The sequence below is a fragment of the Aedes aegypti genome, chromosome 3, assembly GCF_002204515.2.
Source record: "Aedes aegypti strain LVP_AGWG chromosome 3, AaegL5.0 Primary Assembly, whole genome shotgun sequence".
Taxonomy (NCBI): Eukaryota; Metazoa; Arthropoda; class Insecta; order Diptera; family Culicidae; genus Aedes; species Aedes aegypti.
In genome coordinates this window covers 132,308,859-132,453,037 of record NC_035109.1, presented here as the reverse complement: position 1 = coordinate 132,453,037, position 144,179 = coordinate 132,308,859, and the positions used below count along the sequence as shown (strand labels likewise).

General features: G+C 37.4%; 3 protein-coding genes across 4 annotated transcripts in view; 1 reads left to right on the top strand and 2 right to left on the bottom strand.

Moving 5' to 3' along the window:
- The window catches only part of LOC5571089 (protein DGCR14 homolog), a 1,840-nt gene extending 658 nt beyond the window's left edge, over positions 1–1,182 (bottom strand). The window contains exons 1-3 of the mRNA XM_001659479.2: positions 927–1,182; positions 695–848; positions 1–636 (exon numbers count right to left, since the gene is read on the bottom strand). The exon at positions 1–636 is cut by the window's left edge and continues 658 nt beyond it. Coding sequence (XP_001659529.1) covers positions 1–636; positions 695–848; positions 927–1,061 — 925 coding nt within the window. The 5' untranslated portion in view covers positions 1,062–1,182. The remainder of the gene's footprint in view (positions 637–694; positions 849–926) is intronic.
- A 48,030-nt stretch (positions 1,183–49,212) lies between these two features.
- LOC5571092 (T-box transcription factor TBX1-A) lies at positions 49,213–141,635 on the bottom strand. Of its 2 annotated transcripts, none has more exons than XM_021850999.1 (8): positions 140,582–141,635; positions 129,442–129,744; positions 83,637–84,225; positions 82,962–83,118; positions 82,593–82,778; positions 72,547–72,614; positions 55,454–55,518; positions 49,213–50,414 (listed from the first exon to the last, which is right to left on the bottom strand). In XM_021850999.1, exons 2-8 carry the CDS (start codon positions 129,671–129,673, stop codon positions 49,885–49,887), a joined length of 1,827 nt encoding a protein of 608 aa, XP_021706691.1. In that variant the 5' UTR covers positions 129,674–129,744; positions 140,582–141,635; the 3' UTR covers positions 49,213–49,884. The 2 variants fall into 2 exon arrangements, with proteins under 2 accessions (XP_021706691.1, XP_021706692.1); XM_021851000.1 differs by having other exon boundaries at positions 140,660–141,635.
- On the top strand, positions 59,679–62,115 carry LOC5571091 (hexamerin-1.1). Its single transcript, XM_001659481.2, has one exon. It carries the CDS (start codon positions 59,846–59,848, stop codon positions 61,970–61,972), a length of 2,127 nt encoding a protein of 708 aa, XP_001659531.1. The 5' UTR covers positions 59,679–59,845; the 3' UTR covers positions 61,973–62,115.
- Positions 141,636–144,179: the final 2,544 nt, after the last annotated feature.

The following is a 144,179-nucleotide window of genomic DNA, read 5'->3' as shown; positions in this document are numbered from 1 at the left end:
CAGTTACTCCTGGGCAGGGTGAAGGACTTTTGACGAAACTGAATCCACGAACAGCTGGCGTAAGAGATGCTTCGATCAGTTTACCGTCTACGCCAATCTTCTCCGGAAGGCACTTAGCTTGCGACTTGGCCGCTTCGACTATTGCTTGTTTGCTCTCGTTCTCGTTGAAAGGATTTACCTTCAACCGGGTATTGTTGTGTTCGATTTCTTGCTTCTTGTTTGCCAGTTCGATTTCCTCCTCTCGGCTAAGTGCCACGCCATCCGGGATGTACATTATGTAGTTCTTGTTCTTGTAAGTCCACATGTCCAGCTCCTTAGGCTTGTCCTTTTTATCGAATTGGCTTTCGATACTCGGAAGGGCCAGTTGCTTATCCAAGCTCAATCGACTGGAGCCTTCTGCATCATAGAGAATAGCGAATTTTTGCCGGAGCTTTTTATCAGCTGCTTCCATGATTTCCTGAAAACTGTCGTTATCTTCGCTGGTATAGTTGAACAGGAACGAATCCAAGGAGTGTTTGTCAGCGATAGATTTGTTGCTCCTGGTCGAAGAAGAGCTTGCGATTGATCGAACAGAGGGAGGTTCATCAGGTGCAAGGGAAGCACTAGGCAAAGGCGTCTCAAAGGTAGCAGGGCTGGCTGAAATTATAATATAAAATGACTCAAGAATCTAGTATGTTTTGGCCATTCTACTTACGTTCTCGTATTAGAGGTGATTTCGAGTTGTATTTGGAGAATATTTGGCGTAGTTTCACAATGTCATTGCTTGCCAGGGCATCCAAATATTCGTTCTGCGCTTTCAGTTTTTTGAGATCCGGAAAAAAATCTCGTTGGATAATTTTAGCCATTTCCTGTAAAAGGTATACAGCGTAAGTTTCTGCAGAAACATGAACAATTTTGAACATCTATTTAAAGTAAATGAAACATACCTCCAGATAAGTTTCCTCGTTCAAAATGATTTTCTTCTCCTTCTTAGTTTTTGGAACTACAGGTTTCTTAAACACTGATACCGACTTATCCAGTTCCTTCATGGCTTGCAAGGCTTTTTCTCCTGGTTTAGACATTGTGTTTAACGAAATGATAGCTAAAATTTTAAGAATTAAACCAGAACCGACTGCAAATCGTTTTGAGTTCACGTAAAATTACGCGTCGACTTGTAATATTTTGTTTCGAGTAATTTGACAGTTCGTTCCACTCTAGTACTGCAGCACACTCTAAAATTTGTTTACTCAGAGCATGAGCAAGAAAATTGCTCTACACTGTAAGACCAAAGTACTCTTTAAAGGGTAAAAAAGTACCCTCTTTGAAAGAAACTAGTTTAACTCACAAAAAGAATATATACAATGAGAATATATACCGAGGTGTGGAAAATACATTTAGTGTGCGTGACATCCGTGTACGGTGCAAAATGTTTCACAACTACAAGCGCGTGAGCTCCCATAAGAAGCCGTGTGAATTAGTGACGTAGTTATTTTTGTTTACGTTTTTTCTCTTCACTAATCCATAGCCATTGCTTCTTCTTCCACACCTTGATATATATTCTCATTGGCCTTTACTCATTAAAGAGTAAACGGCTTGTACGTCAGATCGACGAGTAAATTTTACCCACTATGCTGCCGTTATACGCATAATTGTCCCATGTTCCAAAATATACAATCGAGAAAAACGCGTTTAAAGATTTTAACACATTTAGGCCTCGTATTGACCAGGTGGGTTGTAAATTGAATTAAATCTTTACAGTAGTATAAAGAACAGCATGTTCATTAGAGTCAAGAGTTTGTGTTATGGGAAAAATGTAAATTTAGCTACGAAATTCATAGTGGGACTGATATGCCTAGAAATACGGGATTTTTGGTGAATTTCTACGCATAACAGTCCCACAGTTAGTAGTGATCAATAGGGTCCTAAAGCCCTGTCCCAATTTTAGTACCAAACGCTTAAGTTTAGGCCAAAAACACATGTTTACTCAACTTTCTAATGTTTTCCGTTGGTTTAAGCCCAAAAAACATTTTTTTAGATTTTGTCACATCCTTTGGCTTAAACTCAAATTTTGGGTGTATTTTGTTTTCCGTGTCCCTTACGAAATGTCAGATAGGAACAACCCCAGTGGTCGAACTAAAACCCCTGTGGTGTTTTTGTCGACTAAGCAAACGTCAAACATGATCAAAAGTGTCAAGGTTCATTTATGAACCAAATTTTTAAATTAAAGTTTAAACATGTTCTAGCCATTATTTGAGCGGGAAAAATTGCTAAAGTAGTTACAATAACATGCTTTTTCGTGTTATTAAATAAAAACAAGATTTAATTAAAAATTTTAGGACTCAATTGTGTGCTAAGCATACTGCTGTAGATGACCGTTCCTATGTATATATTGTACCGAATGTAGAGGACGTATATCCTCAAGACTATGTTAAGGCACCTAATGAAGGCTCAAATGACATGTGCCAAACGGAGCCACGTGTAGGGAAGTGAAGAAATACGATTTTATAGTTTGGGATGGAAAGCAAAGTTTTCTGTTTGTGTGATAGCAAGTGTGCCACCCCAGATTTTTATAAAAAAACTACAAACTATATTTTTTATTTCAGCTTAACAATATGTTCCCTTATAGTTCATAATACAATGGTCAAAATATGACAAAATTCGATCTATTTTTTACGTATTTACATCGACTTTTGTGAAAATCATCAAATTTCAGTGATTTTTTATGAGATTTCTGTGCAGCATGCAGTTGCGTTAATAGTTTGACTGTGTGTAGTCCACCGAATATAAAGGGTTCTGCTTTATCGACCGCGCGCTCCGATCGTAGTCAACAAGAATTCAAATATTACATAAGTAGGCTGCGACCAAAATCGCACCATTGAAACATCCTCTTTCCATTTTCAGACTCGACGGCGTGTACACGGGTAAGTAACATTACTGCTGGAAATTAATTACTAATTTTGGTCGACCCTTTTTTTCCTATAATGCAGAAATGCACAATTTCGTTATTTCTAAATAGCATGGTGAGAGGTAAATTAATAACGAATTTTTCAAACGTACTGTACGCCGTGAAGTTATACAAATGTTTAAGTAATTGTGGCATTTGAACGAAAAAACATTCAATTTTACATACGAAATATATTTTTGTTGAAATCTATACTTTTTGGGGCAAGTGTGCCACCTGTTTTGTAAACAAAAATGGTTGGAGTGAAATTCATAAAAATGTATTATTACTATTATTATAGCTAGGCCACATAAAAATGTAAACATCATCAACAAAATCATAATAATGAACCAAAATGAGGCACCAGTAGTGGTTTCTGAAGTGTATAAGGGGAATAGCGAATAGGGTAACGTATATAACTTGGACATGCATATAATTTGGACAGGCTGGTCGTTCTATGCTCATTTACAATGAGATGAAAAGCAATTAATGTACGGAAAATCATGTATTGCATTATTAATACACTATGCTACTTATTGATGATGACTATTTTTATAACAATTACAAATTGGCTTCAAAAATATCAAAATTGTAAATTGTATCAACAGAACATCTGTGAAACCTACGAATGCAAGAGGATGTACAATTCAAGAACATACATTAAACGCAATAATAGCGCTCAGAATTGGCACTCATAAAAAGTTTAAAGGATGCAATAGGATAAAATATGTCTAAAATTGAAGCTAAGTTAATCTTAAATCTTAACATAAGTATATAAGCCATAAATCAGGTGGTGTCCAAAATAGATTACGGTTTTTGTTCAGTTGATATAATTTGGCCATCTGATGGAACGCACTGGAATGTCGCATGCATGCATACTTGCAGGCGTATTTCGTGGATCTGATGATATTTGCATGCATTAAATGAAATTATTGATTATCACGAATATACACATCCAATAAGCGAAAAAATGCATAAGTCACATGCAAACTCTTAAAACATTATGATATGATCTTTCTTTTGAGAAGCTATTGTATTTTTTGGTTAAATCCAGAATGCGATCGCAGCTCTGTTTGGAGCTGCGAACTTATTTACACAGTGAGAGAAAATTGCTCAGAACAAAGTCTAAAAACTCTCTTGATTTCTAACACCACATGCAGCAACATAAATGAGACTTCACAAAGATTATCAATACTCCTTGCCAAATTAGAGTAATGCACATCATAATTGATCAAAATAAAACAGTTTTCAGTGAAATGTCGACGTCAGAAATATTAATTTCACAAGCTGCATAACATTTCATTGAAGTTCGTCAATAATGACTTAGTGTGTAAGAGGTCAATTTAGCCGCTTATTTACATCTGTGGAAGCCGCCCGAAGTCGTCACAGCCGCCGTCCCATTGTTTCGACTTTGACATTAGCTTCGCATCTAGAAAACTTCGCATCACATGAGCAGGTGCGATTACGGTTTAGTGCTGCGAAGTCAATATTGAATAGATATTGAGATAACGCCCCTGTCCAAATTATATTCACATGAGGGTGTCCAAAATGTATATTTGATGTCCGAAATGTATAACAGACAGGCCGCTGAAAAACGCTATTTTGGCAACTAATGCTACAGTTTGTAAGCTTTTTCTCCCCAGAAACTCAAATTATAATGAGACATTAAGCATATAAGTATCATAACGTAACAAAATATTAGTATCTAAGACAGTTAATCGATCGCCGTTTCCAGACATATCCTTAGCCTGTCCAAAATACATAATTTACCCTATTTTTGCGCTCACAGTGATTTTTTCTCCAAATATTCGATAATAACATGGTTTTAGGCGTTTTAAGAACTATTTTAATTATTGTCATCGATGTGTTACCGTTATTTAGTGCTGATCTAGTGTAATATTATACAAATCTCCCGTAATAAAAAAAGACACGGACACCATCTTCAGCCATTTAGCTGCACAGACTGTAACTTAACACTATACAACGGACAAGCATGCTCCAATGGCACAGCCGAGAAACATTCCTGACGAAAAGTTTCAATGGCTGCAGCGGGAATCGAACCCACACCCCACGACACGATACGCTTAACTGCCTAACGACACTAACCGCTCGGCCACGAGGCCCACCAAATGAAATGAAAGAGTAATTCATATATCGTATTGGAGACAAAAATATCGATTTTAGTTATTCGAATTGACTAGTAGAGAGTTCCGCATGTGATGAACCTTGTTATGAAGCAACCCCTCATGACGGTAAACTTAAAAATATTTTTAAAATTATCAATTAGGCTCTGCTTTGTTAGCAATGTTAACAGGAAAAAAAGAAAATTTCATTACAAATAGAATTACATGAATGTTCATTCGGTGGCCGTCTTGCCCCATAAGGGTGGCACACTTGCCCCATAGTGTTGGAAATCAGGTTATTTTGGATGATATTTGAGGAGCTCCAGAACTAACACTTTTTTAAATTATTTTCTTTTTGAATGGCACAGTACTTATGAAAAGATGTGAAACTAACATCATAAGGCTGAATTGGTGGGTTTTTTAAGCTTTAGACAAAGTTAGAGAACACTTTGCTTAAGGTGGCACACTTGCCCCAAATCCCGCTAATGAGAAAATGTATGAGTAAGTGAAAGAAAGAGTGGATGAGTAAGTTAGAGAGTTTATATGATATAATAAATTCTTATATCGATACTTCCAGCTGCAGGCTTGACAGAAACTCATCGGCGAATTCAAGGTTATTTAGCAGAGTAAATAATCATCTCAAAATTCAAGACACAAATATCCACCCGATTTTACATTTCTTTGGACTTGGTTTACAAAATCATCGCAAATTAAGTTTAAGAACCGCCAACATATTTGCCACTTGCTCCGTAGTTATCCAGAATAACCAGGTCATCCAAAACCTCTTGAACTATTCTTCTTTTGACGTGATTTGCAAATTCATAAAGTTTGGGAATTAAGTTTCAGGACCGACAATTTAGTGGCCATTTACCCCAGGAAACCAGGAATTCGGAACAATCCGACATGTGGTCAAGTCATTCAAATACATCTGAACCTTTAGTGACAATTGATATGACGCAAGCCAGGTTTCAGATTCGCCAATATGATGGTCACTTCCACCAGTGAACCGGTATTCGAAACAACCCAGCATGTGGCAAAGTCATCCAAATGATGGTCGAACCATTTTAATTTAGACTTGGTTTGCTAAATCATGAAGTTGATTTGTCGCAAGCCAAATTTAAAATCAAAATTAAAGTGATTACTGATTCTTCAAGTGGGATTACTTCAGTGCTCCCCGCGATGAATTCAAAATTACGGTAAATTTTTAATCGAAAACCGCGGTTCCAAAAACTAGAAGAATTTTGTGATTGACCCTTAAAATTCAACTAAAATTAATTGAAAAACGGATAGGAAATAATATTTGGATATTGAAATTTTCAATCAAAATTGACGTTGGGCTCGCATGAATGATGAATGCATCCCGATAATACAAACACATAAAACAGGTTGTGTTCCACATGGGATGTAAAGCCAACGTAAGAAGATATTCAAAACGATTTTCCCAAACTCCAGCTAAATAAAAACTGCCAACTGAATATTTTGTTCGAGAACAGCGCAGCGAATTGTATAGTGTGACAGTTATGCGTAAAAATACAGTAGTGGGACAGTTATGTGTGGAAATTCATCAATGGGACAAATTGACTTGGCTCACTTTTCATTGAGTTTCCGAATTTTTGGTAAGTGTTTTCTAAAACTATACGTAAAAATGAACTGTTTGATGAAAAAAAGTCAAAATGCACAAAAAGTAACATGGGACAATTATGCGTATAACGGCAGTATGCCAAACTAATAAATTGAGAAACAGAGTAAAATTAACTCTTTTTCAAATATGGAAATTTAATTTAATTTTGTTATTTATTTTCATAGAATAATCGACATTAGACTCTTGTATACATAAAAACATTTCTCGCATACTCTGAGATAACGCACTAAAAGCCATTGGTAGCCACGTGTGTAGCTCGTTGTTTCTGATCAAAAGAGAGAATAAGCATCCAAACCAACATCACGGGCAGGTAGATAATGATCCTTTCTTTCCCATAGCGTTGTTAAATAACATGGAAATCCATTCAAATGCTCAGAAACAACGAGCTACACACATGGTTACCAATGGCTTTTAGGGCGAGATCAGAAGTTATGCGAGATTTTATTAAATACTACATCAATAATGTTCCGATGCTGGCGAATCTTTAATTAAACGTTAATTTTCTCGAGGATTAGCTGGCCTGGAAAATGGGGCTTCTGTTATTGGTGGGACAATGCATCATGCAAGGTATTTAGTCGGCAGTTAAAGCATCCTGTAAAATTGATTGTTTATCAAATCAGAACATTACAGAAAAATTACTTAATAAACCTACCTTAGACTTATACTCATTTCTGATATTTTTTCTTACTATTAATAATAAACACATAAACATTGTTCTGATGGAGAATTTAGCTATATTATAAATTGCAAGGAATTTTTCACCCATTATAGAGTACATGACTGGAACAAATAAATGGGCATTAAATACCCATTATGTGAAAAAATTAATTACCCGTTATTTTGACGTTTCATACACCAGAAAATAATGGGTAGATTTCACACATTAAAGAGTAATGACAAGTTTACAGTGTACACGGAGCCACAAATCTCGCATACTCTGAGATAACGCCCTAAAAGCCATTGGTAACTGTCGGAGTACAATGATTTATCCCTTTCCATTTGTTAGCCTAGATTATCCGCACACCCCTCACTCATTGAACCAACAGACAATCATTATTACAACAAAGTCTGCCGCGCATTATAAACGTGTTTTTACCGCTGCTAATAAAAGTTAATTTCCTAATCGTAGTTTTTTCCTCGCGAGTTAAGTGATTCGATTCCAAATCCGATTTCCTTTGTCCGCTGGTGCTTGGCTGTGTCCGCCGCGTATTCGCTACTCTGCTCGTCGTCGAGTTCTTCCGGGAAGACCTGTCGTTCCGGAGTCGAATACTCCAACAGGTTATGGGCCCCAGGAAGTAGCCCCAGTGCGATCGCATAAGGAAGATTTGAGGTTAAGTGTTTCCCCTCCCGGAGGAGGAAGAAATCGCGAGAAGTTGCTGCGCCCGTGAACGTGGCGAGAGCGAAGTTTGATTAGTGTGTGTGATAGCGGGGAGAAAAGCAGAACGGAAAAAGTTGACGTTCACTGCGAAGAGTGAAGAAGCCGTTTCGTTTTCCGTTGTGTTCCGGGCAAACGACGCTCGAAGAAAAGTGAGAAAAGAAGTACCGAGTCATCACAGCTCACGCAGCTCGTAGTTGTTTTGTTTACGTTTGTTCGGTCACCGGTTAGTGCGCGAAGTGAACGATGGTTGACGCGAGATTTGCTGTGCCAAAGTTAAATGGGCAAAACTGGCAGACGTGGAAAATACGTCTAGAAATGTTGCTCAGCCGTGAAGATCTTTGGTATACAGTGAAAGATCCAGTCCCGACGGAAGAAGAAGACCGCGATGAAGAGTGGTGTAGTGATGACAGAAAAGCGAAATCAACGATTGTTTTGCTGCTGGAAGATAGCCAGCTTCCTCTCGTTAAAAACAAAAAGTACGCGCGTGACGTTTTCGAAGCTTTGGCGAACTATCACCAGAAAACAAGTCGTTCGGTTCGGGTGTCGCTATTGAAGCGATTGTGTGCGATAAATTTAGTGGAAAACGGCGATCTTGAACAGCATCTCAGTGAGATTGACGAGCTGTTTGATCGTCTGGATGCCGCCGGCACGAAGCTGGATGCCGACACGAAGATTTGTATGCTTTTACGCAGTCTTCCCCCGTCGTTCGATGGGATTGTTTCCGTGCTCGACAGCAGGGCAGACGACGAGATTTCGATGGACATCGTCAAGGCGCGCTTGATGGATGAGTTTCAGCGTCGTCGGGAGCGAGACGGCCCTCCGACGAAACCCGAAAAGGCGATGCGGTCCCAGATGAGTCGCACGAAAGATCGTCAAGGAAAGGAAACCCAAACGTGTACTGCGCTACCTCCGCGGAACGAAGGAGTACTATCTACATCTGAGAGCAGGTTCCGGTAGTGCATTGACTGGCTACAGTGACTCGGACTGGGCAGATGATGTAGAGACACGCCGATCAACGTCAGGGTTTGTCTTCAAATACGGAGATGGAGCGATCGTTTGGGCTAGCAGACGTCAGACGTGCGTGACACTCAGCTCCATGGAAGCCGAGTATGTTGCGCTCTGTGAAGCAAGCCAGGATGCCATCTGGCTGAGACATCTTCTGCGCGATCTTGATGAGGAACAGAAGAAGCCAACGATCCTGAGAGAGGACAATCAGAGTTGTATAACTTTTGTGAAGACAGGGCGGTCAAGTCGAAAGTCGAAGCACATCGACACGAAGGAGCGCTTCGTGGAGGAGCTCTGCAACAGTGGACAGTTAACCCTGGAGTACTGCCCGACCGATATTATGGCTGCTGATGTCCTCACAAAGCCGCTTGGACCGACTAAGCTCGAGCGATTCCGTGATATGCTCGGGGTTGCAATGTAAAGTGACTGAACATTGAGGAGGAGTGTCGGAGTACAATGATTTATCCCTTTCCATTTGTTAGCCTAGATTATCCGCACACCCCTCACTCATTGAACCAACAGACAATCATTATTACAACAAAGTCTGCCGCGCATTATAAACGTGTTTTTACCGCTGCTAATAAAAGTTAATTTCCTAATCGTAGTTTTTTCCTCGCGAGTTAAGTGATTCGATTCCAAATCCGATTTCCTTTGTCCGCTGGTGCTTGGCTGTGTCCGCCGCGTATTCGCTACTCTGCTCGTCGTCGAGTTCTTCCGGGAAGACCTGTCGTTCCGGAGTCGAATACTCCAACAGTAACCACGTGTGTAGCTCATTGTTTCTGAGCAAGTGAAAGAATAAACTTCTAAACCAACATCACTGGTAGGTAGATAATGATCCTTTCTTCACCATGGAGTTGTTCAACAACGTGTAAATCCATTCGAATGCTCAGAAACAATGAGCTACACACATGGTTACCAATGGCTTTTAGGGCGAGATCATAAGTTATGCGAGAAATCAACCCAACTTTGACTTCTTTTCACAGGATGCTTTAACTGCCGACTAAATACCTTGCATGATGCATTGTCCCACCAATAACAGAAGCCTCATTTTCCAGGCCAGCTAATCCTCGAGCAAATTAACGTTTAATTAAAGATTCGCCAGCATCGGAACATTATTGATAAAGTATTTAATAAAATGTTTTTATGTATACAAGAGTCTAATGTCGATTATTCTATGAAAATAAATATCAAAATTAAATTAAATTTCCATATTTGAAAAAGAGTAAATTTTACTCTTCAGAGTTTGGCATAGTGGGTAATATTTACTCGTCGATCTGACGTACAAGCCGTTTACTCTTTAATGAGTAAAGGCCCTTTACTCTTTTTGTGAGTTAAACTAGTTTCCTTCAAAGAGGGTACTTTTTTACCCTTTAAAGAGTACTTTGGTCTTACAGTGTAGAGGAGATTGATGAAGAGAAATCGCTCCCAATGAACTAATCTACGATGACGTCACGCTGCAACTTCCAGCGGGAAGAAAACCTTTTCTGCGGGCCGTGTTTACAAAAAATGAACGATTTCGTTGTACATTCATCCACTTCGTGTTCATTCGCTGAACATTCGTTGTCCGGATGTTGGTCCGGATGTCATTTAATGTAAACATTGCCCGCATTTAGAGCAGAAAAGAAGAAGAAAGTCGAGGATAAAAGAAGACCGTGGATAAGTCCATACGACAATTCGTCCGGTGGGGTGTGCTGCTGTCGTCATGATGATGGTTGACGAGAGCAATGTCAAACTCATTCATGGTTTCAAAACATTCGGAACAAAATATTTATTTTCACCGCTTACTTCACTTATGTATGAAATTGAATGAGATCCAATGGTAGAGAATTCATTTATCTACCCAATGGTATTTTTAGGGGCAGTGGAGAATGTCCCGAAGCGTGTTTTATTCAAGCGCAAAAATCGCTCAGGCGAAAGTTCCAATGAAACTAACCTCACATATCCTGGTTTTCCAACCTCAAACCAGTGCTCCTACCAGCCGGATCTCAATTTTTATGCAAGTAGTGCAATAATACAAAAAAAAACAAACGTATGTAGAACATAGAGAATGGATATTCCTACCTTTTCCGCCTAACAGTTTCACTGTGAACCGTCTTATATCAGGAAAATAAAACATTTTTCCCCACAGCGGCATGTGATGGATGCGTGAAAAATCAAATCTCTCATCATCTGACTAGTTGCGCTACCAAAGCATAGATGGCTAACAGTATGTTGCGTTTTGCGATTGGAAGCGTAATTGCATCGTTGCAAGATAGAGTGTGGTTAGCGTGTCAAATTCGTGAGCAACAAATCTAGTACAATTGACTAGTTGGGATTATAGCCGCCATCTAGTGGCAAACAGAAAAAAGTTCGCAACAGAAAATCCATCTACACTAAAAACTAAAATAGCTTTTTTTTAACTTATTTATACTTACTTTTAAAGTTTCCTCCGTGTTCAAAAACACGGTTTTGAAACATATTTTGTTGCAATGAGCATTCATCCAAATCAGTAGCCCAACCAGGATTTGGCTCTAGGGGGGGTTATGAATGATGAAACGGAAGTCAATGTTGAAAAATTTGAATATGTTTCTAGACTTGACTTGTTCAGGCTTGACAAAACTCATCAACATCATTAGAGTTTGGTGAAATACTTTCGAGCAGCGTGCTGCCTTTCCCTCTTGGCGAGGGAGTTAAAAAATGCGAAGCAGAGAAGCAACGAAAAATGAGCGATGAATATGCAGCACAAAATACAACATAGGGAAAGTGTACCAGTTATGGCCATAGTGGTTCCCTTTTTGGCTATACGGGAAATTTCGATAACTTTCAAATTTTAAATCTTTTTGAATGCATAAACATAAAGATATATTTTAAATCTTACTACTACAACACAAAAAATCTTTCAGAATGTGAAAACATTCAAGTAATCCTGTATGACGAAATAGGGAACCATTATGTCCATAACTGGTACACCTACCCTAGTAAGATTCCATAAAAAAAGGGTACTCTCACAACTTCCCGAGAACTGACTTGTTCGGGCGGCAGACTCACGAGTTCTTTTGAAGCGTGAGTAAAGGTGAGCATCGCAACAAGAAAGAAAGAGTACATGAAAAAGTCCTCGAATTTTTTGCATTCTCACTCGAATCGCTTGAGGATAGGGTGATGTGCTAGTATCCATCGTATTAAGCATTGATCAGTGAGAACTGCAATTTTCCCAGTATTGCAGTGAATGATGCTGATACAAACCGATGCCAAACAATTCCTAAAACGGCTTTAGCATTGTACAATAACATGTTGATAAATCTTGATCTGTTTTTGGAAATAATGCAAAGAAAATGCATCTTATCGTATTCTCAATCCGTCGTATCGTTTTCAACTCCGTCGCAATCAGTTTCCAGATTCGTTTCACAACTTACGGCTCACTGTGTGTATTGAGTGGTTAAAACACAACATATCAACGCTATAATAAAATGTTTTACTAGAATATATAGATCTACGGGCATCTCCCTCCATTCCTTCAGCATGATGGAATATACTAATTTCCTTTAAAATTAATTGTTCGTCGTCAAAATTCAGCCCAAACATATGAACACAATTGCTTTTGACCGTACAATTATGGCATTTGCTCACAGTACAGCGAAAACAACACAATCAAAGGAATCGTATTTTTACGTCGAGCGTCGCGCACACATTGATGCACACAAGCTTTTTTTTCTCAGTACGACGGATTGAACTTTGTTTACATTCTCAATTATACGCGGCGGTTGAGGAAATTTCGTAAAATTTGGCGATTTATTAAAGTTTTACGGCGTGTGATTGGAATGAAATCCTTCAGTGAAGAAGTACGAAGGATTTCCATAGTGAAAATAAGTGCCCGGCGAAGTAAGTCACCCACGGGGGCGGAAAAAAACTTGTGTTGGAAAGTGGTGTGACTGATGTCGATCGCTAAGCATTTCTCTCAAATCGTGTTCGTCCATGCGATTTCGGTGAAAAAGTGTAAAGTGGATAATTGAACTGAAGTTATTTATCGAAATACACTAGTTTCATTGCATTTTTGGTGTACAGGTGGACGAATCATGAAAGCTTTCACAAAATTACATTTGGAAAATGAATCTATGTTGCAGGTGAGTTGGAATATCTGCCGTAGTGGAACATTTTAAGTTTAATACGACGAACAGTAGCTGTTACGACGAAGTAGAACGAAACCCTATGTGTTGAAAATTTTGAGTTCAGTTTTTTCTCCTCAGAAAAACGGCAAAATCGTCTCCTCTTTGCATCGCAGAGGAGTTTTTATCAAGCCTGACTATCATTTACAAAGGACGAAACCACATTTGCAAATTTTGGATTCTCTAGTTCGCTCAATATATCTTTTTGTACAAACCTCCTTCGTTTATTTAGTTAACATCTACACAGATAACAATGAATCAACAATTTCACGCCACAATACTCGGTTAGTGGCCGCATCTCTCCATCCTCTGTTCTGCCCCACGCTCGCCAAATCGATACGCACTTGATCCGCCCACTTAGCTCGCTGCGCTCCACGCCTTCTTGTACCAACCGGATCCGAAGCGAATACCATCTTTGCAGGGTTGCTGTTCGGCATTCTTGCAACATGCCCTGCCCATCGTATCCTTCCAGCTTTGGCCATCTTCTGGATACTGGGTTCGCCGTAGAGTTGGGCGAGCTCGTGGTTCATCCTTCGCCGCCACACACCGTTCTCCTGCACACCGCCGAAGATCGCCCTAATCACCCGACGTTCGAAGACTCCAAGTGCTTGCAGGTCCTCCTCGAGCATCGTCCACGTTTCATGCCCGTAGAGGACTACCGGCCTTATGAGCGTTTTGTACGTGGTACATTTGGTGCGGGCGTGAATCTTTTTTGACCACGCTTCTTCTGGAGGCCATAGTAGGCCCAACTTCCACTGATGATGCGCCTCCGTATTTCACGGCTAACGTTATTGTCAGCCGTCAGCAAGGATCCAAGGTATACGAAATCGTCGACCACCTCGAACGTATCCCCGTCTATCGTAACACTGCTACCTAGGCATGTCCTGTCGCGCTCGGCCCCACCAGCTAGCATGTACTTTGTCTTGGCCGCATTCACCATCAGTCCAACTTTTGCTGCCTCGCGTTTCAGGCGGGTGTACAGGTCTGCCACCTTTTCAAATGTTCGGCCGACGATGTCCATATCATCCGTGAAGCAAACATTGTCGTACCCCGGCTGTTAAGCCTGGCTCTCCGCATAACACCTTCTAGTGCAATATTGAACAACAGGCACGAAAGTCCATTACCTTGTCGTAGTCCACGGTGGGATCCAAACGATCTGGAGTGTTCGCCTGAAACCTTCACACAATTTTGCACACCTTCACACTCAGGCTCAGATTGGGTACCACTTCTAGTACTGCATTTGGTCCCTCGGTAGTACAAAAGGTACCCAAGTTTGACAGATCGCAGTACACTTTTCACGGCATTCTAGATTACCGTATGAGCCATAAAATTTTGGGCAACTGCAAGGGACATGAAGGTCTTTAATTTGTCTTTGGTCGTATGCCGTCTTGAAATCGATGAAAAGATGATGCGTTGGGACCTGGTTGTAGGATCTAAGTAGTCCATGATGTATGTAGTTAGACAAGAGACTCTAATAAATAATCATAATTAGCGTAACTACCAATCAAACAAGTCTACAAAATGGTGACGAAGATTTAAACCTTTTCCAGTTGGGCATCACATTAGCATCACAGGCTAAATCAGTACTATCCGCCCAACGAAGAAGTATATATTTTTTATTATCAAGGAATCAAGCCTATGCAGTATTGAAAATTTACCCAAACCTCAATAATGGCGTAGGTCTAGCGAAAAGACGCTGTATCAAGTTTTCGAGAGGCCTATGGAAAGTTACAGTTCAGCAGTAGCAGTTCGAAATTAGAAATTTCGGAATTACAATCGAGTGTAATCAACATATAATAATCGAGGAGAACCAATGCAATTACATATACGTTGCTGTAAAAGTGATCGGATTGAAGGTAGTACCAGGTCCGTCGCACTCGGGCTCAGATTGGGTACCACTTCTAGTACTGCATTCGGTCCCTCGGTAGTGCAAAAGGAACCCAAGTTTGACAGATCGCAGTACACTTTTCACGGCATTCTAGATTACTTTATGAGCCAAAAAATTTTGGGCAACTGCTAGGGACATGGAGGTATTTAATTTGTCTTTGGTAGTACCTATACTATATTTGTATGGTGGGTACACAAACTCTTATGTTTCGTTATATGTTACTCAAAACGACATATCAGTTAAGTTGATTAATTTCATATACAGTATTGGACAAAACATTTGCAACTTTTTCGATTTTCCATACATAATGACCAACTTTGGTAAGCTATATCTCAGTTATTTATAGACCGATTTGAATGAAATTTTGTCAGAACATCAGACATAACTTGAATTTTAACATATATTTTTGAGTAATTTTTCCAATACACAAGTTCAAAAGCAGTAACGGTTTGACTAATAAAATCGATTTATTTACGATTTTTTATAAATGACATAACTAAACATATTGAATAGCTTCATGGTATCTTCAGAAAAGTTGTAGATTTTAACGAGGTAAACAAGTTTGCTGAAGACAGTTTTTGTGTAGGGCTATCAGATTTTGAGATAAATAGTTTTGAATTTTTCGTCGAAAATTACACTTTAGATAAACCGTTATAATTTATAAACCCGTGATTGGAAAAATCACTCAAAAATATATGTTAAAATTCAAGTTATATCTGATGTTCTGTGAAAATTTCATTCAAATCGGACGATAAATAACTGAGATCTAACTGACCAAAGTTGGTCATTTTGTATGGAAAATCGAAAAAGTTGCGAATGTTTTGTCCAATACTGTAGGTATTATAAATATTGGAGTTTTAATAGAGTTTGACTCAAATGCCATTGGCAGCTGATTGCACATAATTCAACAAATCAATGAATTTTTCATAGTGAAAATATTTGGAAAGTTAAAACTGCAACAACTGTTGTTTAAGTATTTATATTTATTTATTTTATAAAAAGGATAAAGGTCGAGACTAGTACACGACACTGAAGACGGCCTTACAGTTGAGGTCAAAATACGCGTATCTGTCAAAAGATACAAACTCTAGTGGAATTTAACAATGCGAGTTATTCTGAAATTTACCACACACATTTTTTATTATTGTTAGTTTATAAGGGAGACATTAGGCTGATAGCTGGTTCATCTTCAACTTAACAAGTTTTCATCGAAGCTGCCACAATGCGGCATAAGTATCAATTGTTATCTGAGACACACACCTGATAATACAAACTTGATTGAATGAAATCAACCTCATATTGTGGATACCTCCGTAAACAAGAAACAAATTATGTAACTATGTAGTAGAAAACTGATCTTTTGGAAATAAAATTGATAAAAAAAATCTTATTGCAAACTTTATTTGATTCAAAGAATTTTGAAAATTCCAAAGATATTATTGATTTTTAATTTGTTGCAATTGGGTTTCTTATGGTCTATAAACACTTTGGCAAAAGAAGATATTGTAAGAGTTAATTGAAGTGGGTTTAACATAATTATAGTCACATTTGTATGATAACATATATAGGTAAAAACAAATATTGTGACATCGGCACATCTGATAATTGAAAATCAAATGTATCGGAATTTTAATAGTAATGGAAATTGCAAGTTATGGTTGGTATGGAAAGCTACAGCAGAAATAATGAATTCTTCTGATTACATATCAGAAATATTAATATTGTTAATATGATTTGCCTGATAAATAAAAGAAGCCTTTTCAAAAGCCATCACCAAATTATTGTTTTTGTATGCCTATTTATTACCTGTAATTAGCATTCTAAACATGTGATTTTATTTTAAATTTGATGAAATAAACCGTTAGCGATGAATGTTTGTGGTCGCTTATCATTTAATTGAACTGTGATGAAGTTACACTTTTAATGAGAGACATGGTAGGATTTCATTGATTGAAATTTAGACTTATAAAAAAAAACAATGCAATGCAATGGAGGATACTAAAACATGGCTCAGGCTAGTTTAATAAAATGTTGTTAAAGAAAATGATTTAACAAGAAACCCGTCAAAACCTAATTTTGTTGATTACGTAGGAAAGGGAAAGGTTTGTTATAATTTTACCAGACAAACAAACAATTACTACCGTATGTGAGAAAACTATTGAAATACAAATTATTCGCGTGGCGTAGAGAACTTATGATTAAAAACATTCCATCCATGAAATTTGAGAAATGTAGGTTTTTCCAAAACTGGGAATTATACAAATATTGTAAATGTGAATCTATAATAATAACAGTACTTGAGATCTATTAAATTGTAACCTGAGATGTACCCCTAAAAACTAATATTTTGGCACCAATTGACGATTTTCGAGATCAGACATTGAAGACGTGAGCGAGCGTAATGAGCATGAACTTTGCACAATCAAAGCGACCATGTTTCCCGAGCGAACTGTGCCACTCAGTTTGACTCCGGTTAGTGATCATGATCGATCATTGTTGGGATAAACAATGAGCTCGGATTTTCACCTAGCAACACCAAAGTGAAACACTATCACGAGCCACGATTGCTACGAACTGGTTGAAAACAAAGCAAACCAAACTGAACCTAAATGTCATTGAATTTGCAAAAAAAAGGGTTTTGTGGGAACTTCAATCTTCAGCTTTCTGCTATGAAATTTCAGTATAACACACTTGTCATGGACCCGAATAGGATGGGCTGAATATTGACATTGACAATCACAATCTATTTCCATATAATTGATGGCATTGACTCATAGATCAAGCGTAATGCTTGTTGGTCGAGAGCGCCTTACTTGCTTACTTGCGGATTACAGAATTATGCTTTCCCAAATCTTAAATCACACATTTTCTATGGTAGTCAGGTGCAAGACTAGCGGGAATTAGAATCCGATAATGAATTTTCCGATTCCTAGTTGAAAACAGTCACTAGTTTTTCTATCAGGATGACTGAAGTGAGTCACCCGTACAGAGCGATACAAAACTACGAAACATGGTGGACTGCCATTTTCATTCTTAAAATCTCCCGCCAACCGACTTCGATAGCTGTCTCAAGCGAACTCCATTTGTCCGTCGCCTTTAGTCGTTCAGATCTGGTTCATTAGTTCTGAAAATTGGAATCAAACTCAAAACAGCTTAATATAAACACTGCGTATCCCTGTAGAAAAGGGGAGACAATTGCCTGCTAAAACTACAATTGCTTCAAATTCGTCGATGGGCTATTCACTTGGTTTCTAATTGCTGATCAGCTCTGATCACGTAGGGGCGTACTGATGAGCGTCAATCCTCAACGAGCTCGCCAACTCACCGCCTACCCTTTAGCTGAGCATCAACGATGCCTAAAATCGACTGAATTTTGCTCATGGGCTGAGCATTTTCAATGCCTGTTCGAGATGCAGTGGAAAATTTGCAATCTAGGGCGATCCCTGAGATTATGGCAGAATCTGAAACCGGGGAAGGAGTATGCCAAACCTGGGAGGGAGGCACCGATACTACACACGAAATATAGAACAACGTTTGTTTGAACTGCAAGATAATTCCAGCTTGCCAACAACAATCAAGGCAGGCTTGGAGAAAACCGCTAGTTTTTTTTTTGTTGTGTACTTTCGATCTTTCCTGACAAACATGCAAAAAGGGCCACAGTTTTCTATGCACTAAATGTTGATTTTCTTTGGAAAAAGTAAAACGATGCGTTTTTCAATGCTTCATATTCAATCAGTTGAAAGGTGCTTACGTGACATTACTTGCATTTTGCATTATGTGCATGAATTGGTTTTCATTCAATTTTTGTCACTTTTGATGAAATGCGAAATTGTGTTTCAATCAGTTACGCGCTTTTTCCATGTTAGTCCAATGTTTGAGATCTGGGCTCACAGTGACAGTTCGTGACAGCGGAATCCCGGCTCACTATGACGTACAGAAATTTTGTATTGGTTTCTCCCTCCCAGTGCCAAACCATCCGTAGGCGAACCTTGAACAGAGACAAATAGAGACCTCCATGTCCTTTGCAATTACCCAAAATTTTATGGCTCATAAGGTAATCTAGAATGCCGTGAAAAGTGTACTGCGATCTGTCAAACTTGGGTACATTTTGCATTACCGAGGGACCAAATGCAGTACTAGAAGTGGTACCCAATCTGAGCCCGAGTTTTCCTGCACACCACCAAAAATCGTCTTAGGCTTTCGAAGACTGCAAGTGCTTGCAGGTCCTCCTCGAGCATCGTCCACGTTTCATGCCCGTAGAGGACTATCGGCCTTATGAGCGTTTTGTACATTTGGTGCGGGTGTAAATCTTTTTTGACCGCAGCTTCTTGTGGAGGCCATAGTAGGCCCGACTTCCACCGATGATACGCCTCCGTATTTCACGGCTAACGTTATTGCCGCCAGCAAGGATTCAAGGTAGACGAACTCGTCGACCACCTCAAAAGAATCGTCTTTCGTGACACTGCTTCCTAGGCGAGCCCTGTCGCGCTCGGCCCCACCAGCTAGTATGCACTTTGTCTTGGTCGCATTCACCACCAGTCCAACTTTTGCTGCCTCGCGTTTCAGGCGGGTGTACCTACAGGTCTGCCACCTTTTCAAATGTTCGGCCGACAATGGCCATATCATCCGCGAAGCAAACAAATTGACTAGATTTCGTAAAAATCGTACCCCGGCTGTTAAGCCCGGATCTCCGCATAACACCTTCTAGCGCAATATTGAACAACAGACACGAAAGTCTATTACCTTGTCGTAGTCCCCGGCGGGATCCAAATGAACTGGAATGTTCCCCTGAAACCTTCACACAATTTGTTTAATGTTAGCTTCTAAATATTGCATAATGATTTAATATTCCGTCCTGTGGAAAAGTAATGTATTCTGCTCTTGGTTGTCCTACCTACTGTGGTCAAGCCTCTGATTGAAGGAAAATTTATATTTTCTTTTATCAAAGTACAAGTGCGACTAAAGTGTCATTCTTCGTTGGAAAATATTCTTCCTATATTAATATATACAAAACAGGAAGCGACCATCATCAGCACACTGTAAATAATTCCAAACGTTTAAGTTCTTACAATCTTGCACAGGCAGAAGGAAAACAATCATTCCGATGATGGGTGGTGGTGGAAATGTGGAAATATACGCGACAAGGGCGCACATAATTAATAGTTTATTTTGACACTTTTATTCGGGCCATTTGTCATGCTCCCGGTAATGTGTGTTGTCCCTTATTCGGATGCAGCGGATGACCCGAAACATTAAACCACCATTCGTTATAAAAGGTTCGAGTTCGGATGCTCCCAGCGAAGAGATGATCAAAAATGAGAGGAAAAAAGAAAGAAAGCGCATTGGTACAAATTTATGCGCTCAAAAATGGGAAATGAGCAATAAATTTTCCCGAACCGTAACCAAACCAGAGGCTGCCTGTTTTTCGTAGATGGATGGAAAGTTCGAATCCAGAAGGAATGAAAAGTGCATCTGCATCGAAAACCGGGTGGCAATGGGATTCAAATATACGATGAAGTGCGGTGTTAAAAATGATGTCGCCATAAGAACACGACCTTTTGGCAGCATGTTCTTTGCTCTAACCCTTCGTTGACGAGATGGTTTTACAGAGAAATGGTGAAATTCTGAAGATGAAAACGCACTCTTCTCAACAGTTACAGAGTATTTCTGCATTGCCGGTAGGCATAATCATCTCAAGCATTTTTTTTTGTGTGGCAGATGATATCCCGCTGTGTGACATGGGTGTAAGACGAGGACAAAAACTAATATGTACCAACATGTTCTACAAGGGATTTCCAAGACGAAAACTAATTGACATATCATGCCGAGGCGTGGGAGGTCGTTAACTAAAATTCATATTCACGCAGTTTGCAGTAAATGTTTCAATATTCCTTTATTAATATATTGCACTATCTATTCTTCTATTCAAATATAACGGTTCTCTATTATAGAAACAGTGTACATATTACTACATCTTCCCCTATTCTACATTTGTGGAATTAATAACTTCAGAACAGCAAACCGTCGGAGAAGAACGTCAAAGCGAATCGAATTTAATGTGTAACATTAGAAGGACCTCAAACTGCATAAAACTTTGTATCGTTGAACAGGTTTAGATTTTGCAAAGTCACTTATAGAACGGCAGACATGATAGCAGCCTTGATGTAAAATATATCACTCGATCGAACCTGTTTCGAAAGCAACTCTCTCGGGCAATTTTTTGCATTAAGCATAAAAAAACTACATCAGACGGCGCCCATAAAGTGAGCACGAACCCCGCGTCTATTTGAGCCACAGATTGATTAAACTAGAATTTAATACTTTTGTGGAGCAAAGGGGAATACAATGAGTGATTTACCAAAAAGTCGTCACTGGGCGGATGTTTGGGGCCCATGGAAGCAATTTTTTTGAATCTTAATACAAATAGAAATACTAACGGAAAAATATGCAAACAATTATTTATAGAAATTTCTTAAGCAACTTTTGGAGGGTTCAATGGCGTAATGCATTTTTTTTTTAATTTGTCTGAAACGATGTTCAACCGAATTGTTATATTAACAACAATGAAAATTGCAAGTAGGTTGTACTCTTGAAATAATGAAGTATGGCTTCGATTCAACTTCAACTTAAAACTATAAACCAATAATCAGTTTAAATATTGAAAATTATGGTAGAATTTGAAGTTTTCGCTATAAGATCGTGTGCGTCATTATTTTCCAACAAGTACGTTCAACCAAGCGATTGTAGAACGGTTCCTTGATTGACATTGATCTATAGCGGAACTAAATGTCAAAGCTACAGTTGTACCGTAAACTCGCATCAACGGGCAACCGACACACAGTGCTTCGAACGTATGGCACTTGGGGACAAAAGTCAAAACTGGATGTTTTATGTGGTTTTATCCTACGATGTTGAGGAGAAACTCGTTATACATAAAAAAAATATTCATTATTCGCATGAATGACACATATCATACCAATTATGGCATAAGTGGCTTATACGTCAAGTTTTACATCTAACGCCTTTGAACAGTTCTCGCTTTGGAATAAATTTTCAAAATAATAATGCATGAAAAGGTACTTGAGTCGTTTGCGATGTATGTGGTACGCGTAACCGTAAAAATGTCTCAATAGCCAACTTTTTAAAAAAATATTGAAGTACGGATTATTTCAACAAAAAAAGGAAACTCAATAAAAAAGTTATGTAAAACTTCTGTTTATTAACAATATAATCAATTTACCAGCTAATAATCACACGAGAATATATCAATCGAATCATTATCTTCTTTTTCTACAAAGTAAGGGTTTCTATTTGATGATTATTAGAAACAATTTTTCTCTTTATGGATGGGTGATGGGTTCGTGCAGAGGAGCATATAATGCATCAAGTCCTTGTTTCTGTTTATTCTTATTGACTTTATGGTATGTTCCAACCGATTTACCCTGGACAGCGTATGGGTTACTTCCAATGCATCTTCGGATAAATTACCGATAGGAAATTCTAAAGCTTCCATTATGTTCACACTGTGCATCAGAAATTTTTGCACAGTTAAATGCATAAAACACCTACCATACTCCTGCAGGTAGAGCTGTCATGTTTGACCTAGAAAATTTCGGAATTTGGGAAAATCGATTGTTCTCCCTGAAGATATCACTCGAAGAATTGCTCTAAAGTTTTCGATGAGATCCAAATGAGATTAAATTATATGTTGCAAACTTTTCCATCTCCTATCGTTAAGCGGAATTGCAGTTGATATATCCTTCATTATACTGGCTGCAGTACAATTCATGAGCTGTTGTAGATTGACCGTAGCAAATGTTTGTGATGTAGAAACTCTTGCATTAGTGCATAAAGGCTAGGAAGCAAGTTCGGAGGCGTCTGATTGCGCGAAAACTGAACTGGCTTTGCTAACCAGTCGGAGTTTTGCTTCACAAACATTTTGTATGATCTTCCGAGTAGTGTTGGATCCGTTGAATCTGTTGCATGCTCCTTGTGGGCGAGCGACGGAATCCGGATCCATTGTATACGGTTAGCGTTTCGCGGAAGAAAAAACGAAATGCGCCGGAGTAAAAAAAAAAAACGCGTCAGTAGAGTTTGATACGTTGACCTGTTGTATGCTCCTGTCGAGCGAGCAACGAAATCAGTAGCGTGTCCGGTTTGCGTAGTAACCGCACTATCAGTGTCGGTCATTCGTGTATATGCTCACGTATCCATTTCGAATTATAAATTTATCGTTCACCAAAACGAATCCTTTCCCATATCCAAACTCCTAGTGTTTTGTTGTGGAAGTGCAGAGGACTCCTCGGCTTCTGTAAAGCAAGTAACACGTCTGTTGGTTCCCTGTGTAAGTACAGCTGTTCTTGCAATAACGGAGTAGCAACTGCGGGCGGTCAATCATGCTCATGTTCATGCTAAAAATTTTGTATGATCTTCCACGTTAAGCCAATTTTTGGTTCATTTTGCAACAATAAAATTTGCAAAATATCTATAGCTCGTTTCCAAATATCTGGAAGAAAGAATCAGTGCCTTAACATCTGTACATAAAATTCAAAACATGATTTTTTCGATTAGGTGGATCGGCAGAATATCACTGCTCTTAACAAACTTTATTGATGATTGAGTCAGCATAACCTAAAAACATAAAATGACATACAATCGGCAAACATATGCAGCTGGAATCACTTCCAGAATTGAAAAATACTTCAATTTTTTTTAAAGTGGATTTCAGAGAGGTACTTTGAGGTACTTTTTTGTATAGGCCAGAAGAAGATTAAAATTTTTATTTTCTTTTGTATTAAAAAGCTTATAGCTTAGAAGCATCTTTTTCTACAACTGTTGAAATATATCACAGAAAATTAAATGAAACGACTTCTACTTACTTGTTTCAACATGGCCCATAACGATTTTTACTTTGAAAATAAAATTAGGATGAGAATGAAGTGAATTGAAGAAAGATTGGGTTGACACGAAAACAATAAACAATATATAATGATGAAACAACTTATCAACACGTGCTGTTTTGGTTTGTTTTGATAAGCGCACGAAATTTCTAGTATTTGTACTACACTCTCAAAACATATGTTAACATCATGGCCTACTTATTTCGGTCGAATTTGAAAGTTTATTTTTTGACTTTTGTCCAAGGGACGAAGCACTGTGCGACATGCTTATGGCAACCCGGACTAATTTTTGGCGTCTGGTTACAGCCATCTTCACGCCGATCCTCTCCGTCGCTCAACGCCATCAAACAGTGCGTTTTTCTTTGAGGAGACACCGACACCAAAGACAAACAGAAGCAATACTGAAGAAATTTTCAGCTACCACTCATTTAACGATCATTTCGCATGCATCAGTTTTTTTTTTCCGTATTTGTCGTTTCACTCTACCACCATCGGCAGGTCTGGTTGCACAAAACAGTATTTCATGCAACATTCATTCTCGCCAGATAATGCATGGTATGGGTGACTGATTTAATTAAACTTGTTCTAAGTGATACAAGTTACATCTGTTTGTCTGTACCGACACTTCTCACCGAACGATCATCTTCAAATAAACACACGTTGCCGCCTTTGAACCAATCAATTATAAACTTGACAGCACGTGCTTTTTCGGGTTGAGCCCATGCACAATAAACGAGCGGCATTTTTTTTACTAGAGGCAACTCCATTGTTGCTCAGTAAGAGATGTAATATGTCGTGCGATTCGTATTCTCACGATTTTTCACGGTTAACCGACACCTAGTGGCATATGAGGCATGCGGTTTGACTTGTGGTGTCACGGTTAAGGTAACGATCTCCCTCTAATTAGATACTGATTGCCGGCCTTATTATCGTCGTGCTAGAATGAGATGACGACAGTGGATATGATAGGTTTTTTACACGACCCACCAGGATGATGATTGGAAGCTATGTGCAGTTCATGTCGTGCGTTTGAATTGCGAATTTATTGTCTTATTTAATGCTACTGGATAGCTTTATTCCTCGTTATCTGAAGATGCTAATGCATCCAGGGTATTATTTATTTGGTTCGCGTCTCTCCATCCTCGACTGTGACTCACGCTCCCCAGGTCCTGCTGCACCTGGTCAATCAACCTCCACACCTTCTTGTTCCGACCGGATTCAAAGCGAACATCTTTACAGGGCTGTTGTCCGGCATTCTTGCAACATGCCCTGCTCAGCGTATCTTTTCAGCTTTGGCCACCTTCTGGATACTGGGTTCGTTCGCTTGTTATAGGTGATAGACAACGGAAGATAATATGGGATATCACTTTGTAGGCAGCGCACAGTGGCGAATGGCCGGACAGAGTTCTGTTTGATCTATCGACCTTGACGCTTGCTCCTACGGGGGCGAGCGACGGAGGCAGGATCAAACATGTCGCGCGTCGGTCTAGTAAGTGAAAAAGTGGCGTGATCGGTTAGTTCTTTTTGATCCTTTGACCTTGACGCTTGCTGCTGGGCAGTGCGTCAAGAAAGCCAAGTTTTTTTTTTCCTTTTCGGGTCGCGCGCCTTTTTTTCTGAGTACTTTTATATAGCCGAGCAAACGAGTGAGGCTGAGAGTGGATTGTGGCTGCACAGTGAAGGATAAAGGATCAATTGGTGAGCTCGTTTCATGCTACTATTTCTAATCTATATGTATGACTGCACATTTAATCGTTACAATTGTGGGACGTAAATATGAATTTTCAACAAACTATGAATTGTTCGTCACTGTGAGTGTCGACACAAACTCTGATTCATGAATTTTTTATGCTTCACATTTTTTTTTTCAGAACACCCCTTTTTATCTTTATTTTTGTAATTAAAAAAAAAAAACTTTGAATGGTTCGACACTACAAGTGTAGACTTGCGAAAAGTTCACTTTATTCAACAAACTTTGGATGGTTCGCCACTGTAAGTGTCGGCATAAGAATAAGAGTGTTCTATGATGTTCCAACCAATCAAGTTTTTTGTTTCTTTTCAAATAAGTAAAATATAATAACACATGCTTTCGTTCTGACAGCTGTAGGAATGTTACATTTAGGTATTTGTTCAACAAACTTTGAATGGTTCGTCACCTCAAGTGTCGGCATAATTTTCCACTACATAGAAATTGTTCATATCAAATGAAAATATTATATTTACAAAAAAGCATGTATATATCTCACAAATCATTATTTATCATGGTCTAATCGTTTATCAAAGTGAATCCTGTGACCCAACGATCCTTTCCATTAACAAACATCCCTCCCAGTGACCTTTGTGGAGATGCAGAGGCAAACACGGTCTCCAAATAGCAAAGGTTACACACTAACATTCCTTTCCCCAATCCCACCTGACTGTAAGGACGTGGCCGGCGCCGTTATTGACCCTGTATAAATAGAGGCACTGAATTATGCACATTGAAGAAGATTATGGCCAATCCCAGCCAAACTTCTAGTTGATTCTTTGTACATTTTCACTGACTTCGGTCAATCACGGAATAGCAATATGTGTAGTCAGTCTAAGCTAAGCTAAGCTAAGCTAAGCGCACAGTGGCGCATGGCCGGACAAGACCTTAAAAAAAATCATATTCTCAAAATCTTTTGTTAATATTTTTTATAGATTTCAATACCATTGAGGGATGACTTCTCAAAATTTGAGATTGATCTGTTTTGTTTTCGATTTTTGGCAGCATCGTAAGTGTGGGAAAATCAGCAAACTCGGTCTGCTTACAATTCATTAACTATGGTTCACCTAGCAAACTACAAACAGCTGTATCTCAACGAAATCATAACCAATTTAAGCTTATTAGGCTTGATTTAAAAGCGTTATCTTAAACCTTTATTTTGGATATAATTACATAATTTTTAACATGTTAAGCATTTTTTTCACAGTCTTTCTTTAAAATTTTGATTAATTTTCAAAATGTCGAACGTTTTATGTGAAGTGTTTCGTGAATACGAGTTACTCACTATGAAGCAGCATACCATCTTTACTTTCAGATGTTCAGTAGTTTTTCTTGCCCATAGAGGTTTAAATTAGATTTTAATTTTTTTTTCATTTTTCATTATAATATATCTACTTCGTCAATCAAATCTGCATCATGTGTCATAACTCCTTTGAAACTTTACTAAAATTAGTTGAGTTTGTGTCTGTTGTTCAGGTTTTTGTACAAATTTCTGCATTATAACTAACTTTTTTGTAAAAATAACCTTTTTATTCAAATGGGTAAAAAAAACTTAATATTGATAAATTTCACTAGAAAATCGAATTTTCAATTTGACAGTTATTTCCAACGAGATGGTATCAGGTTTCCAAAATAGTTAATAGATTATCGATTTGAGGTTATGTCCGACCTTTGTATGAAGGCCCGCCACAGGATAGTGATTACACGATAATTTTCACACTATAGTTTGTCGCCCTTTTTGTAGATGGTGCATTAAGTCAGTTAAAATTGTTTTAAAATCCAATCTCTTATATCTTTTTTATCATATATATATCATAAAAATAGTGTTCTGTGGAATTTTCGTCTTTTTCGGTTGTGATTTTAAGGAGGCCAAAAGATTATGTAGGATTATATGGAAATTACTGTGAAGAAATTTTGAAAAATATTCCAAACACGTTAGTACTGTAAACTCAGTCTTCAAACCTTAATGAAGGATGTTGCTGAAGAATCATACACGTTTTGAGTTAATTTTGTTTGGGTAACTTCGTTTCCCTATGAGTAATAGGCATGACATTTTGGCAGCGAACTACAAATATCCTCAATTTCGTTATCAAACAATTTAAAAATTTTCACGCTACCGGTTAAAAAGTTAAGAATCAGGTGAAATCGCTCAAAATAATAGTAGTTTTTCTTTTGTAAATTCTTGTTCACCGACAATTTTGTATAAAACTTTATTGTTTATATATTTACAGCTTGGGTGGAAATTGTTGAAACGATAACTAAAGAAAAAATTCAATAACTCATAATACAGCAGATATTTAAATTATTAAAACTCAATTTTTTAGCAATTTTACCTGGTGCATAATTTTTTAATCGGTATTGTGAAAAATTTAAATTTGTGTAATAATAATTGATTTGAATTTTGTAGTTCTCTGCAATTGAATTTCGGATTGAATTGCTTTCTTCAGAAAATTTCTTTATTAAGGTTTAAAGAATGAGTTTTAACTATGGGTTTATAAGTTTGAACTTACATTCCAGTACTAAAGTATTAGAAACATGTTTCAAAGCTCCTCCATAGTAAATTCTATATAAACCTACATCGTCTTTGGGCCACCTTTAAATCACCACCGAGAAAGCTGAATATTTCACAGAACACTATTTTTATAGTAAGGATGGTAAGAAAGATATAAGATTCAAACTTCATGATTTTTTTAATTTTTTCACTCCTAAGGTAGCTGTTTCGTTTCCTATGTCCTCTGTGCCATTCAGGTGTTCATCGTGGTGCTGCTTCCACCTTTCGATCATCTCGCGTAATGTGTATCCGTATCCCTGCACATTTCAGCTAGCGGCATGAAGCCTTTGCGGGATGCGTTGAGCTTTTGATAGAACTTCCGCGCTTCTTTAGAACGGTACAGCAACTCCATATCTTGATATTACACCTCTTCCAGGTGGCGCTTTTTGTCCCGAAATAGGAGTGTTTGCTGTTTCCACTTCAGTCTGTATCGTTCCACGTTTTGCCGCGTACCATGCTGCAGCATTGCAGCCCGCGCTGCATTCTTCTCCTCCAAAACTTCCTGTCACTCCTTATCGAACCAATCGTTTCTTGAACTCAGTATATATCAAGTTGTTTTGTCACATTGGTAATTATAACCGCATAACAGTCACATGGAGATTATAAATGATCCTCGTTATGTAATAGCAATGAAATTTCTATCAGAATTATTTTCTGACTATTCACCTAGTATGCGATATGAATTGTACAAAATATCAGCCTCAAATAAGCACTTTTGAGTTCCTGGTAGTTTTTAGAAATTTTAGTTTCTTTCCATACTGCCATAAAATGCACATTTGGTATATAATTTACTCGATGCCTACTTTTGTAGAATGTTACAAATATGCAGTTATGGGCAGTATACCAAAACTAAAAACCTAATTATTAGGTTCCAAAAGTCGATGAATCTCCTTTTGAATATTACTTCTGAAGAAGAACGTCTGTTGTTTTTTTTCCATGGCCAGACACAATACTTTTCTGAATCATCAAAATAGACGGATTTCACGCCAACTCGACAAAGGGATTGGCAGCACCCCTTCAGAATTCAATGAAACTTTTTTTTATAAACCCGTATAACTCGAAAACGGTAAGACCTACAAAAAAGTGTTGTATGGGGGACTGTCGTGAAATTTCCTGACGTTTTAGAGAAAAATATTGAAAAAATAAAAACACATTTTCTACACTGAAAAAAAAAATTCAAAACGTTAAAGTCGATTTAAAAAAACGGCCATTTCAGATTTTGATCATCCTTAAGCAAAAAGTTTCGTAATTAAAATTACTAAATGTCGTCCATACATTGCAAATTGGGCATATTTTAGGGAAAAAGTTTTTCTAACATCGAATTTTTTATGTCCCAAAGTTTTTTTTTTACTTATTTTTATAAACCCGTATAACTCGAAAACGGTAAGACCTACAAAAAAGTGTTGTATGGGGGGCTGTAGTGAAATTTTCTGACGTTTTAGAAAAAAATGTTGAAAAAAAAACACATTTTCTACACTGAAAAAAAAAAATATGATTCAAAACTTAAAAGTCGATTAAAAAAAAATGGCCATTTCAGATTTTGATCATCCTTAAGCAAAAAGTTTCGTAATTAAATTTACTAAAAGTCGTCCATACATAGCAAATTGGGCATATCTAAGGGAAAAAAGTTTTTCTAACAACGAATTTTTCAAGTCCAAAACTGATTTTTTTTTTTCAAAGATTTTGTTGTAAACCGTCAATCATGATCGTGTTTTCAAGTGATAAATGAGTTTGAATCAGAAATAAATTGCATTTTTTATTGAGAATAGTTAAAGAACGGAATTATGCAGTGATTATGTTTTTTAAATGAAGGCAATCTATGGATTTCGCCTCTGCCTATGAGAAAATCAACTCCGTCTAACAATCCGACGGATTTTTATGGTTTGAAAGATTGCAAACATTGAAAAGCTGATACAGTAGCAGTTCAGCTATTTATTTCAAAATTGATAAATTTTGTTAAACAAAGAATAAATTTCTCAAAAGTTATTTTTATGTCAGATGGAGCTGCAGCTCATTATAAAAATAAAAAAAAATGCCAGCTTATGTAATTTCAAGAAAATATATGGATTGGAAGCAGAATGGCACTTTTTTGCCACATCCCACGGAAAAGGCCCCTGTGACGCTATTGGTGGCACTCTCAAGCGAATGGCAAAAAGAGCAAGTCTTGCAAAAGACTATGGAAACACAATCGCAACTCCGCGAGAACTATTCGACTGGGCAGTGAAACTGATACATGTATCACCAAATTAAATTTCTGTTATATATCTGATGAACAGTATGTTAAAATGTCAGAGGAATTGATGGAATTGTTTGATAAGGTTAAAACTGTCCCTGGTACCCAAAAATATCATTGTTTTATGCCTATTAGTGATACACAAATTGCAGCCAAACGGTATACCAATTCAGAGGATGAACCAAAAATATTCAATTTATTCAGTAAAGCCCAAAAATAATGTAAATATTCATGTGCAGATACTACGTTTTAGGATATATAGCAATAATAAAAATAATGATGCATGATAAAAAAAACCACGACTTTTTTTTATAAGCATAATATTGACCCTTTCCAGACACCTGTTAAGAATGGCTTTGACCAAATAAGAAATAAAATATTATTGTGATATCTTTCCAACAATTAAAAACCCATCGGATTGTTAGACGGAGTTCATTTTCTCATAAGCGGTTTGGTGCGAGATCAATTGTATTTAATAAAAATAAACTCTGTATAATTCCGTTTTATTTCTTTTAACTACTCCCAATAAAACAAATATAATCTATTTTGTGATTAAAACTCATTTATCACTTCAAAATATGAGCATACTAGACTATTTAAAGCGAAATAAAAAAAAAATGGACTTAAAATTTCAATATTTTTTTCTAAAACTTCAGGAAATTTCACGACAGTCCCCCATACAACTTTTTTTTGTAGGTCTTACTGTTTTTGAGTTATACGAGTTTATAAAAAAAGTAAAATAAAAAACTTTGACCCTTTTCAAATGTTAGTCTAGATCGATTTTGAAAATACAAAATATGCAAAGTATTTTAGTTTCACATACTTTTGACATCCAGAAAGTTTCATTGAATTCTGAAGGGGTGCTGCCAAGCGCGTGTCGAGTTGGCGTGAAATCCGTCAATATACCTTTTTGTAACGAAATTATTCCAAGCTTCATGGAGCACTTGAAAACTGATTTCTTTGGAAATGTAATTACATACATCGGCATACAAGCTGGTTGATGAATATTGCATTTTCAAGAGTCAATATCTCAAAAAAGTAGACATGCTATGGAATTTTTGAAAACTACAATAGCTTCAGCGATCTTAAATCAAGTAAATTACGGAATTTTAGTACTTAAGATAACAATTTGTTCCGTTGTGTTGACATTACTGATCTAATGCCGAACTGGTTTAAAATTTTGATCGAACCAATAATGAAAGAAAATTAGCCATATTTTTTCAATGAAGATTTATAAAAAGTTACCGTAAATTCTGATTAAATTTATTTTATTACACGAATTAATATCTTACAAATAGAGCACAAATATCAACTCACCCTGTAGTTAATGAACGTTGCTAAGACAAATTGTCGAATTGTGTGTTGTGAAGTGTTTTAGTGTTAATGAATAAAACTTATTTAAAATTCAATTATGGTGTTCGGTGTGATATTGGTATACATCTATAAACTTCTTGTTTTAAACAAGGATTTGGGCATGGTGTCAACCTGAAAGTTTGTAAGCATGCTTGAAATATATCCCCAAAACAAATTTTATCATCGAATTTCATACCAATTTGCCTATTTTGTTGAAATAATTGAATTTTTGTTAGATATCAGGAAATTCCATTGAAAATGGCCTACATTTAGGCGTTTTCTGTGGTATTTTTGAAATATTACTGTTTATTATTATATTCGAAGGTACCGTAATCCGGGGTAACATTGATCAGTTTTTGGGATATTTCTTAAATTTTTCATTTGAAAATGCATAGGCCGCAAGCAGGCTTGATAATTCTCCTCAACATTATCAGAGTTCGGTAACATACTATAAAGCAGCGTGCTGCCTTTGCCTCTTTGCGAGGGAGCGAAAAAATGTTAAGCAGAGAGGCAACGAAAAATGAGCGAGGAAGATGCAGCACAAAAAAAAACCGAGTAAAATTCCATCAAAAAGGGTGCTCTCACAACTCCCCGAGGACTGTCTGTTCGGGCGGCAGACTCGAGAGTTAGTTTGAAGTGTGAGTAATGGTGAGCATCGCAACGAGAGAAAGAGAGTGCCTGAAAAAATCCTTGCATTTTTCTGCACTCTCACTCGAATCGCTTAAGGATCTGTGTTGAAAATTTTGAGTTTATTTTTTTCTCCTCAGAAAAACGGCAAAATCGCCTCCTCTTTGCATCGCAGAGGAGTGTCTATCAAGCCTGGCCGCAAGTTTTATATTTTTAAATCACTGGCATCCACCGCTCGTGACTATATACTGTATTTTTGTCTTCAAAAGATTTGAGTACCGTAATCCGGGGGCAAATTGATCAGTGGGGCGAATTTGATCAGATCGATACCAAAGCACATGTCCTCCAAAGGATGTTGAAAGCTTCGTTTGCACCACAGACATTCCATGTTTTCTAGTTTATGGATGTCTAATGATGGTGTTGCACTATTTCATTTTTATTAGGGTCAGTTTTGCATAGAAATATTCACACTTTTTGAAGGTGTGAGCAATACCGTTGGAAATGTCGGTGCTAAACAATCTACTGGTGCTGTGCGTACATATCAGCTTTGAGTATTTAAAATGTTGTGTAAGCTTATGTATGAACTCCTGAACCCATTTTTGATATCATACAGCATAGCAAGTGTAGTTTTTTGCTCATAAAAAAAAACGTTTATTCTAAAAATATCTGCTTATTTCAAGGAAAATTGCCTACATTTAGGCGTATTAGGCAGATTTTCGAAGATTAATTTTGCAATAAAATGATCAAATTCTCGAGTTGTAAGAATTTTGACCTCATTTTCAGATTCAGGAGATATTGATTCAGTAAATACGGACATTTTATTATTTTGTAATCTGCGTTGTTATAAGGTGATCAATTTCGCCCCAGTGTGTCATTTTTATTTTTTGAAATTAAAACTATTTTTATCATATGTTAAATATTATTTCATGAAAAGTCGATTACATAAACTGATAAAGATCAATGGAGTACTGATTTTGTTGAAAATTATTTGACAATATTCGAATTCCCAAGGGTAAAACAACAAAAAGTTGTAAAATAGTGATCAATTTTTAAGTAATTTTTTGATTTAGCTGATATGGGGTAACATTGATCACCCGTGTAAACAACGTTCGGTAATATTGAAAATGTCGTTGCTTACTTAAATCATGGCCCCTGAAGCCGAATATGAAGACCAAACTCTTACAAGTCGAGAGGGATTCGCGATAAGGGCCTATCTGACAAATCAATAACAATGAGAAAATAACCAATGAAATTTTCATGTGCAATTTTTAATCCCTATTGGAAAAAATATACTCCAACTTTAACTATTTCACTTCAATACACATTTCATAAACCTATTTCCAAAATCCCCATCAATACCACACACATCTCCTTCAATTTTCCTAGCTATTTCGTAATAAAAAAATATTATAAAGTTTCGCCTTAAACGCACTCAAGAATGCCAGTATCGCCCAATGTTATGAGCCTGTAATCGATATTATTTTCAGTGTCGCCTATTACTTTTGCGCCGTGTTTTTATTCTGGTTTCAATTAAGCCCGCCATGTACGCCTTGTTTATGTTTTGTTTGCAGTGTCGCCGTTTACTCTCGCCGTGTTTTGATTTCGATTTCAGATGCACCCATCACTTTGATAAACAAAAACACAGGCGTAATCAATACAGTGTGTGGTTTTGCATGAGGTGAAGTTTCGTCTTCTACAAATTTGCGTTTTTTGAATAGTTAAATTATCGAAAGGGGAAAAGTTCAAGTGCAGTGAATAGACAATCAAACTACAATTTCAGGTATCAGAAGGCCGGCTCCAAAGGCACGTTCCCCACCAGTTGGGAGATTTGTGCCATCGCCATATTTGAGCCTATTTCATCATCTACCCGATGTGAGAGGAAAGGGAAGGAAAAGATGGGAGGAAATAGGAGTGGGTCCCTTGAAGAGGGAAGATCGCATAAGCGAAATGAGAGCATGTAGCTCCATACCACAATGGGTTCGAACAGCGCCCTAAAAAGGGCACTGCAAAACGCATGAGCGTAAAGAGAGCCTATAGCTCATTACCACAGCGGGTTAAGAATAACAGGATGTCCTGAAGATTCAGGCTTCTGTATTCAGTTTCACTTAATAAGTGTTTACCAAGTAATTGGAATCGCATTTGCGCAAAAACTGGACAGTTACATATCAGGTGATACGAAGTTCCATAATCGGAGTCACAACTATCACACACAAATGAGTCAGCACGCTGAATATTTGCCATGTGATAGTTGAGTCGGCAGTGGCCTGTCAACGCTCTGACCAAGAGACTGCAATTCTGCTTTGACAGATTTGTTAAATACTTCGCCACCTTTGGAGATGGCTCAGTAATATACAATTTTGTTTGACGACACGACTCCAAACTATTCCAATATTGCTTGTGCTGAGTTGCCGCCCAAGAGTTTATCTGAAGCTTCACCCAGCACTTCGAAATTGGAATAGCCGGCTCAGGGCCAATGAAGTCATGCGATGCTCCATCGCGAGCTAGCTCATCAGCCAATTCATTTCCAGCGATGGAAGAATGGCCAGGTACCCATACAAGGTTTACAGAGTTGACTGAATTCAGTTCCTCAATTTGAGTTCGACATGCGATAACAAGCTTCGAGCTTGAGTTGGCCGAAGCGAGAGCTTTTATAGCAGCCTGACTATCTGAACAGAAGTATATGACTTTACCCATTACGCGCTGTTGAAGTGCTGATTGCACTCCACACATAAGAGCAAATATTTCCGCCTGAAAAACGGTGCAGTTTCTACCAAGTGAGTAAAACTGATTCAGCCTTAGCTCACGAGAATATACTCCTGCACCAGCTCTACCTTCAAGAAGGGAGCCATCAGTGTAACATACTATATTGTTTGATATACTTCTTTCCAAATAGCCAGACGTCCACTCTTCCCGTGAAGGGAATTGTGTGATAAATGTCCTGTAAGGAAAGTTACAAGCAATTGTGAGATCACTTGGAACAAGGACAATTTTGTCCCAATTCACCAAAAGTGGAAACAACGAAGTGTGTGTAGATCTACGATTCACTGAATTTTTCTCCAGTAGATCCAGTACCCATAAACGGTAAGAGCAAGAAAGTGCTTCTTGTTTAAGATATATGTGTAGTGGCGCAACGTCGAAAAGGGCCTCGAGCGCTGCTGTGGGAGTTGTAGAGAACGCACCAGACATCGCCATCAAGCACATCCTTTGGAGATGGCCCAATTTTGATTGGATTGTTCTCACTTCGCCCTTTTGCCACCACACAAGACATCCATATGCCAATATTGGTCGAACAACTGTTGTGTAAATCCATTTGATATATTTGGGTTTGAGGCCCCAAGTTTTACCAAAGGTTCGCCGGCATTGACCGAAGGCCATGCAAGCATTTTTGACTCTGAAATCAATGTGAGGTGTCCATGAAAGTTTGGAATCTAGAATGACTCCGACATACTTTACTTGATCAGTCACATTAATCTCAGTGCCAAAAAGACGTAAAGGTCGAATTCCATCGCGGTTTCGTCTTTCCGTAAAAAGAACAATAGATGTTTTATTCGGGTTAACCGAAAGGCCATATTGGCGACACCAACTCTCGACTACCTGAAGAGCACTTTGCATCAGGTCGAATAGGGTGCTTATGCACATACCAACTATCAGAGCTAGATAGTCGTCGGCAAATCCATAAGTTGGAAAACCGCAATTATTGAGTTGCCTCAATAGCGTATCTGCTACGAGATTCCACAAAAGTGGTGACAAGACTCCCCCTTGGGGGCATCCGCAAACACTCAATTTTCGAATCGCTGCTTGACGCAATGTCGAGAAGAGATGTCGGTTTTTGAGCATTTGATGAATCCAATTGGTAATCATTGTAGGTAGCCCATGGTTTCGTGCGGCTTCCAATATGGCATCGAAAGACACGTTATCAAAGGCACCCTCAATATCCAAGAAAACACCCAAGCACGATTGCATCTGAGCGAATGCTTTCTCGATATCGTATACAACTTTGTGTAAAAGAGTCACAGTGGACTTTCCAGATTGGTAAGCATGTTGATTCACATGAAGAGGCATGTTTGCCAAATAAACATCACGGATGTGATGATCGATAATCCGTTCCAGACATTTCAGAAGAAAAGAGGTCAGACTGATTGGTCTAAAACTCTTCGCTTCCTCATACGACGCACGTCCTCCTTTTGGGATAAACTTTACAGTAATATCACGCCAGGATTTGGGAATGTACCCGGTAGCAAAACTGCTTACAAGTAGCTTTTTCAAAACATGTTTGATAAACTCAAATCCCTTTTGGAGCAGAACAGGATAAATCCCATCCGCTCCTGGAGATTTGAAAGGAGCAAAACTATTAAGTGCCCATTGAATCGATTCAGTAGTTACGATACTGCGAGCCGAGGCCAGAGACTCGTAACTACATGAAAAGACATTTGGTTCATCCGTAGATGCTATGTCCACACATCCGGGGAAGTGTGTATTGAATAAACATTCTAAAACTTCTTCATCGGAAGAAGTAAAGTCACCATTAGGTAAGCGAATTTCGTTCACTTGGAAATCCTTAGATTTTGCAAGAATTTTGTTCAACCGACTGACTTCACTCAAACTGGAAACATTTGTACAAAGGTTTTTCCAGCCGGATCGTTCAGCAGAACGAAGAGCCTTCTTGTAAGCCTTGCGAGCTGACTTGAACGACTCTGATCCAGCTGAACGGCGTCTGTTCCAACTCCTTCTACATTGTTTCCTGAGTCTAGTCAGATCGGAATTCCACCATGGGGTCCCTCTTGTAGTCTTTACAGACCGCAGAGGACATGCTTCTTCAAAAGCTTCCATAATGTAGGATGTTGTAGTATCAACGGCATCATCCAGATCACTTGGATTTTCAATGGACGGAGAATATCCATGAAATTTGGTCGCAACCAATTCAATGTAGAGTTCCCAGTTTGTTGACCGGGGATTCCTAAAACGCAAAGTCTGCGCAGTTACATTTGAATGTTCAAAGAAGATGTAGCGATGATCAGATAATGATTCCTCATCTGATACATGCCAATTCGTCAACTCGTGACTGATTCTATTCGAGCAGAGCGTTATGTCTAACACTTCTTCTCTATTAGAAACCATGAAGGTTGGGCGATTGCCTATGTTAAGTAATCCAAGGTCTGTACTACTTAAGTATTCCATCAGACTGGAGCCTCTCAAATTGATATCCGAGCTGCCCCAGATGATGTGATGAGCATTGGCATCACTGCCCACAATCAGCGGAAGGCCTTTTGTTACGCAGTGTACGACAACTCGTTTGAAGTCATCCGTTGGGGATGGTTCATCATGTGGTAAATATACCGAACAATAGACGTATTTCTTGTTGAGGTCACCAACAGAAACATCGATTGTGACAGCACATACATCTCTGGTAGTTAACTCAGAAATGAGTGAATAGACAATCAAACTACAATTTCACCGCTATAGTTTCCTAAATTATGTACATTTTGCCAGTTTCACATCTTTCGCGAATCTTTCTAGAAGTCACTAACTTTTTGAGTTATTTCAAAAACAAAATCACTTTGAGCCGCGCAATACGCCTAAAGGTAGGCAATTTCCTAATTCTGCATTCTTCATAGTAAATCGTTAATGATGCTTAATTGAATAAACTTATGGAAGATTTGACAACGGAATCGTTTTCGGCGATGCTATTTTTAATAACAATCGCACTTCCCTATGAGCACCATCGCAGAACTCGTGTGAGACATGAATCTCCGGAAGTGTCATCCATAATACGCAATAACGAAACGCGATTTTCGCAAAAACCTCAATTTTCATTAGCTTATGAATGTAAGAAAGAAAGGCACCATTCATACTTTGAAAATATTTCATAAATAAATGATGATTCGGACTTTTTACGAGAAGGATCATACCGATCAATGTTACCCCGGATTACGGTACCTGTTCGCAAATATTCAGACACTCCGCCACATCCAATTTCCAAAGAGAAGAAACATTTCACAAAATTATGATATCAGCCGTCGTAATTGTATGACTCTCGGAAAAGACATGTTCTGCCACCTTAGATTTGAAGTCTTATGTAACAAAGTCTTCTGAGCTTTTCCTATTCCCGCTAAGTGTTCCTTCAATCTAACCTCGAGAGACCACTTTGTTACGCGTATCTGTTAAAAGATACAATCTCTAGTGGAATTAAATGATATAGTACTAATTTTTTCATCTACTTATAGGTATTCCACTTAACAGCTCGAAGATTTATTATCATATGTAGAGTTGTTTTCATAAATAACAGTGATCGTTTTACAAGTAATCAATGTCACCCCGATATTTTTTTATTTTATAGGCGAGTTTCAGCACTAAATTCTCATCTGTATGAAAATTTCGGTACATGAGCCAATGAACCTCATCGTCGTATTAGTTTTCCTTCAACCAGTTGTTTGGTTTTGAAAACATTATAGATAATAGACATGACAAACAGTGAAAAATTATCAATTTCACCCGAAATCACGGTTCAACTTCAAGTAAAAATTTAGTAGGCAAAATTCCAAAAAATGTTTTATCAAAATACCTACAAATCAAGATTGAAAATTTTGTTTGTAACAGTATTGTTAAATAACAACAAATCATATAAATAAAATTCCAATTGAAACTTTTAGAGATAGTATAGATAGTATAGGCATGGAAACCTTATTATTTAAGAATAATCCAAGATATGAGTTAAAATGCACAAATTTTGGACGATAACGTATCATAAAGAGAATCAAATGACGATATTATTGAGAACTTTTTTGCAGAGGCGATTCGTAACCTCAATGTTTAGATTTTCTTTGATAACAAGGCCCTACATGATAGATGCAAATTTTTTGCTAAAAGTCAAGAATTCGTGGAGCATGTAGAATTGAGAATCGCCACTGCTGGAAAATTCGAAAAAGTTTTTCACTGAATTATCTTGTAAGTGGCGATAAACTTAAATTTATTTATATTATGTAGTTTTTTGAATAAGGACAGTGAGTAATGGTGAGCATCGCAACGAGAGAAAGAGAGTGCCTGAAAAAATCCTTGCATTTTTCTGCACTCTCACTCGAATCGCTTAAGGATCTGTGTTGAAAATTTTGAGTTTATTTTTTTCTCCTCAGAAAAACGGCAAAATCGCCTCCTCTTTGCATCGCAGAGGAGTGTCTATCAAGCCTGGCCGCAAGTTTTATATTTTTAAATCACTGGCATCCACCGCTCGTGACTATATACTGTATTTTTGTCTTCAAAAGATTTGAGTACCGTAATCCGGGGGCAAATTGATCAGTGGGGCGAATTTGATCAGATCGATACCAAAGCACATGTCCTCCAAAGGATGTTGAAAGCTTCGTTTGCACCACAGACATTCCATGTTTTCTAGTTTATGGATGTCTAATGATGGTGTTGCACTATTTCATTTTTATTAGGGTCAGTTTTGCATAGAAATATTCACACTTTTTGAAGGTGTGAGCAATACCGTTGGAAATGTCGGTGCTAAACAATCTACTGGTGCTGTGCGTACATATCAGCTTTGAGTATTTAAAATGTTGTGTAAGCTTATGTATGAACTCCTGAACCCATTTTTGATATCATACAGCATAGCAAGTGTAGTTTTTTGCTCATAAAAAAAAACGTTTATTCTAAAAATATCTGCTTATTTCAAGGAAAATTGCCTACATTTAGGCGTATTAGGCAGATTTTCGAAGATTAATTTTGCAATAAAATGATCAAATTCTCGAGTTGTAAGAATTTTGACCTCATTTTCAGATTCAGGAGATATTGATTCAGTAAATACGGACATTTTATTATTTTGTAATCTGCGTTGTTATAAGGTGATCAATTTCGCCCCAGTGTGTCATTTTTATTTTTTGAAATTAAAACTATTTTTATCATATGTCAAATATTATTTCATGAAAAGTCGATTACATAAACTGATAAAGATCAATGGAGTACTGATTTTGTTGAAAATTATTTGACAATATTCGAATTCCCAAGGGTAAAACAACAAAAAGTTGTAAAATAGTGATCAATTTTTAAGTAATTTTTTGATTTAGCTGATATGGGGTAACATTGATCACCCGTGTAAACAACGTTCGGTAATATTGAAAATGTCGTTGCTTACTTAAATCATGGCCCCTGAAGCCGAATATGAAGACCAAACTCTTACAAGTCGAGAGGGATTCGCGATAAGGGCCTATCTGACAAATCAATAACAATGAGAAAATAACCAATGAAATTTTCATGTGCAATTTTTAATCCCTATTGGAAAAAATATACTCCAACTTTAACTATTTCACTTCAATACACATTTCATAAACCTATTTCCAAAATCCCCATCAATACCACACACATCTCCTTCAATTTTCCTAGCTATTTCGTAATAAAAAAATATTATAAAGTTTCGCCTTAAACGCACTCAAGAATGCCAGTATCGCCCAATGTTATGAGCCTGTAATCGATATTATTTTCAGTGTCGCCTATTACTTTTGCGCCGTGTTTTTATTCTGGTTTCAATTAAGCCCGCCATGTACGCCTTGTTTATGTTTTGTTTGCAGTGTCGCCGTTTACTCTCGCCGTGTTTTGATTTCGATTTCAGATGCACCCATCACTTTGATAAACAAAAACACAGGCGTAATCAATACAGTGTGTGGTTTTGCATGAGGTGAAGTTTCGTCTTCTACAAATTTGCGTTTTTTGAATAGTTAAATTATCGAAAGGGGAAAAGTTCAAGTGCAGTGAATAGACAATCAAACTACAATTTCACCGCTATAGTTTCCTAAATTATGTACATTTTGCCAGTTTCACATCTTTCGCGAATCTTTCTAGAAGTCACTAACTTTTTGAGTTATTTCAAAAACAAAATCACTTTGAGCCGCGCAATACGCCTAAAGGTAGGCAATTTCCTAATTCTGCATTCTTCATAGTAAATCGTTAATGATGCTTAATTGAATAAACTTATGGAAGATTTGACAACGGAATCGTTTTCGGCGATGCTATTTTTAATAACAATCGCACTTCCCTATGAGCACCATCGCAGAACTCGTGTGAGACATGAATCTCCGGAAGTGTCATCCATAATACGCAATAACGAAACGCGATTTTCGCAAAAACCTCAATTTTCATTAGCTTATGAATGTAAGAAAGAAAGGCACCATTCATACTTTGAAAATATTTCATAAATAAATGATGATTCGGACTTTTTACGAGAAGGATCATACCGATCAATGTTACCCCGGATTACGGTACCTGTTCGCAAATATTCAGACACTCCGCCACATCCAATTTCCAAAGAGAAGAAACATTTCACAAAATTATGATATCAGCCGTCGTAATTGTATGACTCTCGGAAAAGACATGTTCTGCCACCTTAGATTTGAAGTCTTATGTAACAAAGTCTTCTGAGCTTTTCCTATTCCCGCTAAGTGTTCCTTCAATCTAACCTCGAGAGACCACTTTGTTACGCGTATCTGTTAAAAGATACAATCTCTAGTGGAATTAAATGATATAGTACTAATTTTTTCATCTACTTATAGGTATTCCACTTAACAGCTCGAAGATTTATTATCATATGTAGAGTTGTTTTCATAAATAACAGTGATCGTTTTACAAGTAATCAATGTCACCCCGATATTTTTTTATTTTATAGGCGAGTTTCAGCACTAAATTCTCATCTGTATGAAAATTTCGGTACATGAGCCAATGAACCTCATCGTCGTATTAGTTTTCCTTCAACCAGTTGTTTGGTTTTGAAAACATTATAGATAATAGACATGACAAACAGTGAAAAATTATCAATTTCACCCGAAATCACGGTTCAACTTCAAGTAAAAATTTAGTAGGCAAAATTCCAAAAAATGTTTTATCAAAATACCTACAAATCAAGATTGAAAATTTTGTTTGTAACAGTATTGTTAAATAACAACAAATCATATAAATAAAATTCCAATTGAAACTTTTAGAGATAGTATAGATAGTATAGGCATGGAAACCTTATTATTTAAGAATAATCCAAGATATGAGTTAAAATGCACAAATTTTGGACGATAACGTATCATAAAGAGAATCAAATGACGATATTATTGAGAACTTTTTTGCAGAGGCGATTCGTAACCTCAATGTTTAGATTTTCTTTGATAACAAGGCCCTACATGATAGATGCAAATTTTTTGCTAAAAGTCAAGAATTCGTGGAGCATGTAGAATTGAGAATCGCCACTGCTGGAAAATTCGAAAAAGTTTTTCACTGAATTATCTTGTAAGTGGCGATAAACTTAAATTTATTTATATTATGTAGTTTTTTGAATAAGGACAGGCTGGTTAATGAGGGACACATTACTTCAATAATATATTTCACAGTTAAGTACATATTGAACGTTTTTCTTAAAATATTATTTAAGGAAGCTCGTAATTTTAAAAACCCATTCAATTTGAATTTTAATTCAACAATTGCTTCCAAACAATCGATATTTGGAGCAATTGTTGTATCAAAGTCAAAATTAAATCAGTATTTTCCTACGAAAAGTTGGCTCAAACTTGTATTGTGCTGGAAAAGCAGACAAATTCTTACATCTCAATTTCAGAGTTAACTGAAAAAATGTCGCTATAATGTAAAAATTTCAACTTTAAAATTTAAATCAAATTGTCGTTTTTTCACCTGCTGTAAAGCACACCTGCTCGATTCAAATGACAGATTATGATTCAACCAATTCAAGGCAAATTAATCTTAACAAAAAATGAATGTAACTGAAATTTTGGAAGTAATGTTTTGGTCTTAATTTTCCTTGCAACCCGCAATATAGCAATATATGATTTGAGACCCATCAGATTATTCAAAATAATAAGTTAGCTACCATTAAAAAAAACTGTTGTTAAATATATGTTTAAGGTGAAGATAAATCGCCAAACCTCAAGTTTTCAAGAGCACGAATCTGGAGAACCGGAAATCCATTTGAGCTGAAAACTTAATCGATTGGTAAGTTGCTGGTTATGACCAATCGATTAAGTTTTCAGCTCAAATGGATGTTCAATTCTTCAGATTTGTGCCCTTGAAAATTTGAGGTTTGGCTTCGATACATCATCGTCTTAAGATAGAATTTAAAGTAATTTTTTCGAATGCAATAAAATTTTGATCATTTAATTCATTGTTGCTGGACTCATATGTACTAAATCTCAATCTCCAGCGATAGCAACATTATTTAGAATCTGACTCACACTGCACTATGGTCCGAATCGGCAATTTAGCAAGAAAAAATGTGTTGCATCTTCTATGAAAAATGTTGAATAGGCTCTTATTTAAATTTAAATTTGGACTCAAACTTTTTGTTTGATGAAATTTGTGGCTCACGCCTACCGCTGCTGTAGGCAAAGAGCCTTGAAAATCGCAAAACACCCGTTGCTAAGGGCAACCCAAAATTACTGTAGAAAAATGTTCCCGCTGCATTTCCCGCATGACACTCACGATTTAGAAAATTCATTCAACCAACATAGGCTACTTGATGAGATTCACGTTTTTGAACTATTGTACAGCCACGTGATTTTCGCGAAATTGAAGCCTACTACTATTACCATTCCCAGCACTGCCCATAACTCATGAAGTTGGTTCGATATTTTTTTTTCTTTCAGCGGCATCCGAAAGGCCTTATAATAGGCAACACTGTGAGAACAAAATATGGAAAAATGATGATACGATTCAGGTCACCTCATATTTATTACTATGAAACATTAAGTTCGTAAATCACTAGTCCTCAGGGTGTCGTATTTCTCATGTAATACCTAAATGAGCTAGTGTGCCATGCGATATTTCATATTACATCTCACAGATTATGTGAAGCACGAGATGCAGATACGTACAAAATATATCTTAGTGAGCGAGTCTCATGAGACATCTCGTGACAATGTGCTATAATACAGGTGAGGAGATGATTCTGTATAATACACAACTGTTTGTATGTATTAGTGCACTGATTGTGTTTTAACACAGCAACCATTTGCATTATGACTATGTGTGACGTCATACAGTTCGTTATCGAAAGTTTCTAAGGCTGCGTTGCTAGTCCCCCTCTCGTTACCAAGGTTGTTTAGTGTGTTGTTACTCAAACAATAACACGAAAAAATATCAGCACGGGAAGATGGCACTCGAGGTATTTCATGTAATTTACTTTTAACTTTTGTTTTATTTTAGGATGGATTTTTACAATGCATAAGATGAAATTCTATAAGTGAAACCGTAAAGTACTGAGCCGCGGATTACTTGCAGATAATGGGTGTACATGAATTTCACTAACACTTTGCATTAGATGATGCATTCGTGAATGTAGTGCTGTAGTGCTTAATCAATTTGAAAGGGAAAATGAAAAAAAAGTATTTTAAATCGCGAATTGATTGCCAACAAACTTATTCCTGGAATATACTTGTACGACTTTTAAGTCTAGGTGCTGCTTTTTTTTTCGATCTAATCTTAGCTTGTTCCACGATATGGAACGTTTTGTACTCACTCTTAGCATTCCATTGGAACGGTATGACGTCACCCATCTTCCCCTCAATGTTCATTTTGATTTTTCACTGCACTAATACAATCACACACAGACCTTCTCCTCACCTCTTCTATATCACATTGATCTCGTGAGGCTCGTCACATGCGCTTACTAGGAGTACTTTCATGCAGTTATGTTTGCCTGGTACAATAACCCTACGGCAGCACACGGCTTCGGTCTATGACTATGCTTCTTCGGTGGTAAGCACAAGTGCTAGAATCCCAACTGCGTTGAATGAAAATGTCAGCCTTTTAAATTGGTTGTGGGCAGTTTAATCTATGGTTTAATCATTTTCCCTTGCTTCTGAATCTATCGCCTGCGAGTCTCAAATGCGCTGTCACATTGAGATTTTCTCATGAGACGGCGCATGAGCCAGTGCAGATGTGATCGTTTGAGCTAGTACATTGCTACATGAGATCTAAAAAAATGTGTCTGGCCATAGCACGTGCTTAAGCGCGCGGATATTTTTGTGCGCTCATGGCAAGCTGATCTCAAGCTCTTGATATGAAGCGCGTTTACATGATGTCTGCTAGTCCATTCCATATACTTGTAAGCTTTGTATGGTATTACGATTTTATTATTATTTTATCAGTACTCAGTGGTATAATTCACATATAATTCAAAATGTAAAATAGTGCCAATGCAACTTAAGAAACTTTAAATGTTTCGCCATTGTGACTGCTATTATTGTGACCGAATACATACAAGTGTCCTGGGTGTACCCTGGAAATAGTGGAATAATCTAACAACATTGAAGAAACCAAGTTTATCAAAAACTGTGCAGTAGGGTGCGGCTTATTTTTCAAATGTTCTCAAAACCAAAAATTCGTGTGATCTACTGAATTCAAATCACTTTAAAAGAGAAACCTCAAAATCTGAGCCAAAAATATTAACATTTAGAGGTGGCGCATGCGTGTTGAAGGTGAATTTTCAAGTTATAAAAAATGACCTGCAGTGAGGTAAACATAACTTTGTTGTTTTTCAACCGATTTCAAAACTTTTAGCACCATTTTCTTTCAAATTAAATTTATAAAAATTATGTTGAACATCGAATTTGTCTAAAATCAAAACTTGTCTTAGTTAAAAATACTTTTATCCAAATTTTTCCTCATTTTGCTAAAAAAATCTTTTTTGTTTGACAATAACTTAATTAAAACTCAATCGATTCCGAATCTTTTTACATACTTTTGAAGCAAATTTATTTGTTTTCAAACTGTACATACAACATTTTTTCTAAAAAATAGTTTTGACTTAGGTATTCAACAAAAACTATCCAAAAACATGATTTCTCAATGAAAAAATCAAATTTCTTTGGATTATCTAAGTTTTGTTTGCCGGAAATAGCATTTTTTGTATAAAACTTAAATATATAAAGCATCTTGCCCAAATAACGAGTTGAATAGTGCATATATTTTTTAACATATGCAAACATAATTTTGTTTCAAAATTATTTGAAAATTGTTGCAAAGTCCTTCCCAAAGGTTTAACAAATGAGAAAAATTAGTTTGAGCTTAAGAGACAATATTTAACTGCCAAAATTTAACCAAAACTGGTATTTTTCGTTAAAAAATAATGTTTTTGTGCAGTTTTTGCTGAATGACTTGGTCAAGACATTTTTTTTAGTGAAATGTGGTATATGAAAGGTTTAAAAACAATCAAATAAGCTTCAAAAGCATGTAAAAAGATTTGGAATCGGTTGAGTAATCATGAAGTTATGGTCAAACAAAGTTGACATTTTTAGTGAAATGAGGAAACATTTGAAATAAATTACTTTTAACTAAAACTTGTTTTGATTTTAGACAAATTTGATGTTCAACAAAGTTTTCACAAATTTAATTTTGAAGGTATTGATGCTAAAAGTTTTGAAATCGGTTGAAAAATAACAAAGTTATGTGTACTTCACTGAAGGTCATTTTTTATAACCTGAAAATTCAACTTCAAGACGCTTGCGCCACCTCAAAATGTTAATATTTTTGGCTCAGATTTTGAGGTTTCTCTTTTAATGTGATTTGAATTCAGTAGAGCACACGAATTTTTGGTTTTGAGAACATTTGAAAAATAAGCCGCACCCTACTGTGCAGGTTTGGAAAATTATTGATAGCATAAGAGTACAATTATATTGCTACTACTTGAATAATTTTGTATTAACTAATAGTAAAATGTATTATAAGTTCTACATTTTTTGTTTCACATTTGTCCATAAAGTTCCTTATGAAAAAGCTTTAGATCTAGCTAAAACCTATAGCTTTGCTGAAGCCAGCACGCCGTCACTTTAAAATCTTGTGAGTAACAGGTGAATTTCGAATTTCTCAAGAGTATTTTTGAAGTATTTGTTTCTTCAATTTACAAAAAAAACATTCTCTGGCTTATGAGTAGTGTGGTACAAACAAGGCAACAGTGCGACGCTAAAAATAAAATCACTCACTGTTGTTCGTAGGCACGCTTAGGAGAGTCGAATTGGACATCTGAGAGAGCCGAAGGAGGTGTAGGGTTGTGAAGGAGAAAATGGGGTCGTGACGGACTTTGGTTTCAGGTTGGCCGATTGCGCTGCAGAATCGTTACCAGTTCTGTGGCGTAGTTGGTTCACGAGCCCAGTTTAGCGTATTGGTAGTCGTGGGATCGAAGCCCACCAGAACGATTCTATTTTTTTTCACAATGTTACATCTCAATTTGTCCAAATTGACTTTTGTGTCTACGACCTTCAGGTATTTTCAAAACATCGTCGGCTGGTTTAAGCCGTAATAGACATGACAACCCTAGTTGAGTATATTCTCACAGTATTTGCAGCAAAAGTTGTTTATTGTATGGCCTTTTAAAGGCCTCCTAAAGAAAAATTTTATCCAACCAACTCCATGAGTTATGGACATTTAAAAATTTCATAGTTTTTCACTCAAATTAGCTTATAACTTCATTATTACAAGAATTACAAACTTGCGATGTTCATCAAGAATGTGTATCATTACTTCTTCTGCAACTCTTCTGAAGACCACACTCACGTAGAACTGAAAATAAAAAAGTTAGACTGAACTGATTTCTCGGATCCACCCTAAGTTAAAAAAATATATAAGGATAGTGAATCAATTGTCACTCAACACGTAGCAACAAAGACATTGTCATCTCCTATTCTTGTTGCAACAATTTTATTCCGCAACATCATTTTATCACCAATTGAACAGAATATGACAATGATCGCCCATCACGTGCGCAGCGATTTTCTGGGCTTCGCATTGCAATTTTCGAGAACTTTCTCCGCGTTGGTAAACAATATCGAACAGCATCTATAAAATAAATTTGGTTCTGTGTTAAAAATAACTGATTAATCGCGAGTTGAAAAGGTTGCAACAATGCTGCGCCCTGTGATTGTCATGACAATTTTGCTTTTGATTGTATCCCTATCCGCAAAAGTAAAGACAAACTGTTGTGAGGGAGCTTTGATGTTTGGTTTTCGTCTGTTTCGTTGACAATTTGATTCATTGTATGGGGATGAATACTATTTTATTAATAGTATGGCCCATATCAATTCGTTTTGAATCGTTAGGAATCGCCATGGTCCAAGATCTTTAAGGGGCAGGATCCGTCATTGATTTCGGAATTTTCAAAAGCAGTTTTTTCATTCAAAATCAAGAACATTTTCAGGAAACTATGTTCACTGTATTCTATTCTACAACCGAAACACAGTGAACACATTTGAACAGAAAAACTGCTTTTGAATTTTCGATGATGACGATGATTACGATGACGGAGCGTTGAACTTTAAACAAATTGTAACACTTCAGTGTTACAGTCGGAATCACAGCACCAATGGGTTTTGCTCTGCGTAGCGCCTCTACTCTGTTGGTCATCACTCAACTGGAGACACATAGAAAAGTTTTGTACATATTTTAAAAATTATATAAATTGACTTATTACCACAAGTAATCACAAGTGACCACAAGTAACGAAAATGATGAAATGACGAGATGAATAAAATCGCAAGCGAGCGACAGAATTAACAGAACCGAAAGAAGCCAATAAATTTTTATAATATTAAAGTCCTGCGGTTAATAAACATTATAAATTTACTTCTAAAAAACAACTGTGAAAATGAGTGGAGCAGGTAGCCCATTGTATTTTTTTTAGCTAGTAGAAGGTCATATTTCGGATTCAATAAATCATATTCTTTTTCTTCTTTATTTTTGTAAATGAGATGTATTGCTAAGAAATAAATTACAGAGATTTCGTACATCCTATGGCAATGGCACTTCTATCTTTGGTTTAGTTAATCCACTGAAACAGTTATCCATTTAAAACCACTAGAACACTATCGTAACAACTACAGTTTTTGGTCGGAAAATTTTACAGTAGAGTGGCCCAGGTTTGTTTGAGATATAAACGAAATCATAGTATACCACGGGAACACCCATCAGTTTCTTATTGATTTACAAGAATTATCTATGAAAGTTCCATTCAGTTTGTTTGTTATTCGAACTTACGCATTTGACTTAACGATTGTAGGGCTTATTCAGGCCTAAACACCTTATCCACCATTTCGTTGACCATTTTCTAAAACCCTTCGTTTGTCATGGAAAGGGGTATGTGTCAAAGATGACCCTTGTTTGAGTGAGATTACCGAATATGCTGAAGGACATAGTGAAAGCCGTGCGATTTATCATGTAATTTAAATTGTATATGCTATCAAACTTCAAGTTTATTGAGCCAGTTTTTGGGTCTACGAATTGAGCTGGAACTTTCAGAGGCAGTTCTTCAAACCAAATACAAGGAGCGTGTCGATAATTTTTTCGCATTTGGACCAGTCTAATTAAGAGTCATAAATAATAAATAGTCAAGCTGTTCATAAACTCTATCTTTGAACGTAATCTATACAACCGTTGTTTTGCCTCATCAGTTGATGGTGTCCGCCGGTCGGAGTACCGTAGAACCCCTGATAGTGTCCCGTATAGCTGGGTGCAGCCGTAGGATGACTCGAATGATGCGGTGGTGTTGGTGGTGCCATTTTGTATTTGTCGTATTTATCGAAAGAACTCACGTACGATCCATGATGTGTCGAAAGTGGACTATGACCGTGATGATGGTGATGGTGGTGATGATAGATGGGTCCAAAGCCGCTGGTTTCCGTAGCGTACGGTTGACCCAACATGGCCGGATTATTGTGGGGACTGATGGAATACGGTGACAGACCTGCAGCTACCGAGGCGGAGCCAACCAAAGAAGTTTGGAAGGCACTGGAAACGCCAAGACCACTGGAGCCGCCAGCGCCATTTGCTGATGGAGCCCCTCCAGAGCTCCCGGCTGATCCGGGGGAGAGCGACGGACCTGTCATCGCCGAAGCCGTCGGTGTCATTGATGTCGAGTTTGCCGTTTCGCCATCTTCTGTGAAAGAGATCAAACGATTGCAATTATTATTACTCCGTTAGAATGTACAATCCCGTGCAAAAGTTTGGGGTCGCCCACTAAAATACTTTAACGTGTTTTGTCTATATTTCTGGCATTACACGTCAAATCAAAACTTCCTATGGCTTCGTGAGTATTTTGATTTTTTTTTTAATTCAAATTTAGAAAAGAATTAGTATTTAAATGAAATTGAAAAAAAAAAAAATATTGTCAGAATTCTTACGATTAACCCATCGCTTTTCGAATGAATCATAGAGAGTTTCAATCACAGAGATATGGAAAAAAACGCTTTTATATATTTTTAGTGGGTGATCCTAAACTTTTGCACAGAGCTGTAAGTGACGATCTCAAGCAAAAAAAAAAAACAGTTCAGTCGTGTGCGAGTGCATTAACATATGGTACCTAGGCAAAGGAATGATCGCAGTTCGTGAGGGAGACGGTACGTTTTTGTTTCGGAAAGGATCGCAGTTGTGAGAAAAGCTGCTGAAAGGGAGCAAAGTCTCAAGAAGTACTAAATCTGTCGTTGGTGGTAGGGTGTGAATGAAGGTTTTATGTTTTCATCATTGAGGCGTAAAAAAGAAAGATAAATGCAACGTGGAAAAACACTTAATACTCTCAAGTACTTGGAAGGGATTTAGGTCTGTCATAAAAAAATGCAAGAATGTTGTTTTTATTATCGATGACTTTCATGAAAATTTTACGCAAGGAAACAGTTATGCGAGATTTGTAGTGTGAAACGAGAAATCATGCCGCCAGGTATTTTTCAAAAAAAAAAAAAAATACCACAAGGGATTTCTCAGGAAATTTCAGTAGAGATTCGTCCAGGATTTTTTCTGGCGTTTCCTGCGTCATTGCTCCTATGACAATAATTCTTCATTTATAATTCAAGAGATTTTCGGAATTTCATACAAAGTAGGCACAAAACGTATGAATGGGTCGAAAATTAGGGCGCTTCCCCTAGTCTTTAAGGAATTACTGCATCGATCGCTGCAAGATTTTTTTACCCGTTTCGATAAGGCTTCGGACATTCCTTCAACAACTGCTGTCGGAACTCTGTCAGGAGTTCCTTCAGAGATTCCTCGAAGATTATTCGAGGGATTCTTATAGGGAAATCTCCACAGGGATTTCTTTACAGATTTCGCAAGGAGTTTCTGCAGGAGTGCCATCGTGTATTCCTGCAGTAATATGTTTACTGGGATTCATACAGCAGTTTCTCCAAGGATTCCTCTGGGGGCTTTGCCAGGATTTTTGCCAGGGATTCCTCCAAAAATTTGTTTAGAGATTCTAGAAGCTCCTCCTCCAAGGATTCCTACATGAAAATCTTCACAGGCATTCTTGCAGAAGTGTTTCCAAGGCTTTCTTCAGGAGCTGATCTAGGGATACGAATGAATGAATATGAGTAACTGATACTGAAGAAGGCTAAAAATGGTACTCGAAATACGTGCATCTGCTAAAAGATAGGTAATGAGGGCGAAATTAAAAGGTACAATACTCAGATCTACTTTTTTGATTCTCTCTATTGAGATTCTACTCAGAGGGGTTGAATATGTAAAATAGACTGCTAACACTAAGTAACACTAGGATAAGCTCTTCAAGGATTTCTATTTATATTTCTCTAGAAATTCCTTCTTGATTTCCTTCAAGTATACACGCAAGGGAATCCTCAGAAAGACCTCTCGAGAATCCTTCAGGAATTATTTCGGAGATTTCTTCAGGAATTCCTCCAGGGTTCGCTCTAGCAATTCTACCGGTGATTGCTCAAGGAATAAATGCAGGGTTTGTACAAGAATTCTATGATTATCACAATACTTCACGAATCCCTAAATAGTTTACTTCATCGCTACATCAATTACTACAAGGATTTTCCCAGATAATCCTCGAGGGATTACACCAGAAACTTATTTGAAGATTCGTTTTAGCCCTCTGAAAACTCTTCCGTGGATTCCTCGAAGAATTTCTTTAGAAATTCCTTCCCAGATTCCCGCATTACCCAAATTGACTCTAAGAATTTCTCAAGGGATTACATTTGGTAAATCTCTACATGAGCACCTCTAGGAAAATCTCTTTATGGATTCTTCCGGAAATTTCTTCTGGGATTTCTTCCTAAATTTCTCTATGAGTTCTTCCAAGGAATGTTGCAGCAACTGTACCAGAAATATATCTATAGGGATTTCTCTAGGTATTTCTCCTGCAAAACCTCCACAGTGATTCTTTCAGGGATTCCAAGGATCAATTCAGAAATTTCTTCAAGTATATCCCCAAGGATTCCTCCAGATATGCCATCAGAGATCCCTCCAGTGATTCCTTCAAAAATTTATTCAGGAAATCCTTCAGATATTCTGTAGATACTCCTCCAGGGATTCCTCCAAGAAGACTGAAAGACATTTTTCCAGCACTTTCCTAATAAATTATATCCAAGAATTTTTTCACGAAAATCTCTACAAAACATGCCTCAAATATTCTTCAGGAATTTCTTCAATGATTTCCTCGGCTATCCCTCTAGAGAATCCTACAAGGAATTCTCCAGGTATTAAACCAAATTCCTTCATGAAATTTAACAGAGATCTCTCCATACATTTTTCATGAGTTTGCTCCAGGGTTTCATCCAAGAATTCTCCAAAACAAATCTTGAGAAAAGGAGTTCTTGGAGTAATATCTGGAAAAAATATAGCGGAATTACTGAAAAAAATCTTAGTGTCATTACATGCCGGAATCTCTGGATGAAATTCTCAATGAAAAGGCTCATAACAAATTTCTGGAGAGATTCTAGAAATTAACCAGGAAAAATCCTTGGAGTAACTCATGTAGCAATTTTCTTGGATGTTTTCTTAGAAAAAGTCACGAAGAAAACTCTTAAGAAATTTCTTACGAAATTCGTAAGTAATTTTATGTAGAAACCCTGGAAGCAAGCATGGGAAACATTCACTCGAATATTGCATTTCTCTCGCTCTCATCCACAAGCGTTCAAGAGCGAGATTGCCGTTTCTCCGACCAAGCTGAGTGTTTCAATTTCCAATGCGCTTTCTTCTTGTTCGTCGAGCGACAAGTTAGACAAAAACGGCAACAGAATGATTCACTACCGACTCCTTGTGCCGAAGGCATCCGATTGCTGTAGCGAATGATTCTTTACAATCCGATTCCGCACGAGTTGCATTTCTATTTGAGAGCTGAAGAGCGTTCACTGACTGGTAATACACAATGCGAAATGTTTCAGTGAACGTAAAATCTGTACATTTCGCAGGAAGCTTTCAGTGATCGAATGGCGAACGCGTTTTTTCGTGTCTCCAATTCAAGAGAGGATAGGTGCTCTCTCCGCTCCGTTTATCTTTTCATTTTCGGTTTATCTCAATCGTTTACGATTCGTCAGGATTGCGCTCACCCTAGTAGCGTTCGGCAGTCATTGAACATTCGGTGGCAGCAGATACTTTGCAGATATTTTATCGGTAGCGTTCGGGTGAGTGAGTGAATTTTCCCATGCTTGCCTGGAAGTAATTCTGCTGGAATCCCTGGATGAATTTCTAGTAGAATCTCTGAATTTATCTCCGGAATAATTCCTGGAGGAATCTTTGCATGTATCTTTAGGGAAATTTCAAAAAAAAAAACTAGTGAAATATCTGGAGTAATCCTTGAGACATTCTGAATTAATCTCTGAAGGGATTTTCTGAAGGGATCATTGGTGGAGTTTCTGGACAAATTTCTGAAGGAATTCCTAAAGAAATAACAGGAAAAATCGCTTGATGAATTCTTGGGAGATTCTTTGGAGGAATCTCTGGGGGAATCCTTGGAGAATGTTCACCTAGTAAATATTTTACTGGATGAATCTAGAAGGAATTACTGCAGGAGCTCTTCAAGAAATTCCTCATGAATTCTGTAGAAGCATCCCTGTTGAAATTTTCCGGCAGAAATGTCGAAAATAACCCTTGGAGGTATCCTTGGTGGGAGCCCTGGAGCAAATTCTGGCAGCATTTATGGAGGAAATGTTGTAAGTATTTCTGAAGGTCTATCGAAACCGGTCTGAAAAATCTGGTAGCAATCAAAAGTTCATCCTGGAGAAATCCCTGGCGGAATATCTGGCGAAATTCTTAGTGAAATCACTGTAGAGGTTGTCTTGGAGGAATTTCTGGTAAAATTCCTGGAAAAAGCTTCGATGGAATTCTTGTAAAAATATATAGAAGAGCCTCTTTCAAAATTCCTGGAGATATTTCTGGAGATTTTTTTTTTCATATTAAAAAAAGACAACGTCACGATAATGCTTCACGATTTCTCTTTGAAGGAAGCACCACACTAAACAACGGGCTAGCATGCAACGCCCAGTGGCACAATCAAAATACGTTCTTGACGAAAAGATTTCCGGACTGAGCAGGAATCGAACCCACACTTCTTGACTCGATGTGGCTAAATGCTTGGTACGAAGCCCACAAAAAAAACGAAAATAGTTAAGAGTATTCGTAAATAATGATTTAAAAAATCCTTTAATGGTGTTCACAGCTATTTCTCAAAAAAAATTTCCAGATATTTTTTCAAAGTATTCCACCAATATATTTGAAGATTTTTTCCTGATTTTTAATGATTTTCAAATTTCCTTTCACGAGCTATTTCTTTATTGATTATGTTTTATCTGAGGAGATTTTCCAAGAATTACTCCATGAAATTCTCCAAGAGTTCCTGCAAGAATTTTTCAAATAAATTCTGCAGATATTGTTCAGAAATAAGCATATGAATTTTTTCAGTTTATTTCCTGACTTTTTCGAAGAATATCTTCTTGAGTTCCTTCTTTGAGAACCTCCACAGAAATTCCTATTTTAAGGTCATCAGCAATCTCCCCTAGATATTTTTATATTTTGGATTTTTGCACTTTAACGGTTTTGGGCCACCTAATGCAGATTTGTTTGAGTGCGCCAAGAATTATAATTCATTCAATGGGTTGTTTAGAAATAAGATACATAGTTACATAGACATTCCATGAATTCTCAAATATGAAAAGAACACATTACCTTAATACAAAAATTTCTACTTACTTTTAAAGTTTCCTCCGCGTTCACTCTTCATCCGGTCATTCATCGAAGAAATCCTTTCTTGAGAACTGGAAAGACAGAATTTAAAAAAAAACTTTACTTCCTATGTCTATATATAATAAATGTATCAGTATCGCACCGGTATTCAACTATTTGAAAACTCGTCTCGTCGTGACTAAGACAGGTTTAGCATGTTGCTCTGCGAATGCGAATAGAAATCAAATCTGCCAGGATCAAGGCTTTCGAATAGCATTAAAGCTATTTTAGGAATGCCCTTGAGGAATGATTTGAAAACAAGCTCTAACTTTAGACTAACTGACAGGCAATGAGACAGGCTGCCTGATGGACGCGGTACTGGTAGAGTGTCCATAAAAGTGGCTGCATGAATTTAAGGATTCCGCTTCATTCCAACTATAGGCCACTTCATTGCCAAATGGAGCCGGTAATTTTGTGTTATCTTTATTATTTTCCTCAAATCATATTTGGCGAACCTGACGCTGTCGGGTTCATCGATCAAGTGTCTGTCACCGGTTTGTTAGATATCTAATTGGCCTGTAGAGGTTAAAGACATAAAGCAGTTCTTTTGGTTTGGAAGAATTTTTTTTTGCCAAAACATGGATTTAATGGCGGTCACAGATCGACATTGTTAGTTAATTGAACTCAAGGGTGAGTAAAAAATATTCAGGAATGGCTCCAGACGAGTTGGATCATGTTTTAGTAGGGTGATACGCTACAGTTAACTCTCCCTTACTCGATGTTCCATAACTCAATAACGAGTTAGAGAACCATAGTAAAAGTTGGTTTTCATTGTGGCCTCGATGGTGCCTTGGAAGATAATACCTCTCTATGATTTTGAAATTTCTTGATACTTCATATGAAAGAATACAATGAAATTCAAACATGTGCTGGAATAAGGGCATAAGTCGCATGATTTATTTTTCTTCATCGATCCTATCTTCTGCGAAAAAAGACGACGAGGTGCAATTTTTTTAGCTCCAGGATGCTAGGTAGTTATACAACCTTGCATTCTGAGAAGAGAAATGGTAAACAAATTTACATCTTATTACTCTAGTTTTCATAAAAAAGCGATTTTCAAATCGACTCTTTACTTGGCAGTCGAACTAGAACAGAAGATTGAATATGGAGTTTTTGTAGGGCTACTCAAAAAATGTGACAGTGCTCATATAAACTATCAGAGAAAAAGCGACAAACGACTATTACCGTTACCACTTGCATTAACTCTCATTTCTCGGAAAAATTGATTAGAATCCCATACTGTCCCGATTCTCCTACGCTGATACAGAAGTTATTTATTATTTAAAAAAAAATATGAAATTTTTTTTTTCATTTAGTTTACGGCAATTTGTTATTTATGCGTACATTTGCAGTTTTGATTTCAGGAGCCAAAGGGGAAAGCTGAACATCTTGATGAAATGGTCATTAAGTATAATAGGTCATTACAGTTAAAATAAGTTTTCGAGATCCAACAAATTTTTGGATGCACTTTATAACTGTTTATATCTTTCGCTTCGCTTCATAACTGTGTCTATCTAAAGTATCATATTTTTACGAATAACTCATAAAATCGTGGAGCATACGCTATTTCGAACTCAAATTTTCCTACTAATTCTACTCATCCACGCACAGTCAACGAATCATCTAAAACATAGAATGTTTTGAATGTCAAAAACATATGAAATCTATCTAGAGCGGCCGAAATCTTTGCTGGACAGCAGAACCAAACAATACAATTATGAATGAATCGAGGCCGCATGAGTGCTGACCAACCACCGAATAGAAAAAAAAAAAGATTTTCAAGATGTGCATAAATAAACGATTGCCGAGTTTGATTTATCTGTTGTTTACACTAGAGTTTTGGGTTTCGCTTGTTGAGCATCATACGGTGGATTTTTTCAATTCTCCTAGTCGCTGTTCACGCGTAAGGGAAGACGTCGCAAAGCGACTAACAGGACAAAATTGTTTGATACTATTCTTTAGGTCAGATATATTGTGACAGTCAAATAAAAATCTACTTCGGCGACCAATTTTACTGCAATCAAAGATACTCACAATATAAATGCTAAAGAAAACTGGATAGATTTCAAAAATCCGTTATAATACTCGTTGAGAATTGAAAAGAAGTTCATCAAGTATTAAGCTGATCTAGTGATTTCCGCTCAAGAAGATGCCATTTGTATTGCGCGTGAATTTCGATTAAGTGAGACTTGAAAGATGATCACACTTGTTGGATAACTCTGCGGAACACGTTTTTTCTCAAGCACCAAAATATCGCTATTTGCTAAATTCAGGGTTGCTGAATCCATTGCCGTCTTCAAAAATATCATAGCACGTCTACAGGGTGTCCGCAAATTATCCGAACAGCTAAATATTGGAATGATGTTCTCGCATTGATAACAATGAAAAATCAATGTCCATGTACCTTTCATAATACATCTATATGTTAACACAAAATACAACTTCAAATAATTTCGAAATGATTGCTTGTTACTGAGATAGGCAAATTCAAATTCTTCTGAGACGGTTTTTCTAAGGGCCGCAAGTCATACTGGAGATGTGTTATCCCTAAAATGTGTAAGAAATGAATCCAAATGTCATATTATTATTTGAGGTTACCTACAGTTTATTGGCTTCAAGTTAGACTGGAAATAGAAAATTATACGGTCTAAATCCAGTGAGTTCTATGGACATTTTTCTCCCGTAATAAAGCTCGAAAAACAGCTCCTTTTAAGACAACTCAATATATTTGGCTTGGTTTTGCAAGTATTTGAAATCGGAAATGTGTCAAATTTACTCCTTAAGAATATTATAAGCCTATGTTCAAAACCATACAAGAATATTGAATTTATTATGCTTGATTGTATAGAGCCATGTCTTCAAAGTTTGTACGGATAATTTGCGGACACCCTGTAACTTTTGAGATATTGGCTATTGAAAATGTAAAATTTGACTATTTCAGCCATCTTGCATGCAAGTTTGCCAGCTTGTATGACAATTTAATTTGTGCTTAATTTGTCACAGAATTCAAACTTCATGTGTATAACAATACAAAGTTCATAAAACTTTCTATGCTCAAAAGCTATTTTTTTGGTGGTTTAGAAAAGTATTGTATTTTGCCATATGGAAGAAACCAAGAATTTTGTATGAAGACTGCAAGCATGATAAAAAAATCGATTAACTCAAGAGCGGTCGCGCATTCAACCATTGCCGACACCACCTCGCTCGAGCTGTGTATGAGAAGCGAACTTTTTTCAAGGTGCGTGTACTCAGTACACGCATGTGACCGATCTTGGGTTAAATCTAAATTTTTTCGTGCAATTTCAACCAAATTATATCTGAAATAAAAGTTTAAAACGTTATTCGCATGCTTGGTGGATTAGAGGACAAAAAAGTTTGATAAATTATACTTTAAATGTCACATAAACATAAATGAAGTCAGTGTTTTTTACAACTTTGGTGACCTGTAGCTAAAAATCGTGACGTGCTGGAATATTTATATGAACGGCATCAGATTCACCGACTCCAAATCAACTAGAGACACATAATTTGATCCTTGAGACTCGCAAAAATGTCATTTTTGGTACGCTGTATTATTTTTTGTTTAGGTGGTCCATTATTGGCACCGGCACCCTACGGACAGCTTCAAATTCAGGATGCTCTACGTTGCATGGGAAACAGTTCAACGAAATGATTCAATTTTTAACGTTCAAAAGTTCCTACTCTCGAAGCTTGTTTGAATAAGTATTTTGCATAGATATTTTAGAAAATTTGTAATGCCCAACTGCATTAATGCAGGAGAATAGACGTCTCTATAGTGGTTTGACGATTTCTATTGATGATTTGACCCTTCCATCAATGATTTTTATGAGCTGTTTGGAGTTCAAATCAAAGTGTCCGGAATATGAAGCAAAAGTAAGCACGCGCCCGGAATAAGAATCAAGAAAAGTCCCCACATTTTTATAAATTTGAAATTATTCCTGTTGCGCCTTGTTAAGACTCCGTAATATGAATCAAAACGGTACTTTGCTATAAAATATAAATTGTGTTGATTTAATTGATGTAGTTATTTTTATTGCCCTAACAATATCTGATTGTTGCGGTGTAAACTCAAGCTAAAAGACCAAGCATGGAACATTGCAATAAGTTATCAGTTTCTCAATAGTACAGGTTCATCTCGCATTGCCAAGTTCACCTCTAGGCTTATCGGGCCCAGTCATATGTGTGGCGAAATTGTTGCATTATTTCATATTTTCAATAGCTACACCTGACCGTTATGCACTTCGATTTCGGTTACGAATCCCGCTTATCACAGTTAACTGATGATTAAACCCGGGCATAAAAGCTGCGCTTCCAGACCATCCAGCATCAGTAGTTAAAATGAGATCATTCTCAGTTCTTGTGGTGGCAGCAGCCTTGGCGGTTGCATCCGCTGCCTTCGTTCCCAATACCAGCCAGGTTAAATACGCTGACAAGGAGTGGCTTCACAAACAGGAAGATCTGCTGTTGCTGTTCCGTCATCTGTACCAGAAGGATTGGAATCCACAGTTGGTGGCCTATGCTAAGAATTTTCTGGTAGAGAAGAGCTTCCACTTGTATGACAATGAGGATGCTGCCAGGGAGTTCTGGACGTACTACAACCATGGAATGCTGCCGAAGGGTGAAGTGTTCTCCGTATTTAATGAAGTGCATCGTGAGCAGGCAGTTGCCTTGTTCCACCTGTTCTATTACGCCAAGGATTGGGATACTTTCTACAAAACGGCCGCATGGGCTCGTTACTACATGAACGAAGGTATGTTTGTGTACGCGTTGACGGTTGCCGTGACTCATCGACAGGATTTCGCTGGATTTATCCTTCCTGCGCCATATGAAATTTATCCTTATTACTTCATCAATACGGAAGTGATTCAAAAAGCCCAACAGTACAAAATGCAGGGTTATTATGGAATGAAGAAAGTTGGTGAAGTGTATACTGCTGTCGTTACCAGTAATTATACCGGTTGGTACATGCACACAAATCCCGAACAGAAAATTTCCTACTTCACTGAAGATATCGGCCTCAACACCTACTACTATTATTTCCACATTGACTACCCCTTCTGGATGGGTGGTAAGGAATTCGGCTTGTACAAGGATCGTCGAGGTGAGCTGTACCTCTATGAACATCAGCAAATTTTGGCTCGCTACTATCTGGAACGTTTATCTAACGATCTCGGACACATCCCTAAATTCTCCTGGTACTGGCCAGTGAAAACCGGATACTATCCGGATCTGCAGTACTACAATGGACATACTTTCCCGAATCGTGATAACTTCTACTTTGTGAACCAGGAATCCAACTACTATGACATTCAGTTGGTGGACGATTACGAACACCGCATTCGGGAAGTGATAGATCGTGGTTTCTTGGTGAAATCCGACGGTAAAATGATCAACTTTACTACTCCGGAAGCCATCGACTACCTCGGAAATCTGATTCAGAGTAACCCGGATAGCTACGACACTCGTTACTTCAAGTACCTGAGCATGTTTTCGCGCATCATTATGGGAGCTGCCGTGGAACCAGTTGAGGCCTATCAGGTGATCCCAAGTGTCCTGGAGCATTTCGAGTCAGCCCTGCGGGATCCAGTATTCTACCAGATTTACAAACGTATCATCCAATACTACTACCAGTTCAAGAATCACCTCCCTGCCTATACTTACGAAGAACTGTACTTCCCAGGAGTTAAGATCGATGATGTAGTCATTGATAAGCTTGTGACGTACTTCGACCGGTTCGACGTAGACATCACCAACGCCATTGACATTGAACCCGAACCTTACGTTGAGGGCAAATATGACGGATTCGGTGAGATCGAGTATAAGCCTGATCCGGTTGTGATCAAGGCCCGCACTATCCGATTGAATCATAAGCCTTTCACCTATAAAATTAGTGTCACATCCGAAAAGCCTGTCAAGACCGTCGTCCGAGTTTTCATTGGACCCAAGTACGATGAATTCGGGGCGCAGTATAAACTCAACGAAAACCGTGAAAACTACTACGAGCTGGACTACTTCGTGTTCGACCTGGTTCCTGGAAAGAATGTAATTACTCGCAATTCGCTGAGTTTCAACGGATACGTGAAGGATCGCACGTCGTTCTACGAGTTGTACAAGAAGGTTATGCTGGGATACAAGGGTGATGAAAAGTTCCCACTGGATATGTCCGAGGCGCACTGTGGTTTCCCGAATAGATTGATGCTCCCGAAGGGAAAGAAGGGCGGTATGCCGTTCCAGTTCTTCTTTATGCTCTCGCCACACTACGCACCAGAAGTCCCGCAGTACACCGGATTTGATCCGGTCGTGTCCTGTGGTGTCGGATCCGGTGCACGATACTTCGACAAGCTGCCGTTTGGCTATCCATTTGATCGCAAGATTGATGAGACCTACTTCCACGTGCCGAACATGTTCTTCGAGGATGTTGTGATTTTCCACAAGAAAGAAGGTGATGTCAATACCGTGGTTTAAGTTTCCCTCGATCGATCCTGTTTAGACATTGAGTCTACGAAATTAGATTCCCCACATCGAGTTGAGGAATCCAGATTCGTTCGCGCTATAATGTGATATTGTTTGTAATAAAAAGATGAGCGTACGAAACGTTTAATGAAAAACATGCGTTTGTAGGATGCTTTCATGTGGAAGAAAAACCCTTTGGATTTCAACTGCGGGTCGTTCCAATTATGGAATTGGAAGTTTGTTTATGTGAGAAAGTGGTAATCCGATGGGACTACTGCATGGATGGCATGTGGTTGGTTTGGTTGCTTTTTTCTCATCTCATGTGGCGAGATTATATCTATAGGTGTCTACCACAGCAGAATGTGTCGGATTGTTTATTTTTATTTCCAATTGGAGATTTGGAGTGTTTTTGAAGTCCGTCTTAGAGCAAGCGATTGTTGATAGCAAGAAATCGATTCGAGGATGGACACCATGTGCCGGATGGTATGTGCAAGTGGTCAATATTTTATTGCTTCGATCGTTGTTGGATGTAATCAGCCATATACAATGTACACGTGTTTCAGATAAGCTTGAAAATGTGACCTCGCGTTGAATCTTACTGCCATAGGAGTGAGTGGCAAGCATTTTCATGAAAAAAATCTATTGCGTCTGTCTACATTGATTAATTCCCAATGAATATTGATATAAAATAATAAAATAATTAATAACAATAAATAAAATAACTAAACAATAAAATTCCCAATAAATTGCTACTTTATTGACAAAGTAGAAATTTTCTGTTCAAAGTATTTACTTGCCTTAATCCTAGGTGTGCTATAGGTGCTGGAAAGTTATTCCAAAACTTCAAGGAACATTCATAAGCCAGAATAAATGGAAAACAACTTATCCTTCCATTTTTGTTCTATCAATGGTCACTTTAGTTATAAAAACCTAGGTTTCCCAATCACAAGTACAGATGTCATGCTAAATTACTTACATGCTAGTGAATTTGCCTATAAAGAATAACTAGAACTTGTACGGTGCAACAACCTTATGTTAAGCAAGTTGAAGCTGCTAGCCTGAAATTGGTCAGGTGTGGTTTATACAGTATTCGCACTATAAAAATCATCCTTCCGCACCTCGTTGCGTAACAGTATTTTTTGCAATTTGCTGTTTTCCATCACGTCAATCTGTCATGAAACGGCCTATTTTCCTGTAATGAAGTAATTTGTTTAGTAATAGTCATTACGCAATCGGAATCAGTTACATAATGAATATTAAGCAACGCTTTTTCATTACGCAACTGTTTTGAGCTGCGTAATGAATCATTAAACCGTTGTGATTCAAATCCCGGACAGCTTTAAATTCTGGACACTCAACTTTATATGGGAAAGGTTTCAAACGAAATGTATTAAAATTGTCCGTTCAAAACTTCACTATTTGGAGACTCGTTTTAATAAACTTTTTCCATAGCAATCCATGAAAATGTACAATGCTCAACTAGATTTGACATTTTTCTAACGACTGAGTGTGTTTAACCCCTCTACCGGCAGCTTCATTTTTTACCGCTAAAAATCGCGATAACTTTTATGTTTCTCGATATTTTTGCACCTTTTTTCATATGCCCTCAAAAAACTCTTCTAGTTTAGCAGCCATGGACCGAGTTAATTGGCGTAGAATTGTGGCGCAGGTCATGTCTTGAAGGACGTAGAGCCAGCAAAATTAAAAAAAATGAAAATATCAAGAAACAAAAAAGTTATCCTGATTTGATTATTTTTTTAGTGGTAAAATGTGAAGCTTCCGGTAGAGGGGCTAATTATCGAATCTACTATTCCAACATTGCTTCTCACGAGCTGTACGGAACTCGAATCAAAGCGTCCGGAATATAATGCAAAAGTATGGTGGTGCTTTGAATAAGAATCAGGAAAGCGCATACATTTCAATTTATTTAACTTTATTCAAATCTTCACCCATAATTCGAAACGTAAGTGTTTTGATAGCTTGATAACGTTAAGGTATCATAAATAATGATTTAATTTATATGCTTTTGGATGACTTATTCCTCAAAGGTCCGTAATATATATGAATCAAAACAGTTCAATAAATTTGAATTTAAAAAAAAAATGCAAAATAATTATGAAATACATTCCGATTTGAATTCTGATACCCTTAAGTGGCCTTCTAAGAAATTGAAACAAATGTTATCGCAACTCGTTACAGAACTCAATTTTTACAACACTCGTCGTAATTATCCAACTCTTTGAATAATTGTACGACTCATGCTGTAAAAATCACAACTTGTTGCGTAAACTACTATTACGCAACAATTTATAGGATGATGAGTTTCACAGCAGTAGAAATCTAGTTCTTCACCGTATTTCGTACAACCTTTTTTGGAAATTTCGTAAAACACTCCCCGAGAATATTACAAACCATATTGAGTTACGTTCAACATATTTTATGTCGAGTATAGTACGAAGCCGTTCATAAAACACATGGTCATCTATGGGACGCCGATCCATGCAAAATTTTAAAATGTTTGTATGGACAAAAAACCTGTATGGCGAAGGAGGGTCTGAAAAAAAAATGACCGCTTCGTTTAGGGATGGCCCCGACACTGAAGACGGCTTTACTTACGTGCAGAGGCGCAAATATTTTGTACACAATGAAGCCAAGAAAAATTTTAATGCTGGACTGAAACTTAAAGTTACTATATTTGAGGGTCTCAAACACAAAGGGGTGTAAGTGAGTTGACTTGAGGAAAATCTACTGTCTCCAGGTGTTCTAACCATATTTTCAGATGTTTTTTCGGCTCAACAGAAAAAATAACATAATTCTTAGAAAACTGTTTTGTTTTTTTACGAATTCACGAATAAACTTCAAAGTAGATTTTCTCAAAACTAGGTTTTTTTCACTTTGCTTTTAACCCCCGCATTTTCGTTACCACAAGACTAAGAAAGCTTTTCGTTCCTACGGGGCAGGTAGCGACAAAGTGCCTTAAAATAGGAAATAGAAGACCTCTTGTCAGAAATAAGAGACTTGAAACAGTCTAGGTTCTGAACCAAAAAGAACCCGGAAACAGACCGAACAGGAACGAAGAAAACAAAATACAAGAAAACTAAACCTAATTGCAGTAAGAAGATAAGAGTTCGAATCTTCATTGCCAGAGAACCATTTCTCTAAGTTCTAAGACTATTTTTTTAGAAATCATCATGACATTACGACAAGTATTACTGTATGTGTTTTTCATGATTTTCTCTAGGAATTTCTAGGAAAGTTTATTCAGGTTTTTGCCCAAATGTTCAGATATTGCTTCGGAAATTTCTAAAGGAGTGATTAGATACTATTTCCCAAGAACTTCGTTTAGGATACCTCTAGAATTTAATGTGGATTTTCTCAAGGAGGATCACAGAAATGGAATTTTTCTAAAGATAATTTCAGAAATCATCTGAATTTCTCAAAAAAATGTTTGAGTATTTTTCCAATAAAGTCCTAAAACCTCCACTATTTTATCCAGTGATTCATTCATCGATTTCCTGGGAAAACCATTAAAAAAAACCGTGGTCAAAGCCTCTCCTTGAATGCAATCAATAACTTCACTAGAAATTTCTAGGGATTCCCTTTAACATTGTCATTCTTTTTCTCAAGTAAGTCTAAGAAGTTTTTCTTTTGGAATTCTTCCAGGAATGTCTTCTGGAAAATACCATGGAAGTTTTTCTTAATAATAAATTTGGAGGGAAACGTGGATGAATTCTTGAAGTAATCCACATGAACACTGGAAAAACTGAAATAAACCTTTCCTCGAAAGAAATTCTGTAGAAATCATTGGAAGATCTCCTTAAGCAACAACTGGAGAAATCGGTTAAAGAATTGGTGAATAAAATATCTGAAGGAAATTCTAGTACACGGGTAAAAATTCGACACTCTAAAATAGGAGAAAGAGTCATGATTTCGGGAGGAAGGTGTGTTTTCATGTTATGAAAATACACCATGACCAAAAGTCATGAAATCATGAAGCATTTTGCCGTAACGCCGGCTGTGCGTTACGTTCTCAATTTTTAGCGGTGAAAAACGTCAATTGAAATCCTCAAACCATGAAGCATGTATGCTGGAACTATTACTATAATTCATGGAAAAATAAGCACTATTCATGGATTTACCTGAGCAGAAGAAAATTACTACTGAATACCAAATTGAGGTATTCCATACCAGATAATTTCCAATACTTACAACCTGAATGAGGTATGATTGAGCTCTGCATAAGAGGTAAAATACCTCAAATAATACCTTCTGCATATTCTACAAATACCAAGCTGATAATTAGATCAGGTATTGTAATACCTAAATAATACCTGATGGATTTTCATATAAAAGTGAAATTTTTAAATAGTAGTTCAATACCTCCATTAGTCTTCAATAATTATCGAATGCCAAAATGATGTATTTTTAATTGTTTCAAATATTTTTTTTCAAATACCATTATAATACCAAAATGATGTATTGATAACTGTACAATACCTTTTTATGGTATGATACCAAAATATTGTATGCATAAGTTATTGCGAGTTATTATTTCCTTCTCGGGTAGTCACCTGTCATTTATGATTCCTATTTTTGATACGAAAAGTGGCAATTACGGTCATGAAATCATGAAGCAGGATCTGCTATCATGAACACAGTTCATGAAATCATAAGCACTTTTCATGTAATTAGATGCCTGTCATTTATGATTCCGATTTTGGTGCTGAAAAGTGGAAAGTTGAGTCATGAAATCATGAAGCAGTATCCTTGAATCATGAACTCATTTCATGTAAACAAACATTATTCGTCAATTAAGATCTTAGTTTAAATTTGCCATTGGTAAACAAATAAAATAAAGATGAAAATTGTTACGGCTTTTGTGCCGGTAGTTTCGTAATGATCCGTGAAAACATTCCATTGTCAACCTATAGAGCGCCACACCTTTAGCAGGAACACGGACGTGGGGGTTTGGTTTGTACGCAAAATGTTGTTTCAAGCATCAATTGAATTGGCAAATGGTAAGTATTTAGGCTCACAAAATGCTGGTGGATTGCTCTGCGGATGTGGAAAGTGGAACTGGGACATCCGGCTTCCGAAGGCTTTTTGTGGGCTATTCTGTTAAAATCGCCGACGAGTTTGTCAAGTAATATCTTCGCTCGAAGTCAAACATTGTCCGGTTCTGTATAGCCAGGATGAAGGATTGCAAGTACATTTCGAAACACCTAACAGCTCTAGCAGAATAATTGTGTCATGAAGCAATGTGGGGGAGAACTCACAGCAATTTCGCCAGGAACGCCCTTGATATGAACACATGATTCCGAAGAGTTCTTGCATAATAGTCGCGATTTCATGACTTTTAGTCATGATATCATGAAACAAAATTTTATGAATTCATGACTCTTTGTTCATGAATCCGGCACGGATTTTTTTACGTGTATAGTTTTGGAAAAAAAATCAAAGTAATACCTGAAGAAATTATTGGACTACGTAGCTTCGGATTTCCTAGATATATTCATCTAACCGCCCTTTGAAAAATCGCTGGAAGATTTTCTGGGAGAGCAATCGCTAGAAAAAAAAAAAATCTGAGGGATTCTCTGAAGGAGACTCTGAAAATATTCTAAATAAAATCACTATGATGATTCCTGAAGCTTTTCCTTTGCGAATTTGAGACGAAATTCTTGAAGAGCCTGTTGAACCCGTTGTTTCTTTTGAGCCTGTACAATTTTGCATCAGAATTCAATGTAAGCAGGATAAGGAAAAAAGAGACTTCAGAGACCGTTTTGGTTAAAATAGATTCTTTAGAGACCTTCTTTTGAAAATAGTAATATTTTACAGACTTGCGTTAAAATAGAGACCATGTCTTTAAAAAGAAACCTACTAGCAGTCCTGTCTTAAGTATCATTCATTGGATCAATCTGTTCTAAATATGTTTATGAATGCCACAAAATATCAATAGGAATTTGATCCAACCATTTTTCATGAATTAACTGAGAAATTTCTACGGCAATTTTGAATCAACCAAGAACTTCTGGAGAATGCGCTGTAGGACTTCCTTAGGAATTTCTTGTAGCAATTATTACAGTTAGGTTCCCGGGATTTTCAATTTAGATACTCTCAATCGTTCTTCTCACGAGCCAGAACTTTTAGGTGTTATGCACAAGCCATGTCATACTTTACAAGGCATGAGGATATTATAAAAAAAAAACCTTTTTCAAGATTTCTGCTGGTCTGGTTATTTTTCTTTGTTGAATCATGGGTAGGACAATCGTATGACTGTTCTACCGGTGTTTTTATTCATAGTAAATGTCCTCCCTATCCCACGCCACTGCCTACGTGTATGAGTCAAAGTATATAAATTCAAGTTGGAATGAAATAGAATAGTATTGAAGTTAATTTTTTGTCATATAGATATTCCATGAAGACTTAGTAGCACTTTTTTGCAATTTCAGTCGAAGCGTAATAATCAGGGTTGGGAAAAAATCTGAAATTCACTCTACAGTAACCAAACAGAGCCAATCACAGTCAGCGAAGCCAGTGAAATTCACGCCCATCACTGCAGTAGCCAAAAAGCCTTGAAAATAGCAAAACACCCGTTGCTAAGGGCAACCCAAAATTACTGTAGAAAAATGTTCTGTTTCCCGCTGCATTTCCCGCATTTAGAGCCTTCAATGAAACTAATGATTTAGAGAAATTCAAATACCCAACATAGGCTACTTGATGAGATTCACGTTGAGAGCCACGTGATTTTCGCGCGCGAAATTCAAGCCTACTACTATTACCATTCCCAGCACTGGTAATAAGTAATAACGCAACTGAGAAGATCTAATCATAGTTGCGTAATGAGCCTCAATTAGGCATTGCAGAATTCGTTCTCATTTGATTTTCAAGCACGATAAAAACAAGCAAAGAAAATATCTGATATGTATCAGCCATGATCAGAAATGTTTTGCAAGCTGTAACAAGCATGATAAATACCGGCAGCGAACAAGAGCTTCAAAGAGACAGCTATGATAAAATCTGTTTTCTCGCTTGTTTACCATTGAGGGAAGGTGTTTTTTTACTGACAAGATAAACAATTGCCGAACGTCCTATGGCAATTATGCCCCCAGGTTTGGAGTTTGTTTAGATGAGTTGCACTGATATCCCTAAGATCAAATCAGAGCAGTAGCAGAAGATGATAAACAGGTTCTCATGATGTCTTGCAGATCATGATTGTTACATAGAGTGAAAAGTGAGAGATATTCTCCATTTTCTCAGAATTCAATTCATAAATTCCTTCAATGACTGTTTTCTGCAGTAATTTTTCAGAAAATTCATGAAATACATCTGATGATCTTATTTGACTAGTTCTTGTAGAGCTTTGAGAGTTAATTCTATTTCTCTAAAATTATCATAAGCAACAAGATACTTCTCCGTGCATTGGGATTAGAAAAATTCTCCAGAACATTCATTCAAAAAATTTTCCAAATCCTCCAAAACCTTTTCCATTATTTAACAATTTCATCAAAGCTTATCTAGGAATTCATTTAAGCATACATTCAGAAATTCAATCAGACATCCATTCAGAGATTTCTGCAACAATTTTCCCAACAGGTTTTTTTTATGAATCTTAGAAATTTCCATTTATGGATCTATTGCTGTTGTTTCCTTAGAAAAAATCCAGGCTGCATTGTTTGTGGGATCCTACAAAAATATATGACTTTTTAAATCACACCACAGGATCAACTCTCTAAGAAATACTAGCTTCAAATGTTGAGAACAATTTGAAACGGATCTTTTAGAAAATTAAGACACAAATACCTGGAAAAGAACTACACGACAAATTTCTTAATCGCTTACCGTTTAAATGTTCCTCTTTATAGAAAAACTATGAATAAATAATAATGAAAAGTGATACTTTAAGTCTCTTTAAAGATTTTCTCTATGAACTTCTCAGGAATTCCCTAAGAGAGATTCAAAATTAAAATATAGAATGCTTTGGAAATTCATGATCGTATTCCTAAAGTGAGGGCCTTCCTCTAACCACTCGAGAGTCCGCGGCTTCAAAGCAAAGCCATGCTGAAGGTGTCTAGGTTCGATTCCCGGTCGGTCCAGGGTCTTTTCGTAATGAAAATTTCCTTGACTCCCCTGGGCATAAAGTATCATCGTACCTGCCACACGATATACGAATGCGAAAATGGTAATTTGCGAAGAAAGCTCTCAGTCAATGACTGTGGAAGTGCTCATAAGAACACTAAGTTGAGAAGCAGGCTCTGTTCCAGTGAGGACGTAAATGCCAAGAAGAAGAATTTGTCAGATTGTTTTTGCTTTATTATATGATTTATCACTTATGTTGTGCGTCTTGAGTGTTGAGAAGAACTTCTTATATGAATGCCTATACATTATTTTGGCAAAATTGCACAGAAAGTGAATTTTCATGAACCGCAGTGTTTTTAAGATTAATTATTTTTTCTTCGTTAAAACTGTGATTTTTATTTTTTAAACCTGTATCAAAACTTTTTGGCAGACCTGCCATTGTAAACTCTCTGCATAAAATAAGATGATAGCTATATATCAAAAGAGCATTGAACATGGTTTTCTCCAGGGATATAAAGAAGCACCTTTTTTGCTACGCACTCGAATTTTCAAGATCGGTTGTCGCTCTTATGGAGTTCTCTTCTTGGTTTATATGATTGCGTTGGTGAATAGTACTGTCTTAAAGTACCACTATCTGTCTTTATCACTTAATTTACACCAATATGGAAACCGAAGTAAAACCGTCTAAAAGTTTGCAACGCTTTGTGTGCGTAGCAAAAAGTCATGTGCACCTTAATATCCCTGAAAAAGGCTAAATCCAGAGAGTGTTGACGGCGCCAAGCTCTACCCCAAGCTCAACAGGGACCGTTCAAATATTACGTAACTCAACAGGGGGAGGGAGGGGGTCTTACATAATGTTACGGTCCATACAAAAAAATAAAATTTTTCATACAAAAGCTATTATGTGGGGGTGGGAGGGGGTCTAATATTGGAAAATTTTGCGTTACGTAATATTTGAATGAACCCAACAATGAGAGTGAGAAGTGAGAAGGGTCATCAAGACAAGCGATACGCGCAACCGGTCAACTGCGGTGGAAGGTCGTTGATGATGATGTGTTGTCAAACGAAAAGTACAAAACGTAAACAAAGCAAACTTGTCGCAAGATAGTTGATGTGGAGTTTAAGCAATTTTCTTAACAAATTAATTAGTTTTCTTTGTGAATATATCACGAAAAAGAAGTAGGTGAGATCGGTTATTATCCGAAACGATTTATTCGTAAGTAATTATAATTTATGTATAACAGGAAGGACTTGTAATCAAAATCAGTACCGCATCGTTGAAAGAAGGAAAGACAGTGAACTATTTATTGTAAGTTTGAAATCAATTAGGGTGAACTGTGTAATTAAAATAAAATATTTTCAGTTTGACCTGAGCGTAAAACGACTGCTACAAAAATGAAGTTTTTATCTCGATCAATTTCGAACAGAGAGCGAAACGTCGAATTTTAAAGAAACGTAGATTTTTACGTAAGACTGATAATCCGTTAATCTAAATTTAATCTCTTAAAGTAAATTGATTAATTATCACAATATTTTTCGAAGAATTTGGTAAAGTTTTGTTGGTTTTTGATAAATCTAATCATCTAAAAAAATTGAAATAATTGTTTTTTTTTGTAATATTGGTGTGTTTTGATATTATTTTTTGTTTGTCATAAGAAAACAAAATTGAAGCAGACCGTTAAACAAAATACATTAGGACCCTTTGCATTCTTGATTCTACATTTCAAAAGAAAACTAAATGATCAAGACACACATTCAGCCCATAAAATATTGCCACAAAGCTGGTGCATAAAAACCACCGAATCATTCTCAATTTATCGAAATTCCCTTCGGAGCAACAAGCAATCCAAAACGTTCGCAACAAGGAACGTCATCCGATCTTGCATGGGAATACTGAAATGGCGTTTAATGAGACCCGACTCGGACCGACCACCGGAATTACCATGTTTATTGAGTTGGATCAACCATAAAAACAAACATGATGACAGGGGCTGTCAAACACACAATCTACTGCCTGCCGCCGGTGGGGCGCAAGTGGGTATTATTTTATTGCACCCACCGATGACCGACGACAGTGGCACTGACTGAACATGTGTGCGAGGGTGGATTAATTGGGATTTTTCCGTACATTCCATCTTCATGGAAAACATAGTTAGCTTCTTTTTCGTTTTTGTCGGAAACCAAACTGAATGAGCGAGAATTTCCCATCGGCGAAAAAATATGATTATTTTCGACTAGAATCGCTGCCATTTACACGGATCAGAAAAGATATGACTTTCGGAGCCGCCTGTAATGAGACCAATTAACCGCGCTTAATGGCCAATTACGGGTCGGGTTTGTTTTGATAATAAACTTTTGGGATTTGCGCGGGGTTTACGATTATACGGCACTGTAGTAAACAGGTTTGACGAATGGATTGATTGTATCGGGTTTGATTGAGAAGTGACTCTAATTGAAGTGTATGTTTGCAATGCTTTACAATAAATGGATGAGATTTATTTGATACTCACTCTTCGTTAGTTTCATTATCACGGAATCCTTTCGCAAATGGATTGCTCACAATTTTAAGTTGTGTGACCTATAAATAAATAAAATAAAATAGAAGATGATCATTATGAGAAAAAAAAAACAAAATAACAAAATTTAGATTAGTAACAGTAAAAACGGTTAAACTCAGTTTTGAGAAGCCAGACCTATCAATTCTCAGGTAGTCCTATCGATTTTTAGCCTACTTTACGATTCACAGACCTGACTTCGATCTGAGACCGGTTTTCCAAAATTCATACACTATCTTGATGTTTTCAACATAAAAATTATTTCTAAATAGTTGTAGGTAAAACATAAAAAACGGAATCTTTCAGACTCTAGATACATAAACTCCTTAGATTTTATGATTTTTAGCGGCGCGTTGCAAAATCTTGCTCAGCTGTGTCTGTGATTTGAAGAGAATTCTCGATATTCTGGAAAGAAGCAATGGATTCTTCCATAAAACGGTTCAAGAAAGTAAATTCAATTTTACTAAACACGTTTTCAAAATGTCTCATTTCTTTGAAGTTTCTTTTCTCTTAGGAATTCCATTCAATGATTTCCTAAAAAAAAAAAAATTCTGTAGAAAGCATTTTAATATGTACCTGAAACATATTTTACCTTACAAACCAATGCTCATTCTTTGACATAGATAATTTACTTTTAAAATTGTTTCAATCTTTGGTAATGGTACTGTACTAAGGGACGGAAATGAATGAATAAATTTAAAACAAAAAGCAATTCACGACACTTGGCAGAATGCAAGTCTTAATTAATACATTATAAAAACATTCTTAATCTATCTTGCAACATTTCTAATTACCTAACATAAATCAACAACAACGTATCTCCCTAAGATACCACCAATCCCAGCATCAGTCAACTATAACGCCGCACCGTAGGATCGGGTCGTGATCACGGGATCCGGCGCATTTCCCGAGACAATTTTTCATTTCCACTTGATGACTCGCTTAAATTTATGACATTACCACGAGCGCGCCACAAAACGTCACTTCGTGTTTGGTACTCCCACTGATGAAATGCACGCTCGGTTCTGCACGATCAACTTCTCCCATCGTGACATCGCTGCCATTGCTGGCGAGAAGAAGGTCATTAAGCAGCGTTTAAGACGAGTGTTTCGAATTGCTACTGCCGTTCTAATTTATGATTTCCAGTTTTGTAATAAGCGTCAGGTAATTAGATAGCTCCAAGCATAAAGAAACCGTGTAGCAGTGGATTCCAGTATTAGAATATTTGATTTCTAATGATCAACCATAAGCGAAAATAATAACACTTTCGTTGGGGTAAACACTGCTCGGAAAACGGTTTGTTTGGCTTATCTTTGTAGAGGATGTTTCATATGGAGGTTGATGCATTTATTCGCAGAAACCGAAACCACCCACCGGATAATCAGATAAACAGAGGAAACGATCGATCCTCAGTAAGAGCCACACTTGTGATATACAGGTCATTCACGCGTTCGGTTCACGGTTGCTGTGACGATCAAGGCTGCTTAATAGGGCATCCCAAAAATGAGTTTTGTCAAAAAATTTGGAAGTTAAACCTCCAAATGGTAACCAAGGAAGTTAAAAACAAACTTTTATATGGGGGAACTCTGAAAAAAGATGTTTTTTGCAGTGGCTCCCAACCTTTTTAAGGCTGCAACCCCTTTTGAAGCTCTACATGCATCTCGTGGACCTCTGAAACTGAGCCTTACATAGATTTTATTACGAATCCACAGATACCATACCAATGCATTGGCAGGCACACCCAATTGTTACGTCTGTAATCAATCAAAGACATTTAAAGAATTCTGCTAAACCTATCTTCTGTCTACCAAATATCTTCCAAGAGTCCGATGAGTAAAATATCTGAGCGGTTCCACGCCAAATCGGTAAATGATGAAACTCGACTACCTTGGATTCAAATGGAATTTTGCACATTGTTTCGATATAATAGAATAAGTTTTTTTCCACTGGTGGAGAGACCATTTAAAATCAAGAGTAACTTCTGATAAGGGCGTAAGTATTTTTAGCATCACCATTTTAAAAAAATGTACCTCGGAAACCGTTTGTTATAGAGAAAAAGTGTCTGAGGAGGGATGGTAGACAATCAAATAGGCTTTGTAAAAAAAATATACACTGAAAAAAAATACTTTTATTTTCATGACAAAAATCGAAATCATACCTTAAAACACAAATTGCAAAAAATAGGTATCTTCGATTTTTTTTCAAATTGGAGCATCTGGAGTAACTTATGAAACGGGCGTATTTTCTTAAGTTTTATGATATTAATATAATTGAATCCTAAATATCTAGGAAACGGCTAGTTTTAGGAAGATCATTGTTATTAGCATTTTGAATTGTTTTGGATGAAGAATCATATTACAGCATCAAAACGTATTTTCTACGGTCAGAAATTGAATTTTCAGAAATGCACCAAAAGTTGCTCTTAAAAAAACTTTTTTATTTTAGATTGCACCATGTTGAAACTGTGCTTAAAACATCTGGTTTTACATTGAAATTTCACAGAAAAAAATTTGAAAAAAATCGAAGATATCTATTTTTTGCAATTTGTGTTTTAAGATTTAATTTCGATTTTTTCATGAAAATAAAAGTATTTTTTTCAGTGTATATTTTTTTTACAAAGCCTATTTGATTGTCTACCATCCCTCCTCAGACACTATTTCTCTATAACATACGGTTTCCGAGGTACAATTTTTTTTAAATGGTGGTGCCAAAAATACATACACCCTTATCAGAGGTTTCTCTCGATTTTAAACGAGGTGAAACATCTTAGAATACAAAGATAGCCGTCACAATGGCCGACTTGTGCCCCTACTCACGATTTCAAAGGCACTAAACTGGAGAAATAGTTGCCAAACATTTCTGATCTTCTTATTTTAAGCTTTCTGCTAGTGCACAAAGCCAAAATAAAAAGTTTACTGTAGTTGGATGCTTTCTTCGCAAGATTTGTGCCTTTGAAGTTTTAGTGCAATCTTAGAAATTGATTCCAAACTGTTTCACCTTAATACATCTGCGCAGTTTCATCCAAATCGGAATGGTACATGTCAGATTTCAGCATTTTATGGACGATTTCGCGTGGAACCGCTCAGTAGCATCTTCGTAAGTACTGGTGCTCTTATTATTATAACAAACAATATCGGCTCCTGCTGCGTCCGAATGCAGGTCACTTGCTTTATGGAAGCCGAAGAGTCCTCTGCACTTCCACAAGAAAACACTGGGAGTTTGGATATGGAAAAGGTTTCGTTTTGGTAAACGATACATATAGAATTTTAAATGAATACGTGCACATATACACCGATGATCGATACCGATAGAGTGGTTAATATGCGAACCGAACACGATCCGAATTCCGTCACTCGCCCACAATGGAGCATGCAACAGATTCAACGGATCAAACACTACTGACGCGTCGTCGTTTTTTTTTTCACTCGCACACTTTGTTTTCGTTTCTTCAGCCCGAGACTGGCTCATCTCCGTATATAAAGAGGGGGGGAGTGAGTTATATTGTATAACTAACAGAGTTTATATTGCGGTGTACGTTGTATCGCTGGTGTTGTCGAATGATGTGCAAATTCCGTATCGAGTTTAAGGTCGTAATGGTAGGGGACGTGGTAATTTCGTATTCCTTTACAGGTCCAGGGTCTTAGCAGGGGTCTTATTAAGGTGAAGAATCCAGCCTCTTTTAAAAAATATCAGCTGTCGTTCCTTTACCGCGTCATTTCGGAGGGTGCTGTCGTTACCGGTGATCTCGTTGGTTATTCTTAGGTACTCCAGGGTAGGACCGTAGGACAGTTCACCAGAAAATGTATGACGGTATTTTGTGTCCTGCATGTTTTATACTATCGGTGAAAACTGCCCCCTTTGCTACGAATGTCGTGTGTTAGCCATTGGAGTCAGGTGCATTGACCAGGGAGGCTGTGATAGATTTCTGCAGTGTGACTATGAATACCGAGACCGAACCGCTCCACCAGCTTGGAAGTACATTCATATATAAAAAGGAAACTTTTTTAAGCACAAACACCAATTAATTGAAAGTATTTTATCGCAGCGAGCTAGGTGAATTGACCAGGGTCTGGAGAGCGTAGGTAGCAGTCGAGAATGGAGAGAAGCGGCGCGGCCATGAACCGAGTGAGTTCAGAATGTAGACCAATGTAGGGAAGGAGGAGGAATTAATATAGCACTTATACTGGTCCACTGTAGACCGTGTCCGACTGCATCTACGCCAGTTCATGCGGAGGTGTATGGATTGGCAGAGCGGTTTGGTTTTGTGGTTAGCAGACTGCCTATGTATCAGGCGTAAGGAAAGACGTGCAATAATGATGAAAGAAATGAAGCGTTAGGGAAACGATTTCTTGTCCGTCTCTGGTTCTAGCGTTTGCTATGAACGAACAGTTTGAGCGTGATGGATTAAGAATAGAAGATAGAAGCAAGTACAACTACAAAGTACGAGTAAAGGGACGGGCCTTGGGTTGAATCCATGATCTTCTGCTTATCAAGCAGAAGCGGTAGCCAATAAAGCCACCCCCCGGTAGCCAATTAAATCTTCTATATGGTTGTAGGGGAACTGGGGGTAATTTGCCCATAGGGGGCAAAATGCGCCGCCATCCATTTGGACGAACGATGTGTTTTAGAATGCCTGTTTTTTCCTAGATCGTACTAAATGGATAAAAATTCTCCTCTAAATATATTTTTATATGTTTTTCTCAAGAAAATCGAAAAAAAAACGTATAAAAACGTTTTTCGCTGTTTTCGTTGCAATTTTGTGTGATTTCCAAGGCCATTTTTTAGGTCGATAAATAACCAAATTTCTGAAACTATCGACGAGAGCCATCTTGTGCACTGTCATAGTTTGTATTACATGCAAAAACTATGTTAAATTTGTCCCTACAAAACTTATTGAAGGGCCTAAACTTTAATCAACTCGTAGGGCAAAACGCCCACCCCTATTTCATGTCACCAAAACAGCCGTTTGAATTCAAATTCTACCAAACGTAATGCGACGTTGAAGTTATGCGCAAATTGGAACCTAACAAATGTACATTTTTCGTATCAGCATGTATATTATTATTGAACAATAACATCTGAACAAACGCGCGGATGTGATTGTGTGCGTACATTTTTGAGCACGTTTGGGTAAAAACAGAGATCATTGGAGAGACTCATATATTCGCGTCAGTTTACTTTCCTCCTGATCGAGCTACTAAGTCGACGTATGAAGTGTTCTTTAAGGCTCAAGACACCATCATTCGATCATCAGCAATCATCAAAAAATGAAAACCAGTTTTTTCGTTCAAATTTGGAGAAATCCTTATGAAAATCTATCATCACATTACAGATAGACAGTGCAATGCAATGATAGATTTTCTTGAGCATTGCTTCAACTTTGAGCGAAAAAACTGGTTTTGAAAATTTGTAAAACGATGATGGTTATTTTCCTCTTAAAGCAGCCGAAGAAATCGTTTCATACTTTCCTCCTGAATATAAAATTCATATTTATGGTGATTTCAATCAACGAAATGTAGATTTTATTCCAGATTATGATAATGAGAGCATTCTTCTTCCAGTTGTTGGTGAAAATGAAACATTACAATTTATATTTGAGAAAATTGCATTCCTAGGACTCAACCAAATTAATCATGTCAAAAACCAACAGAATTGTTTCTTAGATTTACTTCTAACGAATATATGTGAGGATTTTTGTGTTGTGGAATCTGTTTCTCCGTTATGGAAAAATGAAGCGTTCCACACAGCGATCGAATATTCCATATTTGTACACAGTAACCTTAATCCCAACGACTGTAGTTATGAGTATGTTTTTGATTACAATATGGCTAATTATGACAATATAAGGTACAAAATAAATAGAGTAAACTGGCAATCCAATCTGAAAGAAGAAGTAAATATTGAAAGTGCCGTACAAAACTTCTACAAAATATTGTCGGAGGTAATTCAGGAGGAAGTTCCACTCAAACGTAAAAGACGAGGTTTTGGCTCAAAAAATCCAGTCTGGTTCAATAAGCAAATCATTAATTTGAAAAATCGCAAACAAAAAGCACACAAAACCTACAAGGCACATAATAGTCAAGCAAATTTAGAAAAGTATCTGAGTATTTGTGATCAACTAAATTTAACTATTTCTAATGCACTTACAGATTATAACATAAAAACCGAAAATGAAGTCAAGTCATGTCCAAAGAATTTCTTCAACTATGTCAAATCAAAGATTAATTCAAACAATTTCCCATCAAAAATGACATTAGACGACAAAGAAGGAAATAACTCAGAAGATATTTGTAACCTTTTTGCAACTTTTTTTCAAGAAACTTACACGAACTTCTCTGATAATGATCGTGATTTTGGATATTTTTCATACCTTCCAGAGATTTCAAGGGATGTTGGAGTAAAGCAAATTCATGTTCAAGACATTACGACAGGTCTGAATGATTTAGATGCTACTAAAGGATCAGGGCCAGATGGAATCCCACCAGTATTTATAAAAAAATTAGCGGTAGAACTTACAACTCCACTATTCTGGCTTTTCAATATGTCACTTGAATCTGGTGAATTTCCAAAGGAATGGAAAAAGTCTTTCTTGGTACCTATTTACAAATCAGGCAAAAAATCTGATATCAGGAACTATCGTGGGATTGCCATCATTTCATGCATTCCAAAACTGTTCGAATCAATTATTAACAAATGTATTTTTGGTCAAATTAAACACAGAATAACTAATTCACAACATGGCTTCTTTAAAGGCCGTTCAACTACTACAAACCTCCTGGAGTTTGTTGATTATTCCATAATGGCAATGGATAAAGGTAACCACGTAGAGGCTCTCTACACTGATTTTAGTAAAGCATTTGATAGACTTGACATTTCAATGTTAATTTTCAAACTGAGTAAAATAGGTATCGAGAAAAAGCTTCTCAAATGGATTGAATCATATCTAACTGACCGGCAGCAAATAGTAAGATTTAATGACAAAAAATCCAAACCAATTCAAGTCACATCAGGTGTTCCTCAAGGCTCCCACTTAGGACCTCTCCTTTTTATTTTATATGTTAACGACGTATCTTTTCTTCTTAAAAAAATACGGATTCTTATATATGCAGATGATATGAAATTGTTTTTAGAAATCATGAAAGACGACGATTATGAAACATTCCATAATGAAATACTTTTATTTAATACCTGGTGTTTTAAAAGTTTATTGAAGTTGAATGTTGAAAAATGTAATCTAATAACTTATAGCAGAAAACGAAACACTAAGAATTTAACAATAAGGTTAGGAAACCAACAAGTTAAAAAATGTGATAAAATTAGAGATCTAGGAGTAATTTTGGATTCCAAATTAACGTTCGTTGAACATTACAACACAATAACTCATAAAGCGGGCAATATGCTTAACTTCATAAAACGTTTCGGATATCATTTTCAAGACCCTTATACGATCAAAACCCTTTACGTTGCTTATGTGAGATCCATATTAGAGTATTATAGTGTTGTCTGGTCCCCATATTTGAAATCACATGAAGAACGAATAGAGTCGATTCAAAAGCAGTTTTTACTATACGCACTCCGCAAATCAGGATGGACTGTATTTCCTCTTCCGTCATATAAAGCACGATGCATGTTGATAAACATTCAGACATTAAAACAGCGACGAGAATATGCCATGGTCGCATTTGTTAATGATATCGTTTCACAACGTATTGACTCAACAAAGCTATTATCTAAATTAAACTTTTATGCTCCTAATCGACAATTGCGTCACAGAAATTTGTTTACTTTAGATCGTTATCGTACAAACTACGCCAAATTTAGTCCTCTAAATCAAATGATGTCTGTTTACAATGAGCACTGTGAAATGATTGATCTTAGTATGCCCCGGACCAAATTGAAATCATATTTTAACTCACTAGGAAATCTTAGAATATAAGAAACTATGTAACTATGTAGTCTACAAATGATTGACAAAATAAATAAACAAATAAATTTGCAGCACGAGTAACGTCGAACTCAAGCGGGGCGTTTTACCCTGCAAAACAATACATATGCAGTTTGGCAAACATTTTTTGAAAATTGATTAATAACCCTAAAACAGCTAAAATTGATAGCTGTTTCTTCTATTTGATGAGAAACATGTTTGTTTATCCGACCATAATTAAAAATGAGCACAAAACAATGTTTCTCACATCGAAAATCGCTGCTTTCTTTAACGTGGGCATACTAGCCCCAGTTCCCCTATGGTTTTGTCCGTAAAATACGGGATTGTAGAGCAGTGGAGAGGGGCATGGTGGTTGGAGGGGTGTAGTGGTGGTAGTTTTGGTAAATGATCACCGTCCACACTAATCTTAAAATTATTTTTTGTGTGAACAAATCACCACGAGAGGCGAGCAGGGGGCACTATGGGCGATCAGGTGGCCAATATTCAAAAACATGACTTGTTCTGATAGGTTTTTCTTGTATTGCGGCGCTCATTTTAAATCCACATCCAGCGGCGGTGGTAACGCGCAGAAGATATGCGCGCAATTCAAACGCAACGTCAAAATTCAAGTAGGCTTGGATTTTTTCGTTCTTCATGGTCGCAAATGTTTCAAATTCGCTAAATCTGAAGCATTTGGAGATTTTTATTATCGCTGCGACGGGATATCGACATTTTCAGATAATCGCATTACGTGGATTTATCTTGCAGAGCACAATACATGATTCCATAGTGAACATTTCCATTAAGATATTCCTGATACTGTATTTTAAAGTTAGAGTTTTTAAGAAAAATAAAGAATTCAGTGCCAACACAAGGTACACATTGAATACGATATACTATATAATCGTAATATTCTATACAGATCTTTATACACTGTCCGGAAGCTTATTCAAATAGCAACCGTTGAAAAATAAAATGAATTTAAAATTCGTACTTTAGGTCGGAAAAATGCGGGGCGTGCGCTGGAAAAAATATATTTGATTCTTTATCGAAACTTTACACAGCCCATACTTTTTTGACCCAATTTATCCCAGGCTAAAAATTATTTCCAAGGGTATTGTGGAATGTAAACTAAAGGATGGTGAAGAATTTAGCTGCACAAATTTGCACTTTTTTAATTTAGGGCTGTTTGATTTTTTTTTTTTTAATATTTCAACCATTTTCTATTAAAACAACTAAAAACTAATCCAGAGAATAACTGAATTACGCTCAATCATTCATATCATCATTTCTATGTAAGTTCTTATATTTTTAATGGTTTGCAAAACGTTAATCGCATAAATGGCTTATATGCATAATCAGTAACAAAACTTATTATTTCGCTATAGGCCCTATTCAAAAGTTAGTCTCAAAAACTTGTTTTTGAAAATAAAACATCAAATTTGTATCACAAAACTCATAAATACGACAGGAGATGAAAAACATATTTTTGGCCGCAAGTCTGTATGGAAACCGCCCATAGTGGGGGGGTCCGATCACCGATCACGAATAGCGACCCTTGTTCAGCAAAAAACTACTACGAAAGTCACCTCTCTGCTCTCTGTCAATCTCAAATAACTCTAAATTGCATCAAATTAGGGTAATGATGTCTTCGGCAAAGTTTTTTTTTCTTATAAAAGTTTATGAAACAAGGGCAATAGGTAAATAGTTTTATTAGCATAAAGTTTGATACCCACTTTTGATGCTGAGTCATAGTTTTAAGTACTAAAAAAGCGTGTGCAAAATGTCGGTAAAAAAACATACAGTGAAAGATTGTTCCGTGATTGGAAAAGGTCCACAAATAATATAAAAGTAATAGGCTATACAAAGTTTTCAAGAACTTGAAATGATTGTTTGATATTGATCATAAAAATCGGATATTTTTTAATCTAAACGGTGTAACTATTGAAGCCTCCAAAATTTCTGACAAACTGCTATTTTGGGCCACCCTATCCCTTAGGCTTGCGTGAATTTCAAAAACAGGTTTTCAACCCCAAATCAGCCCAATTTGTGTACCGATCCGTAAATTTTAACTTACCCGTTGGTTTTGATAGGCCGTGACCGCGGTAAACGATGTCTCCGGAAATACGAACGTCCGGTATGTCAGCATGTCCTTCTCGGTTTTGATTGGGCCCCGGTGGTTGTTGTTATTGACGGCACTGCTTCGAGAGAAGTGGCAGACATGAAGGCGCGGCTGATACCGATGCATGGAGTTGAGGATGATCTGAAGGAGGAAAAGCGGAGAAAAAGGTTCGACCCGACCAGGAGGGTGCGAACAAAATTGAGGTGATAAGTGCGGTGCTAATTGGTCTGTTTATACGAGTTTGATGAAATATCAAACATCAAGTTAGAGTGTAACGTACTGCTAGACGCATTTATGTTTTTGTATACTTAACGTTGGACTTACGTGTCCGTTATCGTCTAATTGATTGTTGGTCAGTTTCAATTTGTCGAACGAGATTGTTTGTTTCATCCATGTGGCCCCAGTTGCCGGCGAGTCTTGATGGACGCTTATTCGGGGAGGCGAGATGGGATCCGCTTTTCCGGCTACCACCCAGCTGGAGCTGAAAAAATAATAATAATTTAAGTAACGTAGTTGGGACACAAATTTGTAGACAGTTAAAATGTGTAATCTAGACCAACTCTTGAAATTAACGCACGTAACAAAAGTCAGTAACTAAGGAAACTCTTACCGCTCAGCGAATATGGACAACAATATAAGCATATTTTCTATTTTGTACAAAGTTTTCAACGGCATAAGGAAATTAATCAGACTCATAATATTCTTCCTATTTTGACTGATAATACAACACGTTTACCTCCTAAAAGAGAAGGTTACAATTAGGAAGTAGTCATTTCAAAATAGGAAACATCAACATGACTCAGGCAGAAATATGTAACTGCTTTGTGCGCTTGTACGATCAACAAACATTGTTGTTTTCATGTATTCGGTTTACAATCTCTCAGATAAGTTATCGCAGATATCTGCAGCTCAAGTCGTGCCTCTCTATAAACGATATATTCATTCATTCCAAGCTACTTACACGAAACTTAATAATCGTTCAAATCATTTGAAACTTACGTGTGGAAAGCATACCGATACCGCTTATCGTCCAGCGGTACAAAGTCCATTATCATAAGATACTCCGCCGTCAGCTCCAGTCCGACCACCTTCACCTGAAAGGTGGGAAACATTCGCCGGCCGGCCTTGGTGACAATCATCTCCGTCCCCTGCTCGTGGAATTTGTCCCACAGATGCTTCCCCTCGAGCATCACCATTACGGCGGCTAGCGATGGATGATAAGGTTTGTCCGTGCCATCGATGCTGTTTGATTTTTTGCCACCGCTCGAAAGCGATTTGCTGGTGATCGTGTTGCTGCAGTTAGGGCTTGTACGGCCATCACTTGCACTTGCAGCACTTCCTCCCCCTCCACCCTCACCGCTACTGCTAATACTGGTGTTCGTTTTACTCGAGGGTCTATTGTCGGCATCGCTGATGAAGTTCTTATTGCTATTTAAGGTATTATTATTATTGTTGTTGTTGTTATTGGTACTAGTACTGCTTGTTAAATGACTACCACTATGAAGACTATCACTATCACAATTGATGCTGAGCTGCTCGACTTGCTCCAGAGGGTTGTACTGAGCTTTGTTTGCATTTTGTAAACACGCTGAAATAGCAAGAAAGTAAAAGTATTCGATTAAAGCTGAGGATTTGGATATAATTTTAAAGATTGAATTTTATAACAAAAATTAATCACACAACAAAAATTTAACATCCGTTGATTAGTTTTCTGGTATTGCGATACAATAAGATGGGACAAAAGGTCGACCTTAGTAGAATAAATAATCAATTTAAGTAGAAAACAGAGTTGGTAGCGACTGAGTTTCATAAAATAGGTACCGTAAAACGGGGTAACTTTGATAATGCGGGTAACTTTGATAGTGCGAGACCCCCAACATAGTAAACGAAATATCGAAGTTTCTGTCAATCAGTTAAGGAAAATGAATGCAAAAGTAAAAAGTATTAGTATGACACTGCATGTCAAAGCTATTTTCGTTGAAATAGAGTACATTTGAGGATTTTTATGCTAATATTAAAAATTTACAAGATTTTAGCATTTTTGAAACGCTTACAAACACTCTGTTTTACGACCACTATTTGATAAAGTCATAATGAGTTCGTCACTTACCCATGACAGCCTAGTTATAGTAGAACATGAATTCAGTCTCAAATCTCTTAGCGATAACCATTTTTACAAACTGGGACCATTTTTGTAATCTAAATCAGAAATTTCCATATAGCGTTAAACGCCTAGAGGTATGCAACGCCCTATAAATGTTCCGTGATTCATTCAATCTTGTTCGATTTATACTCTATTATCAAAGTTACCCCAAAACAGAAAACCGACTTTCGATTATATGAAAAATTATCTATCCATTCAGAATAAATCTTTTGGCAATCTATCAAGTGCAATCGATAGCTAGGATGTCAGTACTTGTTTTAAAAATATTAATTGTAAATGTTTGAAACAGCATGCAAAAATATTGAAGTTTTCTTCGAAAAAACTATCAAAGTTACCCCGTTTTACGGTACTCTAGAATCCTTTATGCTTGAATAGATGACCAAACAGGAATCAGAAAAAGAACAAAACTAGCCCGTGAGAGCAAAATGTTACCAAACAAAAATCACGAATTAAGAGCTTGATTTTTCAAAGAATCTGGAAAGACATCTCTAGAAAAAAAAAAATGTTTTTGGGAGCTCCTTGTGATATTACGATAAGTATTACTGCTTATAAAACAGTATCGTTTCGACTCATATTCCAAACATTTCAGGCTTACGGTGACTTCGTATGCATCTTAGAGGCATATATCAGTTTATATTTTTGAAATATTTCATTTCTTTGGAAAAGTGTACCCAAGTAACCACTAGCACGCAAATTCCCCTTTTTGTGCATATAGGTATAGCAAACGGCTAATAAAGGCTAATGTTAGCCGTAAAACAGAACTATATTGACATGTAGATCGAATAAGAGTGCTAATTGGTTACTTGGGTAACTGTAAATTTTTGGGTTGATGTTTTTTTTCTATCTTTATTAACGAGATTTTTAGCACTGGGCTAGTTCATCTCGGGACCAACGGCTTTACTTCCCTCCCGAAGGAAGTCGTCACTGAATTTTTTTTTAGTGACTATTTCGGGGATGGGATTTGATCCCAGGTCCTCGGCGTGAGAGGCGTGTGTTCTAACCACTACACCAGGTCCGACCGGGTTGATGATAAAAATAACGAGTTATCGGCTTTTATTCATTATACCTCATATTCCAAAAATCTTGACTCAATTTATTAAGTTGTAAAAAATATTCAAGTAGAATACAAATGAATAATTTCGCTGATATATTCATCTGAGTTGGTTTTACTGACGTGTAACTTGAGAATCATTGCAACTCCCAGGGTATGGAATCGATTTCACCACATTAAAAATGAGTTTATTTGAGACTGCCATTTCTTGGAAATTTGATGGCATATTTCAAGTCAACTAACTCGTCCTAGTGTAAGTTATTTGAATCTGTTCGGAATTTGAGACAAAATGGTACCTTTTTTTTTCGCAAATTTCGAATATGACTCATATTTCGAACAAACGGTTTTTATAGCGATTTCAAGAAAACTACTAATTTTTTTTTACATAGACATAAACATTACATATACTAGCCATTAATGACGCTGCCGAAAGCGTTGTCGGATATGTGGAACGGAGCTCAAGAAACGATTGGTTCGACGAGGAGTGCCAGGAGGTTAAAGAGGAGAAGAATGCAGCGCGGGCTGCAATGCTGCAAACCCGCCTATTCCGGGACAAAAAGCGCCGCCTGGAAGAGGTGGAATGCCAAGAGATGGAGTTGCTGTACCGTTCTCAAGAAACGCGGAAGTTCTATGAGAAGCTCAACACATCCCGCAAAGGCTTCGTGCCGCGAGCTGAGATGTGCCGGGATAAGGATGGGAGCATCTTGACGGACGGACGCGAGGTGATCGAAAGGTGGAAGCAGCACTACGATGAACACCTGAATGGCGCAGAGAACACAGGCACAGAAGGTCAGGACAGCGAAGGCGATGGCTACGTCAGCACAGCGGACAGTGGAAACCAACCAGCTCCCACGATGGGGGAAGTTAAGGATGCCATTCAACAGCTCAAGAACGACAAGGCCGCTGGCAAGGATGGTATCGGAGCCGAACTCATCAAGATGGGCCCGGACAGGTTGGCCGCTTGTCTGCATCGGCTGATAGTCAGAATCTGGGAAACGGAACAGCTACCGGAGGAGTGGAAGCAAGGCGTTATATGCCCTATCTACAAAAAGGGCGACAAACTGGAGTGTGAAAATTATCGTGCAATCACCATCCTAAACGCCGCCTATAAAGTGCTATCCCAGATTCTCTTCCGTCGTCTATCACCTATAGCAAACGAGTTCGTGGGAAGTTATCAAGCAGGTTTCATCGACGGCCGCTCGACAACGGACCAGATTTTTTCCGTGCGGCAAATCCTCCAGAAATGCCGTGAGTACCAGGTCCCTACGCACCATTTGTTCATCGATTTCAAGGCGGCATACGATAGTATCGACCGCGTAGAGCTATGGAAAATCATGGACGAGAACAGCTTTCCCGGGAAGCTCACCAGATTGATCAGAGCAACGAAGGACGGTGTGAGGACTCATGGACGCAGAAGTTAACCTGAATTCGTTATTTCAATACCTAAAAAATAATGCGCTCTCGGGCTAGGCATTGGATATAAATAGAGAGCGTTGTGTTTGGATGGGCATCTAATTCTTCCGAAAGTGGTGCACTTTGCGAAACAGGTCCACGAGATTATTGAGCTGAAATCAAATTCAGGTTAACTTCTGGTTCCATGAGTCCTCTCATGGCGTAGGGGTAACGCGCCCTAACTAGAGATCAAGGAGTTTTGAGTTCGATTCTCACTGAGAAGACGTGTAACTTTTCCACAAAACCTCACATCAATTTGTCTATTTAATCCAATTGCAATCCAAGTGGGCTTCGTGACCGTGCGGTTAGTGTTACCAAGCATTTAACCACTCGTGTCAAGGAGTGTGGGTTCGATTCCCGCTTCAGTCCGGAAAAACTTTTCGTCAGGAATGTTTTCCGATTGTGCCACTGGGCGTTGCATGCTTGTCCGTTGTCTAGTGTGGTGCTTCCTTCAAAGGACATTAACCGTCCACTGGAAGCATTAACGTGTAGGTGTTGCAATGTTTAGTTTTTCAGTAGTTGTCAAAGTTAAGTCGCATAATATCACAGGTTAGTTCGGTAGAAAATTTATGCACTCGCATTGTATGCTATTATTCATCACATAATATATTCACGCATATCGCCTCCACTTTTGTACTTAGAAAGCCTTTTCGTGACATCTTATAAGTGAAACCTTCAGGTGATTTCGTTATACGTATATTTTGGTTGTCTGGGAATTAAATCACTTAAGTAAATTCATTCTCAGTAAAGAAGCCTCAGAATACGGGAAAACATGATAGGAGAAAGGGAGAAATGTTTATTATGTGGGTCTAACAGTCAATGGAAGATTTCAATCAACCCATGCCAATGCACCTTTTGCTCACAACTTTTTGTTTACGACAGTTGTTATAATGCATCAGTTATAATATGTATATAATGAAATAAATGGAATAAGCGAGCGAATCAGAGTTCCTGTCTGTGACATAACGACATACCATGAAATGATTTTTACAAGCATTTGTACACTCCCGTGCATCAGTTTGGGTTCACCCCCAAAAAAACATACAAAGGGTTCAGTCCATATCTCTGGGACTACACGTCCAATTGAAACTCTCTAAGCCGCATTCGAAAGGAAAAGAGTTATGCTTACTTCATATGTTATTTTCAAAAAAAAAAAAAAATTGAATGTTGTATACTAAATTTTTACTAAAAGTTTTTTTCAAAAAAAAACACACTGAAAAAACTTATCTAATTTCCTCAGCATTGGATCGACCAAAATTTTAAAACAAGGTGTCATTAAAACCGTAATCTTATATTCTTTGAAGGGCGCTCCTGAAATTTTTGCGAAAAAATCTGAAAACTATTCAAAATCAATAAAACAGTCATTCAAGTCATCGTGCAAAACTTTGGGTTCACCCCTCAGTATGGTGTATCGTGCAAAAGTTTGGGTTGTACATGCTGTCCAATACAGCTGCACGTTCATTTTATGGGATTTAAAGTTATCCAAGCTTAAGCCCAATTACATAGTTTTACATTTACTTCATTATATTAAATCGCGTTCAACCATACAAAGCCAGCAATAGTTCCTTGGAAATGTACAATGAATCAAAACATTCTGTCATTGATGATTGAAAACATATAACAGTCAGACTAATATTCCAAATATGTGGATTTTGAAAGGCGTGTTGGTTGAAATATTTCACTGCTATAGTCATTAAATTTCCAGGAAGTGACAGTCAATTGCAACTTAACCTTAATGTGTTTGAACTTATTTTAGACATTATATTCAGCTGAATTTGAATCATCGTGCAATCAAAAAACAAAAAGTGGAAGAAATCAAAACAATCACGCTGAAAAAGTGTTACACAGAAGAGGGTTCGACTCACATAACATCAGGCTCTTCTGGACTAACACAAAATTTGAGTAATTTTTATACATACTAAAAAATGTTCATGTGCTGTTTTCATTTTTCTTTTTCTCATATTTTATGCCATTTAGAGATGATTGGCAATATCGGACATCCTCGTTTGAGCTGTGTACCTGTTTTCAAGCGTGAATGTCATAAAAGAACACCTCATCATCTGGTGGTCACTAGGAGAACGTTGCATATTAGTTGGCTTTTGACTCACCAGAGCGGCGCTGTTCATGTTGCCTAGAAAAGACAGGAGTCGGTTATCTTTCTCCTTTTAACCAACTTTTGATCACATTATATATTCAACATTCAACGTTTGAACGGAATAACACGTGATAATGAATGTTATTTTAAAATTAACCGTTTAAAATATTTTTTTAATCTGATGCGTGGTGGAATTAATAGACCTTTTCATGTGACAGGTTCGTGTTTGCATTTGTTTACATCGGTGGAAATGCGATGCATAGTGGTTTTCACGCCCGATGGTATGGGTGCCCTAGTGTAGATGTAGTTGTGAACCTTAGAGGAAAACAATATGCACTCTGTCTCGAAAAACACCCAGAATCCGTGTATAAATCTTTCAAATTGGGTAATATTTCCATATGCATTTTGATGAGTCTGGAAAGCGTGTGCAAGTTTCTTTGAGGAAAACATAAACAAACTGTGTATGACGAGCGTATGCTAGTCTACGTGTGTTCAAATGTCACTAAGCTCTATACACGGGTCTGTCATTTGCATAGAAGAAATGTCAAGGTATTTAATTTGTTTTAGCCGGCATGTCGGTCTGTTTTGCTCAAAGTGATAGGGAGCAAGGAGAAGAAAGCAATGAAAACTAGATGGATAGGTTCCGTAAGAAAACGGCGAGAGAAATTGGATTAGATGTTGAAGAGGGCATGCATACCATATGAAACAGTATTACTTGAAACTTCCTGCCTTGTGGCTAACGTCCCCTATGGGAACGGCTTGTTGTTCGAATAACACTACCAAGACAGTCTGGCTTTGGCAGAGTTATTCGAACAACACGCCAAGCCGTTCCCATAGGGGACGTTAGTCACAAGGAAGGATGTTTTAAGTAATAGGGGAACTGGGGGTAATTCGCCCATAGGGATTCACCCTATGGATAAAAATGCTTCTCTTCATATATTTTTATGTTCTTCTTCTCGTAAGAAACGTATAAAATCGTTTTTCGTTGCAATTTTTTGCGATATTCAAGGAAATTTTTTAGGTCGATAAATAACTAAATTTCGGAACTGTCGATGAGAGCCAACTTGTGCACTACGCACTGTCATAGTTTGTATTAGATGCAAAAACTATGTTGAATGTGTCCTTAAAAAGCTTATTGGAGAACTTAAACTTCAATCAACTCGTGGGGCAAAACGCCCACCCCTATTTCATAACACCAAAACAGCCGTTTGAATTCAAATTCTACCAAACGTAATGCCACTTTGAAGTTATGCGCAAATTGAAACCTTACAAATGTACAGTTTTCGCATCAACATGTATACTAATATTGAACAATAACATCTGAACAAACCCCCGGATGTGTGTAACATATAAGCCAGCATGATTGTGTGCGAACTTTCACAGAGCGAGTAACACCGAACTCAAGCGGGGCGTTTTACCCCGCAAAACAGTACATATGCAGTTAGGCAAGCATTTTTAAAAAAATGATTTATAAAGCCCAGAAAAGCTAAAATGGACAGCTGTTTCTACTATTTAAGGTGAAGATGAATCGAAGCCAAACTTCAAATTTTCAAGAGCACGGATCTGGAGAACCAAACATCCGTTTAAGCTGAAAACTTAATCGATTGGTCACCACCAGCTAGTGACCAATCGATTAAGTTTTCAGCTTAAACGGATGTTTGGTTCTCCAGATCCGTGCTCTTGAAAATTTGAAGTTTGGCTTCGATTCATCTTCACCTTAATAGAAAACATGTTTGTTTATCCAATCATTATTAAAAAAGAGCTTAATGTAATGTTTTTCACATCTAAAACCGCTGTTTTCCTTAACATGGGAAAATTACCCCCAGTTCCCCTACTGTTTCATATGGTATGCCCTCTTCAACATCTAATCCAGGATTTCTCAAGCGGTGGTCCGCGGACCCCCAGGGGGCCGTGATGACTAATCAGAGGGTCCGCGAAGCTATAAGTGTATAATGTAAGAATAAGTGTATACACACTAAGCTCTTACGGTGAATTTCACCGTAATCTGAACAGTTCGGTGAAGTAAAACACCGTAATTCCGTCGAAATTTTACGGATTCCGGTGATTTTTCACCGAATACTGTAAAAAATTACCGTACTCCGTTAATTTATTTCACCGAATACTGTAAAAATTTACCGTACTCCGCTAATATATTTCACCGAACAGTTCAGCTGTTGAGATTTTACAGGAATCCGTAAAATAATTTAAGTGTGTAATGTAAGAAATTATTCACTTAGTAGCATAAAACCATTATCACCGAGTTGTAGTTTTCAAATGCATCAAATAATAAGTTTATGTTTTCTAAAGGTAGCAATAAGATTTTTTTGGAATAATTGCAGCTAAATCCTAGCCAATTGTGATTTGGCATAATTCCTGGGGAGATCTTCACAAAATTCCTCTGTACACTATAAAATAGTCGGTTGGATTAAATAAATTTTGAATCCTTCACTGTTTCTATTCTAAACACTCGTGGATTCTATCTTAAGATTTTTTAGTGAGGTTTTCGGTTGACATTTGCAATACTGATCATACCTAAGTACATTTCTGTGAAAAAATGACGGATATCTGACATATTTTTCAGAGAGTTCTTGCAGAAATTTTCAACGAATTCATCCTACGTCAAGTTGCTCCTAAGAAGCCAATCACAATGAATCTTGAAATATCAATACATCACTGGTGCTGATGGATACCAAAACATATATTTTAAAATATGTTTTTTCTTGGATTTGTGATATTTTCCAGATCTTTTGAAACACGAGACAATCAATGAAATCCTGTAGGTTACTTATCCTTATCCTTATTACTTATTCCCCACACTTTTTATCTTACTTCATCAAGAGATATTTTAAAGCTACTGCACTCTTAAATCAGAATGCCGATCTCAGCTGTGCAAATCTCGTTTAAGGTCCTTTGCTGACATCTCAGCAGAAGTGACGTTTGATGTCAGCGGCACCCGAGGGTGCTGCTATAACCAAACTTGATTTTATGCTGACATATCAGCTAAATCTGAGTTGCTGACCGTTCGGCTGTGCGGATCTCGGCAAAAGAATGAAAATTTGCCGAGCTCAACTGAGTGTGTGGTATAACATTTTGCAACATTGTGTGCATTAAAAAATATACCTCACTGCTGAGTTTCAGGTATTTTGTCGAGAAAACCTCAAATGTCAAAGAGAATTATGAAGGTATCCTATTTGTTCTTTATCCTATGCTCTGCATAATTATGGATGTTCTTTACCGTACAGTTGAAATAATATTTGGTAGGCTATTGTTTCAAATCATAATTCTTTCAAGTTGCGAACTCTCCAAGCCTCTCAAATAAAGATAAATAATAATCACAATTCTCTGATCTAATCCAAATAATCATAACAAAATCTTTATGATACAATCGACAACATAAAACGATTTTTTGATGAATACTAGATTAAAAATCGCTCCGTTACCAGGAAAAATTAATACTAACAGATGTCATTTCGTCTTCGAAAATTGTTTTGAATCCCTAAAATCAAGTCTAGTAACCTTTGATAATGGGCATATCGATATACGGAGAGAAAATCGGGAACGAAAATCACATCGAGATAGGGAGATATCAAGATAAGGAGGATATCGAAATGTGGAGAGTAAATATGAATGCAGAATGAAGGGACAGAAAAAATTATCGACATAAGGAAAGATATCAAGATGTAGAGAGATGTGGAGAGTCGACTGTTAAAGAATTACAAACCTAATTGTTTGGTGCACCTGCAAAGTACCAATTATTTATGAAATCTTTGGCAGGTCTGCATGAGCATTGCTTTAAAAAGCATTCATTTTTGGGGGTCCGCGGGTTGTTTGAAGAACTTCAAAGGGGGCCGCTGCTACAAAAGGTTGGGAAAGTGTTGTAACACTTTGTCAGTAACATTCGACAAAAGTAGGCACTGAGTAAATGGAATACCAAGTGTGCATTTCATTGCAGTATAGGAGGAAACTAAAATTTCAATAAATTACCAGGAACTCAAAAATGCTTATTTGAGGCTGATATTTTGTACAACTCATATCATATACTAGGTAAATAGTCAGAAAATAATTCTGATAGAAATTTCATTGCTATTACATTACGAGGCTCATGCGGTTATAATTGCCAATGTGACAAAACAACTTGGTATTTTTTTCGAATTTTCTAGAACAATCTCACAGATTTCATTAAGTTGATCGAAAGTATTTATCATTAGATGACTCTACATGGTACACTCTTAAATCAGAATGCCGATCTCAGCTGTGCAAATCTCGGTTAAAGTTCGTTTGCTGACATCTCAGCAGAAGTGACGTTTGATGTCAGCGGCACCCGAGGGTGCTGCTATAACCAAACTTGATTTTTTGCTGACATATCAGCTAAATCTGAGTTGCTGACCGTTCGGCTGTGAGGATCTCGGCAAAAGAATGAAAATTTGCCGAGCTCAACTGAGTGTGTATTAACTCCATTTTGTCAAAAATGTCGAATGTGACTGTTATGCAGTTATGGGCAGTATAGAGCACACATGATGTAATAAAACATTGAAAAGCATGTTAATTAGCGATGACATGACGATCACATGCATTTTTGGAATACGTTACAGAAAAGTCCGTCGGGTCAAATTAAGAATTTGTTTTGTTGTGTGACAACATATTTAAAAATATGCGTTTCGGACTCCACTTTGCCCACTATGAAAGAAAAAAAGATGTGCATGTCCTTCATAGTTTAACGTTTCATACAAAAAGAGCGCAGAAGTTATGTAGAATGTCTCTTACAAATTAACAAGGTGTGTTTTGTCTCTGCAGTGCGTGCTACTTAGGCACCCTTACAGATGAATATCCAAGCTTCTCTTGGGAGGCTCATTTCCTTCTTCTTCTTCTTGGCATTAACCTCCCCACTGGGACAGAGTCGGCTACTCAGCGTAGTGTTCTTTTTAGCACTTTCATATTTATTAACTAAGAGCTTTTTTGCCTTAGTTGCCAATTTTGCATTCGTATATCGTGTGGCAGGTACGATGATACTCTATGCCCAGGGAAGTCAAGGAAATTTCCTGGACCGACCGGGAATCGAACCCAGACACCTTCAGCATGGCTTTGCTTCGTAGCCGCGGACTCTAACCACTCGGCTAAGAAGGGCTGTAAAGTTTAAATACAATTCAAAATTATCATTAAACGAATGAAACATGCTCAGCTGAGTAGTGTTACGTCCATTTATCTGTGATTGTGCTTTAAATGCGACCTAAATTCATCGTCACCTCATCAATTCAATCTCTCCAAACCAAGAAATGATTTATCAAATCATTAGTGCACCAGCAACTCCCACTGTTTTCGTTTTGAATTATCGAGCGTAACCAAGACACATTTTTCATCCATGCAGGGTACTCGCCATAAATGAAGATAGATTAATTGTTTGACAGTTGACCAACGGTGTTGGGACTGAAACGCGACGCCCTCTATGAGATCGCAGTCAGAGTTGATCCCCGCCCGGAAGGAACCTCCCATCATCTATGCCCTGCCACATACACAGCAGTTAGTGATCTTAGTTGAAAGAAAAACTTCTTGCGCTTTCCATGCAGGCTCTGCCAGAGGAATGGGAACAATTTTGTCGAATTAGTTCTTGTCTTGCCTCCAGTGATTTATCAACCTGGCACAGTACGGCATTTTGGCTGCTGCCAGCGTGGATCTTGAGCAACGACACCCTAATGATTCATGGAATGTTGGCAGTCAAATGGGTATAAACGGCCGTCGAACATGTGGAAAAAATAAAAGTGTGAAGGAACACGAATTCCAGCTGCGTCGCTATTCGAGTACCCGACTATAGGCCAAAACAAGGGAATAAACAGAAACGATACATGGTGCACCAATTTCGCATCAAAAGGCACCCAACATAACTGCAGAGGCTTCAGCATATGCCTGTCAACAAGTTTCATTCAGATCTGTGAGAGAAGCAGCATACCGGCAGCAAAAAAGTGGGATCTAAATTTACAATCGGATCTCATTTGGTTACGGCCCGAATCCAACCGTGTCGAACCTCTCGATCGCGATTTGCACTGACGGATCACGGGCCCTAACGAACCTGTGAATGAAAATTGCATCCAAGTGGAAAACGAGACAGCTTGGCAGTAAAGCGAGGCATAAAACCAGGATTAAACAATTAGTTCGGCTCAATTTATGCTGAGTGTCGCGAACGAATGAAGCAACGATAATTTAAAATTAACAAGAAATAAATCTTCGCTCATCATCAGTCTTGGATTGCGGTGGGTTACACGGTCGTCGGTAACTAGCGCTGAAGGCAATTAAAATACGATCCCAGTGCAATGCTAACTGAAGCAGCATGAAAACGCCGTTGGAAATGTTGATAGTACCTTCCTAGCTATAACATATTTTAGCATTTTCCAGCAATAAGTTGCACAGCACAGACGGTGAATTAAAGGTGTGCATGATTTTGAATTGGGTAGTTGAATACATACATGTAAATTAATCTGTAGGACTCCGTCGTGACAGAAGCTGACAAGTGACAGCATTATTAATTCCAATGATACATAGCAAGACTGTTCTCTTCAGTTTGAAAGAGTAAAGTGAGAAAATGTATAAATGAGGAAAATTTTGTGATAGTTCAGGGAAGATTCAAATATAATGTCCATCGTTTTTCGGGTTTTCCAAAACCCCCTCCCCCTTCTATAACTCTTTTCCCAGTACCTAATGATTGCATTGTCACACTTTCATAGACCCTGCTCCTCCAAATGATGGACGTCATTTTTGAATGACCTCTTATTGCACTTATGGAAAATGATACTGCAGTGCAGCAATGTTCATTGAGAAATAATATACAAAACATCCTGCGTGGAAACATCGAATCCTTGAAGAATTTTTTGTAATGCATGCTAGAATAAAAGCGACACTATCATGATTTCAATACAACAGCGTAACAAAAATGAAGTTTAGCTTGTCTCAAGGATCAAATTATCTGTCTCTAGTAGATTAGGGGTTGCTGAATCTGATGCAGAAATGTTTCAGCACGTCACAATTTTTAGCTATAGGTCACCAAAGTTGTATAAAACATTGATTTGGTTTCATTGATATTTACAAAAAAATGTAAAGTATGATTTACCTAACTCTTTTGTGACCTTATTCACCAAGCATGCATAATAGGACTTTAGCTTTAATTATAAAAAGGTTTGGTTGATATTTCACGATTAAATTTAGCTTAAATTTTCAACATTTTTGAATTCTTACAAAATTCTTCGTTTCTCTTATATGGCAAAATCCAGTACTTTTCTGAAACATCAAACGATATTTTTTGAGCATCGAAAGTATTATAAACTTTGTTGATAAGTATTGTTATACACATGATGTTTGAATTCTTTGGCAAATTAAGCAAATAAATTGCCAAAGAAACTGGCAAATTTGCATATGTCTGAAATAGTTAAATTTGGCATTTTCAACAGCCAGTATCTCAAAAACTAGACGTGCTATGATATTTTTGAAAACGGCAATGAATTTACCAACCCATAATTTCTTAAGCTAGAACAGTTTTTTAAGAAAACAATGGTGCAAAAATATTGAGAAACAAAAAAGTGATCAAGATTTGATTTTTTTTTTGCGGTAAAAAATAAAGCCGCTGGTAGAGGGGTTAAGTAAACATCGGTATTTTGGTGCTTGAGACAAAAACGTGTTTCGTACACTGCGGACTGCTGACTTGTGATTAGTATCGACAGAATTCCCAAACCGTTGATTTTAGCGATATAGTTTGTTCGGAGAAGTTTCTTGGTATATTAAAGCGCATCTTCTGATGAAAAAAGGTTTCCGATCAATCCGCCATTTAGATAGACATATGGTGTCTTGTAGAATTGTCAATTTGAAACAACTTTGTCGAAGACATGATTTTTTCTATCTCTTATACTTTTTGAAATGTATGCCGTTGTATGTGAATGACCCTGAAAAATCATATTTCAAATCATAACTGTCGTATCTTAGTAAAAAGTTATGAACAATAATGATTTTAAACGATTTTTTTCATACGATTTTGTTTACAGAGCCTGCTTCTAAGGTTAGTATTCTTATGTATGAGCACTTCCACAGCACTGTGTTTTATTTCGTCGATTCCATGCGTTTTTTTAATAGCGCCCAAATCGTTGATTTTAGCGATATACAGTATGTTCGGAAAACTTTCTTGGTATATTGAAGCGCATCTTCTGATGAAAAAAGTTTTGTGATCAATCCACCTAGCAGTGAGATAGAAACACTTTTTTTTTTCAAAACAGTCAGATAGACATATGGTGTCTTCGGCAAAGTTGTAGAATTGGCTATTTGAAACAACTTTGTCGAAGACATGATTTTTCTATCTCTCATACTTTTTGAGAAATATGCCGTTGTATGTGAATAGCCCCTAACAACCATATTTTCAATCGACGAAATAAAACACAGTGGTGTGATCTCTCACGAATACAACACTCAGTCTCTGTCAGTTCTCACACAGTGAAACTGATCGCGAACGCCGCAGTCGTCCAGTTTCGCTTGAAATTTAGGCACTGAGATTGAACCTTGTCGTAAAATTTCAAATAACTAAATTTTACGAAAGTGGGACAAAAAAATCCTTATGATTTCATGTCGCAATACATGTAAAGTCATAACAACTGTGATACATATAGCTTTATTTTTTCAATTGAATTCATTTCTTTACAAATATATAACTAATGTTTAAGACTACAAGCCCTACTGGAAAAATGATCTTCTAAAGGGTTGTTGGTTTTTGATGTTGAAATTCACGAATTTAGTTGAAATTCGACATGATTAGTTCTAAAAAAATGAACTGTTTTGTCGAAAATTATTCAATATTTTTGCACAACTATTTCTTTATCCTTTCGTTTTGAAATTTTCAGGGTTTGTTCTACAGAAAATAATATATTTTGCATAATTTTGGATTTATATATAAGGTGTTGGATCCTCTAATATTTTTAGAGGCCCAAACGCAAAGTAGTGTAAGTAACAATCGATCGGTTTCGAGGTCACTATACTAAACAATTCTACCGCTTTAGAAGTTTTTAACGATATTTTTAGGTGATTTTCCCGTATAACAGAAAAAAAGCACAATTATTGGAAGATTAGCTTGTTGTTCTTGGCTCCCATACATTATGTGTGGAATAAATGTAGCATCATCAACACTACAAGTAGCGCATCCCTTGCAATATCTTCCATGCAACACTTTGCGATTTACTCGCAAGGCAAATTGAGACAAGCAGCCTGATCACAAAATGTATTCACTTGCATTACACTCTATTGAACTATTCAAATATGGAACTATGATGTATTCAAATCTAGAATGTATTGTTTTTTGACCTATATAAGGGAAAATCCCCACCCAAATAAATTAGTTTTTATCTAGAATTAGAACACGCTGTTTTACTCGTTAGAATCCGTGAAGTCGTCCTATAGTTGGTGACCCCGTGTGCGCGAAATGGAAGACGATAAAACATTACCTGTGCAACCCGGAACCAGCGGTATGCTGCAGCTTGAAACCGCCAATGTGGACACAATTAACATGACACGACTAAATCCGCCGGTGATGTCAGCTTCCAACATCGACTCTTACTCTCTGTCTTTGGAGTTCTGGTTTGCCGCCTCAGGACTGGGCAATCAACACGATACTAAGAAGTACAATATCGCCATGGCTCAGGTGCCACCGGAAAAGTTGACGAAGCTACGATCCATTATAGATGCCACACCGGGTTCTGAGAAGTATCCGTACGTGAAGAAGAAGCTTATTGAGCATTTTGCAGACAGCCAGCAAAAACGTCTACAGCGAGTGCTTTCCGATATGCCTCTCGGTGATATGAAACCCAGCCAGTTATACAGTTAAATGATGCGTGTGGCTGGTAATTCGTTGGGTGAACCCGTGCTTCTCGACCTGTGGACTTCCAGACTTCCACCGCATGCTCAAGCAGCTGTAATTGCGTCTAAAGGTGATGCAAGCGAAAAAACAAACATCGCCGACGCAATCATCGACGCAATGGGATTCCGTAACATTCACGCCATCGTTACACCTTCGTCTTCAGCGCCAATAGCTGGAACGGAAAAGCCAGCCGTGAGCAGTATTGAAGATCTGCAACGGGAAATCGCCCAACTAACTAAAAGGTTCGAGCAAGTGTTTCAATCCAGAAGAAGCGGAAGAGATCGATCTCGTTCTCGTAGCAGAAGCAGACCAGACCTACGGTACGGTTCTGAATCCTCGTACGATATGTGCTGGTATCATCGTACTTTTGGAGCAAATGCACGCCAATGTCGAAAACCGTGCTCATTCGATCAGCCATCAAAATCCAATCAACATTTACGCCAAATGGCTGATTCTGCGTTGGAAAACGGCGAATTATCTTACTCAGCAACCATTTTTCGCCTGAAAATTGCAGACACGATTACAAACAGGAGCTTCCTCATCGACACGGGAGCTGATGTGTCTGTAATACCGAAAGATTCTAATTTAGTTCGTGTCAAACCAACTACAATAAGATTGTTCGCCGCAAATGGAACCCCAATCAAAGTTTATGGAGAAGCACTACTAAAAGTCAGCCTTGGGCTTCGTCGAGAATTTCTATGGAGCTTCCTCATAGCTGATGTGACAACAGGCATAATCGGCGCAGATTTCGTTAGCCATTATGATTTGTTGATAGATCTGAAGCGACATCGCCTCATCGACAATACTACAAAACTCGAAACAATGGCAGTGCTGACACCAACGAGACATTTCTCCATCAAAACGTTTACCAAATCATCACCATTTGCGGAACTGCTGAACGATTTTCCATCTATCACACAGCTAGCACCGCCTGGCACAGTAAATAAATCCTCTATAGTTCATCGTATCGAAACTACGGGCCAGCCTACTTTTGCTCGACCAAGACGACTTGCTCCTGATAAACTTATGGCTGCACGTACTGAGTTCGAAAACTTGATTGTGGGCCTCGTGGCCGTGCGGTTAGTGTCGTCAGGCATTAAGGCGCATCGTGCCATGGGGTGTGGGTTCGATTCCCGCTTCAGCCATTGAAACTTTTCGTCAAGAATGTTTCGTGGCTGTGCCACTGGATCTCTACTAGAGTGGACAGATTCGACTGTGTCGGCATTTGAACAATGCAAACTACAACTAGCAAATGCTGATCTACTCGCTCACCCTGCTAGAAATGCCGAGTTGTCTTTGTGGGTGGATGCATCCAATACAGCTGCCGGAGCTGTACTACATCAAGTCATTAACGGTCATGTTCAACCACTCGGTTTCTTCTCCAAAAGGTTCGACAAGGCACAACTGAGATACAGTACGTATGACCGAGAGTTAACGGCAATGTATCTAGCAGTACGGCACTTCAAATATATGTTAGAGGGACGAAATTGTCACATATACACCGATCATAAGCCGATCGTGTTCGCTTTCCAACAAAATCTTGAAAAAGCTTCGGATCGTCAAGCACGACAGTTGGACTACATCGGTCAAATCACTACCGATATCCGTCATGTAGCAGGTAAAGAGAATTTCACCGCAGATTTGCTCTCTCGCATTCTTGCTGTCCATGCCATCCCGACGGTTGACTTTCATGCACTCGCTACCGATCAAGAGACCGACGACGAGTTGACAACAATACTGGAAGGTAAATTGAAAACATCGTTGAATCTCAAAAAATTCACTATGCCGGGGACTGCAGAGCAATTGTACTGTGATAGTTCTGGAGATCGCATCAGACCTTTTATAACAAAAAGGTTCTGAGACCAATTTCTTCAAGCAACCCACAATCTCTCACATCCAGGTACTCGCACGACGGCCAAGCTGATGACTCAAAGATTCGTTTGGCCAAGTATACGGAAAGATAGCATTGCCTACGCAAAGCAATGTGAACAATGTCAGCGTTCCAAAGTGACTCGTCACACACATTCACCACTTGAACGATATTCAGTGCCTGACGAAAGGTTTTGTCATATCAATATTGACATTGTTGGACCCTTTCCGCCGAGTAATGGGAATCGTTATTGCCTCACCATCGTTGATAGGTTTTCCCGTTGGCCAGAAGCGGTACCTGTTCCTGATATGACTGCACCTACCATCGCACAAGCTTTAGTGACTGGGTGGATTTCTCGCTTTGGCGTACCCAAACGAATCACATCTGATCAAGGACGTCAGTTCGAATCGACTCTCTTTGCTGAATTGCTACGTACGTTTGGGATCACTCACCTCCGTACAACACCATATCATCCCCAATCTAATGGTATCATCGAGAGATGGCACCGAACGCTCAAAGCCGCTCTTCTCTGCCACAACGCTGAGTTGAATACTTCAAAGTCGATTTTATCAAAACTAAGTTATTATCACTTACATCCCCCTACTTCTAATCTCTTCACTTCGTGTCGCAACACATGTAGAATCGAATCTATGACAATTGGTCGAGACATTTGGACGAATGACATTTAATCGAATGACGTTTGGTCGAAAGTACATTTGGTCGAACGGACACGTCGTCGAATGGACATTTGGTCGAAAATGTTTAGTTGAGTCAGAAAGCAAATGATATTTGGTCGAACCGACATTTCGTGGAAAGAATAGTGCTCTAGTCTAAATAGTATGTAGCATTTTGTCGCTAATGCAAGAGTGATTAAATAATTGAAAAAGTATACTCGTCTTCCCTTACCCGATATATAGAATTAGCACAGTTTTCATTTTCAGTAATTCAAAGCTTCTACTGCAAACTCTGTTATTCACCTGAGGTCATCAACACTATCAGCAAAGCCATATATTTGCTTGAGGAATGTTATTAAGCTGGAAGTTCCTGTTGCCGACGCAAGTATATTTTTCTTACCGTTTTGGGTAACGTTTCCGCATTCGAAAATCTTACCGACGTCCGTAAGCATAAAGACTCTGAATTCAAAAATGATCCTGAACACTCTCTTCCAATGCTTTTAAAAAATAAGGATCAGGAGCTTAGTATGAAGAAAGAGTAAATTTTGAAAGAATAATCAATACAAAAATTATTATATTCACATGGTTGCGTGATGAAATAACTTGTAGATTAGTTTTTTCATTAAAGCTAAATATTTCAGTATTTGAGCAAAAAACTACTTTCATAAAGTTCATTTAAATAATCATCGGAATCCTAGATATTTGCATAGCTTCAAATCACAAGCTTAAAAACAGGAAACAAATTAGAAGCTTAAAAACAGGAATACTTAGAACGGATCAATTGATGATTCAAATTATTCACATGATTACTTTATTTCTCCAACGTCACAAAAAGTAGAAAACAATAATCAATGCATAGGTATTAGAAGACCGACTCCAGAGGCACGTTCAATTGGGAGATAAATGCCAGTTTTCTTTAAATAAACTTTTGATCAAATAATACAAATTACAAATCATGGATAACCCTGTGCATGATTAGGTTCGATACCGATAGTGCGGTTACGACGTGATCATGCCTGATTACGTTGCTCGCCCCATAAAAGCATGAAACAGATTCAACGGATCAAACACTGATCTCACGCATAATCCTTGGTAAGATTATAAAAAAGGCTTTTCACGAAATCTTGAATAGTATTTTTAACTCTCTGTCTGTGGGTAACATTGACCCCAAATTCAAATCGTAATAACTGTACGAAATTTCAATCGATGTTCGATTTTACTGCTGTTTTGGAAAAAAATATTTAATTCAGTTTTACTTTAAAATACAAGAATTTGTTTCGTGAAGATTTGCAACAGGGGTAGGGCTACTATGTTGCACTTGCACATTGATTAGTTGGGAATTTCACCGCATGAGCCATCACAGAAAAAAACTTATTGTAATCCCTCGATTTTTTTATTTTATAAAACAGTTTTTCAAGATATTCGAAAAACAAAACATGTGCAAAATAAACAACTCGTGGTTATGCACCAATGTGTGAAAAAATCACAATTCGATTCACCAAGCTCTGGGGTCGTAATGACCCCAGAAAACAAATAAAGAGTGGAACAATTCTGGACATGACTTTCACGGACAACATGGGTAAGTTTTTCAAAAAATCTTCAACAGGGTTCCATAGACTTCTAACCAGGATTTTTATCGAATTCAATAAATAATTTTCTTAAATCTTGGCCAAGGTTCCTCCTTTTTCTGTCGGGTGTGAGATCACTGCGTCCAGTTTTTAAAACTATTGTGATATACCCTTTTGCTTTTACAAAGACACTCAGTGGCGAGAACGCCACCGGAATACTTTGCGCGGTGACTGAACTTTTAGCCATTTGCCATTGATGGGCAGAAGTCCTAAGTTGCAGCATTGTGAATCCCCCAATCTGGTACGATCAGTCTGATAAAGCCGACCACTTCCCTGGGAGATGCGTTCCAAATATCGGCCGGCTCCAAAAAGGGCTTGCCAAATATTTTGGATCTTCGTTGTATATGTGCACTGCAGGAGCAGAGAAGGTGATGAGAGGCCAAGTTGGCCAAGGTTACAATATATTCCTATTTAAGATTTTGACAGAATCTTAAACGAATTCATTATAGAATTTTGAGTAGGATCGTTTTGGTTAGTATTCTCAACGATAAGGATTTCGTAATGATTATTGGGTGCTTTAGGAATTCTTGTACAATACTTGGGCACAAAACTTGTAAAATCTTGGACATTCTGACCAAGATTTTCGTAATAGCTTGAAAAGGATTTTATCACATTCCGGGTAATTCTAATAATAAAAGGTCGAATTATAACAGAATTTCGAGTATTATTTTTATAACATCCTGGATGTTCCTGGACACTCACTCTCATACGCAACGCATATTGTATCCTGACTTCTGGGGTAAATTCTTCAGAATATTCTGGACTAGATTATTACTTAATGTTGGAAGGGACAGTCACAATGACCAGCATGATGCTTAGCACCAATTATTTGTTTTTCAATTTCTCCATAAGAATTTTTCATAATTCACTGCCATTTGTCAAATTTCATGAACTTCATTTACTGATTTCTGTTAGACTTCATACGAATATTTTTCCCGTTAAAACTTTTAAAAATGTGGTCCGCCACACAAAGTTGTTACTGTGATTTGGCCCGCGTTAGCGTAGTTACGGTATACTTCGTAGATTAGATACTAACAAAATTTATGTTACTATTGATAATGTCTTTTCTCTTCTTTCAGGGACAAGGCTGGGGAATAAACCTTGATCCAATCTTAAATAAGAACACAAAAAGCATAAATAACACTATTCCTGGCCACGTCCATCTTTATCGTAGCTAACGAATGGGGGAAGAAAATGTTGGTGCAGCACCCGACTCAGCGACACCCTTATAAGTGCTACGGAGTTGGATGTTGGGAAAAGTAGGAAGTCAGGATTTGCCTGAGAAGCTAGCAATGAACCAAAGCATTTATTGTTAAAGTGTTATTTTCGCAACGAAATAACGCCAAAAAAGGGGAAACCATGTGAAAAGCTTTAGGAATACGTTATAAATAGCCTCTAGATGGTCATAGATTAGTTTTTGACATTCATGCTTACCATGAGTAGCATCTTAAAGGGCGGTCGGAGTCACCCCCTAGGCTTAACTCTAACGGTGGAACTCTAATCTAACCAGGTGAATTAGTATAAAGTGCTCGATAAAAATATTGTTTCTCAATGATTTTGTTAACTTTCTGTTTTCAAATTTCACTTGTAATCATTTTTATCTTGATTATTTCAGACTCGAGTATAATGGAGCCCGACATTCAGTACACAACTACAAACATTATAGATATTTCATAAAAATAAAAACATTTTCATTGTTCATCGGAAACAGCGGTGAATGTAAAAAAATGAAATGCCTTCTGGACAGGCGTTGCAGAATTCGCTCTCATTTGAGAATGAAGCACGATCAAAGCAAGCAAAGAAAAACATCCCATCTGTTGCGGTCCACGATCGTCATTGTATCGCAAGGTGTAACAAGTCTGATAAATGAAAGCAGTGAGCGAGAGCCCCAACGAGAGAGCGATGATAAAATCCATTTTTCTCGCTTGTTTACCGTTGGGGATAGGTGTTTTTCTTTACTGGCACGATAAACAATCCACGAACTTCCAATAACAACAGTGTCCCCCAGGCTTGGAGCATGTTTAGAGGGGTTTTATCATGCACTACTATCCCCCCAATCTGATCAAACTTGTAGCAGTATACGATAAACAGTCTCTCATAATGTGCAGCATGTTATGAAAGTTACAGAGAGCGATACGTGAGAGATTCTCTCAATTTTCTCAGGATTCAATCCCTGCTTCTGGAACAGCTTTAAGAAACCCCAAACGACGTAAAATTGCGGTACAAACCTCCATAAAACAAGTTGACAAACGATTGCACCCAAAACACGTAAAAAAATCATCAATCGTTCTTCACAGTTCGTAAAGTTTCACTTTTATTGAGCGGCGGGCGCACTTTTCACCACAGACTCAGATGCACCACGAACGCGATTTTTATTTGTGCTCTGACAGAGCAAGACACTCTCGCGTTGTGCGCTCGCAAAGTGTTTCCAAGACATTGCAATAGCTAATAACATTATCTTACTTGAGATGGGTGCGTTGCGTATTTGAAGTGCGTCGATGACGGTAATGTGGAGGACAAAATATTAGGCAGTCATTGTTGTCCTAGCACTGTAAAAAGTAGTGGACCGTGGCGATCTTCATTTCAACAAGCTAAAATCTGATTTTCAAGTGGCAGCTAAATTTACAAGCATTTCAAGAAGATAAACACTTTATATATATTATCAAAAAGTAGTCAAAACAAATTAATACAAGCGATAGTTAAGTCATGTTTAGCTTTTAAAAAAATCATAATAGTGATAAAAACATGTTTTCTAACGATAAATTAATAAAAAACGCCAATGGAAAAATGAGAAGCACAGCAAAACAAGAAGCTGTCAATTAAAGTGCAGAAATTGATTGCTGTTTGAAAAACTTTAAGAGTCATTTTCGGTTTTTCTTTGGAAAATTTCTAATATTTTAGTGCTTATGTTAAGTATTTTAAAAATATTCAAAAATTTTATGATGATTATCGATTTTTCATTGCTGATTTTGCATTTTTTTTTTGGCGAAATGTATATAATTTAAATGCTGAAATTTATGACTTTTTATACCCAATTATTGCATGTTGCAAATTATTTTATTGGCTATTTTTGGATAAACTAGTGATGGTCATCCTTTTCCGAGGGCATGATAATATTTTCTCATTCCCTAGTGATCGCGATTTTGTAATCAATAATCCAGAAAAACCAAATAGACGCACTCTCAACATCAGCAACGCATATTGTATCAGCTGGACAATCAATTAGTGATTTCAAACAGCGTCTAATTGATGACTGTTTGTATCTGGATCGCAGTCCTTCGTTTACAACCAACCGTGTTCCAAAGAAATCCAGGCCTTATTCTGGATCAACTGGTATTTTATTTGGTGAAGAGTAGCTCAGTGTCCCTCTTTGTGTCCGCTTCGGGAAATTTCACCCACCCGTTCTAGGGACCATTGAATTTGTACGGCAGAGGTTCTCAATTTTCATGCGCATGACTAATAATTTCATCACATTTTAAGAGAAATTGTATGAAAACATTCAATGAGGATGTTGTGTGCACTTTGAAATAAATAACCTGAATTAGAATGCACCTATTTGTTTTACAAATGATAGCTGAACAAACGCACATTTAGAAATGAGAAATAAGCAAACACAGTTCGAACAAAACGTGTAAATTTCTGAGACATATAATGCACATAATTGGAGCGTGGAATATCATGGATATTTACATGATGTGTCATGTAAACTTCAATTATATGTCATGTAATCGAGCAGGATCCTGAGTGATTACATGACATATAACACATTTTTACATGATTTCAAACTGAAATTTACATGACATCATGTTTACATCGCATAAATGAAGTTTACATGACGTGTAATCTTCATTATTTTTAACTGTGAAGGACAGTCGCCAATGTATATTATATTATGCATTAATGGGCCCCAAGAAGTCGGACGTACGTAAACGAGATTGTCATGATTGAGTGGAGGAGGGAGACACAGAGCAACTCTGTGAATAACTTGAGTTACTTGATATGTGAAAGACAGGGGATAGGCAAAATTTTGCCTAATTTAAAACTGTTATAACTTTATGAAAAATGGATGAAATTGGATGCATCTGGAACCAGTCGACGGAAAATTTGGTCTAGTTTCAGGAACTTGCTTGACCATGCATATTGGCCGCCGGACACCGCATTTAGATTGGTTGAAAATCTTCAGAAATATGACCATTTCCGTAAAGCTAGTTCCGGAAACTATGACGGAAATATGACTTATCAATATCTGTATTTCCAATCATGTATATATTATCCCGAGCTATGTCCAAGTGAGCATCAAACTTCAAGATGATGCTTCCGGCAGCATATTCAGAACCATTAGACGCATTGATCAATATATTAATTAGGAACATATCTGGTATCATATTAGTATGGGCATCAAACTTCAAGATTTACATAATTGGAAATTCAAACATGACTGACTGTGTTTTCTGGAACCAGTTTTACGAAAATGGTCATATTTCTGAAGATTTTCAACGAATCTTAATGCGTCCGCCGGCATTCAACTTCCTATTAGTTTAAGTTTCTAGAAAAATTGTAAACATCTATACAAGATTACAACACACAATAATACAAGTGACAGAAAAAATCAATTTGGACATGACCTCAGAAAATCCGGAACATCTCCGGTGATCGGTGGCCACTATGCATGATCTTGTTCCTGAAACAAGACCAAATTTGCCGTCGATTACTTCCAGATGCATCCAATTTCATCCATTTTTCATAAAGTTTTGAGCATTTTCATGTAGGCAAAATTTTGCCTATCTCAATCATTTTGCCTATCCCCTGTACAATAGGGCGATACAAAATTTTAAAATGCTTCGAAAATCAATCTCCCATATGTTCTTTACCATCCTCACCTTAAAAAATATGTTCTGTACAATTTTCAGCTATTTTGGTAGTAATTTAAAGGTGGCCCAAAGACAATGTAGGCTTATATGGAAATTACTATGAAGAAATTTTGAGAAATATTCCAAACACGCTAGTACTGTAATTTACAACATTGTTATAGTTTGCCTGAGTAGTAGTTTAAATAACAAAAATTATAACCAAATTTCCTACACATTAAACCAAATTTAAACAAAACATGTTTCAATTTGAACAAAACTATTATTTAATATGTTTAAAATTAAATAAAATTAAAACACATTGTGTTACTTAGCAGAATTATAACAAAATTTATTATTTTCTTGACATGTAATAAAACTGACCATGTATAAGCAATTGCTCTCAAATTCTTCATTAGAATTTGTGTTATTAATATGTTATAAATAAAAAAAAACTGAAATTAATTTAATTGCAAAAATAAACAAAATTTGTTGTTTATAACATTTGTTGATATAATTGAGATGCAATTTAGTTGTAATCCACTGGTCGGGTATAAATAAAAATGGAATGGTGTTTGTATGTCACAGAATGACTTGAGAGCGAGTCAACGGATTTGAATGATTCTTTCTCCGTTTTGAACGTCAGGGTTTCCAATATGTTTGTGCACAAAAATAGTGTAAGAAATTATCCGGTAAAAATTGAAGAACCGAGGGGTTTAAACCCACGAGTTTGTATGCTATAATTATTAACTTGTAACCTGCTGAGTTATTGGGTCACCAAGTGGCTAGGTAGCTAAGTTGGTACTGCACTCATCTAGCGTACTAACGTCTAGCGACTCTTTTATGTCGTGGGTTCCAATCCCACCTGAGCACGTGGATTTTTTCGGTGTCTGGCCATTTAGCCGAACGCCGTTTGGCCGAATGGCGTTTGGCCGAATTACAAACAAAAAAAATCAAATTGCTTCAACGCTGATGAGTATAGGCTTCATGAGTGTGGCCCACCCATGATGTTTTTGCACGGGGGATGCGTACCGAGCAAAAAAAAAGTTTTCAGTTCAAAATTTTAAAAACCGTAAAAATAAAGTAACACCATTTCTCGTCGATTAAGTTTTGGCGGAAAAAACTGTATGGAAACTTATTTTGCACGACCGTGTAAAAAATCCGTACAAAAACAGAATCGGGTGTAACTGATCACACACCAAAAAAATTTTAGATTTACACGTAACGTAATTTTTATGCAAAGCCATTTCTCATGTATTATTCAATGATAAAACCTATGAACACATCTATTATATACAACATTGTTAACAAAATCCTTAAAATTGAACGCGAAACGGCTTCTCTCGAAGAATGTTGCATGCAAAACGGCTCGGTTTACATGATTTTCACGCTGAAAATTCAATCATAAATAATGCACATGACATGACAAGCCGTCGATCCATCCATGTGCATTATTATTGACAGAATATTCAGCGTAGAATCATGTAAGCAGAGCATTCTTGTTTGCAATCTCACTTTCAAGATGCAAGAAAGTGCTCATGCAATATTGGCGAATGTTGGATGTAAGATCATGAAATGTTTCAGCTTCACTCAAGATTGCCAGCATTTTCGAATGCAATGAGACAGTTTACATTAATTATCGTTGAATGCTCAATTGCAACTCCTTTTACATGATTATCATAAAAAATTACGTGCAATGTAAATTTAAGATTATTTTTGCTGTGCAGCAAATTATTTTCTTGATTTTGATTATACGGCCGAACGTCATGTTTTTTGCTTTATAAGTGCTCCAAGAGAATAATTAAAACGATCCGTTAATTCAGGACGAAGTTGTGAACTCGCATTAAGACTCTAAGCTAATGGTTTGTTTCTTATCTGGGTCACCAACGGTATGCTAGGGCTTAAAGTGGTTTTCATCAGAATTTTTTCCTTTTTTAAACATAGGCTTTTATTTCGATTTGTACTGGTTACATAACTATTGGCAATAATTACGCTTATTTTAATTGGGAATTAAACCTTCTTCAAATCATCGGCAATTCTTTGTAGATATAATAATTATTTGTATTACACTCGCATAAATTTTTATTAGAGATTTAACCCTTTCATACATCCAAAATCCCTGTGTTTTCTTTTGGAAGTGCAGAGGCATCTTAAAAGCAAGTAACACGTCAACCTTTCCGTCCCTTTCCCTAATTGACATGCATTCGGACGCAGCCGACGCTGGACCAGTACCTAAATTGCACTTCAGAATGAATTCCTATCCGAACATTATCAATCTAACTAAACTTCTACTTCTCAGTTGGAATACCCTGTTGCTACCGTACGTATGCGACTGATGGCTGTTTATTTTAGAGGAAGACTTCAAGATATACAAAGTGTGAGAGCCAACAACAACGGGCGGGCAGCCAGCCAGCCAGCCAGCCAAGCAAGCCAAGACAAAACCCTGCCAAGTGAAGGAGGATGAAAAAGAGTCAGGCCAAGAGGCAATCCTCTAATTACAACATAAATATTTGCCTGAGACATGACATTGTAAATTATGAGCCTTCTCGTCGTCGACGACGGTCGAGTGGATGAGTGTGTGGCCAAAAAGAACTTCGGAACGACTGTTCTGTCCCTTTCTACGAGTGACTGTTGAGCAGACGATATGGATTTGAGAATGGATAGACCTAGTTTGCGGTCGAGTTTGTTGTTCATGGTGTGATGATATCGACATACTTGAGATTCCTGGTGGCATCAGCCGAGATCACAGCGTGACGACTCCAGAAAGTGGTAACATTTAGGTCTGGTATGATATAGAAAGCGTAAACACTGTTTTCTGATGCTGTTGGTTGAATATGTTATCTGCTGGATACCTTCCAAAAAGATTGTTGAATCTCTGGCATATAACGATGTGTATTAATCTATTCTCGGGTCGGTTTTGCTTTACGCAATCCGCATACCTTCGTCTTGGCAAAGATCTGGCATTCGTCAAATGATCACATTTCCTGATACAATTACGTGACTTGTGTTTGTTTGCATACAGGAACGAACGCAAAACAATGATTCTGAAGTAATGTTGACTTAACTTGAAATCAAAATAAAGCTTTGTTTTCGATGACTTTATTCGCTTCTGGCGTTGAAAGTTCGATGCAGCGTTACAACGTTTGCTAGTTGCACTGCATTTGACAACGTAAACGTAGTGCATGGTAACACATTGATTTGTTACTTAAGGCGAAGTAGGCCGTCATTGAAATTTGTACGCGACGTTGATGATTGTTTCTAATTCATCTCACAATTTCGATTCAAAGAAAATCAGTTGGTTTTGCACTGACACACCTGAAAAAGTATCAGCATACTTTATGCATGTTAGCGCGTACATTGATACTTCTTAAGCCCAATATAAACTATCAAGGCTGAGTTTTATCACTTCGAAATCCCAGCTGAAAAGTCATCATTGTTGCCAAAACGAATGACGGGCTACTTAGCCTTAAGGTGACACAGTTTGGAATCAACTTCTAAGATTACACTGAAACTTTAAAGGCACAAATCTCGTGAAGAAAGCATCTAACAACAGTGAACTTTTTATTTTGGCTTTGTGCTCTAGCAGAAAGCTTAAAATAAGAAGATCAGAAACGTTTGCCAACTATTTATCCAGTTTAGTGCCTTTGAAAACGTGAGTAGGGGCAAAAGTCGGCCATTGTGACGGCCATCTTTGGATTCCAAGATGTTTCACCTTAAGGTAAAACAATTTGGAATCCAATTTCAATATAACTCCATAATACTTATGATGTACCTGTACTTATGATGTTACCTGTATTCAAAGACATAGAATTCCTTCAAATACATAGACAGTCGTAACACATTCGGTGCCCTGTATGAGCCTCACAATCAAGGATGGAAAAAAATCAGCTCTAACGACAAACAATACGGTATTTGAACGGTCCAAGAGGGCCAACGCTCTTGCAGCAACATGATTTCAACACCTCACCACGCGCGCTAATCATAGATATATCGAGCATCCGATAAACTGTTTGTCGTAGGACAAAGGGTTTGTCGGATATTGTAACCAGTTGCGATTAATGCGAATCAATTTAAAATTCACGGATAAACTTCCTCACATTCCATGCACGATCGACTTTAGGATCAAAAATGGTATGCTAGAAGTCATATCGCTGAGTAAAAGCGTGAAAATCTTCCAAAATTTATGAATTCGGTTTGCGAACAATTGATCGTTAGCACACATGCCGAGCGATTCATTTTTCGCGGAGGGAAGTTTGTTTTGATGGCTTGACGACTAAGGGTTTATCGTTGTTGCTATGATCGCATGACAAAGAACAACCACGATGCATCATTTGTTTAATCATGATCACTAGATTTCCATCCTTGCTCACAATGGATCAATGCACGAGTTAACTATTTGACGTTTTAGCGGTGCCGTGTTATTTATGTGATCATAGCAACCAGTGAATTCGGCACCGCTCAAACGTCAAATTAGTGAACTCGTGCATCGGTCCATGGACCAATGCATGAGTTCACTAATTTGACGTTTGAGCGGTGCCGAATTCACTAGTTGCCATGGTCACGTAAATAACACGGCACCGCTCAAACGTCAAATAGTGAACTCTTGCACTGGTCCATTGATCAAACGATATTTCAAATGAACCTGTAATACAGTAGTGGACATATAAAATGCACCAAAGCCGTTTTCCCATACATACAAAATGATCAACTTCAGAGAGCTATATTGCCACCAAGAGCTATAACAAATTACCTAAATTTTTAATAACTACAGAAAAAGTTGTGTAAAAATTATTGATTCAAAAGTTACAGATAGGTTAAATTTTGTCAAAAACAATGCGCCAATACCAAAAGTGATGTAGCGGACAAACTACAAGTCGTATCATTTTGGTGTCTGCAGCACATTTGGTCCTTATCACTCAATGATCAAATGCGCCGAAGTCTTGTTTTTCTGACACTGTTCACTCCGAAATTTAGAAAATCCTTTTGCAGCAGACGAGTTTGTCGTACATTTTATTAAACTTAATTCAGTTGTAATTACAGGGGCTGACTTATATCATTGGTTTTCTCCGACCTGTATATATACAAATAGTACCGTTTTTAATTATGAATCGTGGTTTACGGCTTACCAGCCGAGTGGAAGTTTAACAACTACCGAAAAGCTGAACATTACATATTCATAAAGAAAAAGGACCACGTGATTATTGAGCTGAAATCGAATTCAGGTTAACTTCTGCGTCCATGAGTCCTCTCATGGCATAGGAGTAACGCGCCTTAACTAGAGATCAGGGAGTTTTTTTTTTGTTTTTAAAAAACAAAAACAAAAACAAAACAAAAGTCGTGAGTTCGATTCTCACTGACAAGAAGTGTAACTTTTTCGCAAAACTTCACATCAATTTGTCCATTTAATCCAACTGCAAAGTATATGTAATGTTTAGCTTTTCGGTAGTTGTCAAAGAGTAGTGTTCTAGCACTGAAACCGTTGATTTTGATTAATTTATTTATTTATTTATTTATTTATTGCATTTTTCACAAGCAGCGTAAGATATAAATCTTTTAATTGCCACAAAGTAGTTATGGAGTGCGTCATGGTAACAATCACTTTTACTTTTACATATTACAGAAAAAAAATATACTAAAACTAATTAAAGTGTACTTTGCATTGCTTCTTAAACACTATAGTTGAATTTATTTCCTTTAAGAAATTCGGCAGAGCATTCCATAAACCGACACCCTTCACGAAAAATGTACCTGAATATTGTGACGTATAATGAACTGGGATGGAAAAATTTCTGCTTCTATTACTTCTTAAGGATCTCAATTTTGTGTGCAAATATCTAGGATTTTTGGTAAGAATTAACTTATGGACTATGATACTAATACGTGCCTTGTAAAAACCATGAAAGGAGTTGTCCAACAGTGTTTGTTGAAGGTGAGAAACATGGTCCAGACGTTTTAAACCATATACAAAACGAACACATGAATTAAGCGCTACTCTAAGTTTTTCTTGAGTTCTAGACGTTACACTGAAGAACAAAAAATCACAAGATATAAAATATGGTAAAATGAAAGTTTTGAACACTTTCAATTTCATATCGAAGCTGAACAGATTAGCCTTTGAATAAAGAGATCGTAAAACACCATAAATTTTACCGCACTGACCTAAAACGTATTTGTCCCATTTGAAAGAAGTTTCAACAGTGTACCCTAAACTGGTTGCACTATCAACAAATCTTACAGGGTCAGAACCTATTTGGATTTTTGGACATTCACAGCTATTTCCACGATTTATTAAAAGAGCATTGGTTTTTCGAGCATTCAGTTTGAGAGAGTTCAGTTCAGACCATTTCCTGATAGATTCAAGATCTTCATTAATGAAACATGCAATAGTCTCTGCATCATATTTTTTACAATCAAAATACAACTGAACATCATCAGCGAATAAATGTATAGAACAATATTTAATAACAGATGGGAGATCATTTATGTATAAACTGAACAAGATAGGACCTAGAACAGATCCTTGCGGAACGCCCGAGCTGACATTAAGAAAACTTGATAAAATACCATTAGAAGAAACGGCCTGCTTACGATTCTGCAAATATGATTGAATCAATTGCACAGATTGCCTACAAAATAAAAATTGTTCTGCAAGCTTATTACACACCATTGAATGTGATATGGAATCGAAGGCCTTTGAGAAATCCAGTAATATCATAATGACTTTATTTCCTTTATCCAAGACGATACCAATGTCATCGCAGATCTTTATCATTGCAGTTTTGGTACTGTGACCTGGACGATACCCCGATTGATAATCGGAAAGTAATTGCTTATCGTGAACATAAGCACAAATTTGCTTTTTTAAAATTCGTTCGAAAGCCTTGGACAGTGCGCTAAGAATACTTATCGGCCGCAGATTCTCAAGCGTATTGCAATTATGTTTCTTCTTAATAGGTATTACTTTCGAAAGTTTCCATGCATCGGGATAAACTGATGAGTTGATTATGCAGTTGAAAAGGAAAGTTATTGGCTGAAGGAGCAATGGTAAAATGAATTTGATGAATCTTATAGGTAGTTCATCGAGCCCGACAGCGTTGGAATTTACTTCAAAAATTGCATTAATTGTGTCGTAGTCATTGATGTTCTGAAATGTAAAACCATTTTGTGCAACACTGTGACCTCCAGCTATATCTTCAGAGGGTGAAGAAAAGTGTTGATGAAACGACTTGTTGATTTCATCTGCACTGAAGTCAATTTCAGCACTGGAAGGACGAGTGGAGAAACCTAGCTCACGTAGTTTTAACCAAAGTTGTTTCGAAGGCATTTTTACATCTAACTGACTTTTAAAATAATTACGTTTAGCTCTTAAAATCAATGTGTTTGCAGCATTTCTTAGTTTTTTGAATAGCTTAAAATCATCTCCAAGGTTTGTACGCTTCCATTTCTTGTATTGTCGATCCCGATCAATCATTGCTCTTTGAACTTCTGCATTGAACCATGGATTGTGCCTAGCAACAGAATTTTTAACACGTCTCAATGGAACACATTTGTCGTGCAAAGATTTAATGTACTGATTAAATATGTTTATTAATGTAATGGGATCTGTATTCGAATAAAAAATATTCCAATTAAGTTCATGGAATTCAGCAATCACAATGTTTGGATTGATATTTTTATAATCACGATAGTAGAACTCATTTGTTTCAGAAGTTGTGTTAAAATCAACAGAGGCAAAGATGAGATCATGATGGGAGATAAGAGGGACGCTAATTTGTCCAAATTTAAGGATTTTATCTGGGTTATTACTGATAATTAAATCAAGCTGTGAGGCTCCATGAGAATGAAAAAAAGTTGGTTCTTGACCGACATTCCGAAGACCAAACGCGTTTAAAGTATCCAAAAACCGATCGGTTTTTCCACACTGTTTCAAAATATTGGTGTTAAAATCTCCCATCAGTATAATTTCATCATACAGTAACCCAAATTCAGTTAGTTTATGGCTGATTAAATCGGAACATTCCAAATCTGGATGGATATAAAAAATTTACCATGATTACTCACGTGTTTTACACTATTTTTATGAAATTCAGCCCAATATATAATTATAATAAACGAAATCAATTTGAAATAATAAATGTGGTTTAACGATCTGTAAGTCTTGTTTTTCTTCTAATAGTCTCTCCTTTTAATCTACGCTGACAGTCACAGATACTCAACGTAGTCATGACATTTCTACGTCAGACGGCTAGACTTGTTAATATGTTGGGCTTGTTCACTAGGCTGGTACCCATCGGTTATGGTAACAGACACATTACTTTGTGTTTTGTTTTTTTTTTTTGTCAAAATTAAATCCTATCTTTCTTAGGGATACGACTGTGATGATTATGTTGTAGGTTATGGCCTTCAGTCTATTATGCTCAAAAACGGATTTTAAGTTTTCATCCGACGTTTCGGACACATTTATTGTGCCTGAAGTCCATAACCTACAACTTAAATCCTATCGGTAATCTCGCAATTTTATCATAACCCATCATATCTGTAACGTTTGAATCAATACTTTTCATGCAACTTTGTTAATAGCACTGCGGAACACGTTTTTGTCTCCAGCATCAAAATACCTCTATTTACTCAATTAAGGCTTGCTGAATCCATTGCCGTTTACAGAAATATCATAGCACGTTTAGTTTTTGAGATATTGGTTGTTGAAAATGCAAAAATTGACTATTTCAGCCAACTTGCATGCAAGTTTGCCAGCTTGTAAGGCAATTTATTTGCATAATTTGTCACAGAATTCAAACTTTATGTGTATAACAATACTTATCATCAAAGTTTATAATATTTTTGGTGCGGAAAAGTTATTTTTTGACGGTTTAGAAAAGTATTGTATTTTGCCATATAAGAGAAACGAAGAATTTTGTATGGAGACTGCAAGCATGTTGAAAAAGATCGGTTTAATCTAAATTTGATCGTGAAATTTCAACCAAAATATATCTAAAACGAAAGTTTAAGTCCTCTTTTGCATGCTTGGTGGATAAGATCACGCAAAAGTTTGATAAAATATGCTTCAAATTTTAGGTAAACATCAATAAAACCAATGTTTTATACAACTTTGGCGACCTGTAGCTAAAAATTGTGACGTGCTGGAAAATTTCTGTTAATGGCATCAGATTCAGCAACCCCAAATCTACTAGAGACACATAATTTGATCCTTGAGACACGCAAAAATGTCATTTTTGTTGCGCTGTGTAGTTATCAGAAATTAAGGGAAATGGGTAGTTCGTTACAAAAACAAATTATCGGTGGAAAAACGACGGAGATATAGCTCTCCACAGTTGACCATTTTGTATGGGGAAACGGCTTTGGTGCATTTTATATGTGCGATACTGTATATGGCTGACTAAGACAATCGGATCAACAAAACCACCAACGTAGTTCATGAATGTATACCAACATATTGGAGGAGGAGGTGATGGTTTTCAGATGGTCAGATAAGGGCCCAGATATCCGTAGCGTTAAGAGCGCAGTTATACAACAAGACCAAGCTGGGGGTCATGGGTGCGAATCCTGCTGGTCGAGGATCTTTTTAAAGGCAAATTTTCTCAACTTCCCATGGCATAGAGTATATTTGTATCTGCCACACGATATACACATGCAAAAAATTACAATTGGCAAAAAAAGCTCTCAGTTAATAACTTTGAAAGTGCTCATGAAGCTTAGAATCAGGATCTGTCGCAGTTCAGACGTTACGCCAGAAAGAGAAAGAGCTGACCATCCTGAACATTGACGTATTGAACAGAAATGACAGTAAGTTACAGAAAATGACGTTTTTCAAATTGTTTCTAATCAATTTCAAATAGGTAAATATTTTTACACAAGTTGTAGCCAACATCTTCTACATATGGACCATTGTGATATACAGTGAAACCTCCATGAGTCGATATTGAAGGGACCATCGACTCATGGAAATATCGAGTCATGGAACAGCAATCCTTTGGAAACCTGTTTCAAGGGACCATCATAGTAACCATAAAATTATGTTTTTAGTATGGTTCCATGAGTCGATATCGAGTCATGGAACATCGACTCATGGAGGTATCACTGTATATTCCTTTTTAACTTTTATAGTTTTTCTACAAATATTGAAAAATCCATTATAGGAGTAGTGTTTGATCCTTACACCTTGATGCTTGCTCCTGCGGGGGCGGGCGATGAGGGCAGGATCTAACATGCCGCGCGTCGTTCGCGTAGGGAAATGAAAAAACACCGCGGATCGTTAGTAGTGTTTGATCTATTGATCGCGTATCTTGATATTGCGGGGCGAGTGATGAACACTTGTTTGGCGTGGCTTTAGGACATTTCGTCGAATGACATTTGGTCGAATGACGTTTGGTCAAAGGGACATTTGGTCGAAAGGCTTTAGAACATTTCGTCGAATGACCTTTGGTTGAATGACTTTTAGTTGAACTGAAACGATTCAAAAATCATTTGGTAAAATTAATTATTGTTTTCTTATATTAGCAAAATTGATAAGATAACGTGTTCTTCTGACTAATCTGAATTATCAACTGTTGTTGAATGAAAAACGGGACATTTTTTAAGTCATATTTTTAAATTTCATAAATCTTTTTGAATGTGATTTGAAGTATTACACTGATATCTAGAAAATAGTTTTTATTATAATGACTGAAATAATTAGCCCTAGTGAGTTTATTATTCTTTCAAAATCTCATCATTCTTTGAGAAATCGCTCAACAAGTTATTTTATTGCTCAACGATGTGAACATAATGTTTTTATTATTTATAATTTTTTTGAAATGTCATCGTTCTTCGAAATGAAATGCTGATCTTCATCTGATGGAAGCATTCGGAGAGTGTGGTTGGGATCTTTCTTTGAATTTCGGGTCTTGCAGCTTATGGACGTGGGTAAGGATTTTGAATGCGGAAATCGGACTTAATGGCGAAGAAAAATGATAAGTGTCGGTAACAGGATAAGTTACTTATGGTCCATTGGCTTTTTGTGACTTACAGCTTAAAACCTTCCTCAAGCAATTATATGGCTTGACTGATGGTGTTGATGACCTCGGGTGAATAACAAAGTTTGTTATAGAAGCTTTGAATAGTTACGATGGGGGCCCTATATCTCGGTGCTCGGTGGTTGAACAAAAATAATTAAAAAAGGGGATTGTGCTTATTCCATGTATCGAGTAAAGGTATGTAGTCTTATTTTTGAATTTCATACATCTTTATTTATACTTTGAAGTTATGCCAAAATCTAGGATTTTGATGATTGTTCAAATGAAATTTTTAGGAGTAGCTTTATTGTACATTGACTGAAATATTTTGCTCTAGTGAATTTATTATTCTTTGAAAATATTGATATTCTTTGAAAAACTGCTCAACAAGTTATTTTATTGCTCAACGATGTGAACATAAGGTTTTTATTATTTATTATTCTTTTGAAATGTCATCGTTCTTCGCAATGAAATGCTGATCTTCATCTGATGGAAGCAGTTGGAGAGTGTGGTCGGGATCTTTCTTTGAATTTCGGGTCTTGCAGTTTACGGACGTGGGTAAGATTTTTGAATGCGAAAATCAGAATTAAAAAAGCTGGAAAAATTTGCTATAAGGAAAACCTTTATGGCGAAGAGAATGTTAGGTGTCGGTAACTTAACCAATTGGCTTATTGTGTCTTCCAGCTTAATAACATTCCTCAAGCAAACATATGGCTTTGCTGACAGTGTTGATGACCTCGGGTGAATAACAGAGTTTGCAGTAGAAGCTTTGAATTATTAAAAATGAAAATTGTGCTAATTTTATGTCTCGAGAAACTGAGGCGACAAACGTTGCTTCCATTTAAGATCAGCTTATCTCGAATCGCAGAACATCAGACATGCCGGAAAGAAAAAGCACCATGAAACGTCAAAAACGCAAGAGTTTGATCAATATATTGGGAGAGCGTCCATCAAATTGAATAACAAAACTTCAGTAGTCGCACATAAATTATTGGTAAAATGGCTTATTTATTCTAAAATATATAGCGGGGCCTTCCTCAGCCGAGTGGTTAGAGTCCGCGGCTACAAAGTAAAACCATGCTGAAGTTGTCTGGGTTCGATTCCCGGTCGGTCCAGGATCTTTTCGTAATGGAAATTTCCTTGACTTTTCGTACCTGCCACACGATATACGAATGCAAAAAATGGCAACTTTGGCAAAGAAAACTCTCAGTTAATAACTGTCAAATAACTGTTAATAAGAACACTAAGCTAAGAAGCAGGCTCTGTCACAGTGTGGACGTGCCAAGAAGAAGAAGAAAAAGAAGATACCCAAGTAACCACGAAGCTGTATATGAATACTTTATGTTTGCTCTATAGTGTGCTATCAGATTTTGTTTTAAAGTGACAAAACCTTTAAGAGCTTTATAAAGCATAATTAAAGTGGGAAAGGGCCCCACAACAACCAAATTAATGCAATACTTGGTAAAGCAGTTTTAATGCACAAGCCCTACTAAAGCATTCATGTTTGTATATTTAGGGTTCATGATGTATATTAGCTTAAAATAATGAATGTTTAGGGCTTGCGCTAAAAATAAACAAAACAATGAATCCATTGGCTACCTTTGGATTTCTTTACCATATCAGCGATTTTTTTTGTTGGAATCAGGATTCAAATCCATGATGGTGTACTGGATGCCTGGCGCGTTGGTGTCCTGTGCTAAAGCTGTTGATGTGATAAGGTAAGATAAAAGTTCCTTATTAACGAAGCCACTGTGTGTGTTAACATTACTATTCGCCCAGTTATTACGAATAGAAAGAATTCTCTTCGGCGATTGATTTCGTTTCCTCATCAAATGAAACATCAATAGAAAGAATTTGATCACCATTCTTTCTCGTAGAGGAAATAACTGAACTTAACCCACAAAACAAAGCCCTAGCGCATTAAACCGATTTCAGGGGAGAGAAATTGTTCGACATTTCCTCTCGCTCCTTATGAATAAAAGAGTCACATAGATAAAATACAACAATATTGAATGAATACATATATCCTTAGATCATGAAATGGGGGTTCGAGATGAAAGAAATTCATTTCATTATTTTTCCATATCCCACAAAACGTAATGAGCGAGTGCAAACGTGCTCGTTTGTCTTACTTATTTATTACAGATTCGAGTGCGTTTAATGAGGTTATGTAATCTTGTATGACAGAATAACTGTATATTCACTCTAAACGCTTAGCATAATGCTATATAAAAATAATGCTAGAAAGCATTTACAATGTTGATCAAATGCATCATTGCTTGACAGTTATTGAATAAATGCATGATAACATTATTAATGAAAAAAAATGTTGACTTTCGACCAAATTAATGCAATGGTATAATGCTTGTGGTTACTTGGGTATAGTATATTTCAATTATTCAATCACTCTTGTATTAGCGACACAATGCAACTCTCGACGATAGTCACGACGTAAAACTTTATGTTCATACTATTTAGATTCGATCACTATCCTTTCCACAAAATGTCGGCTCGACCAAACATCATATGCTTTCTGTTGCAACTAAACATTTTCGACCAAATGTCTATTCGACGAAATGTCCGTTCGATCAAATGTACTTTCAACCAAACGTCTTTCGACAAAATGTCATTCAACCAAATGTCATAGATTCATGCGAGTATCGAATAATATCGCTGCTCTAAATTGTTGAATTGAGCTGATTCTTATATACACCCTACCCTACTAACACAATCTCCCTATCCCGTGACGTCTATGACGATGGTTTGGGTTCCCTGTATCTTCTTAAGTAGACGTTGAACTAACATTCCTTCCCTTCCCCTAGCAATTGTGAGGACGTGGCCAGGTGCTCAATGTGATGCTTGTTTTGTGTATTTCTATTATGTAAAAAAAGATGCTCATTCCTAACGTTTTTTGCGACACTACATTTAGATTTCTCAAAACCAATAGAGTTGAGCATTATTCAGCCACCCACGATTTGTACAGTTGTTAATGCTATGCTATGCTAAATATTGAAAAATCCATTATAATCCATATTTTGTCCTACCTTACTCAACTTAATCCCCAAATATGAAGGATTTTAAAAGACAATTTTATTCTAGAATCTAGCAAAAATCTAGAAAATAATTTGGCGTGAGGGTTCTTTTTTCTCTTTTCCTGTGGCCAGCGATGTTTGGGGAATAATACATCCCAATTTACAATCCCACAGCATTTTGGCATTCGTGTGGATTTGATAATGTTTTATGATAGTTACGTGAATGCTATAATAGCTAGAGGACACAATTTACGTTGCTAGAAGATGATATTTTGTAAGTCAGCTCTTAGTTGTTTTCACAAGCTTTTGGAGACTAAATATAAAGTCAAAATATTGTGGCTACAAACCAGCTTTATTGCAGCATATAATACCTCATTTAAACTGCTTGTAGTTGCTGAATGACACTTATTTGTGACGGCTATTATGAAAGATTAACATAACACATCTTGTTGTCATAAAAGCTGCTTTTAAACTGGTTGACTTGCACTTGAATTTTGATAACTTAGCTTATTTATACCTCTTGAAACAGTATTTGCCATAACACCATTAGCATTGCGAATTTATTACTGAAAATTGTCAACATAACATTGAGTTATTACTCAAAAACATGTTTTCCTGATATAAAAACGCCAGACTTATATCAGTTTTCATTGTTTTTGAGCTTATTCTTCATAACAGCTCACCCAAACGGTGAAACTTTGTTGAATTGTTGGTCAACATAAAAAGCGAAAAAGAAACTAAATCATCTTCAATCAGCATTTATTAGGGCAATTTTGCATCCACAACTGTCGAATCATAACATTATGCTGTTATTTATGTATTTATTATGACAAAACAGCATTTTTCGATGACAATTAATCAATTATGGTCCGCCATATTAATGTCATTCCGGTTGGCACAATTTACTATTTTCCACCTGAATTATCTTATTAATTTGCTCATAAAATGCTACGGTATGATGGTTACTTACTTTACTTATTTGGCTTTACATCAATTATCTTGATAAAGCCTCGCCAACAATATTTCGCCAATTCCCTCGGTTCATGGCCGCTTCTCTCCATCCTCGACTGTGACCCACGCTCTCCAGGTCCTGGTGTACCTGGTCAATCCACCTAGCTCGCTGCGCCCCACGCCTTCTTGTTCCGACCGGATTCGTGGCGAACACCATCTTTACAGGGTTGTTGTCCGGCATTCTTGCAACATGCCCTGCCCAGCGTATCCTTCCAGCTTTAGCTACCTTCACGATACTGGGTTCGCCGTAGAGTTGAGCGAGCTCGTGGTTCATCCTTCGCCGCCACACGCCGTTCTCCTGCACGCCGCCGAAGATCGTCCTTAGCACTCGGCGTTCGAAAACCCCAAGAGCTTGCAAGTCCTCCTCGAGCATAGTCCACGCCTCATGCCCATAGAGGACTACCGGTCTTATAAGCGTTTTGTACATCGTGCATTTGGTGCGGGGGTGAATCTTTCTTGACCGCAGTTTCTTCTGGAGCCCATAGTAGGCACGACTTCCGCTGATGATGCGCCTTCGTATTTCCCGACTAACATTGTTGTCAGCCGTCAACAAGGATCCGAGGTAGACGAACTCGTCCACCACCTCGAAGGTATCCCCGTCTATCGTAACACTGCTTCCTAGGCGGGTCCTGTCGCGCTCAGTTCCGCCAACCAGCATGTACTTTGTTTTCGACGCATTCACCATTAGCCCGACTTTTGTTGCTTCGCGTTTCAGGCGGGTGAACAAATCTGCCACCGTTTCAAATTTTCTCCCAATAATATCCATGTCGTCCGCGAAGCAAACAAATTGTCCGGATCTCGTGAAAATCGTGCCTCGACTGTTAAGTCCGGCTCTCCGCATGACACCTTCAAGCGCAATATTGAACAACAGGCACGAAAGTCCGTCGCCCTGTCGTAGTCCCCGCCGAGACTCGAACGAACTGGAGTGTTCGCCCGAGATCTTCACGCAGTTTTGCACACCGTCCATCGTTGCTCTGATCAATCTTGTGAGCTTCCCGGGAAAGCTGTTCTCGTCCATGATTTTCCATAGCTCTATGCGGTCGATACTATCGTATGCCGCCTTGAAATCGATGAACAAATGGTGCGTAGGGACCTGGTACTCACGGCATTTCTGGAGGATTTGCCGCACGGAAAAGATCTGGTCCGTTGTCGAGCGGCCGTCGATGAAACCTGCTTGATAACTTCCCACGAACTCGTTTGCTATAGGTGATAGACGACGGAAGAGAATCTGTGATAGTACTTTATAGGCGGCGTTTAGGATGGTGATTGCACGATAATTTTCACACTCCAGTTTGTCGCCCTTTTTGTAGATAGGGCATATAACGCCTTGCTTCCACTCCTCCGGTAGCTGTTCCGTTTCCCAGATTCTGACTATCAGCCGATGCAGACAAGCGGCCAACCTGTCCGGGCCCATCTTGATGAGTTCGGCTCCGATACCATCCTTGCCAGCGGCTTTGTTGTTCTTGAGCTGTTGAATGGCATCCTTAACTTCCCCCATCGTGGGAGCTGGTTGATTTCCGCTGTCCGCTGTGCTGACGTAGCCATCGCCTTCGCTGTCCTGACCTTCTGTGCCTGTGTTCTCTGCGCCATTCAGGTGTTCATCGTAGTGCTGCTTCCACCTTTCGATCACCTCGCGTCCGTCCGTCAAGATGCTCCCATCCTTATCCCGGCACATCTCAGCTCGCGGCACGAAGCCTTTGCGGGATGTGTTGAGCTTCTGATAGAACTTCCGCGTTTCTCGAGAACGGTACAGCAACTCCATCTCTTGGCATTCCACCTCTTCCAGGCGGCGCTTTTTGTCCTGGAATAGGCGGGTTTGCTGTTTCCGCTTCAGTCTGTATCGTTCCACGTTTTGCCGCGTACCATGCTGCAGCATTGCAGCCCGCGCTGCATTCTTCTCCTCTAAAACCTCTTGGCACTCCTCGTCGAACCAATCGTTTCTTGAGCTCCGTTCCACATATCCGACAACGCTTTCGGCAGCGTCGTTAATGGCTGCTTTGACTGTCCTCCAGCAGTCCTCAAGAGGGGCCCTATCGAGCTCGCCCTCATCCGGCAACGCTGCCTCAAGATGCTGCGCGTACGCATTGGCGACATCCGGTTGTTTCAGCCGCTCGAGATTGTACCGGGGCGGGCGTCGGTACCGTACATTGTTGATGACGGATAGTTTTGGGCGCAGTTTCACCATCACCAGGTAGTGGTCGGAGTCAATTTTGGCGCCACGATAGGTTCTGACGTCGGTTATGTCGGAGAAGTGCCGTCCATCGATCAAAACGTGGTCGATTTGCGATTCTGTCTGCTGAGGTGATCTCCAGGTGTACCGATACGGGAGGCTGTGCTGGTATGATGGTTATATTGACTGAATATAATTTGAAGTACAGTTATTGCCGAAGTTATTGCCAAGAACTGTTGAATACGTTCTTTACATCACCTGGCGGTTTATTTTTGCAAATGCTAAATAACAAGAAATATACCACTTTCATTCGGCCTTCCTTAGCCGAGCGGTTAGAGTCTGCGGCTACAAAGCAAAGCCATGCTGGGTTCCATTCCCGGTCGATCCAAGATCTTTTCGTATTAAAAATTTCCTTGACTTCCCTGGGCATAAAGCATCATCGTACCTGCCACACGTGAATGCGACAATTGCAACTTTAACAAAGATTGTTTTGTCTGTTTCTGTCCGGAATGAACCACTGCGACCAGTTTTCTTCGATCTTTTGTGTGTGCTTTGTTAAGTGCATGTCGTTCTAATCCACAACTATTGAGAAATAATGAAGTAGTCGTTTTTCATACCATTATTATTCCTTATCATTTTGCTTAAAGCCTCTTTAGATAAATATACCGCTATTTATACCTCTTGGTGAAAACAGTTTGTCACCATTAAACTTACAAAAGCACGCCCTCAATCAGGTTCGGCTACTTAGCTGGTTGAACGATACTGATTTTGACCACGCATTGGTACTCTAGCGTATCAAATTATTGCTTCTACTTATAAGTTTCAAAATCGCTTTTTGTAACAGTGAACAGGTTTCATCGCATTAGACATTTATGTTTATTGTAACAGGAAGGCTATTTTTTTTAATTTCTTTATTAGTATCATTTCAAACATTTCGTTCATTTCTTATATCTAGGTGTTCTGTGTTATTAGACAACACTATCATCCTAATTTGGTAAAACAAATCTAAGATTTTATTAACATTTTGTTAACAATATATTACATTTCATTTGCCGTAACAGTTCAGATTTTTTACAGGTGAGTTGATTTCACCTGCTTATAAGAGAAAAAAAAACGCTTTGAATATACTTAACCTTACTTAACCTAAACATATAACGCATTAATCGTGGTAAGAGAAGATTGTAACGATTTTTGCCTGAAATTATTGATTATTTTATTTGACATTTGTTCCAATGTTTCAACATTGGATATTCTATGTAACTCATTGGTACTATACCAGGGAGGAAGTCTCAGAATCATTTTCAAAATTTAATTTTGAATTCTCTTCAGAGCTTTCTTCCTGGTATTACAACAGCTAGTCCATATTGGTAAAGCATACAACATGGCTGGCCTGAAAATTTGAATATCAAAAGCTTGTTCTTAAGACAAAGTTTTGATTTTCTATTAATAAAGGGATAGAGACATTTTACATATTTATTACATTTGGCTTGAATGCCCTCAATGTGATTATTGAAAGTTAAATTCTTATCTAGCATGAGCCCTAGATACTTAACTTCATCTGACCAATTTGTTGGAACCCCTCTCATCGTGACAACATGTCTACTAGAAGGTTTCAAAAAAAAAAGCTTTTGGTTTATGTGGGAATATTATTAGTTGAGTTTTGGAAGAATTGGGATAAATCTTCCATTTCTGCAAGTATGAAAAAAAAATATCCAAACTTTTTTGCAATCGACTACAGATGACACGCAAGCTTCGTCCTTTGACGGAGAGGCCTGTGTCATCCGCAAACAGGGATTTTTGACATCCCTGGGGTAACGCAGGTAAGTCAGATGTGAAAATATTGTATAATATTGGTCCCAAAATGCTGCCTTGAGGAACACCAGCTCTTACAGGAAGTCTTTCAGACCTGGAGTTCTGATAATTAACCTGAAGTGTACGATTTGACAGATAACTTTGAAAAATTCTAACAATGTATGTTGGAAAATTGAAGTTTTTTAATGTTACGATCAAACCTTCATGCCAAACACTGTCGAATGCTTTTACTATGTCTAGAAGAGCAGTAGAATAGCCTTCAGATTTGCTGGAACGGATCAAATTTGTCACACGTAAAAGTTGATGAGTGGTCGAATGTCCATGGCGGGAACCGAACTGTTTATTGGCAATGAATTTTCGTTGATGTGGGCCATCATTCTGTTCAAAATGACCTTTTCAAAAAGTTTACTGATGGTGGAAAGCAAACTGATTGGACAATAGCTAGAAGCTTCTGCAGGATTTTTGTCTGGTTTTAAAATTGGAACAACCTTAGCATTTTTCCATTTGTCAGGAAAATATGCTAACTGAAAACATTTGTTGAATATATCAACTATAAATGATAAGCTACTTTCTGGAAGTGTCTCAATTCCATCATCGCCAGGAGCTTTCATATTTTCGATTTTTTTAAAAATAGTTCTCACTTCTTCCAAATCAGTCTCACAGGCATTTTCGAAAACGTTCTCTTGTTTGAGAATATTTTCGAAGTCCTGAGTAACTTGATTTTCAATTGGACTAGTAAGTCCTAAATTAAAATTGTGCGCGCTTTCAAACTGCATAGCAAGTTTTTGAGCTTTTTCACAAGTGGTTAGTAATAATTTGTTTTCCTCTTTCAATGCAGGTATTGGCTTCTGAGGTTTTTTCAAGATTTTAGGTAATTTTCAAAAGGGCTTAGAGCCAGGGTCCAATTGAGAAATTTTATTTTCAAATTTTTTGTTTCTTAATTGTAAAAATCGTTTCTTTATTTCTTTCTGCAAATCCTGCCATATATTTTTTATAGCAGGATCACGAGTGCGTAGAAATTGCTTTCTCCTCACGTTTTTAAGACGGATCAAGAGTTTAAGATCATCGTCTATATCACGGATTCACATTTTGGAATTGCAATGCTCCTGGCTTCCACAATAGAATTTGTAAAAGTTTCAACAGCATTGTCAATATTAAGTTTAGTTTGTACTGAAATGTTATCATTAATATTAGATTCAATATACGTTTCATATAAATTCCAGTCGGCTCGTAAATAATTGAAAGTGGAGCTGATAGGATTGAGAATCGCTTCATGGGATATTTGAAATGTAACAGGGACATGATCAGAATCAAAATCAGCATGAGTAATCAGTTGGCTACAAAAATGACTAGAGTCGGTTAAGACCAAATCAATCGTAGATGGATTTCTAGAAGAGGAAAAACATGTAGGGCTATCAGGGTATTGAATTGAGAAATATCCTAACAGGAAGGCTATTTTGGAAGGAAGTAGGTCTGCTACACCACTGATTCGGAATCGTTTACCTACTAGATATCGGAAGATAAGCACTTGAACTCGGAACAAATTTGTCTCATGAATGTTAAAGTGCCAGCCTCAGTTGATGATTGAGTCATTTTTCCACTTCGACCTCCTCAACATGTAGGACAAATAGGTCTCTAAAATATCCGTAATTTCTCTCAAGAATTACACATAGTGGTGAACTATCACACATCATATTTCATTGTGATGCTCATATCGGCAGCATAAAAACATGAACGTGGCGTAGTAATCATATAAAGCGAAGCACCGAACTATTCAATATATCCGACGCCATCGGTTGGATAATTACACAAACGTTACAAACGATCGATAACCCGAATTACTTTATTCAAAAGGATGCTCGATGTTACATATAGAGTCTTCAACGATGTAAAGTCTACAACTATGAAATGAAAAAGTGCTTTCGTTTGAAGTGGGAAAATGAATATTCGCATATTTGTTTTTTCTCATTGAGTACATAAGCCTGACGAATATAGGAGTACTTCAACATGGTTGTAATTAATATGCAAACCCCTATCTTTAGGTTAACGTTCGCCTCTCCTCAAAGGACGAAACTGTTATCATCGTAAATGTACCAATCGATTCACCTTCCATTTCCTTCATCGGCGTCGATCCATTTTTATACGGTGTCACGTTCCAGTACTCCGACGGCACGTAGTGATGGTGGAAGTCAACGACCATTTCGGTGGCGGAACCGCTGGCCACACTATGTAGCGTGTCGTACGGCGATACGATTCCCATATTGGGACCACCATGGACACTACTGGCTCCACCGATACCATCAACGTGCCGCACGCCGCCAAAGTCCAAGTGATGCATTATTGGTGGCTGGTTGATGGCGCTTCAATGATTGGGGTAGTCTTCCGGATGGCATGCACTCACTTCACTGCCTAGGGCGGGAATACAGTTACTGAATTTCATATTCGTGCAGGGCATGGCACTGTCATTATATCATATTGGTAAGAACTGTCAAATAATATATCGAAATAGCTTTATCAATAATTAAGGTCATGGGTCTCTTCTGTTATTCGACAATCATAAATTGTTTCCATTTACTTTCATTTTTTTTTAACAATTCCAAAGTTTTATGAATTTTTCGATTAAATTTTACTCAATTCCGTATTTGCACACGTGTCAAAATTCAAACAAACAAAACTTGGAACTTGCTACTTTTTCCTATCTATTGATTTCGTTTCGATTTTGTTTGGAAACGAGTCTTCGATTTTTCGTTGAACCCTTGAATTCACAACTTCCTTCCAAAAAGTGGGATTTAAACCTGTCGCTAAACGTGGCAAAAATGGAAGAAAGGTCGTTTTTCTGGAATGCGAGCTTTCGTCCAAGGGTGAAATGGTTAATGTTGATAATCTATTGAAATGAACGATTAGTTCGATGCTCTAGACAAATTTTCCGAATACCAAATCGAAGCAGTCTCTAGCCCAGGCTCTTTGATTCAAGTAAGGAAGCAAAGAGTGCCGCCTATCGTGGCCAGTTGTTCCGAGTTTGGGGGATTTAGGCAGGAGATCTTGATCTCCATTAGGGGAATCAAGGTTTCCTTCCAAATCGCAAAGAAAGGAGACTGTCGCGTTTTGCCGGAAACTCTTAAAGATCGCGAACTTCTTCTCAAACATCTTGAAGAGAAGAAGCACAAATTTTTTACTTATGACGACAAAACTGAACGTTTGTTCAAAGTCGTCTTGGAAATTTTCTCAAGAGACTGTTAGTCACCTGAAGAGATCAAAAATGGAATTAATGATTTATTTGGATTTTTCCCAGTCCAAGTAATCATTATGAAAAAGAGGACCCAATCTGGCATTGTTCGGAAAGGGCTTTCTCAAGAATATTATTAAGTTCACTTTAACATTAAAGATATAAATAATATTAAAGCTTTAGAAAAAGCAAGACTTATGTTCGATGTACGTGTGACATGGGAACCTTTCCAGAAACCTGGAGGAAATTTCCAAAACCCCACTTAGTGCTGTCGGTGCCAAAAGTGGGGTCATGGTACAAAACATTGCCGCATGGGTGCTAAATGCATGATTTGCGGAGGTTCTTCTCACGCTAAGGACGTCTATCCTGTGAAAAAAGATACCGAATAGTTTGAATGCGCAAATTGCAAGGGCTCTCATAAATATAACTTTTGGGATTAGCCTTCGCGTAAGCAAGTTGTCGAGGCTCGCGCCAGGCAGATGAACGGTTATGTCCGTTACAATAATAGTAATGGTCATTTCCAGATTTCCCCTGGTAGAGCGAACAATGCTCATTTTTCAGTTAACGATCGCTTGATTAAGAACCATACCCATCAGAAAGATTATAATCATACTCATTCACAAACTAATTTTGTTCCGACGGGTGGCCATTCGAATCTTTTAATTTCGAATGGATCTACCCAAGGAAAATCTTTTGCCCATATCGTAGCAGATAATTTGAACTCCTCCCCTTTTCATACTACGAGTAACCATTATAATTGTTTCAAAACAAATAAAAAAAACCTTGCAGCCATAGGAAACTTTTACTAAGCATCTTCGTCTACCGAAAATTCAAACGGAAACTCATCAGATGTACCCACTTCAAGTGATGGGAGACATATCATCTGATTTTATTTTTCTTACCGAACAATTGAATCAAATGATTGATGCAATGTTTAAAGCCACCACTATGACTGAAGCAGTCCAAGTAGGTGTAAAATTTATTAATCAAATTGTTATTGGATTACGTTTTTCTAATGGATCCAATAAATAATAATTTCAAAATTTTAAATTGAAAAGCTCGTTCTTTGAATGGCAAAGAGGACGAGCTGTTCAATTTTCTTACAGCTAATAACGTGCATATAGCCGTTATTACTGAAGCCTATATAAAATCTGGATCCAAACTAGAAAAAGATCCTAACTTTTTTGTATATCGTAATGATCGACTTGATGGGGCATATGGGGTAGTTGCAATCATCATTCATAGGCGCATAAAACATCAACTATGTTCGTCATTTGAAACGGAAGTTTTTGAAACCTTAGGTGTTTCTGTTGAAACACAGCTTGGTAAATATACTTTCATAGTCGCCAATTTGCCTGTTCAATGCTCTGGACAGCAAGTTAATTTGCTACAAACTGACTTGCGAAAATTGACTCGCAATAAGTCCAAAATGTATGTCATTGGTGACTTTAATGCCAAACATCGGTCATGGAATAATTCTCAAAGTAATTTCAACGGCAGAATTTTATTTGATGAGTGCTCTTCAGGATATTTCTCAATTCAATACCCTGATAACCCTACGTGTCTCTTCTAGAAACTCATCTACGATTGACTTGGTCTTAACCAAGTCTTGTCATCTTTGTAGTCAACTGGTCACTCATACTAATTTTGATTCTGATCATGTCCCTGTTACATTTCAAATATCCCATGAAGCGATTCTCAATCCTATCAGCTTCACTTTTAATTATTTTCGAGCCGACTGGAAAAACATATATTGACTCTAATCTTGATGTTAACATTTTTTTACAAACAAAACTTGATATTGACAATGCTCTTGAAACTTTAACAAATTCCATTGTTGCAGCCAGGAGCATTGCAATTCCAAAATGTGAATCCGTGATTATAGACGATGATCTTAAACTCTTGATCCGTCTTAAAACGTGAGGAGAAGGCAATTTCAACTCACTCGTAATCCTGCTATAAAAATTATATGGCAGGATTTGCAAAAAAAATCAAGAAAAGTTTTTCACAATAATGAAACAAAAATATTGAAAATAAAATTTCTCAATTGGACCCTGGCTCTAAGCCCTTTTGGAAAGCATCTAAACTTTTGAAAAAACCTCAGGAGTCAATACCGGCATTGAAAGAGAAAAAAAAAATACTAACAAATTGCGATAAAGCTCAAAAACTTGGTGTGCCGTTTGAAAGCGCGCAATTTTAATTTAGGACCTACAAGTCCAATTGAAAATCAAGTTATTCAGGAGTTCGAAAATATTATCAATCAAGAGATCGTTTCCCAAAATTTCTGGGAGACTGATTTGGAAAAAGTGAGAACTATCATTAAAAAAAAATTAAAAATATGAAAGCTCCTGGTGATGATGGAATTTTCTACATTCCCATCCCAAGAAACTTCCAAAAAGTAGCTTATCATTCTTAGTTGATATAATTAACAAATGTTTTCAGTTAGCATATTTTCCTGAAAAATGCTAAGGTTGTTTCAATTTTGAAACCAGACAAAAATCCTGCAGAAGCTTCTAGCTATCGTCCAATCAGTTTGCTTTCCTCCAACAGTAAACTTTTTAGAAAGGTCATTTTGAACAGAATGATGGTCCACATCGACGAAAATTCAATTTTTGTCAATGAATAGTTCGGATTCCGCCATGGACATTCGACCACTGATCAAATTTTACGTGTAACAAATTTGATCCGTTCCAACAAATCTAGGCTATTCTACTGGTCTTGCTCTTCTAGACATAGTAAAAGCATTCGACAGTGTTTGGGCATGGAGGCTTGATTGTAAAATTAAAAAAAAAAAACTTTAACTTCCCAACATACACTACCCGTCATAAATACGGACTCACTGAAAGCATTGCAGCACTCAGCTGGATATTAAATCACCCTGAAAAGTTTAGCATCACCTCAAAACAGGTAAGGTACCGCGGGGCAAGTGGGAACGAAAAAAACGATAGTTCAAACAAATTGTTCAATACAATTTTCAAATGTCAATATTTTTCAAATCCAACAACACAATCACGTTTTGGCAACATATTTGCTGGTGTGTGCATAAAACTAATTGAATAATTTCGAAATTGTGAAAACCTTGGAAGAAAGTTTTAGAATGAGCCAATGGACGCAGTTACCTCGCTAAACGGGGCAAGTGGGACACATCCAGTTTCATGCTTCAATCCACATCAGTAAGTCAACCATTACAATAATAGGATTAATAAGACATAGATTTTTAATTTTAAGTACATATTTGATGTACATAAGGGATCAACCATAAATTACGTTACGTTTTAGGAAGGAACCCTTTATTTAATAGTATGTCACCTCACATTTAATATTAACTGAAAATTCCTCAATAAAAGCGTAAACAGGAATAAAACATGTTCAAAATATATCATTTATAAGTTGCTCATTAAAATGTAGCACATAAACAATCAAAAACTGACGAAATTATAAATATGTTTTGTTATAATTTATATGCATGGCAGAAAACCACCTTATGGGATGGAATTGTTTTCCATCACTACTTAATTTGGTAGGGATAGCAAATAATGTTCAAATAACATAGAAAAGTAATCGTTCTCATGATGCATTTCAAATTTCAGCTGTGTGTTTGTTCAATTTTGAAGTCGTATTTCAAAAATAAAAAAAATAATTAAAAAATAAAGAATAATAACACTTTTCTTCTCCCTCTTATGCAATTACGTAATTTGAGATTGATCTATTTTTGATAAAAATCATTTGTTCGAATGTTTCAGTGCTATTTTCTAGCAAAATGTATGAAACGTGTACGAAAAGTTTTGATTCTGGTTTTTGTTTTGAAGGGTCCCACTTACCCCAGGTACAAATATATTTTGGGGTAAGATAGACCTGGGAGGGAGAAACCAATACAAAATTTATCTACGTCACAGTGAGCCGAGATTTTGCTGTCACGAACTGTCACTGTGAGCCCGGATCTTAAATAATGGACAAACATGATAAAAGCGCGTAATTAGCCTAAGCATATTTTTGTATTTCATCAAAAGTTTCAAAAAACGAATTAGAATCAATTCATGCACATTCAAAAGTAACGTCACGAGAGCACCGTATATTCTTATTGAATGTAACGTATTGGAATGAGGCTCTTTTTACTGTTTTCATTAAAACTAAAAATTTAACGCATAGAAAACTGTGGCCCTTTTTCAATGTTTGTCCAGAAAGACCGAACGTACACAACAATTGAAACCTAGCGATTTTCACTAAGCCTGCCTTGATTGTCGTTGGCAAACTGGAGTTATCTTGCAATTCGGAAAACAATTGTATTAAATTTCGTGTGTAGTATCGGTGCCTCCTTCCCAGAGATAGACCATCGAAAATTTCATATGAAATGAAAACAAAATACTGGTTTATCGTTAGCAGCTTATAATAATACTAAAAATTATAGCTTACTGATGGAAACTCGATTTAAAACACATTTATTTTTTGCGAGTCAATGCAAGACGTGAAACGTGTCACAATTTGTCATGCAAGTTGAAAATGGCGCTGAACTGACAACTGTTACATGAACCACATGGTAATAAAAATAACAATATGTACAGTGCTAAATACATTCCTTGTCATTGTATCTTCAACTTTCTAGAAGAATACCCCCATGAAAAACTTTTCCTAGTTGAGCTATGACGAAACGCCCCACTTACCCCAGATTCTCACTTGCCCCGGGGTACCTTAAATTCACATTGCTATATCTCGAGATCCTTACGACTTGCAAAGAAGCTATCTTCAGCAAAGTTGGGAGATCAAGGACATCCGGAATGCCAATAGTTTGGTTCGCGATTTTGCCGCTAGGTGGCGCTAGTGAGCATGAAAAATTAAGCATTTTAAACTACTTCTAGCTTGTGAACCACAAGAGGTAGAAAGTTCGGGTCTTCGGCAAAGTTGTTCAGAAAGCTAAGGACATCCGGAACACAACACAACCACTTTAAAATTAGTAAATAAGCTCTAAAGTACTGAGACGTGAATTAAAATAAACCTCAACTTTACATACAATGGTATCGACCGTGATAATTGTATTTTGAATTTGTTTTCTGGCATATCGGTCCATTTTGCTCGAAGTATCGATCGATACAACCTTTCTTGATCGCCAAACAGTATTAGGGCGCTTAAAACCTCCTTCCTTTTGGCCAAGATAGTCAAAGTGTCATTCTAAAAACACGTCGAGACGTTCCCATAGGGAACGTTAGCCACAAGGAAGGACGTTTCAAGTAATACTGTTTCATATGGTAGGGTAGGTGTACCAATTATGGATGCAATATGTCAACAGTAGTGATAAAAACCAAGTTTTCACCGCGTTTCTAAAACGTAAGCATGACTTGTTGGTGTCAATTACTAGTTTAAAACCTTGCGAATCTGTTGATTTAAACAGTTTTAGTACTAAATTGACTTTGAGCTGCTAAAAATTGATTTCAAAAAACGTTGTCTTTGTACCAATTATGGCAATAGCGTTCCTAGCATTCGACATAAAAGTGTACCAATTATGGACTATCGAATATTTGAACGAAATGAATTCAAACGCCATCTAGAGCGAATGATAATGCAACGCTAATATGTAATGAAGTGATTGCTCATAAAACTTTCCAAAAATTTTGTGTTAAATAGATTTTAAATCAATTTATTGCAATGGGTTCATGGGAGAAAATTAATTTTCAAAAAGGAGTCGAAATGTAGTGTAAATGCAAATTATGATACAAAACAGCATTAATGATCTCACATTACTTTTCCAGTGCCTAATTTTAACGAAAAAAAGAGGGAAAATTCAAAAATCGAGAGTCGCTGAAAACCCTTCTATACCATGAAATTAGCATCTTCCGCTTGCGAACGTTTTCGAACGTGTGATTGAAAAATCTTAGTAATTGGGTACAAAACACGCAGATAATGCCTTACCAAACCGTCCCGTCGTGGAAGTAACCCGTGAAATATCTTTACTTTTTTTATTTCACTGATCAAAAAATGTAAACAAACCGCCTCCAGAGTATTGCCATAATTGAGCTCTCATACACTCTTTGTACCATTTATCGACATAGTGGAAATAACACGATTTCCAACTTAAAACAGAAGATTTGTTTGCACACCAGCTACATTTATTCATTTGTTCTCACTAGGCATCATACATTCATCGGTTGAAGCAGTTTTTCCGGATGAAAACATACATTTCGTAACGGGTGTCCCTTAGCAAACTGCTAAGAAGGTGACATAAATGTGAGGTAACATTTTCAAATGTTCATTTTTCGAAGCTTATTGCACGAATGTTCTTTTCAAGGTTTAGTTACCATCAAAAACAAATAGTTTTATCATTTCTGTGAATATTAGCCGTTATATTCTAGTGAAACATTAATAAAAATCTCTTTTTGTTCCCACTATTGCCATAATTGGTGCTATAGCCATAATTGGTACTTCTACCCTATGCCCTCTTCAACATCTAATCCATTTTCTCTCGCCGTTCCCTTACGGTACCTATCCATCTAGTATTCATTGCTTTCTTCTCCATGCTCCCTCTTACTTCGAGCAAAATGGACCGATATGCCTTTTAACAAATTCAAAATAAACCTTAATAATTCAGAGATGAAACAAACCTGAGTGTATGACACTTCTTCTTCTTTCTGGCGTAACGTCCCCACTGGGACAAAGCCTGCTTCTCAGCTAAGTGTTCTTATGGGCACTTCCACAGTTATTAACTGAGAGCTTACTATGCCAATGACCATTTTTGCATGCGTATATCGTGTGGCAGGTACGATTATACTCTATGCCCTGGGAAGTCGAGAAAATTTCCAACCCGAAAAGATCCTCGACTGGTGGGATTCGAACCCACAACCCTCAGCTTGGTCTTGCTGAATAGCTGCGCGTTTACCGCTACGGCTATCTGGGCCCCAGATGACACCTGAATCAATTGAATATGAAGTAACTCAGACACGATTCACTTGAATATGAAGATGAATCTTGATATCAGATGAATCGATATGGAACTAATTATCTCTGAGACATTTGAATATGAAATAAATTAGATCTAAAACACTTGAATATGAATGAATCGATAGATGTTAATCACTTGAATATGAGCTTATCGAAACTGAAACATTTGAAAATGAAGTGAATCGGACCTGAATCACTTGAATATGAATCAGTACCGCATCCTTCAAAAATAAAGTGTCACATGTCATGAATCATTTGGATATAAATTAATCAATTCTGAATTACTTAATAATAAAGTGAATCTGACGTGAAACACTTGCGGGATGGAGTGAACATAACTTTAATCTTTTGAATATAAAATGCATCAATCCTGAGTTACTTGAACATGGAGTGAATTTGACATGATTTTTTTGACTCCATATTCAAGTCAAACCTGAATTACTTGAATATTGAGTGAATCAAATCCGAAAAACATGAATACAAAGAGAATCAGACATCAATCACTTGGATTTGAAGTCAATCAAACTTGAACCACTTGTATATGAAGTTATTCTATCTTGAATGATGAATATGAGTCCTGACTGAATCACTCGCACACCAGAATCACTAGAATATGAGTCAGATCTGATACACTTGAATATACAATTGATCAGACCTGGATTACTTTAATTTAATATCGTCCCCTCAATGCTACAACTAGATAACTCGAAAATCAAAATTTTGAGATATGCAACTTTGTAAATATGACCGTTTAACAAGGTGATGGTTATTCGCAGAGAATATGATTGGAAAATAAACTTCAAGTTATGTATATTGAATCACACGCTTATGAGCTGTAGATATTTTTCAGATCTAATTGAGAATAATATTTTGACATATTGAAGTCAAAAATTTCAAATTTCGAGTTATCTAGTTGTAGCATCAAGGGGACGATATGATTCCGTCCCTAATCACCTTAACTTCCAAATGCCAAAGGCATTCTGGAGATTCTATCTTATCAAATAAGGTTTAGGTACAATTATCGCTCCATAACCACAGTAAAATTTGGTTCTCATGACTAATTTGGACCGTAGTAAAATCAAGAGATAGAGCAAGTATAAAGTACTCATTTAAACATGATCAACAGCGCCACATGATGGCAAAATTATGATTCAAACTGTTTCCTGGATGCCCTTGATTTTCCAAACAACTTTGCCGAAATTTTCTATCTCATCTGGCTCAAAATATATAATTTGTTTCGTATATTTAATTAAATATGCGTAATAGTGCAACCTAGTGGCAACCAAACGGTTTGCTATTCGGATGTCTTTTACTTTCCGAACAAATTAACGGAAACTCGAACTTTCTATCTCTTGTAGGTCACAAGCTAGAACTAGTTTAAAATGCTCAATTTTTCACGCTCACTAGCGCCACCTAGCGGCAAAATCGTGAACCAAACTATTTGCTTTCCGGATTTTCCTTGTCAAATTTTCAGGCCGGCCATGTTGTAATTTGTACAAATATTGAGTAGTTGTTATTATACCAGGAAGCTCTGTGGAGGATTCACAATAAAATTTTGAATATGATTTTCAAGCTTCCTCCATGGTATAGTATTAACGAATTACATCGAATATCCTTTGCGGCCCAGAGGTTAACCGCAGGATCAAGCTGAGAGTCGTAGGTTCAAATCCCGCCGGTTGAGGATCCTTGTTTTAACACCTCTACCGGCAGCTTCATTTTTTACTGCTAAAAAAAATTAAAATCGCGATAACTTTGTTGTTTCTTGATATTTTTCCACCAATTTTTCACAAGTTCTCAAAATCCTCTTTTAGATTTAGAATATGTGTTGATATTGATAATTAGTCATCTGGATCCGCCGATATTCCAAAATTTCTTGATGAACCGACACGTAGCCATAACTCACGTAAATATCTCAGGCTACAGATTTTTTTATCGTATTCGGATATTCACTCCTCGAAATGATACATTAATGTGAGTCTGTCGTGGAAAAATGAAGCAATTTGGTGCATTCGTCTTTGAGTAATGTGCATTAATGTTTCTGGTACCACACTGGACAAATAAAGATCTTGAAAACTCTAAAAACCAAGTTTTCTCCAAGGATACTGAACGGATTTGTATGATTTTTTCAGAGTAGCTCCTTATTACATGACATTGTATAGTACATATTTTATTTTTTTGATAAATTGACAGAAAACAAAATGTCCGCCAAAGAAATTTTATATGAAGAATGTCGGTCCCCCAAGGAACATCGGAATATCTTCAAAACTAGATCACCAATGATTAATATCGATGCGGATTCTTAAACTAGAAGAGTTTTTTGAGGTCTTGTAAAAAATGGTGCAAAAATATCGAGAAATAAAAAAGTTATCGCGATTTGAATATTTTTTTAGCGGTAAAAAATGAAGCTACCGGTAGAGGGGCTAATTAATTATGATTTGTGGTTTACGGCTAACCAGCCGAGTGGAAGTTTAACAACTACCGAAAAACTAAACATTACATATAGTCTGCAATTGGATTAAATGGACATGTTCGAGGATCGTTTCGAATCTTCTCGATTTTCCAGTGCACATTGTATATTCGTACCTGCCACACGATATACACATGCAAAAGTGGTCAAATGGCAAAGAAAGCACTCAGTTAGTAACTGTGGAACAGGCTCTGTCACAGTAGGAACGATAAGCCAAAAAGGAGGAGGAGATCAAATGTTGAAACATTGGAATAAATGTCGAATAAAAATATTGATTATTTTAGGCAAAAACCTAGCAATCTTCTATTGCCACGATGCTTAATATATTTAGATAAAGTTAGAGCAAGTTGGTTGAAAGTGATTTTTCCTCTTAAAAGCAGAATGAAATCAAATCACCTATTATGAAATATGTTGCATAGACACAAGAAATTAATGTAATGTTTAAAATGAAAAAAATAAAGGAATTGAAAACAACTGGTTTTCAGTGTACGTTTGAATTTTCCGATTCAACATCCATTGAAGTAAATGGAAATAATTTATGATTGTCAAATAGTAGATGACACCTATAATCATCATTATTGATAAAGTGTTTTGTATTAAACACACCACTTGATAGTTTTTACCAACTTGACGCGAAAACAGTTCCCTGCACGAACATGCAATTGAGTCGCTGTAAATCAATCGACAATCGTGTCACTAACTTTCACACTTCTGTAACACTTTTCAGCACATTTTCCGTTGACACTCGAAGGAGGTGCTATATTTTTGTTATCAAACCGATTATTCTCTGGCACTGTTGAAAACCCCCACCGCCGACACTATTTGCTATTTGATGCACGGCTAGGAAGCACCCAAACAAACCGTTTGGGATGGCCCGACTGCGACGGGGATCATTGGACACAGCAATAGGGCACTCTGCTAGTGAGAAGCACTTTTTCACGGCTACCAGTGATCAACACCTAATTGTCTCGCACTTTCACAGAAAATTTTCACACCTCAAGCCCGGGATCGGTGGCGCACGACCAGCGAATACATAAAGTATAAAAAACGAGGATCCCGGGGGCCTCCGAACGGCCCAACGATCTTCAGGAACCGCCTAAGCACCGATATATCAGCAAGTAAACACACTATCACCGGCCGAACAATAATAATTAAACTTTCAACCGGTAGCGAAGATTTTCCCCCTTCCGACCCACAATTTTCCGAACTGCCCAAACTAAAATGGGCCGTCGTCCATTAAGAAGCACCGCGGGCGCGGACCGTTGATCGTACAATAAAATTATCAAGAATAACTCGAATCCCCGGACCGGTCGACTGTAAATGCCGCTCGAATACTCGAATGATGATCCGCGCAGGCCAAAACAAGAAGATCCCAGTGAAAGACAGAGAAAAGGAGATCACACGAGCTGGATGATTTTTGGGAAAATGATTTTCCCTCAAGCGGTTTTCCGGCAGCACTGAAAACGATCGGCGACGGATGGTAGAGAATCCGCCCAAGAAGCACAATATTGCGATCGCGCAGGATCTCGAGCAAGATGATCGGCAGGGAGTGAGAAAGTAGCACACAGATAGAGAGAAAAGCAGACAAGATCTGGATCGAGCGGATGAATGGTGTGCATCTGCACTATGGGGTAGATTTGTGAATATTTGGTGTAAATGATCACAATGGTTATTCAAATTTTTTACTTGTTTTTAATAGTGCCATTTTAACTTAAAATCTTTTTCAATAAATTCAACCTTACTTTACCTAAATATATGAAGAACTTATAGTGACAATAGAATTATGCAACGATTCCTTCCCTTAAATTATTGATAATTTTATTCGTCGTTTGCTTCAAGGTTTCAACATTGGACATTCTATTCATTAGTACTAAACCAGGAAGGCAGCTGCAGAATCATTACCAAATTTTTATTTTAACCTTCTGTAGAGCCTTCTTCCTGACATTACAACATTTACCTCATATTGCTACTGAACACAACATGGCCGGCCAGAAATTTCTTTTCATATAGCAATATACTTCTTGAGACAAAGCTTCGATTTTCTGACGTTTTATTTTTTTTTTTACTTTTCGATCAAATGCTCTCGCTGTGACTTTTTCAAAGTTACATTTTTACCTAGCATGAGCCCTTGTTACCTAACTTCATATGATCAATTTATTGGAACACCTCTTATCGTTACACTATGTTTGCTTGAAGGTTTCAAATAAAGAACTTTTGGTTAATGTGGGAATATCATTTGTTGAGTTTTGGATGCATTAGAAGAAATCTTCCATTTTTGCAAGTAAGAGGAAACTATACCCAAACTTTAGCAAACTACTACAGATAACACGCAGGCTTCGTCCTGTGGCGGAGAGGCCTGTGTCATTCGCAAACAAAGATTTTTGACTTCTCTGAGGTAAACGAGGTTAGCCATATGTGAAAATATTATATTATATTGGTTCGAAAAAAAGGCCATGAAGACCAGCTATTACAGACTCGCGCAGAGTCTTTCAGACTTGGAATTCTGATAAATAACCTGAAGTGTACAGATATCTTTGAATTATTCTTACAATGTATGTTGGGAAATTGAAGTTTTTTTTTAATTTTATAATTAAGCCTTCATGCCAAACACTGTCGAATCCTTTTTCTATGTCTAGAAGAGCAAGACCAATAGAATTAAATTTGTTCCACGCAAAAGTTGATGAGTGGTCGAATGTCCATGTCGGGAACCGAACTGTTCACTGAAAAAAAAAAATCGTTGATGTGGACCATCATTCTGTTCAAAATGACCTTTTCAAATACATTTCTGATTGAGGAAAGCAAACTGATTGGAGGATAGCTGGAAGCTTCTGCGGGATTTTTGACTGGTTTTAAAATTGATACAACCTTAGCGTTTTTCCATTTGTCAGGAAAATATGCCAACTGCAAACGTTTGTTAAATATTTCAACCAAAAATGATTAGCTACTGAAGTTCAGGTAGTTTCTTGATGGGGATGTAGATAATTGCATCATCAGGGGCTCTCATATTTTTGTTTTTTTTTATTGATAGTTCTCAATTCCTCAAAACCTGTGCCCCAGGTATTTTCGAAAACGTTCTCTTGATTGAGAATGCTTTGGAGGTCCCTCAGGACTTCATTTTCCTGCATTCAAAACGTTTGCTGCTCAGACCAAAATAATTTACCTTCGACGCCTATCTCACATCTAATGCACCAAGCAACTTTACCAGGACGCACCATAGAAAGCACGTTGGGAGTCGTTAGTTGCTCTAGCTCAGTCGCGCCATTTGCAGCCAACGTTCTTCAAAATCGTCCTGGCCTTGAGTCTAGTTGTGGATTGGCGGCCTCCCAGTCCGCTGTCTCAGGCAAGTACAATGATGATCGAGAACTTTCACTGCCTGATACGAATCAAATTTACAGTACCTCCGACTACACTTCATCATCTTCACCGTATCCTGACTTGACGTCTGAAGAAGTACTCCATGGCTTAGCTGAAGGTATTTCTCCTGGCACTCCTACAACGAGCATCGTTTTCAACATCAGGGACGCACAATCCTTAGCACAACAGGAGCCCCTTTGTCCCCCTCTACAGTCGTGACCGCGCAGCCAGCGCTCGACAGCCGTCCCGGTCATGTAGTAGGGTATGGTAAAGGGGTCTCCCAACCTGTCCAGTCAGGCAAGTACACAGAATGTGCTGACAGTATAAATACTACCTGACGGTCTCACAAGTAGAAGCATTAACCTAAGAATGCTAATGTCGCTGCTGTTCGTGTTACCAACATCTAGTTTGCCACGAACTGATAGCGTGAGTACTGGGCCTCAAAGTGTCAGATTAATTTTCAAAACCAAAACAACAACATGGTATTGAACAAACAATGAAAATTCATAATATAAGGTAATAATTATTAAAATCAATTTTGTGAGAACAACGCTTCTAGCGTTCTACTACTAATATTTCTATTGTCTCACACCTTCAGTCTGCGCATCTACTACCAAAACGTCCGTGGCTTGCGCACAAAAATCGAGTCCTTCTTCCTTGCTGTTACCGAGCTGGATTATGATGTAATTGTTTTAAGGTGAAGAAAAATCGATCACCACCAGCTAGTGACCAATCGATTAAGTTTTCAGCTCAAACGAATGTTTGGTCCTCCAGATTCGTGCTCTTGAAAATTTGTAGTTATGCTTCGATTCATTTTCACCTTAACCGACACCTGGCTAGACCACCGCTCAGATATTTGGGAGTCAC

Coding starts and splice junctions, on each gene's coding strand:
- LOC5571091 (XM_001659481.2), top strand. CDS start 59,846: ATGAGATCATTCTCAGTTCTTGTGGTGGCAGCAGCCTTGGCGGTTGCA.
- LOC5571092 (XM_021850999.1), bottom strand. CDS start 129,673: ATGCATCACTTGGACTTTGGCGGCGTGCGGCACGTTGATGGTATCGGT. Junction 84,226..129,441: donor GCCGATGAAGGAAATGGAAG/GTGAATCGATTG, acceptor TTGCTATTTCAG/CGTGTTTACAAAATGCAAAC. Junction 72,615..82,592: donor CGGCCTATCAAAACCAACGG/GTAAGTTAAAAT, acceptor ATTTATTTATAG/GTCACACAACTTAAAATTGT.